This window comes from Gallinula chloropus (genome assembly GCF_964237585.1).
Source record: "Gallinula chloropus genome assembly, chromosome: 1".
In the NCBI taxonomy this organism is placed as follows: domain Eukaryota; kingdom Metazoa; phylum Chordata; class Aves; order Gruiformes; family Rallidae; genus Gallinula; species Gallinula chloropus.
Window position 1 is genome coordinate 32,272,145 of NC_140085.1, and position 144,179 is coordinate 32,416,323.

The 144,179-nt window shown below is 37.9% G+C and overlaps 1 protein-coding gene across 1 annotated transcript; it reads left to right on the forward strand.

Annotated features, from left to right (window-relative positions):
* Positions 1-18,411: 18,411 nt before the first annotated feature.
* On the forward strand, positions 18,412-112,486 carry TAFA2 (TAFA chemokine like family member 2; the record flags this gene model as incomplete). Its single annotated transcript, XM_084279467.1, has 5 exons — positions 18,412-18,475; positions 49,221-49,327; positions 79,372-79,524; positions 80,541-80,665; positions 112,298-112,486. The coding sequence occupies exons 2-5, from the start codon at positions 49,222-49,224 to the stop codon at positions 112,484-112,486; spliced, it is 573 nt and encodes a 190-aa protein (XP_084135593.1). The 5' UTR covers positions 18,412-18,475; position 49,221.
* Positions 112,487-144,179: the final 31,693 nt, after the last annotated feature.

A 144,179-nucleotide genomic window follows, 5' to 3' on the forward strand; every position in this document is an offset into this window, starting at 1 on the left:
CTCAGTTGTACCATCACATGTGCAAAACGCAACTGTGCTTGTTTGGGGGTCTTGCTGTGAGAGGGAGAAAGGTACCCTGCTGCAAGGCCATGCACGAGGTGCCTTGGCTGCGCTTTCCATGATCCTGCAGAGTGTTTTGATCTTGGTATGACCTGACAAACCAGAGAAGAACAAGCTGGAAGCTGGAAAGGCTGTTAGTTGACTCTGACTTCTTACATGACCACCCCTGCCATCAGCACATGTGACTGTTGCTACAACTGAGGTCTGAAAATGCAAATTATTTTAAAATGCAAACTAATAATTGATTGCATTGATAAATAAAAATGCCCTACAGTATACTAGAATAAGGGTAATTTCTGTCACAGTCAATGTGACATTTTAGATCAGGAATTATTTTGCAATATTTCAATTTTTCTGTCATTTTCTTCCTTTTTTATTAACTAGTAATAATATTTTAAATGTTATAGAAATAATATAAACAGTCTCTTTATTTATATTTTTACAAGGCACACAAATTAGTGGACATTCCCTACCTTTATTTTAGTTGATTGAGTGACTGCGGTTATTTGAGCCTATCAAAACAGAAAGTCTTTAACAAAGAAGAAAGGGGGTGGTGGATAATTTGAACTATGGAGAGAAATGAGGAATGCTTGGCAAGAGGTGTGTTCTTGGTTGCCCTGGGCTACTGAAAATATAAAATTATTAGAAGAATTAAAAAAAAAATACCATGATTTTGAGCAAAAACTAAAAATCACAACCTGTTGTGTTTGGAATTAAAAGAACATAATTTGATTTTTGAATATTTTAAATTTTTAAAAAATGGGTTTCGTAGATACATTTTGAAGTGAAATAGTCTCTAAAAAGTGACAAGTTGAAGCAGATGTTTGTTTAATACATTTTTATTGATTCAACATGAATTCATGAATTGGTTGGTTTTCTGCTTAGGGAATGCACTGCAAATAAAAGTTTTTCTGGAAAGTTTAATGGAGCTGTAGTTATGCTACAGCGCATTTTTCATCCTGTGTACAGCACATATAGCTGTCACATTCCAAAGCTCATGGTAAGAGTAGACTCAGCCTAAATAAAGTGATGAGATTTTTATAGCTGCCATTAATTTTTGTGAACTCTTTTTGCGGTTGGATGGCCAAATATTTCTTTCTGTATTGATACGTGCAGACAATCTTAATAAGCTGACCAGTACAGGGTATGAAAGGATGTGTGAAAATGTGTTCTTCAATCTAGGTTGTGTTATCACCTTGGTATTTACAACTCCCAAGGATCCTTAGGATGGGAGAATGGATTGTTAGTGAAACAGTAACAGGATTTGAAGACTTTAACCTCTAGGGCATTGATTTACGTCCCAAACTAGGTTGGCACTGTCTGAATGGAGTTATCACCTGAGAGCTTTTGTTTGGCCTATGTGAAATGAAAGTCTTAAATTTGTAGTGGACAGCTGTCTAAATCACAACAAGACCATCTTGTTTTGCACTAATTACCGTCTTTCAAGTTTCAATAAAGAGACAAGGATTAAGGAGACATTAAAGCTTCACTCATATCCCTGGTGAGTGATTTTCTTTGTTAAGGCCCTTTGTCAGGATATTCTTGACAGTTAGATGCTGCTGTCAGTGTGCCAAATACCTGTTTCATCAGTAAGGAAAAAATCCTTCAAGATTTGAACAACCACAACACTATTTTAAAAAAGCCATAGAAAAAGTTCAAGATGAGAATTTCTGCTCCATAGAAAACTGTTATTCCTCAAAGACTTGGTGGGGTAGCGCTCTCAAACTCACAGTCACCTCACATGGTTGATTATTCACATTTGATTTCAGTGAAGAAACAATAAAAAGTTGCATGTGTTAATCACATTTATATTTTTGTATCTTCTCCTCTACAGACTGATGAAAAATAGAAGGTTCACTGGATAGTGACTCATGCTGAAATACAGGGAAAATTCTACGCCAAATTGGCCAAGCAGAATTTAAATACAATGGTATATATAATGGTAACTGGCCCACTGAAGAAGGCTTTGCATCTTGTACCAGCTAGTTCATAACTCAGTGAGAGGAATATTAAAGCTTTGTTCTGGATTCACTAAAGATGAATCAGCTTGGGGAGAGAGAAGCAGTCTGATTTGAGCACTCTGTGAGAAGGGGCACTTACTCCAGAGCTATAGAAAAGACCAAGCCAGACTGTTCCTGGAGAAGAGCAGTGGTAGGATGAGAGGCAGTGGATGCAACTTACACCATGGGAAATTGAGCATAGGAAATAGGAATTTTATTTTCTTCCCCAGCACCACCCCCCGCCCAGAAGGATGGTCAAACAATGCAACAGTTACCTGAGCAGTGGGTGGTTTTAACTGTCAGGATGTTCCCAAAACAAAGGATGGTCATCCTAAAGCCAAGCTGCTGCAAGAGTAGGAAGCACCAAGATTCCCAGGATATGCAACTTGAGGAAATCCAAAAGGGAATGGGCTATATCTCTGTGGTAAATACATAGGTCAGGTCTTGTATCTGAGGTCTCAGGAGTGACACAAGCATCTTCCAGGGGCAAGCATTAATCAGGAAGATTCTTTGAAATAGATCAAGTAAGGGAGGATACTGCACAGTCCCCTTCACTGTCCATAGGAAACTAGTAGGAATCAATGTGAGATCTTGTGGAAGAGGGAGGTGGGTTTATTTTAAACAGCAGTTATTTAATTCATTCTTTCACAGATTTCACTCATTCCTACTCTCACCCTCACATACTCAACAGTACTGAGATAGGTATGTCAAAGTGGTTTGGCCAAGATGGCTTGATGTGACAAAAAGGACACAGGCTCCTCAATCCCATTTGAGTTTCTTGATTGGTGATGGTAAAAAAGGTTTTGAGCAGGCTTTTTATATCCTTCAAGTTTCAGTGTAAATATGGTATGATTCTTTTGCCTTGGAATTTTGCTTACTTCAGCTATCATAAATCTTAGGCAAGTTTGCTGGACATTGTTTGTTTCCTAATTTTGGGTATTTCAGAGTTGTAATGTATCTTCCTGTTGAGCTTGCAAGAAGAGGAACAGCTCTTCTGACATTGCTGTTCTTCTATCAAAAAGGGTCTTCCACACTTAAGTTATCTGTACTGGGGTTTTAACAGAGCACAGGCCCCAGTCTCAATGGAAACATTACCTTCCTGAGTGTTTTATTGTTGCTGTCGGTGTCCTTGGTTGTCTGTACAGGCCATTCTTCTTTTAATGCTATTCTGCTGTTTCCTCTGGGCTTTTTCAAGTGTATTTGCGTTCTGCTTTTATATTTGCATTCAATATAATTTTTCAGTTCAGGACACATCGGTTTTGTTAGGCAAGAAGGCAAAATAGAAGAAACAATAGGAAAATGCAGAGTTTTGAGAGGCCTAGATTTGATTTTTTCACTGTGAACAGGAATAGTGAGCATTTAACCGAATACAGGTCTGGGGCAAAAAACTCATTAGTGCTCTGGCAAGGTAAGTTGGTTACATAGTTGGGACTTGACAGACTTCCAGTGGACATCAGTGACATTTTTTTTTTTCAGTAGAATGGGAACAGAATAGCAATAATGTTTCACATTACAAACCAGGAGACCTTCTCCCTAAACTTGAAAAATGCTGGATTTTTTAGTTTCTCTAGTTGATTCATTTTACCAATTAAATCACATCTTGTAGATGCAGCTACACTAAGCTGCTGAATTGATGATTGGTTCTTTGGAAGTAATTGTTTATTACTGCATTTGGGTATTTTTTCTTCATCTTTCTTATTTGCCAAGTCAACAAATTGCCTCATTTTTATGAAAGCCAGCTTTTAACATAGGCTGGTTTGTTGCTATCATTAAATAAAAGACATTAAATGATTACTGCAGTTGTTAGGAGTTATACAGTGCAGTTTCAACCTTTAGTGAGTAAAACTTACTAAATTTGCAAAATTGCCATAGTGAAATCTGTTACTAGCTTCATCAGCTGGCACAGCAATATACTAGAAAAAAAAGAAATGAATTCTCTTGGAGTAGTCCAGTGATAAAGCATGTGGCATTGTTCTTTGGAGAAAACAGCTCAAAGGGAAATATGCTGTAGCTTGTGTTGCCCTTGGTTCTGTTTGTCTTTCTGGCTTCTTCAAGGTTCAGTGTTGAGTGTTCAGTTGGTTGTTTATTTAAAAATGCCTTAAGGATATTTTTGGTTGTATGGTTTGTATAGATAGATCTAAATGGATTTTCCCTCTCGGATTTCCTCTGCTGTAAGAGCTTTCCCCCTCACACCCACTCCACTGAGAAACCTCTTTTTAAAGGCAGTGCAGGATGCAGATGGGGCAAATTCACCTAGGGAAAATGATTGCTACAGCAAGAAAGTAAACTTGTCCAGGCAGCTGGGGCTCCTGTAGATTCTATTTATGAGGCAGGTGGATGGACTAAGTTCCCCAGGCCCCTGGTTTGCATGGGTGAGGGCAGCTCCTTGGGCTCCATGCTGCTGCTGCCACCCATGTGTAGTTGCCTCCTTATGGGGGTGTGTCCAGGCTGACACTGCTGGCCATGATCTGGGCTGCCCCAGCATGTGCTGGGAGGGGGCAGTCAAGTAAGGGAAAGGGCAGGGCTCTAGTTCTTCAGCCCAATCAAAGCAGGAGGGATCCACAACCTACTTGCTTCTTGCTGAGCAGAGACGAGCTGCTAGGTGTTAACTAGGGTGTAACTAGGTCTGAACCAATGTGTCTCATTTCTCCACAGGGCTGGTTAAGAAGGTTTGTCACTAGGAAGACTCCAACTGCAGCGTCTGGCTGGAAGTACTGCATAGAGCATGAGCAGGGCTAGCCTTTGCCTGCTTACAAAATAGGTGTTTCCTTTACTGAGCTTACTGAAGGAGGACTTACCTATTTTGCAGGCAGAGAAAAGACCTTAATCTCCTTCTGGACTTGTTGTCAGAGCATTTCCTGATTACACAGAGGTGCCTTAGAATAACTGTTAATCATGTTCAGCTCTCAGGATGGGCTCTGTGCTGCTCTTGTCAGATTAAGGGCTAACAAGATGATTGCTTTCTCCCTGAGCTACTCATTGGACTCTGCTTATTGAGACTTCCATTGCCACTTCATTTGATAGCCTTAAGCAAGCCCTTGAGTTGCTGTCTGTACGCATCTTTGATTTTCCTGGGCTGGGAGGCACAGGTAAGACAACTGGAGCTGGTGCAGTTGCTGCGGCTGCAGCAGGGCCAGTGCCTGTCTGACAGGCACTGTGGCTGCTCTTGCTGCTGTCACCCTGCTGGAAATGAGTGATTTTGTTGGACAGGCAGCTACTGCATGAGGTTGAGTTCCTCCTCTTCGTGGTGGTCTCTGTTCCTCATTTTAGATCCATACACATTCAATGAGAAGAAACGTCCAACCCTGTTCCTGGGAAGGAAGCACCCCTGGAGCAGCTCAGGCGGGGCTGGGGGGTAGGGGGCAGGGAGCTGGTTGGGGAGCAGCTTTTTCGGGCCTTGGTGGACAGCTGAGTGCCCTGGCAGCAAGCATGGCCAGCAACCTCCTGGACTGCACAAACAGGGTCACAAGCAGCAGATTTAGGGAAGAGGTCATCCTTCCTTATTCAGCATTCATTAGACCTTGTCTCACTGTGTCCAGTTTTAGGTCTCCCAGAGAAAGACACCTCCTGGTGAAAAGATGGCTTTGGGGGGACCTAAGCACAGCTTTCTGGTACCTACCTGGAGGTTAATGAAAAAATGGAGTTAGGCTCTTTGGAAGACTGAGAAATGATGGGCATGATCTAAAAGAGGACAGGTAAAGACTTGACATATTGAAAACCTTTTACATTTTTGCTCTGAGGGTGCCCAGGGTGGTGGTACTCTCTGTACGCAGGGTTTTCAAGTCCTTGTTGGACAAAGTCTTCAGCAACCTGGTCTGAGTTCAGAGGTGGCACTGCTTTGAGCAGGGGGCTGCACTAGAGACCTTCTCCATCCAGATATCCCTTCCAGCCTTGCCTAACTAAAATAACCTTGCCTTTGCTGGGAGTGGAATGGAGTGGATGAAGGAGGCCCCATCTGGATTACTGTGTCCAGATCTGGGGCCCCCAATACAAGAAGGATGTGGAACTGTTGGAGAGGGTTCAGAGGAGAGCCACAAGGATGATTAGAGGGCTGGAGCACCTGCCCTACAAAGAGAGGCTGAGGGAGCTGGGCTTGTTCAGCCTGGAGAAGAGAAGGCTGTGGGGGGACCTCATTGCAGCCTTCCAGTACCTGAAGGGAGCATACAAACAGGAGGGGAATCAACTTTTTAAAAGAGCAGATAATGGCAGGACAAGGGGGAATGGACTAAAGCTAAAGGAGGGAAGGTTTAGATTAGATATTAGGGGGAAGTTTTTTACAGAAAGAGTGTTGAGGTGCTGGAACAGGCTGCCCAGAGAAGTGGTGGATGCCCCGTCCCTGGAGATGTTCAAGGCCAGGTTGGATGGGGCCCTGGGCAGCCTTGTGTAGATCCAGACCTGGAGGTTGGAGCTCTATGATCCTTGGGGTCCCTTCCAACCCAGACCATTCTATGATTCTATGATTCTAAGGAGGATGAGGAGTGAAACTGTGCCTGTACATCCCATTTCTTTTTCTTAGGCTACCAGATACGGCTTTGACACTGTATTGCCATTGCCTATGGCTTGGACTGTTCTGATGGTCTGCCAGACTGATGCATTCACAAGAGATTAGCCTTGTGGTTGGTTCTGTGAAAGTCTATTTCTCAGAGGATTATTGACAATCCAGAGGAAACCAGACACTAATGGACTAATATAAAACATGACATGATTTTTTAACTTGTATCCTGCATCAGTGTTGCAACCCTCAGGTCAAGCAGTGTTTCCAGGAGAGGCTGGCTGTTCTCGCACCTGGGACTGACTGTGACTTTGCCAGAAAGAGGATGGTGGTTTTTCTGTGCAAGAATTTGCCTCTAAGTCAGGCTATGCTTTTTGTTCTGTGTTTTATTACCTGACTGTGCTGTATTCTAGTCATTATATGAAACATTTTTGTTCTCCAATATGTTCTTTTGCATGCCTGTGGCTCAAAAATATACCTTTTACCTGATCAAATACTTCTTAGCAGTTCCTTTAATGCTTATGGGTCATGGAACATTAGGCACCAAATAAGGGCTGTCTCTAATAGTGCAGAATGAATGGTCCTCCTGCTGCAAGGCCTCACTTATCACTGTCATAAAAGAAGCAAAACAATAGAGCACAGTGGGCAATGGTTTTTGCTGCTCAAAGAAATCAGCAAGGCACTTGGAGCAAGCGTTAGGGAGTGGGAGAGAGCCTTGCAGCTGTGTCACAGGTGTTATGGACTATGTGAAGAACTGCAGCTCTTTTTGCAGGAAAATGTGAGCAACAAATGTGAGGCTTTGGTACATGTATTGTCATGAAACCTCAGGTGCTACTGCTAAAGGCCAGGATGAAAAAATGAGGCTAGGAAAGGATGTGGCTTTATTTTTTATTACATAAAATCTCTCTGCTCAGAAGCCCTTTATTTTGGTACGAGCTCATCACTTGTAGACTGCTGTCCTGAAAATCAGAAAATGAAGTAATAGGTTAGATTTATTGTGGCGGCCTTTAATTTAGCAATGTTTTTCAACAATCCTAGGAAACAGGTTATGCTATCACATGGATTTGCAATAGAGGATATAGAGTTTATTTGTTCAAATTCCAAATGTCTAGCCTGTAGATAACTTTCTTTAGTTTTAACAATCTACATAGAAAGCAGAGAATAAAACCAAAGTGATTATCATAAGTTTTCATCTGAGCATTCACTGAACCCAGTGTAGACACTGATGCAAATAGTCGCTGATCAGATGAGCAATATCTAGCCATGAACTGTAGTACTGTTTCCTTCAGATTGCTTTCAGATTGTTTTTGAAAACTACTTAATTTGAAAAGGGGTTTGTCAGTACACATCATATTAAATGCAAGTGGCACTGCACACTTAGTATTTTTCTTTAAATTAATTTAATTTATATGAAAGGTTGCATAATTTTGTAGATACCTATGTAGGTGAATTTTTAATGTCCCCTATGAATTAAAGACAAAGTAGTCTGTTCCTTTATTTTGAAAAAAAGCCCCACCCCTATGATTCATTATCTAAACCAGCTATGAGATACCCTTATCTTAGCAAAAATTCTATCAAAATTAGATTTCAGCAATGAAAGGGTTTGTTGGAATTGCCACTTGCTTAGTCAGAAAGCTTTTTCTGCTCTTTTTTATTGTGCTTTCAAAGACACATGTGCGCGCACACACACACACACACACACACACACACACACACACACACACACACACACACACACACACACACTTACTTCATATGTTCTCTCCAGGCTTTACTAGTAGGAATTTGCAATGTAAAGAGCTGCTACTGGATGGTGCTAACTTCCTGAATTGTCTGTATTTAGAGCTGATCTCTCAGCAGAATCTGATTTTCAGGAGAACATATGTTATAGCTCTAATCTTTAATTCATCACTCAGTTCTTCGAAGCACTGGTGTTACATGTTAAGCTTTCGCCAAACATGGGATGTGAAGGGTAATAAAGAATGAATCTTTCACTGTTTCTCAGCATTTGCTAAGTACAGAGCTTACTGCCTTTAGTGTTAGAGGTAAAGTTTGATCTTTGAACATCACCTTATCCTGGATAAATTATGCACATTGTGTTCTAAAACATAGCAAGAAATACAAGGAGTGCTGTACACATCAAAATAAGAATTAATTATCTGAAAGACAATCATATTGCATATGAAGCTCAGTTATGACTGTGCTATGGCCTGGGGATTGTGCATGTGATGAAAAAAGATGTATTTATATTTTAACCAGAAAAACAAATACTTTACTTGAATAAAGTTTTTAGAACACGCAAACTGAAAAAAATAACATTAGACAAGTACCAAAATGCCATCAATAATATACAAGCTACAGTAGATTAGAGTAATTTTTGATGAAACCATTTTTAGTTGGAAAAACATTGATGGGACTGAACTTAAACTGTTTGTGTGAGATAGCTTTTTGATTAGTTTCCTGGTTTAATATTGTTTTAAAAGTTTCAAATTTGTGGAAACAACGCACTTTGCCTTTTTCAAAATGATGATTTTAGTCTTAATTGAAACAATTGTTTTGAAACCTGTATTTGTTTTATAGTAATATCAGCTATGAATGAGTTTTTTAAACATTAAGTATTTTTTACTTGCCAAATTGTGTCTTCTGTTGGCATTTTCAACTTGAAAAAGATTTGAGATTTTGGCCTTCATTTTCCTGGGAAAAGGAAAGCCATCATGAACATTTTTGTGTGGTGGGAAATTAGTTTCCCATGGAGATCTGTTACAGTACATGAAAAGAAATAGCATGCAGCTACTCAAAGGAATCCACAGAGTACCTTAAATATAAGTGGAGCTTGAGGCATATGTGGTCAAGAGAGGAGATGGCTTTCCCAAACTGCCTGACCTTTCTTGTTTTAAAGTGCTTAGATATCTCTTGAGCAAACATAAGGAGAATAGGCAACTAATGATTGAGAAAAAACAAGGGGAATAAAATGGTTTTGTGGGTCAAGGTCTCTAAAATTGATTGAGTGGGCTGAGGAAAAAGGCATGGAGCAGAACACGTCTGAGAGAGCCCATCGCTTGCAGAAGACACCGGGTGATAATTTTCTCAGAGGGGTGAGCTGATGAAGGATCCTTGCCATTGTTTTCATCCTCATGGTGATGTTGATGGCCAGCATGCCAGGAGGAGGATGAGGTGTTGCAATCAGCTTGTGAGGCCTCAGAGAGAACATAAGTGGAAGACCTGAGGAGAGCTCTGCATCCAGAGTATCAACAAGAGGTTCTGGAAGAGCTGGAAAGAGGACAGTGACCTGAAACTCTTGAGATATATCTGTGCTGGGGCTTCCATTCACGAGTGGAAGCACATGAATCAGGAATCTATGAACCTCTCTGCAAACAGCACATCTGTGCCCAGTCCCTTTGGAAGATTTGCCAAATGATGTCCTGGGATGCCATGGGAAGAGGTCTCAGCAGAGGCTGAACCTCCTAGGGAGGTAATACAAGTACTGGTTATATAAGTACTCGACCAGTAGAGGATCTTATGATAAATTGGTGTAGTTTGGGAGATCAGAAGGAACAACTAGAAATGTAGAAAGTTAGGAATCTCCCAGTGGAGTAAGCTAGAGGATACACTAGGTCACAAATGTCTTTCAATATAGAGAAAGTGAGGAATACAAAGAAGGTGGGGACACTGTAGGATGGAAGAGAAATGAGAAATGAGAATTACAGGTATTATAGCTAGGGCAGAACTCACTAGACCTACTCAGTTAAGTACAGAATGATAGAAAATAAGAACCAGAAGTCAACTAATCCAAACTCCTGCTTCAGTGCAAGGTTACTATCTGACCATGCATACTTAAGTAATTTACTGTATTTCTGGTGTGATTTCATAAGAAGCATTCAGCATCATTTTAACAAGTACTGTACCGCCTCAGGGGCCTTTCCCTTGGCACCTTCAGACATTGGGTTTCGCTTGTCTTGCAGCAGCCTCCAAATTTATCTCTCCAAGTGCAAATGAAATTAAAACAAACAGATATCAAATTCCTTCACTAGAAGTATTGAGAAAGAATACTTGTTCAATATAATTCCTAGAGAATTTAAGCTGTGTAAGTGATATGGATGAATAACTGAGAGAGCAAAGGGGATTATAATAGCACAACAAAAATGTAAGCTCATAAACTGTTTAGAATTAATTCTGCTTAGACAGAATATTACTGGGTTTTTCAAGAGAGGAACTTTTTTTTCTTTCTGCTTTTTATTTTGTTTGAATATTTTGGCTTTTTAGATTTGATCTTCATCAAATGAATTAATATAGCCTTTATAAAGAAATAGGAAACAGTATCAAGTTGCATTGTGATGTATGCCAGAAAGATGAATCAATGGTTATTACAATTTCCAGATTAATTTGCATCCTTCCACTGACTTGGTCTTTGGAGGAACAGCAGATTAGCCCTTGATTACTAGGAGGTGAACAATTCACAGTGAGTAATTTATTTGGCAAATAACTTATGACTCAGAATAATTTATTTCCCTAAACTAATTTATTGTATGTTGTACAGGGCTTTTAGGTGAAAATTTTTCCTTCTATAGATTATTCATAATTGGTTATACAATTTCCATAATTACATAAATTTGTATATTGAAAGCAAGATAACAGATCAAGTTATCTCTGTCTCTTTGCTCTGCTGCTGGATACCTGCTACAGTGGTTTTAGCAAAATCTTCATGAATCAATAGGGATTCTGCAATTTGGGGGTAAATGACAATTTCCATTGACTTTTTTTGCCATTCTAACTACATATTTTTGCTAGCAAACATGGCTTTCGACTTGTATCTGGTCAGCATAGATAAATGGTTATTGCAACTATGGAGCTATCTGTATGATATATTTGCTGTTTATCTTCACATGGCTTAAGTACAATGTTCGCTATCAGTATTGATAGCTTTTCTAGTAGTTTTGGCAGCTGCTTGTAGTGGCTGAAGCAGCAGTGGAATGATGGAAAGCAAGGACAGCACATGGAAGTGGGTGCACAGAACAACTCTATCTGAATGACTGTCTTAGATCAGTTGTATTCAAGACAAAATACATGTCTGGAGGCAACCATAGACTGGTAGGTGACAATAATGGTGTAGATCTGGAGTGATTAGCAGTAGCTTTCAACTTTAAGAGTAACAAAGATTACTTCTTTGAGATATATGGAGCTCAGCATTAAGCCATATACCAGTATGAGAGCTCTTAAACGATTTAGTAGTATGTGGTAAGACTATTTAGAATTGCTACCATACATGTTACTCTGTAGATAGCAGTTAAAATATAGGTAGATAGTCCATTTAAGCTTCTGGGATGGAGATATATATACTGATATAACTGATAAAAAACCCAGTACTCAGGCAGTGACCACTGACTTAGACATTTGTAGATTTGAGAATGTAGGATTGCAGTGTTTTGGTTTTTTTTTTTGCTTTTGCCCCAGACATTTGAGTGTGAAAACTGAAATAATTTTCCCTCAGCTGCAGGTTCCAGCTGATCACAGTAGAAGACTGAATGGTCTTTTTTTCTTTAACCATTCTTTTCTTTGCTTGGTGGACATTGAAGATCATTGCTGCTGTCCTGGGAGACTCAGTTAACCTTTCACTATCCTGAGAGGCTCCCTTGTTGCTCAGTTGGATTGACGAAAAGAGTTGTTTAACTCCTACCTACATCCTGAGCAACTGTGCATTTGGGAGGCTGCAAGGGAAATGGTGCTATCTCTTGACAAAGTTAAGGTTTGCTCAACAATAATTCTTGGAATTATGGCTGTATGATGTGTGCTGAAAAATAACTGACGGTGCAGAGAAAGCATTACTTCAATTTGAGAAATAATATTTGGAGACTTTCCAAGATTTATAAGTGGCCAGTAGAGATATAGATGCAAAACTGCAGTGTCTAGGGATAACTTATCAGAGATATTTTGAATTCCCATTTTGAGAAAATAAGACGATTAAAAAAATACGTAAAATTTCTTTCATTTATAACTCTGATTATTGAAAATCTCAGGGGTGAGTTGGAGTGCTTCATGGATGATACCGTAATTTTTTTAACACACATACATAGATGCAGTTGAATTACATAATCACTAGATATCATTCCTTGAAGACATCCATATATGATTGCACTGTGCTATAAAGCTGAACCTTGGTTCTAGCTCCTTTTATTAACTATTGCTTTTATTCCCAATATTAATGCAGTCAAGACTAGACCACAAATAAAAAGTACTCTGCGGACTTGCCACAAAACTAGCAGTGAAAATTGGTACTAGTTTTGAAATAACATATTGAAATAAACTGAAGAAAATATTTGGTGATTTGATAGTTATAAACCTGTGTCAAATATTTGTGTGTGTCTTTTGGTACAGAATTAACCCACTAAATCCTCAAGGATTCCTTTAAGTAAACTTTTTTTTCCATAAAGGGAAATAAAGTTACTTCCCCTACTGTTATAAAACAATGTAATGATTTAAAGCCTCAAGGCTTTTCTCCCCAAATCACCTATTCAAATCTGCATGATAGAAATATATTTAAATATAATATTTTAATCTTGCTTTGCATCTGAACTTTTAAACGCTTTTCCAGGAAAGCAAGTGTCTCATTAGTCTTTTTAGCCATTTGACCATACTGATCTGCAAGTAAACAAGAATCCCCACAGAACCTGTCTTATTTAAAAATATTAATTATATCTACAACATTTGAAAATCCAATATACATCTAATCTGATTGAGTCTTACCACTTTTTAAATGGTACACAATAATTCACTTACCATCAAGTACATTGGGATTTGTCAGTATCTGTTCTGTGATTGGGCTTGATGACCTTAAATGTTGTTTCCAACCTAAATGATTCTATGATCCCATTAAATTGTAGAGTTGCCACTAAAATACTTAAATAAGAGAACAATGATAGAATAGGAATTGGCATAGCTGACAGTATTCTTACTATTCTCTTTACCTTTTACAGGACTTGAAAGGTGGTTTGGACTTGGCTGGAGGCCAGACCCCCACCAATGTCTCTCTATCACTCCCCTTTTCAGATGAACAGGGGAGAAAATAGATTGAGATGCTTAGGAATTTAGATAAGGACAGGGAGAGATCATTCTGCAATTGCCGTCTTGGATAAAACGGACTCAACACAGAATAAAGGAAAGAAAACTGTCTAATTTATTACACTATGCTATACACCCAGTGAAACCTGAGTCAGATAATGAGAAGTGCGACCAGATCTTAAAACTGGACACCCCACCCCTCCCTTCTCAGCAGACTTAACTTTATTCATGATTTCGCCCCTTTCTTCCCCCTCATTGTGGCAGGGGGAAGGGCAGGGAATGGGGCCTCTCCATGGGCTGCAGGTGGACACCCTTTTTCATGGGCTGCAGGGGGACACCCACTCCACCATGGGTTTCTCCATGGGCTGCAGGGGCATCTTTCTGGCACCTGGGGTGCCTCCTCCCCCCCACCTTCACTGTCCTTGGTGTCTGCACAGTTTCTTACCTCTTCTCACTCCCTTCTCTGGTCACAAAAAGTGTCTGCTTGTGTTTTTTCTCTCCAAAATGTGATTCCCAGAGGCACTGTGACTGTCACTGACGGTCTCGGCCTTGGTCAGCAGCGACTCTGGCCTTGAGCCGGCTGGTGTGTGCTCTGTCGGGCCTGCAGAGAGCTTCTAGCTGCTTCTTGCAGAAGCCACCCCTGCAGCCCCTGTCCTCCACCAGAATCCAGCATGCAAAACTATAAGAACCAAAGATGATTATGATATGTTGCAGTTTGGAATAGGAGCTCATCTTTGCACTTAGGGTTTTTTTAGGATATTTTGTATAATTAATCTTACTTATAAATATTTCACTAAAATAGCAAGGGACATTTAATATAACTTTAAATTATTTTAAAAAGAAAAATCTTTTATATGGGTTTTTGTTTTACTTTTAGAGGATTCTTTATGGTGCTTTTTACAGATTTTATGAAAGTTCTATAAATTTTAAATAAAATTTAAACCAAAAGTAAAAATGAAAATGCTTCTATTGCCTTAGGAACCTATGTAAATGTATTGAATCAGAATAGGAAGAAAGAAAGGTTACAACAGAGGTACAACTTAAACAACAAATGTCTACTAAAAAAAATTGAAACTAGCAGTTAGTTGGTCAGAAACAGAATAAAACTTGCAGGGCTGAAGATACTCAGCTTACAGTAAGAAGCTGTCATATGCTCAATGCTTGTCCACTGCCGGAGAAACTGAAGGTCCAGAATGCATTTAGATTGGATGGGTGGCTGATGCTGTGAGAGTGCTGCTTGTAGAGGTCTGACCAGGTTACTGATTATATTTTGGAAAGTTCCCTTCATTCAGCAGTGCAAGACCTGAAAGCAGTGCTGGCACAAAGCAAAAGATTGAATTCTAGTCATACAGTTTCCTTTGACCACACTGTTTGAATTTTCATTGTTGCATTACCTCTTTAAACTTCCTCTTCCCTGTCCTCCCATCCTCATCTCTCCATGATTCACCACAGTCTAGCCTTGTTTCTTTGGTACTGTGAGTTCACCTCTTTTCATTCCTTTTCTCTTTTCCACTCCTAAAATTGACCAGATCCTGGGAGTTTAGGTGCCATATCTCTCAAGTTCTGCCTTACTTTGGTGCAGTTCCTCTGGAAAGCAGGAGAAAGAGAAAGGAAGCAGGTCTGCTCTCTGTTCTGTAACATGCCACTAAAAATGTTCCCCAACCTGTCCTTGGGTTTTTTGGTGTTTTTTTTTTTTTTTTTTTTTTTGAGTGTACACCCTCCATTTCCACTGTCTTTGCAGTTTTACATCTTGTTCATGTGAGTTACTGGGGGTTTTTTTGGCTGAACTAAAGTACCCTGAGGTGCACGATTAGTTTCTATATTGAGAAAACTGAGCACTTAAGGTCACTGGTGGTTTGAGGGGAACAGATGAATAATTGCACTTGAACCTCTTCTAGTGTTTTCTATTTTGGACAATGTGTAGCTAATCCCTGTGGCTGGAAAGCAAGAAGACACCTGTGTAGGAAAGCAGAGGGAAGCTCCGACACTGATGTTGTTAACCAGATCAGTTCTTCCAGTTTGCCTTTGTAATTGGAAAGACTCTGTTTTGGACTGAGTGACAAGGTTAGTTTGCACTGTAGTGATTCAAGCGCTGTAGAGTAATTTCTATTGCTAAAAGTCCTGAATTTACTGTGAAGGAGCTGTCTTGCAGCAATTGCTGAAGTTAGACATTTGCCTTCTTATGAAGAGCACAAGAGAGCAAGCTGACTGAGCTCAATTTGTTTATTGATTAGGACTATAAAGACTGTGACCAAGCAGAGACATAAAGTTGTATTACCAATTCATTTTTCCTCTATGATGCTTCGGTGACTGAAATAGAGAAATCTCTGCATCCATTTTTACCAATCGTATTTATATCTTGTTTATAAAATGTAGCACTACCATTTCCAGCCTTCTTCAGCTGCTTATCTGAAAAGCAAAAGCACAAAGAAGTATTACATTCACAGATCATCCATGTTTGGTATCTGTTTGGCAATCTTGAAAGGGTAAATAGGAAAGCACAAGATGTACAAATCATCTGGCTAGTACAGAATGGAAAAACTAAAGTTTTAAAAACTCTGAAAGAATAATAGAACTTTTATCTAAATCTCTTGATATAAATCCTTCAGTGTTATGGGGTTCATATTCATAATGTGCCAGCATAGTCTTATAAATATTTTAATTGTACTGAACTAAATAAGGTTAACTCAAAACAGCCTGAAGGTATAGGAGTAGCAAGCATTTAAGTCATAGGAGCTAAAGTTGACCCGTGTTTCTGTTCTTTTTACTAGGTTGCTAATGGTACTTTTTTCCGCATTTCTAAACCAATTTATTTCTTGCTAAGGTTAACTTCACCTCATTTCAAACAAGAAGAAAGAAAAAGTGTCTCACTGCTTTGAGAAACCAAAATGATAGGAAGTCATCCAGAGGACAAAAAGGGCTTGAGTACCTCTCCTATGAAAATGGGCTGAGTTGTGGCTATTCAGCTTGGAGAAGAGAAGGCTCTGGGGGGACCTTATAGTGGCTTTCCAATACCTGAAAGGTGCCTGTAAGAACGCTGGGGAAGAACTGTTCATGAAGGACGAGGGGTAACAGTTTTAAACTAGAAAAGGGGAGATTTAGGTTTTATATTAGGGTGGTGGATCACTGGAACAGGTTGCACAGAGAGGTAGTGGAGGCCCCATCCCTGGGCATATTCAAAGTCAGGCTTGAACCTGATCTAGTGAAGATTTCCATGCTTACTGCGGGGGTGTTGGACTAGATGACCTCTAAATGTCACTTCCAACCTAATGCATTAGATGATTCTATTCTTTATGATTCTCTGATTCTAACATGGTCTTTTGGATGGGTCTTAAAGAAGGAGTGATATTCTCCGTATGGAGAGTTAGTTTGGGAAATGACTGGTAGCACCCTGATAAGGCAAACATTATGAGTATGTAGCAGAAGATGTAGGTATGACATTGTGGGACCTGGAAGAGTGAGACCTATCAATCATATTTTTTCCAAGTTAAGCAAACACCTAAGTAACCAAAGAAACCTAAGAAAAAAAAAAAAAAAAAAAAAAAGAGGCGAGGGGTGTAATGTTATTGAAATGAATTGCTAGGGTACAAAAAGACCCATAAGTAATTTTTTGTCATATTTGGCCAGCTCAACTATTGGCCAGTGTGATTCATCCATTTACTTCCAAATAGTTCTATTATTTGGCCATCATAAGAAAGAAATGGAAAATGTATAAATGACATATGATTTATATCTAGGAATAGTAAAAGATTAACTGAAAATTATTCTTATTAGCACGTAATGAAAGCAGACAGGATTATTTGATCCTGTACTTCGATTTGTTTAAATGCCCTAATGCCACAATGCATAAAACTGTAGTGGAAGAGCATTCTGAGGCAGCAAAGTGAGCAAGAAGAAAACAAAAATGAAAACTATCATAAAATATAAACTGATATTTATGAAAAAATTAATTTGGTCAGAAAAATCAGAAAAATAAATTAGCATTCATAATAAATTTGATTTCATGAGAATCACGGAAAATATTTGAAAATTATTTCTCAGTTATCTTCTCAAGAGAGGTTTTTAAGAATATTGTTCATCAAAGCCAGTGACAACTTATTCTGCAATGAGGTAAGAGGGGAGGTCTTCTCTTAGACTAATAATCGGTTAACTGTTAGGGAAAAAAATATTATGGTTTCTTTTTAGCAGGGAAAGATCTTTGGTGGAGTCCAGAAGAATCTGTGCTAAGCCTGTCTGTTCAAGATGTTCATAAATGATCCGGAAAAAGAGGTGAATAGTGAGGTGACAAAGTAATACTAATGATTAGTGATACTAATCTATTCAGCGAAGTGAAAATGGAAATTAACTGAGGAGAGTTGCAAAAGATTTCACAATACAGAGGGACTGTGTGATGAAGTGCCAGATGAAATTCAGTGTTGATAGATGTATAGTGATGCACACTGGGGAGGAAAAGCTAACTTTACATACATAATGATGGGGTCTGAATGAGTTATTTCCACTCAGGGAAGAAATCTTGGAATTATAATAGATCGCTCTATGAAAAAGTCAGCTCAGTGCTTTAGAAATAGCCAATGATTCAACAGTGCACAATGGCAGCACATAAAAAGAAAAGAATTGCTAGGAAAGGAATAGAGAACAAAGCAGGCAACATTGTTATGGCATCATACAAATCTCTGGACTGTCTCCATCTTTAATAATTTGTACACTTCGAGGGTTCTAGTCCTGAAAACCATATAGAAAAATTAGAAAAGATAAAGAAGAGGTTTGTAATGACTTCTTTAAATACATGACGAGTGACTTTCTATGCCACTGCGCTTCAACCTGAATAAGAGCCATTTGACCAATTCTGTGCTGAAGATTTCTATAGGTAAGGAGAGTTTATCATGGAACTACCATTGTGTGCTTTATGATACTGTTCCTTAGGTATCATTATTCACCATCGCCACAGATGGGATACCGAGTTATATGAACATTTAATCTGACGTATATGCCTCTTCTCCTTTTGTTATGTCTTGTTACTATGAAGAGAAACAAGATGAAACATTTTCTTGTGATTCCATGTTCACTTGTCAACTAAAAGTGGACCAGAGTTTCCGGACTGGAAAAAAGTTATGTATGTCTTTCTGTCTGTCTCTCTGACCATACATCTGTGCAATTCTTATCTTGACGTTGGCACTATAACCCATATAATCAGTATAACCTATTGCATTATTTAAAGGGAGACTTTTGTCCTCCAAGTTTGATATGATGATAGCACATAGTAGGGACTAAAAAGCCACAAAGTGTATGTATATTTTTATATTTTACTCAATTTCAGGTTGAAATGTGGTGTTCGTAGTATAAACCTACACTTCCATCTTATTAGCCTACCACTTCACTGTTGTGTATGATTAGCTGCAGTTTGACCAGCTCACTGTTGCAATTGAGATTTGCATTTGAGATTTCCATCCAATTCAAAGATTCAAGGTAAATTAATGCTGCGCAACTTAAATTAGGAAGAAAACAAAGGAGATACTCACACAGCTTTATTTTTTGCAAGAACACAGCAGTCTATAAAAAGCCTATTGTAGCGTTTAGTTACATGAAATTAGTAACACTGTTTAATTTGTATAAATTCTTAGAGAAAAGTAAAAACAGCTGTCATTGAATATTTATGACCTAAGAAAATTAAGAATTTGGCTGATGAGAGGTATTTCTGAAAAGATGTTTGCGTTGCACTTTGTGATTAATGCCATAGATAGACACACACACATTCACATGCACTTTGAGAAAGAAACTATTCTATAGTAAGTTTTTCTTGATGGAGAGTGTGAATATCCACACAGGGACAGAGGGAATCAATATGATATAATAAACACCTGTAAATAAACACCTTTTCTCAGTTAGTGTTTGGTTCTAGTTTCTGGAATAACTGTTTAATAAGACACTTTCTTGAGTAATCCACAATACAGTGGTATCCCATATTCCCTGTGTATGTTTTCTAGGTTCAGTTCCATCTTTACATTTCAAGCCTGAACCCCAAATGGAGAAATGAAAATAAATAGTTTTAAATTGGCATATTGGCATCTCTGAAGTCAAGTGAAGAATATAATCAGAGATACGTGTATTGCTGGAGTAGAAAGTAAATAGAAGTGAAATGCTAAATCATGATGTGTGTGTGGGGGACCATGAAGGCATTCATATAAGGTATCTTTTTTAAATCATAGATTTGCTAGAGGCTTACATGGCATGCCTAAGTATGCAGAGGTTTGTTATACTGTGCTACTGAACACCTAGCCTAAATGCTGATGGTAAATTCCTTAGTCTGAAGAAACACTGGAGGAAAACTGTCCTCATTGCCTGCTCTCAAGGTTCTACTTGATAATTTCACATGGATGCCTGTAGTTCTTGTACTGAAAGAGACGGTAAATGAGCACTCCCTAGATGAATAATCAGGGACTAGAGAAAGCAGAAAACACAGTAATGTTTAGAGATTTCCGTTGTCTCCAACTACATTGTAAAATAAAATGTAAAATTTCTTTTAATATTAAAAAGATGGATTATGAGAAAGAAATACAAAGAAACTATTTGAAGAGAACAGCAACATAGACAAACAGGCTTGCAGGTAACCTTGATACATTTTAATAAACTATAAATTTAAATATGAGTTGTAGAATACCTTCAAAATACTGAAAACATGCTAAATAGCAAAGAGAGAGAGAGAAACTGTTAGAATTCATAGACATGCATGTCATCTCCAAATAAGGAAAGTGGAAATAAATGTAAAATTGGAATTAAAATAGCAGTGAAACAAGCCAAAAACATTTTGAGGGACAGCTAGCTAAAGGAAACCTACAAATAACATCACCCCCCCCCAATCCTCCCCATTTGAACTGGGAAGTCTGCCAGAGAATCACGGCAATTTCTAGACGGGTAGATAGTCAAAGTCACTGATGGCAATAAGGCCACTGTGCAGAAAATCTGAATTAATTGTACGCATTTATGTTCACTGCAGAAAAGGTCAGGAAAATACTTACTCCAGAGTCATTGTTTATGGATGATAAAGCTGAGGAACTGTCTGAAATTAAAGTGTCAATAAAAGACATTTTGGACCAAGTCAATAAAATGAATCATAACAAATCAACATGATCTAATGGCTTTCATACAAATGTTCTAAGGAACTTAAATATAAACTTTCTGACCTACTAATAGTAATATGAAATTTTAATGAGAAGAAGGTGGAAAATGTGATGCCAGTGTTGAAAATAGGGTCTCAGAATGATCCTGTGAATTACATGCCAAGAAATCTGACATTTACATTAAGCAATTTGATAGATGTTATTATGAAGAGTGGGATGAGAGGACACATAGAGAAATATATGCTATAAACACCAAAATGTCTTGAAAACTAGAGGGATGACATGAGTCAAAAATCAAGGGTTCTTAGTATGTGGCAGTAAGCATGAGATAAAGATGATCCAGATGATATAATATAGTTAGAACTACGAAGGAGATTATGACAAATTCCTTGAACAAATACTTGTGTTGCTATCTTATTCAAAGACTGCTAGTTAGAAATCAAGGCTTTGTTCTTATATTGGAATATAGTTACAGATAAAGTCCTGCAGAAGTCTGTCATGAGCCTGTGCTTTTCAGCATATTCATAAATTTGAATTTCACAAACTCATAAATTATTCAGAAAATGAGTTGAGTATTGTAGTGACAAAGTTTGCAGACAAAACAAAGTAATGCCTAGTATTTAAAACAGTCTGTGATGAGATTCTGATGGTACAATACTGAGTTACTGGGTAATAAAATGGCAAATGAAATTCAATGTCAATAAATACCAAGTGATGCATGCAGAGGGAATGGTCTTAACTACAAATAGAGAATAATAACTGCAAAATTACCATTACTATTATAATTTAGCAATATTAGAATCACAGCAGATATTTCATACAGAATGTCACCTCGGTGCTGAACACGGAGAAGGAGACGTTGATGTTGGAAAAGTAGAGGTAAGGTTTTGAGAACATACACTAGAACTTCATTCAATTACTGCAAGTACATGTTGCACAAGCTTATTTGAATACTACATGCAAGATTTATTCATAGAATCATAGAATGATCAGGGCTGGAAGGGGCCTTAAAGATCATTAAGTTCCAACCCCATGCCATGAGCAGGGACAGCTCTCACCAGACCAGGCTGCTCATGGTGCCATCCAACCTGTCCTTGAACACTTCCAGGGAGGGTGCAGCCACCACTTCCCTGGGCAACCTGTTCCAATGCCTCACCACCCTTGTAGAAAGAATTTCTTCCTAATATCCAATCTAAATCTACCCCCTTCCAATTTAAAACCATTCCCCTCATCCTATTACTACACATCCTTCTAAAAAGTCCATTCCCAGCTTCCTTGAAGGCCTCCTCCAGATAGTGAAAGGCCTCTATAATGTCTCACTGGAGCCTTCTTTTCTCCAGGCTGGACAACCCCAACTCTCTCAGCCTGTCTTCATAGGAGAGATGCTTGAACCCTCTAGGCATCTTCATGGCCCTCCTCTGGACCCGTTCCAACAGTTCCATGTCCTTCTTATGTTGGGGACATATTCATTTTATCACAGAAAAGTGTAGTAGAACTAGAATGGGTACGAGGAATTTAACCAAATATGAACCAGAGGCACAAAGCAGCTGCTCTGTTAGAAAAGACCATGTTTTCATTTTGAAAGCAGACAGCTGTGAAGAAATGTGAAAATATATACAAAATCATAAATGATCGCTCTTTCTTGTTGCACTAAAACTAAGGAGCACCAACTTAATTTGGCAGCTTAAGACAAAGAACTATAACCAGTAAGTAAATTCTTAACCTCACTGCTGTAGGGTGAAAGGCAGGCACAGAGGTGGTTCCTCAAAGTGATGAAACTAAATAATGGAAAACAGGGCACTTATAGTTACTAATTTTAGTGATCTTGGTACAACATCAGACAAAGTGAGTCCCTACACTGCTGGCTGCTGTATGAGGGAAACATTCTGTGTGAACTCCGTCCTCTGTTGGTGATTTTTCAAAATGGGGCAGTGGCCACTGAGCAATTCTCAAGTTGATGTCTCAGAGTTCACAAATGAATGTGGAGGACCTCATTCTCCACAGCTTTGTGCATCATTCCCCATTTACTTGCTGCTGAGCAGTGCTTACACTGAGTCAAAGCTTTTGGGCTCCTCATGCTGCCACACCATTGAGGAGGCTGGGGATGCACAAGGAGTTGGGAGGGGACACAGCCAGGATAGCTGACCCCAACTGACCAGAGGAGACCATACCATAGGGTGTCATGATCAGCATATACAGCTGGGTGAAGAAGGTGGAAAGGGAAACATTCCAAATTACAGCATTTGTCTTCCCAAGTCAACGCCCTGCTTTCCTGAAGATGGCTGAACACCTGCCCACCAATAGGAAGTGCTGAATGAAATCCTTATTTTGCTTTACTTATTGAACTGTCTTTATCTTAACCCACAAATTTTCTCACTTTTGCCCTTCTTATTCTCTCCCCATCCCACAGAAGGGGAGTGTGTTGGGCTGAGCTGCCAGCTGGGGTTAAACCACCAAGGCAATTTTACAGTACGAACACACGTCATGATATTTCCAAATTTCATGAGTCTTGAGTCTACTATCTTGTTTTCTGTGATGATTCAGGTTAGTAGATGCATTGCTCATTGCATGGGAATCCCTTCAATAATGAATCATTTTATCATTGTACAAATCATTTTTTAATGGTTCATTGTACTAAAGAGCAAACAAATTAATTTTAACCAAAAATATCTGACAGCATGGTATAGGTTCAGATTGCTACAGTTTTACTACAGCTAACAGACTGTATATAAGGCAATGCTTTATTGCGTATTGCAGAGATATTATGTGTTTATTGTTTACTTATAGGGTAATATTAGTACTTAATTATGTGTGAAGCAGTGACAAAGCTGGGTAATTATGCTGAAAGGACAATGTAATTATCTAGGCTCAGGGCTTTCCTCCCTTTGAGGAAAGGAAGAGAATAAAAAAAGTAGAAAGTTTACAGCTATATTTTATCTGCAAGGAATTTCCTCTGTGCTTGGACTCTCTTTAAAGTTACCAAGGGACTTGGCCTTCAGTCTCCTTTGTGCAATGTAGAGATACTTAATCTCCTGCTAAATGAACTAACTGGAGTAACAGAAGCAGTCCAGCCACAGTGGCATGGAACTATATTTAGGTTGGCTGCTCCATTACATGCAATGTACGGGTCTATCCCAAGCACTGGGATTGCTAGTTCCAGAGAGACAAGTGATGCTATAGGCAAGACAATTATCTTGTTGTGAGCACTCCTTCAGCACAGCAAAGATTTCACTGCTGCTTTTAAATTATAGGAACCATCACAGACAAAGATTTTTGGAAATGCTTGACAATTAATAGGGAAAAATATGTTTAGAATCCGCTGTATTTAAATAAATTAATTTCTTTATCCTTACATGTGCACAAAGCTTTGCATTCTGGACTTCTCTAAAGATATCTAAGTTACACATTCCAAATAAAGAAGGGGGAATAGGCTGGAAGGAGTGGAACATGCAGGGGGAATGCTTCATCTCTTTGGAACTAACAATCCCAGTCACCACCACTACGTGGCGTTTTGTCCACTAGAAGTCAGATACATCTGCTGTATCCAGGTGCAGGAAGCTAAATTAATGTGAATAGAGTAGATTGTGTGAAAGACATTTCCATGAATCTTATTTACAATTGGCTTTTCCCAAAAATAATTTCAGCATAAAAATTTCCAATTCATACACTCTGGTGAAAGAAGATGCTTACCTACACACCAAAATCCTAAGTGAAATAAATCTGCATCTGGATCTATCAGTGTTACAAATTGTGATAAAATATCCAGGATCTAGGACTGATTCCCATGTTGGTGCTGTTTTGTATTGCTTCTGTCTCCAAGAGAAGGTGAATTAATTGAACACTTTGCTTGAAAAAAACAAAATGGTTTACAGTAGCAAATTAACTCCTTCTAGATAACTAAACCTACTGCATTTTTAAATGATAATGTTATCCAGCCTAAAAACTTGGAAGAATATTGGAGTGCATTTTTCTTCTTGGATTAGGTTCAGGTCTGTATTCCTGGAAGGAATGTCTCAGTCTATAGAACTTTCCGGTGGTGGCAACTCACTCCTTGTGGATTTTGTCAAGGTAGAATCAGTGATGTTTACTAGTTCAGTGAATAAGATCAACCTTATGAATTAAAATACATCTTTCTTAGTATTTGTAATGACTTGCTGAATAGAATCATTCAAGGAAAGCAATATGTGACTGAGTCTTCTCTCTGCTTTGTGCCCTGAATGATATTTTCAGCTCTTGTAGACAGATCTCCTGAGCTGTTAGTGTTTGTATTGTGATCGTTATTGTGGGAAATAAAAAGAAAGTATTACCTACCAGACTGCCTCCATTGATAGCTCTTGGAAATGGAGAAGAATCTTGGCTGGTCTGTGTATCATCTGTGTGTCCTTCAGAGGGCAGGAGAGGATCCTGACTGGATCTAACTGTGTTTCTGGAGAGAATTAATTGTGTTCCCTAAGCTTTTTGGATGTAGTGGTTTTGGCCTTTCAGAAGAGAATGACCAAGACTAACTGTCTTATTGAGATTTATTGGCCAGACAGGACTGGCTGCATTTTTATAGCCCCAACACAGTGCTATGGTGGTACCGAAAGAACAGTATGGAAAATGAGAACACAATTTTCCCCAAGAGACCCAATTATTGACATATGAATTCTCAAAACTGTGAATTGAGATTTGAACTGAAGTCTGATAGACTAATTTTCATGTTGTGTCACTCCATGGGCAGTTTTAGTTTCTGAGGGGACCTCGGTCCAGCCAGAAGATAAGCTTTGTTTCCTGTTCTAGCTCAAGAGGCAAAGATTTCACATTTTGAACTGGAGGTGATGTATTCTGGCTCAGTATCAACCTGCATGTATTTCTTTGCACTTAATTATTTAGGTAGTGTCTTTGATTTATTATTTATCTTTGGAAGAACTGTTCATGAGGGCATGTAGCAGTAGGACAAGGGGTAATGGTTTTAAACTCGAAAAGGGGAGATTTGGGTTGGATATTAGGAAAAAGATCTTCAATATGAGTGTGGTAGATCACTGGAACAGGTTGCCCAGAGATGTAGCGGAGGCTCCATCCCTGGAGATGGGACTCTGAGCAACCTGATCTAGTGAAGATATCCCTGCTTACTGCAGAAGGGTTGGACCTTTGAAGGTCCCTTCCAACCTAATGCATTCTGTGATTCTGTGATTCTTTTTCCCTCTAATTTTAATGTTTGCATTTCTCCTAGGTTTTGCTGAGCTTGCTATTGGTTGCATTTCATATTGGTCGATATTGGTTCTTACTTTTGAATGTTTAATTCCTAAAGCAAGTCTAGTGAATTCATTTTTTGAGCTAGCCACAAGTCCCGAGAACCTTTCTAGGCACTTGGGACGGAACCAGTGCAGTCCTTTCACCTATTTGCCTTCACTGTTTTGTAATAATGGAAAAATTTTAGGCACCTGCTTAACTTAGTGCCCAATGAATACCTTCAGTATTTTTATATCTTATATTGTAATGACCAGTTCCTACTTACCGCAAGGAACTGGTCATTAAAATCCATCCCATAGGTTGGGAATTCTGTGGCAGTTCCCCCAAATATAGAAGAAACCAACCTCTGGCATTGCTGTGCTGAAAGGCTGATAGATCCAACACGTCACAATCTCTGCTGTCCTCTGCTGCCCAACTCGGGCAGGTACCACTTAGGCAAAAGTTTAATAATACCGTTTAGATGACAGTAGAGTTTGACTTCATAAATAATGGGCTTGTAGCAGATGAAAGCACATAGCACTTCGCTTGAAATCCATATGTGACAATTTTGAAGACCGCAAGTCTTTTTCAGCAAATTATTTTGCTATCCTGTTCCTTCTGGATGTTCACATGTAAAGACGTGCCATAGCTAGGATGACATTGTTCTCTGGACATACAGGCTGTGGCCATAATCTGGCATTCGTCAGATCTCCTGACAGGCGTATGCATGGCTGTTTGCATTTACAGGACCGAATGCATTCTGAACGTTTAATTGGCTGTGTGGATGTTCTTTCTTTAGCATTATTTTCCTATACAGCTTTCTGTTTGACAGAATATTGCTGTTGTAACTGCTAGAGAAACTAACTGGTAATAACTGATGCTATTACTGGGCAGTTAATTTGCAAAAGGCCAAGAATTAACAGTTTTGCTATTTATGTGGCACACTAATTTTTCTGCAAAAGGAAATCCGCATTGATGAATAATTTAAATCCCAGTCTCCCTGCAAGTCTATAATCACGTGCCCTACAGAGACTGGAGTACATTCTACTGTGAGCATTGTGCAAAAGATTAGTAGCTCCGTGGTGGCAATGCTGCTATAACAGTGTGAATTGCACTTTTAATTTGTCTTCCCATTTGACAGAGCATCTCATTATACTTTACAAAATCTATTTAAAATTATACTTTTTAAATTCTCAGTTGAAGGATATTTACATAAAAAAGGTGAAGATTAAATAAATTGTTTTAAGTCATATCAGCAAATCATTTTAATGAGAACGTCCTTTCTTCTTGCATTTGGAAAAGAATGTGCATTTTATTCCCACCATGTTTAGTTCCAGTCAGTCAAAACCAGCAATGACTGGATACAATTTTTTTTACAATATAGCCTAGATGTGAAATGTGTGATAAGCACTACTTTGTATCATAAAATTATGCAGGCTCTCTAATAACTAACCTGTTAGCTATCTTGAGGCTGAAAAGCATTTTATACAAAATCTTACATAAGACGTAAAGTTGGTGGGTTTTTTTTTCCACAAGTAGCACTGAGCTGAAAATTACTACGTTTTGTTAATCAGATTAAACTGTGAAGGAGTATACACACAAAGTCCTTAGGCACACATTTTAAATAACAATATTACATTTCTTTCACCACTCCTTTTTTGCCCTATTTGCTCTTTCTTAACTATGTTATTGAAATTTAGGAAGCATAATAGCCGATGTATTTAATGGCACATAATTATCTTCCCATAGCATAATGCATACTATTCATTCTCTCATATTATTCATTAATCCATTGTATTTATTCACTCCCAGTCTTTGTGTAACTATCTAAGGAATGAGACTTTCACTGTAGAAGCGAATAACATTTCGCAGTATTCAAAGATCCCAATTAATATCAGTGACCTGCTAATTTGATGGTGTAGTTGTCAGTAGGATTCCATGTTAGTAGGATGCTGTTTGTTATAGATCTTGTTTATTTCTCTGGGCATTAGCTGTTAGTCAGTGCTGTGCTAAGCACGGTGCAAAGGCCCTGGACTGACAGCCTCAAAACTATTGCAGACTCACTGGAAGTCAGAGTGATTTGTTAACAACAGTGGACCTTTATATAAGGCTTCTGTGTGACTGGGGTTGCATTTATGTGAAACAATTGTATTTAATACTTTCTCTTATAAAATGTATGGCCTTTGAGGTAAGGGGAGGTTCAGGCAGCTATTGCCTGTGCACTTTGTTTCTGGCAAGTCTTTTCCAGCAGAGCATGGTTCATAGGCTGTAGCTGCTGAGGTAGCCTTAGCTGAGGGCTGCCCATAAGCTCGCATTGCAGGGGGACAGAGACCGGAGATCAGGTCAGGGCAGACAGGCTTTCCCTAGCTGTACCCCTGTGCTGTAAGGAAGGAGGAGGTTGTTCTACCGCTTTTCATTATATTTTTTCCTTGCACACAAGTTATTCTTAAATATTGCTTTGCAGTTATTAATGATTGACAAGGCATGGCCTTCAGAGAGTGCTGAGAGATCCTTGGAGCTACATTTCTGATTTATGCCACTTAGTATGCTTTTTTATATTTCTTATTTGCCAAGCTGCAAAAAAAGAATTTATGTAAACTCTTTATTTTTTACACTGTTGCTTAGGTCACTTTTCATTTTACAGCACCTATAGAATTAGCTTGTCAGTTAAAGTACAGTTAATTTGAAAATCAGTTTTTATTGCACACCTTTCTGACTTGCATTGCTGGAAATTACCTGTATTTAAAGCTAATAGAAGCATATATATATGTATAATGAAAAGGTAAATAAGTCCAAACACCATTGTTTATTACAACCTCATGTCTTCCAGGAACCGAAGCTAGTTCCAATTCCATCGATACTGGAATATGAGCTGACTTTAAGATACAAAAAGTTGTGCAGAGTTCTAGGTTAGAGTGCTTATTTAGCCCCTATCTGCAGACATGTTCATGAGCTGATCTTCTGTGCATATACTGAAGAGCTATTAGACTTCATAAAGCTATGCAAGCATTTCGGAAAAGAAGTCTCACTACAGTATTAAAAACAACTTCCACCATCTGCTTGGGAAAAGCAGTGGGCTGGTTTCTTGCAAACTTGGCAATTAAATATGCTAAAATAAAGTAATAGCAGGATAAAATGTTTGCCATACCTATTAAGAACAAAAACGAAAATCCAGCTAAATAACACCAAAACCTCAGACAAAGAGCTGCCATCTGGTTACCAGGTAAAAACAAAACTCTTGATACTTGTAAAACACCCTCACTGAAATGGATTTTCAGTGAGGCATTTTAAAGCAACAGGAGTTAAGTTCTGATTAGAAAAGCAAATTTAATATTTGAAGTCTTTAAAAAGATATAAAATATGGAAGGCTGTATATTATGCACTCTTTCATTCAGACTGGTTTTCTGGCTCTACAGAAGACAGCCAAAGCTTACACTGATTGAGATCTGCACAGAGACACATTAGACAATGCTCCAGCTCTTGGAATAACAAAAACACAGCTTCCCCTATGTTAAATGTCCTTTCTGCTCCTTACAACAATAAAGGAAATCTAGCAAGCATAGTATATCTCTTAAGGAGATGTCAGGACTTGAGATGTTCTGGAAAATGGTGTTATGGAATACAGTCCCCTCTAAATCTCAGTGGGGTCTTCAATTTCCAGAGTCAATGCTTTGGGGTATTCTGTCAAGAATAATTTCAGTGAAGAACTGAACTGGCCAAGGAAGAAAGAATACAGTGAACATAATGGTCTCAAAGAAGTACATCTCAGTAGCTGGCACAGGTGTGCAGTTTGCTGCTGCTCCTACTAGGAGGATGTCATTGTTATAATGGTGTGAAAGGAGGACATTGCAGCTTTTTTATATGTTCTTGTTGGGTAAACAAAGAACTCCATGAGTGGGCTTCATCTCATCCAGCCTTTGGCCTATAAAAGGCAGTCACGTCTTTCTACAGTAGTTTCTTTAACATTCTTGGAGAATAGAGAGAAGCTTCCAATCACAGGGATGATTCAGCAGCCGTTAGATACCTGTGTTAAGCTGCTGGGAACCAGATCCTGAATCTTTCTTTTCCCCTCCATCAACTGTAAGGGAAATGTAGACATTTAGAAAACTAATCTTTGACATGTTTTTATCTAGAACAGGTGAATCCCAGATTTTGTGGCTAGAATTATGTTGGCTTTCTTCTTAGAGAAGACTATGGAGTGGCCAAGACTGCTGCAAACTTTGTGGCTGTGTGTTTGCAGACTGTTTCCAAATACCCTTTCCAAACTTTTCTGTATGTTTAATAGCTGTGATTAATAGGACAAAGGTTATTTTGTGTGTAGGTCAACTTGGTGTCATGTGTTCTAAACCAGTTTCCCCAAAGGTGTTCTTGCCAGTTCTGAACTACTGATCTTTCTGGTGGTGTGACAACTCATAGTCATGTTCCTCAAGGAAGGAGATGGATGCATCTCAAAAACTCATCTTTTCTTCTGGATTTTCAGCCCTTGAAATATGCTTCTACAGTTTCTAGAGTACCAGATGTGTTCTCAGTCGTAAGCCTGCTTTCCCTTGGACTTAACAAATTGTGATGTGACACTGAGATCAAATCCCTGACCTTGACTTGACTGAGAGGGAGTGGCAGTCTTTGCAGTCAAAAGGTTGTTGCACATCATACTCAAATGTCTCAACTACTACTGCACTGAAAAGTGGTTTAGAGTTATTTCTGCATTTTCTCATTGGATTCAGAAATTATTTTGTTGCTTATTCATTGTTTTGGGGATTTCTCTGTGGTTAGTGCTTTGGCTTAGGTGAGCCAAATGTATTCAAATATATCTATTTGAATATGATTCTATGATTCTATGATTTAGACACATTGCATGAGTCTGCTTTAGTAGACACTGAAAATTTAGATATTTTAAAAGTGACTTTTTCCATCTTGTTTGACATACTATGCATAGCAGGTCACAGCCATGAAGCTCAACTAGATCTTTAATAATTAATAAAAGAGCGGCTTTCAGGGGAATAAATTTGCAAGTAATGTCTGGGTGCTAATTTTGAACCTTCAGTGTGCACCTGCCATGTAGGTTCGATGCAGCCTTGTGGACAGTCATTTTTCTCTCTCAGGAAGTGCTGAAAATTTCTGCAATTTTCATAAAAATTGAACAGGCTTGTAGTCACTGGGCATGTTTTCAATTTATGTTAATATTACTCTGACTCTCAATAGCACAATTAAAAGCAGTGATTCCATTACCAAACCCTTTAACTACTTTCCTCCAAACTACTATCTACAAAATATCTAGAAAGACTTTCAGAGAAATGATAAGCATATGCATCAACCTTGGCACATTCAGATTTGTTGTAAATACCCTGTCCTTGATGAATGGATATATGGAACAAAATTTAAGAGCAAAGTCAAGTCAAGGCATTTGCAGAAAAGTTGAAAAATTTGGATTTTTTTAAAGAATATTGACAGTCCTTATTTATTAATCTGGAGAAATTAAAGGATCATGTTCTCTTCTTCACATTGTGAAAATCCAGTATTTTGTCTCAAAATGAAATTTTTCCTGCCAGAAAAAGACTATGTGTGAAGTTAAAACTTTAACATGAGACATACCAGAATTCTGCATGGCATGGTCATCACAGATTTACATTACAAGATTTCAACTAATATGAACAGAATATCTGGTTAACGAGAACACTTTTAAGTCCATGAAGAAATGTCTCAATTTCTCCATGCCCACTACACCCTCGTAATTACTGCAGTGAAAGCAGGATCAATGTTCTACTACTTTCTGGTTATGATGTTCATAAATTCTGAGACAGTTCTCATTGTATTGAAGTAGTGGGTACATTTAAAATGTCAGGGAGGTATGCATGTCTTAGTTTCTTTTTAGTAAGTATAAACACTTGGCTCACCTTACTTGTCTCATTTCTGGAAAGCCATTATTTAAAAAAACCCCAAAAAACAACCCATACATCCTTCCCTTCATGGTACTGAAAAATTGCTAGAGGGATAAGGAATATTGTGAGTTTCGAAGTTTTCTCTCACATTTTTAATATAATGGTTGTTATAAACTTAAATACCTTTTGCAATCACACTGAATATTTTTCAAGAATCAGAGTTTGAAGAGACATTGAGTAGATTTTAAATCAGCATTGCCCTGTGTATCAGCTACAGCACAGGCTCGTAAATAGATGAATTATTTCCTTGATTCTTAGATTATAATGGCATTTTGGTGTGGTGTCTATTGAGTAGATTTTAAATCAGCATTGCCCAGCATATCAGCTACATCACAGGCTCATAAATAGAAGAATTATCTTCTTGATTCTTGGATTATAATGACATTTTGGTGTGGTGTCTTTTTTGATGAAATATAGCTAGATGATTCTTTTTCTGATGAACTGTGAGGTAGGCAGTTGCTTTCTACTGATTCTTCTATTGATAGAAAAATAGTACTTCTGGGAATGTAAATTTGAATAATTTCTAATAATTCTGATACTTTGATTTCTTGGCATGCATTATTGAACATGTAGTTAAAGGGACATTTTTCACACTTTTTAAAAAAAATTTTTTAACTGTGTAGCTGTTGCACCTTTTCTTGGTACTTGAAGTATGCTGTGAACTGACTTTTAAATTGTATCTCCCAAATTTACTTTATATGAACTTGACTAATTCATAACTCTACAGGTATTCTACAATTCTGCAAAAATAGAGGAAACTGTCTATGGGATTTTACAGGAACTAGATTCACATGTATGGTTTGGGGTAGATTGATCAAAAGTTACTAGCCAGATCCTGGACTTTGGGTCTCCTTCCAAGAGACTGCATTCATGCAGTAGCTTCTTTCAGCCAATCTAGTTTTTACTTGGCATAGGTATGTCCCCCTTTCTTCCTTCACATGAACTTGGATACAATAGCCATAGCAATGGTTATCTGTAGACAGTCCCCAGAAGTTCTGAGAAAAGGAAGTAGGAGGGATAAAAGTAGGACAGAGAAAGATTCCTACAAAAGAGATTCATCACAAAGCTCCTTGACTTGATCATGCAGATTAGGGTATTTCTCCAATTATGCAGGACCACTCTCCTCTTCTACTTGAAGGGGGTTGAGTAGACTTTTGCATGATTACATCATTATCCTAATACTGCAGCATATAGTTTGCTTCTATCTTTCACAAGGCAGATTTGAGCTGAGTCTTTTGCTGGAGGTTAGTGTCGTAACCACTGGAACAGAATGTCTACTCAGGTAAGTCTCCCACAGTATATTCTCATTGAGCTAGTACACCATGTATATATTAAATAGACTTTGAAACAAGAAATAACTTCAGTGCAATGGCTACCTCACTCAAATCATTCTGCTTTCAATGGAAAGTCTGCTTTCTGGCTGTTTGGGTATTTAATCGTCTTCTCGAGTTGGAACACCTTCAACCAGAGAATTTACAAGACTGTTATAATTCAAGGATGGCCTATGACCAAAAGCTGAACATGATGTTAAACCATGTTTTATTTCTAAAACTCACCGATATGTAGAAACCATATTCTGCAGTATGTGAGGAAATTCTGTCATATGATTCCCAAGATAACTGAAACTAAGGCAATGCTCCTGAGACAATATTTTATAATCACTTTGTCTGTGTAGATGTCAAATTACATGGTTTTCATAAATAGCTTTAAAGATTCATTTCACTTCCATTGGAAAATACTACTTTTGGGGTTATAAGAAGTTAATGTTATGTATTTAGATTATTTTCGGAATCAAGGATTTAGATGCAACGGGATGAAAATAAAATGGAAATAGTGAAATAATTTCAGGTTGTTGGCAGTCTGCCTACTTGCCTCACTGGTTGTATTGCTCCAGTGAGACTGTTCCCTGTGCTTCCATTCTATTTGCACTTTTCCTCGTTCTCCACATTACAGAGTTTCCATGGGACTGAGCAATCATTATGGTTTGTGGGAATATTCAATCCCTAATTGCTAGTCTAAAGGACTGGCTGTTGGAAGCAGTAACCACTACACACCCAGGATCATGTAGATGTAGATATATGCAGGGGGAAAGGGTGGAAAGATGAGGTTTTGTGGAAATTCAAGATTTCAAGATATCAGTAGATTTTCATCAAATTTTTTTTTTGATAAAACCTAAACAAAGTTGGTTTTGTTTTTCTGTTTCTGAAATATTTTACTGGGTTTTGATGCATTTTGTGTTTGCATTGAAGAAAATATTTCACCAAAAGAAAATGTCTTAGTTCTTTTACAGGCAGTATAAAATAGCAAAACAAAGGCCTAGACTCAGTCTTCAAAAAATTGAGAAGAAACAGCTGCTTCTGTACCAAATTCCTTTAAGACATAGGTCAACTGTGTTTAGATCTCCCTTTTTACCTTGGGAAATTTGATTGTGCAATTAATGTGTGAATGGCTTACTCTAAAGATTATCCCTTGATGTTTTCTCTGTTTTGTATCAAACATAACTATACAGAGAGGGAGTGACTGCAATTTGGTGGGTGGGATATTCAACTAGGAGGTAAAATATGTGTTTCATTCATGTTGCAGTGAATAGTGAAGGTTTCTGTGGGCAGCATTAGCTAAAGAATCCGAGAGTGCCATACATTACTGCATATTCATTGTGGTATTTTTCTGGAAGGTGAAGGTTTATATTCTTCCAGCTGCCTTTAAGGACCTGTCTCTGGATTTTCCATATTCTGAATGAATGAATTATGCACTATCATTAAATTAGAAGTTCTGTTTTTCTGGCCTTCACTTTGTGTATTTAGTTTGATGCATTTTTTTCCTCCTAACAGCTGTAAAGGTGGTGACCTCAGTGCAAATTTGTGCGTAATTTTTAATCAATGAAACTATTTTCTCAGCAAGTAAGCTATAGAACTTTCTTCCTGCTATAAAGAAATTACATTCCTCTTTTAATGAATTTCCCAAGCTGAAAATAAAAGTTAGGATATTTTTTGAGTTAATTTGGACTATAATTATCTTCTGGATTTGAACTTTGATAAAACACTATGCTTTTCTAATCACAAATCTTAATTTGGACTCATTTTTATTTTTATCCCGTACTTTGCAAATCATTAGTGCATATCTACCTCTTGGCATCACACAAACTAGATGATAGCAATAATAAAACAAAATTTACATAGCATTTACATTTTTAAATAGTATGTGGCTATCCTCATATTTAGAGGAACAGGCCAAAATAGAAAAAAAAAATACTGATACTCAGAGAAGAACTATTTTTGGTGTGGAGGTTCCTTTCCATACTGCCTGCAGATGACTATTTCTGAATTCCAGGAGTTCTGACAAATGTCCCATTTATCTTTTGCCTCACTTAAAAGGTTTTCATTATAACTGAACAAAGAATTGATATTTGATGAGCTTAATCTGGCTGACAGTACACTGCAAATATATAGAGACTTATGTTTATTGGAGCAATACAATTTGGGTGAATTACTTTCCCACTGCATTCCAATGTTTGTTCATGTATATGCTTTGCACATCTTGCAGTCAATGAGATGATGAATAGTTTGAGATGACTGGTAAACTTTCAGGTCATGGCTTACAACTTAGGATCTATTTTATCTTTCATGAAGCACAATGAGAACACAGAATTGGAAAATTACATTTTTCTCAGTGTAAAAAGAAGTGTTCTTTAGACACAATCTTTCAACTAGATTTTGGTCATTCTTAATCTGCTGAATCTTGAATTGCCACCATCAAATACCACATATTAGACTGTATTTACAAGAGCAAGCCAGCTGCCACTGGAAGTATCTAAAGACAGTAATTTTACAAAACCTTCTTTTTTTTCCAGAAATATGTCAATCAAAAGTCATTCTCATTCCTGCCATTCATAAGAGACTTAGTCTTAGCAGCATTTGAGTTTGACAGTGAAAACAAAATATGAATTGCTGTGATACCAGCAAAGAAGGAAGGGATACTTACTGCCATCTATTAAAAAAGGACAAAACAAAAGAAATAGTCTCAGTTAATACACTTATGTTTTATTTATCTTGATTATTCCATTTATCTTAATGTCTTTTTGTTAAAGATACATATTCTTCTGTTAAGTAATTTACATAGTTTAGGCAGATTTTTAAATTCACTTGTGGCCTAATCCATCTTGACCTTAAAATGTCAATTTCATTTTTCTCTGTGAAATTTCAAGACTTACATAGGGAAATGAGGAGAAGATTCCCCTTTTCAGAATTTGTGACTTGTTTTATGCAAATTCTTTATATTCCCAATTGGGCATTTATATTAATTAGACACGAATGGCAATGATGTAAATGTAAATTTTTCGAAGTTAATGTAGCTATTCAGAATAAATTTTCATACAGCATCTATAGATAATTTAAATAAGCAGCATAAAATAAATACATAACCTGCACTGGCTATTTCCAAACAAAAAAATTGGCAATACTTGACAAATCTGGTTGTCCAGAAATGTATGTTCATATTTTTCAAGTTCTCAAGACTTTAATACATGAGAATGGATCCTTTTTTTTTACTGACTTTAGAAACCACCTTTTCTCTGCAACTACAAAAGATAATTAAAATTGCACTTCTTACCTAATTATTGGACTCAGGGAGCTTTCAGAGAAGCACAAGATATCAAAGTACTCAAGAATACTGGGGGAGTAGTTCTTGCTTCACTGTGCTGCTTCAGTGTACTGAAATGGAGGCACATCGTTAGCAATCACAACTGTAAATTATTCAAGGAAAAATATAAAACCAGAAAACACCCTTTACTGCATCAGTGTTGTAAGAATTGTTTTCACCTTTTACTGGCAAAGACTGTAGAAAATGCAAGGCAGACAGCTGTTAAAATAGAATTAACTGATGCAGAAGGAAATACACATCTTAGCTTAGACTGTGTTTTATTTCTTTTCAAGTTAGAAAATCTGGGGTGATTTTCCAATATTCTAAGAACATATAATAAACTGCTGATGTCAGTATCATACACACAGTTTCCCGCAAGTCTTGCAAACACATAATCATTTCCTTTGGTGATGGTGATGGCAGTGCAGTATCTATGATTGTGTCCGAAATGGTATGGAAAGATTATTATATCAGTTTTTTCTTAGTAAGTAGTGTATGTGCAGCATTATACCCGTGCTCTAACAAATGATAATGCTCCCCTATTAAAATTAAATCATGATTTCACAGAAACAGCATTCTAAACCTTTCTCTCTCACCATTTATCTTCAGAAGTTTAGGTAATTTTCTGCTCTCTTTCATTTATGGCTTTTCCTATGTTGTACTAGCTAATTCCCATTCTTATCTAAAGAGTTTTTTCAAGTCTTGCACATTTAGAGAATAATGGGCTCTTAGTATAGTAGACATATGGAAAGTTTTTATAGGGCAGCAGTGAAAGAATTGTAGCGGACTGTAGGGCTTTTGTATGTTACTAAATTTAGATTGTTGCTGACAGCAAAATAGGCATTACTTGGCTTAGTTCCTAGACAGTTCCAGTTAATTATTATAAAATGAAGAATGGGGGAAAAAATAGAAAGCTTGCTTTATCATAAATACTACAAGCACAAACACTGGCTGTAACTACTTCTTTTGAAACAGAATGCATGGAATCCTGAAACATCCACGTGTCTAATATTGATGCTGTTAATACCATTGTTCTGAAAGTATAATGACATATCCATCTTTAATAAATTGAAAGTAAATAATTTTTTTCTTCCACTGAGCATGCATAACAATGTAATACAGAGTTTGTTAGAAACAGTTAATCCTGCTTTAAATATGGCAACATCTGAGGATTTTCTCGGCCAAATCTGTATTAGGGAACAAAACCACTCTTGATTCAAATTTAATTTACTCTAACAAACTTTTAATTTAAGGACGTTTTACATGCTTAGGCTGGAACAAAATGTTTTTAATCTAATTATGGATATGACCTTTAGATTTTCAGATAAAGTCAACCAAAAAATGTATGTGGGCTTGGTCCTTAACTCAAGGGCTGCCTGCTGGTGTAATGCATAGCTAGTGCCTTCCCTCTGGGCCAGGGGATGTAGTGGGTCCCATGGGGTGTGCAGGGCAGGTCCTTACTGGTCAGGACCTGTCTCACCTCCAATCAGTAATTTCTTAGGTTTTCCTTTTTGGTCTGTTTTCTTTTCCTCAGATAAAAAGCGTCAACCTTTGTATCTTAAAAATGTGGTTATTGGTAGATTGGCTACCAGACTCAAGGAAAACCTGTCAATAATACAGTGCTTAAGAATGGTAGGTATGGAGACAGGAAAGTATCCGGTTTGACAGTTTTACAATGAGTTGTACTTTACTTTGACAGTGGAGCTGCTTGTAGATTAGGTAGCACTCAGAGCAAAAAAAAGACAGCAAAGCTTGTCTTTAATTTTCTGCATTGAAAGACAAGGGATTTGCTGTTGCACAAGAAGGAACAATTCACTGAGTAATTTGAAGTAATTTATTCTACGGTGAAAATTAGGGGGCTGTACTGCAGGTATCTTTTCCCTGATTTTGGAACACAAGCTGTCCTTCTCTTTGCAGAGGTGTCATGGTAGGAATAATGGCCCTAAGGTGCAGATCGGAACGTGTTTGATGGCCTCCCGAGTGACAGATCCCTTTCAATGTAGCATTGCGGTTTGATGAGGATCTGAAAATGATTTTCAGATTAATCACCACAAAAAGGGCATCTTATCCAAGTGTAAAATAATGATGTTAATTATGTCCTTCCTCATGAGATTATAGGGCTGTGTCTACATTTGCAAATAGTTTATCCCTACAGAAGTGATTTTGTACACCCAGACTGTTGCTGAGGGCATGATGTCCACATATTAATTTAGTGCAGTAGGAGGTTGTTTTCAACTAGCTCTTTTCCCTTGAACTGAAGACCCCTAAACTCTTGGAGTGCATTAAATGTCCTCTCTGGCTCACCTTCAGCTTTGTTTTCATCTAAAAGGGATTAAGTTCATGTTCTCCAGAATCATTCCATGATATGATCCAAATCATAGTAGTTGGAAAATACTCAAAAATTTGAAAAGTGAAGTTCAGCTCCAAACTGAAATGCTAACATAAATGTGCCTCATAAGAATCTCTGATCCAGGGCACTAGAGAAACAGAACACTTTTATTGATTTGTTGTGTCATTCATCCTCCTGTTGTGCTCTACCTGCAAATCCCAAGCTATATATCATGCAGCAGGAAGCTGGGTATAGAATTGTAGGAAATGCAGGTTATAAATGGCTATTTAGCAAGCTCTTGGCTGTATTAAAATGCCATTGTAGAGCTGGCATAGTACATGCCAAAGTGAGTGCATTGTTTCCAGAGGTACATTCGCTTGGATGAAACTCAGGATTGCATGGTCAGTATGGCTCTTACATAGCTTCTGGTAAGCTTCAAAAGGGTGTTTGAAAAGAGGCTGGGAAATTGATTTGATTTTTCAAGGAAGACTGGGTGCCATTTAGATACTTTAGTCATCATTAAGCAAATCCTGACCTGACTTGAATCCATTCCTAGGAAGCTATCACAGGAACACTCTGATTTTTTTTTTTTTTCAGTATGAGCTGTGTGTTAATGATTTCTTACTGTTTCAGAACACTAATGAGGAAATAGAGACTTAAAGAAGACTTCAAAATTGTGTAGCATATGGCATGATTCTTAAGACAGCATTAGTTATTATAGTCTATGTGACAGATAGTGTGCTAGGGCCCCAAAGTCACAAATATTTTATAAAATCCTGTGCAGAGACAGAAAAGCCACTGTATTTTCTATGAGTGAGTTAAAAATTCAGATTTTCCTTGTATGTCTAAGTGGGCATACCTCAGCCAAGTACGAGGCTCTATATGTGGATTACCTGCTGGACTTCGTGTTCTACTTCTGAGCTGGTAGCTGAAGGTTGTTGGTGCAGCCTGACTTCTTTCCTTTAGCATGTCTCAGAGGGAAGGAAGTCTCCTATACACTGCCTCAGGAACAGAGATTCGCATTACATACCAGATCCAGGAAAAGCTTGGTCTGACACTGGTCTCACTCTTATTTTCCCTGGAAGTGGTGCTTATGGTGGCTGTGATGTATGAGCAGGTGCTAGGACTTGACATTAAAAGAATGGAGGAATGTGTTTCAACTGTGTTTCAACTACATTTACTCCCAGTCAACAACTATCCCATCTTCCTAGCATGTTATGTCAGCTCTTAGGGATATTTTTGTCATTGCACAAGGAAGCTTCATGTTTTTCTGTGATTGGAGAAACCTGTCTTTTTTTATTTGCACTTGAACCCTTGCCTTCAAGTGTGCCCAAAATGTGCAGGAGACAGGTATAAAACATAGACTGGGCTCAGACCACCCTATTGTCAGAAGTGCTACTATGCCTATTGATGAATATAATTGTCATGAAAATAGCGGGGGGGGGACAAAGTCTGAGTCTTCCTTCCCTTTTTGTCTGCAGAGGTATGTCACAGTGTTATGTGTCAGAAGAAGTATTTGGAAAAACAAATTTAACCTTCAGTAGGGAAGTCATGCAGTAGAATCTGAATGTTCGTATGAACATACTGTATTTCAGGTCTGGCAAGGTGTGTAATGTAACTGTGGCACTTAATCCATATTCTTACATTCTTATAAGTAGCTCAGAATTATTCCTCCAGTATTTTTTGAAAGATGTTGTGTTTAAGTAGGTAGACCCTTTAAATGGATTTAATAGTAACAGGAATTTTTAAATTCATGTATTCAAACTCCTAAAACATTTCTAATGTTATTGTTTCTTCTGGTTTTATCTTAAAATGCTTAATTAATTTTTGAAAGTACATGGTCTTTGTTTTCTATGTTTGGACTCCTGTGGAAAACAAGACTCCTTCATATCTTGACAAGTGTGATGCTTACGAGCTTTATGTTAAAACTAGGGTGGCCATAGGAATATGTACCCTTTAAAGCAAGTGACAGAAAAGTGAGTTCTAAAAAGAAATGAGAGTCTTAATCATGGAATAGTCAAACATGTTCAACAGTATGACCTTAATTCACTGAAGTTTGTGAAAAAGCAATTTTAGTACTGAATAGTCCACCAATACAGTACTGTGACTGGGTCATCTTAAATTTTATGACACAGAGATGGCAATTATGTATTGAAGATGTTGAAAAATAAGGAGCAATAATCTTAATGAGATGTTCATCAGCATGGCCAGTTTTGGGATGGAACCTAGCGTAAGTTCAGGTCATTAGTGAAGGGCCTTTTTCAGAGAGAATATCACAGAAAGAAATGCTGTGACTTTTGGGGTTTTTTGAGGAGAGTGAAATGACTTGGAAAAAGCCTCTACACTAATGCACTGGAAATGACTTGCTTACAGTTTTCTTAGTGAAAAAAATAGCACTTGACTTCCTCTACTAATGTACAAAAAAGGAATCATGATATTGATGTAGAGACAAGACTGGAAGAGACTTCCTGAATCACTGAGCTGAGGGTCTTGATCCTGCCTGCTGGCAAGATATAATCGAATCCTTTTCTTATGGATGTTTCTTGCCCTCATTGTGTTTATTTCCTTTCCTTGATTTCTCTGTTTTCCTTCAGCCTTTGCTTTGCTCCACAAACAAAGCTCTTTCAAACTCCCCCTGTGGTAGTCTTTATTCCTGTGGCCATCATAGAAGACTGTCCTCATATATTTTGTGGGTTCAGTTTTTCTTTCATCAAAATGGTTGGCTAGAATTGTAAAGATTTTTCTGAGTGATGGTTTATGAAAATTCATACTTGTCCTTCTGTGCCTTTATTAGAAATATGTCATTTAGTAGTTTATAGGATGTGCCTTTTTCACAGCTATCTCAGGTCATATTGATACTGATGCGCTCTTCATCACCAATTAAAACTCATTGGTTTTTTACATGTGCTGTTTCAAATGCTGAGTTCCCAACCTGTAGCAGAAATGCTATTAATCCCTGATACTCCCTTTCAGTACAACTTGCTGTTATCGCACCTGGATCTACCTTTCAATTCTTGTAGTAATCCACAGAATCTTCGGCTTAATGTGTAAATTCCGGAGTGACACTGTAGAAAATGCTTTATCTAAATCCAGACATATTATATCTACTTCATTTCTTTGTCTGGAAAATCAGTTATCTTATCAAAAAAGCTGTCAAGTTAGTCTGGCACAATCTACCCTTGGTAACACCGCTGTATTTTATCCTATGTTCTATTTACTTCTCTGTCTTTAATTTATCTTTTTCTTCAAAGCCTGTTCTAAGCTCTTGCGAACTGAAGAGGTCAGGCTAATAGGCTTATGCTTGCCCAGATCATTTTCGTCTCCGCTTTTAAATACGGACACTTCACTTGCCATTCTCCACTAATATTTGATGCTTTTTCTCCCTTGATAGATTTGGAGGCTTATCTCTGGCACTGCAATGGCCTTTGTGAAATCACAGTACACCTAGCGATTCAGGTCTCAGTGAGACATTTTGTTCAAAGCCCATTGAACTGTTATCCTTTTTTTTTTCTTTTTTTCAGATGAACTTTTGATTGGTTAGGGAGATATGAATAAAGAAAATTTAAATAACCATCTGCAAGAGAATCACATGTAAGATTTAAGCAAATACTACTGCCGTGATGATTAAGTGAATAGATAGTACCCCCTACAACTTAAAGCTCCCTTAAGCACAGAAACTGGTAAAGAAAGAGTTTAAAGTGCCATAATAATATCAGAGAAAATGATGTGAATTGGAGCCTAAGTACCTTCTAATACTGCACACTTAACTGTGAGAGCTTATTTCACAATGGTGTAGGACATCATTGGGCAGATTAAAGATATTAGAGTAACTTGGATGTTTAAATATTCTCTAATGTTTTATGTTGGTACTTAAAATGAACAGGATGTGCAGGTCTAATGCTAGATTATTACTATTAGTTTTATATACATAAATACATAGAAGCAGAGTATCTAACCCCACAAAAATCCATTACATTTTCTTCTAGTGTACTTAGTAATTTGTCAACATCCGTGTTCATCAGGTCAAAGCTCTTTTGCTGGTCCTGATGAGATGACCAAGAAAGAAATTTAGTATTTGTGCAGTTAATTGCATCTGTATCATTGGAGTTGATGCTGCCTGGGAGGACCGTGCATTCCTTGTTTACTCTCTCTTTGCTTTCATTATTGCTTTCAGTTAGTTAGGTGTTGCATCTGAAAATTAATGAAGGTGAAAATTACAATCAATTGTGTCTATAAAAAAACCTGGCATTAATCTGGAAGCAGGGGAGATTAACACTGATAGCACTTTAGAGGGGAGGCCACTCAGCGGTATCATCAAAGTTTTCAAGGCAATATCATCACAAATGTACATACCCTTTCAGAAGAAAAAAATTCTCCATAATCTCTCAGGGTTTCTAGCTGCGAGGTGGCATGCAGCTATGTGGCTAAAGCATTTTATACCTCTGGCAATGTAAGCATCCATGCTTATCAGATTTTGGAAACAATAATATATATGTAAATTTCACACCCAAGTGCTAGAGGTACTGTTGGCAAATGTAATTACCTGTATGTGCATCTGTCTCCAGTTTCCTGCTACTGGGAAACTAATTGCAGAACGTTAAGAAAAATGGGTTTTGGTTTATTGCATGTTTTCCTATATTCCATAACTTTTTATTTTTCATGTATTCTAGTTATTGTATTTTCTTTAATCTGTCCCTTATAAAAGCTCACTTGCTAATTATTTTCCAAGAACTCAAGTTGTGTACATCCATCTCTGGGAAAGTATGTGCTTTTATTTAAATATGTGCTTATGTCACACTGATTTAAATAAAAAACAAGCATGGGAATGCATGTCAGTTGTATGCATGTACTTTTGTGGAGAAGAATTAATTTGCCTCAGTGTCTTAAGTCTTTGCACAGTGGCCTTTCTAAAGCCCTCCTTATGGCATTAAGCCTCAGATTCTTCAATCTGCTTCCACTGGTCCACTCTGGGTGACAGCAACAACCTTACTGTATTGATTTGCCAGCAACGCTGTAACTATTTCCGAGTATTTCTCAATAGTGGGACTAAGCTCTCTCAGACTACTTCCTCTGCTATTAAAAGATCCACATGGGTAAACTTGAAGAAAACCCCACTCCTTTTGCTTTGCATGCAGAGATGTCCTGTGCGACTCCCATGTGAGACCTGCGTGCTGTGCCAGGCTAAATGCCTATTCTCTTCCCTTCCTTACCCACCTAGACCAAAGCAAGTAGCTTATGAGAACAGGTCTGTGTTTCTCCCCCAGCTTTGTTTCAGCATCAGAATGCACTTTGTGTCTGTTACAGGCTGTGATGTATGAAGCAGAAAGAAGATTGATTTTCACAAGCTACCTTGTACCTGAAATAATGAGAGTGGCAAATTACTTGTTCACTGAGCAAACATGACAGGAATGTCATAGAGGGAATTTATATATATGCAAACACACGAGGGTCACATCGGCGTTACTTTTACAAAGTGACCTTATCCACCAGAGGGGCACTTTAAAATCTGCATTAGTGTGCACAGAAAAGGTGAAATAAAGCTGTGAATACCTGCATTGAGTGGGATGTAGGAACCAACACAACTAATAAATAATGTAAGATTCAACACAGCACGGAACATAATTTAAATGGCTGCATTATTTCTGTACAGGAGACTTGGGGTCAGAAGTGATTTCTACTGCTCATTTAGGGTTTCTCTGAAGTAGCAAATAAAATATTTGTTGTAAAAAGAAAAGTAAGAGCATGCAAGACTAATTTTCTATCAGGTTTTTGCTTCTTAAACACTTGGTCAGGATGCAGTAGAGAAATGGGTATAAACTCCTCTTTATGAACAGTTGCATTCACGTGGTGTGTGTGTTTGTAGAAGACAAATGGATCTTACTGACACTCAAAGTTTCTACATATGTAAAGCAGGAACTGATGAATTTTGAACAGCTTAACAGAAGCTGCTGTTTGGAAAGAAAAGAAAGAAAAAGAGTAAAAGAGAAAAATGCTGTTACTCCTAGGAACCAGATGAGAATTTTATTTGTGTATAAGCTCTTAAGGGAAGAATGGAAGCTATTATTTCTTTTTTTTTTCCTCCTCAGCAATAAAGATTACATGAGGTTACACTTCATTTGCAAAAGGAAAGCGAGGCAATTTAGCACTGGCTGTAAAATGTAAGGTAATTCCCATGTGATTCCCCTCTACTTCTGCACTGTTGGAAAGGTGGCTGATCTCAAGCCTATCAGAGAGTAGAAACTCGAAAACGTATGGATGCTACACTGCTGCAGTGAAAGCAAAAATACACACCTGTGCATAGCCATGCAGCCAAATAGTTGGGCCACATCTTCTGTTGTGAGCGGGCTGACAGTGAAGTGTAGCAGCAATGAGGTGAGCCCCGTGCAACCTATTAGTGCATTCACAGTTTGCTTCTGATGATCCACAGTGGCCAGGGAGAAGGATTTGTACTGACACAGCAGTTCATGGAGCTTCTCTGCAGCATCACATGTGGTTTCATCGTGAGAAAAAAATCCAGCAATTTTTAACCTGTTTTTGTTACTAATTACTAAAACAGTCCATCCTTGAGACCATCATACCAGACTGGTGATGGTCTCATGGAGTGTGGGTTCAGGTAAAAAGGAATCTTACAGAGCAAAAGTAACAAATCCTATGAATTCATTCCTTCTGTTATGGTGTTAATAAAGAACTGGTCACGGCAGAGTCATCTCACACTCAACCATTGCCTATTTGAATTATGTAGGTGACATCTTTTTGTTTTCTTTTGAATGTGTCCCTGGAACCACAAAAAGAGCTATCTTTCTTCCTCCTTTCCACTAAACACATTGAAAAATGAACTCGAAAGTGGCAGCATTGAATTTTCTCTTTTGTGTGAAAGTGCTGAGAATTTCTTGGCTTTATTTCCAACATGTTGGGTATAGAAATGGAAGGAAGTTTTTGTTACACATAATGTTTGTATTTTTGTGTTAAATTGATTTTCAAATGTAGGCATCTCCTCAAGCACACCTATTCTCAGTTTTGATCACCTCTGACTTACGTAACGTTATTAAAGGCTGTAAGGATCACAGCGAGGGAGAGGTTCTGTAGAAAGGAAGGTGAATAAAGGAGGAAAATGTCTCACAGAGAAAACCATTCAGGTTAATAGCTATAGCTTGTCTGCAAAGCTCTGCATCACCTCTAGTAAAAGTAGACCTCATTTCAGAGCTCATTTGTTCTATTTAACATGGCCTGTTATGTTAGTGTAATAACAGTACGGTAATGGACTGATTTTTATTTTCTGGATGCACTTACTTGACATAGATCAGGGTTGCAAGAGGGTAATAGTTATATTTCAGAGCTGAGGTCAAATGCTATCTAGTTCCAGTGTCTTGTCAGTACTATATCATGGCTGTTTTGCAAATGCACAAAAAAATAACCAGGATCACAATTTCTGAGCCTGGGTGATAATGCATACTGAGCATATCTCATGGCCTCTCTTTGTTAGCTAGTTGTTTGCCAGCTTTGCTGATGAGATATATCCATCCCAACCCCCTGAGTTTCTTGGACTACAAACCCTTCATTTTTTATTTCTAGGGCTGTTATGCTGCAGTGTAGCACTATATACCTCTATGTATGTACCAGCACTGCTGGGAACAGAGTGCTTCATACCTTGTTTGTGCTTATGCAGCCACTCGCTTGTCCTTGGACTGACCATTATGAGTGGTCAACACATGCAGCCACACATCCAATGTTATACTGCAGAATTAGTTTGAAACTTATCATCATCTTCCAACTGTTGTGTGCTATGAATGCTTTAACTGTTGGCTTTTTTTTTTTTTTTTCCACTTTTGATGATGGCCTCTGAACTATCAGTCCCAAGCTAGAACTTCTGCTTACCCTGACTTTTCTGCTAATTGTGACTCTTCTGGGACTGCTAAAAGACAAAGTTACGAATTTTCTTCTTTTAAAGGTGAATACCACAAATAAGTAGCACAGAATAGCGTAATAAGCTTGTGGTACTGAAATCTTGTATTGTTTTTCTCATGATGGAAAAACCTGGAAGTGTCATTGAGCCCAGATTTTCTGCGTCAGAGCTGAAACCTCTCCTTTACTTTACAGAATAGTCTCTTCTATATTCAGTTCTGGCTTGCTCCTCTTTGGTGTGCTGGGCTGTGTCAGAGGTTTGTATCTTCACTCTGCCACCTACCCTGAGGGGCTGCTGTTCACAGGCAGATAGCTCAGTTCTCTCTCTTTCCCCCTGCCGCTACTGTTTTTCCTTACGTATTTGCATTTTCTGCTGTGTGTTTGCTGCCAGCCTCGCAGCGCAGCGAGTGAATCTGGCATCAGCAGAGTAGAGGAATGAGCTGTATTAGATTCAACTTTGCTTAATGGTGCAAGTCCCACTGGGTTTTGAGCGGTGTTCGGTAGGTGAGGAAGAAAGATTTGATTTTAATGAGATATGACTTGGCACCAGCATCATAACAGATGCAGTAAGAGAATCCAGGAGCGAAAGGGTTAATTTGTATTCTGTTCACAGAGATAGCTGTGAAAGAGCATGTGCTGAATGTGCATTCTGGTTTCATATTTTTCTTCTTATTTACAGTGACAAATACTATATTTCCCTTTAGTTTTGAGTGCTTCATAAACCCAGAGCTGATGATGAATATGCAGTTTACACTCCAAAGGCAGTGGAATCAGTGCAAGAAGGCACAGCTTGGTGTGGTTCACAGCACACTATGACCTCCACTGTGATTATTAATTAGTCAGGCTTTCAAGGGCACATCCACCATCCTAGATGGTGGATTCTTGCCTTTTCCCTGATAAATGTGATATCTGAACCTCTAGAAAACACTGTAGATGTGTGAGTTCTGTCAAAGAATGCTGTTTGGTCTGAGTTCAGGTTTAAAAGGGTTTGATACACACCTCATCGAGTTAATTTGAGTTGTGGTGTTTTGTTGCACATAGCCTGCTGTAGGATCTCATCAATCTCCTGAAGAGCAAAGCTGGCAGTTTTGGGGGAAGTAGTCTGGTTACAAGTCTGGAAATCATGAGTGGGATTGTGGGGTGTCTGTGGGGTTGCCTTAGCAGCATGTGTTGTTCTGTTAGAAAAAAATCTGCTCAGAGCAAAGGAATTGCTTTGAAGGAATGGTAACAGATTTGGGACTTTGAACAGACTACTGGTTAATTCCATATTAGAGCTGCCTTTCACAGAGTTGTGGTTGTCCAAGATAGTGTTCTACAGGAACAGAGCAAAAGAGATGCTGTTAAATTCCTTTGGGCTTCTTATGAACAAAATAGGACACAAATGTGCAACCAAACCAAAGCAATGCAGTGTTTTTTTTGTTCAGAAAAGCACCCTAGTTCCAGGCATTACAAACCAGCAATAGTTCTGTTCAAACGATCAAATTTGCAGCTTTTCTAGTATAAGTGATATGAAAGAGGCATCATCGTCCTATTGACCTATCAGCAGAAATGTGACCATCGTGCAGAGCTGTTTCTTAGCCAGCTCCCCAGGGCTCTTCTATAGAGAATGAAAAGTGAGAGAAGGTTTCATTATTATATCTCTTGCCACTCTCTACAGTGCTGTAATCCTTAAGCACTGGAACCTACATTACTGAACTTGCCTTTTTGGCAGGTGGAAGGGTATTCTGTCTTTGGAGGAGGTTACTGAGTAGCAAGTTATGTGTTACCTTGTGCTCGAGCCACCACAGTGGCTTGCTGTGACAGGGAAGAAAATCACTGAGCAGTATGAGTGTAGCTGTGTGCAATTTCTTTGCTACCATAAATCAAACCTTTTCATTAACCAAAGATAGATAGGAGAGAGTCTAGTCAATCTGCCCTGCTCGAGCCCATGTTTCCATACCAGTCATGTCTTTCTAAGAGGATATCTCTGTGGGAAGGTTGATATGTGTGCTGGATGTCTATTCAGATCTTTCACATCCTTATGACTTGTGTGCAGAATCTGAAAAAAAGTAGCAATCCCAAGAGCTAAAAGCTCCACCACACAGTCAGAGAGGGTAACACGGACCATGACTGGCCCTAAGCCCAAACACACTAGTGGAGCTGCTCTGTTCATCAAAACCTGCAGCATAGGTTGCTGCGTGGATTCAGCCTTCTTGCCAGCTTTGGAGTCTGCTGTGGTTATGGACACTGCCTCTGCCTTGAGAGAAACATGAGTAGAGCTGTTGAATTCTCCTGGTACTGACCAGGGTGGAGCAATTCTTGCAGACCAGAGAGGGAGATTATACTGATGCTCTAAATGATTTATTTAGACTTAATCAGAGTTTAACATTAAAGGACTGTCAGCCAGACACCTATGAAAACTTCTTGAATTTTCCTGAAATGCTTTCCAAAGAAGTCTTAACATAAATACTTATTTTTGTGTGTTTTTGTTTTCAGGATGAATAAGAGATACTTGCAGAAAGCAACAAAAGGAAAACTGCTAATAATAATATTTGTTGTAACACTGTGGGGGAAATTGGCATCGGGGGCAAATCACCATAAAGGTAAGAAATTAGCTTCTGTTCTGTGGCTTCTATCAGCAAATTCATAAGTGTCTGGTCAATGTGACCTTTTTTCCTTATGTGTACTTGTGTCTTGTTGTATTGCTTTAATAATTAGTAGTGAAGGAGGAGAGTTTTCAATTGATAGATTTTATTAATTAATACTTTAAGTATTTCAGTCCCATTTTCAACAGTCTCTAATTTTAGCATCTCAGTTCATTTGTAATGATGGTACAGTTGAAAAGATGGTAAAAGAAGATGGTAAAGTTAAAAAAAAATCAAAGAATAAACCCTGCTTGTCTCATAAAAATAGATTTATCAGGTAGCACATATGTGTGCCCCAAATAAATTCCTGGAAAAAACGTTAGGAAGAAACAATTTTTACTAAGATATATGCTGCTGTTGTGCAGTTATCTGTCAAGGCTAACTTCATGGCTAATGAGTGCTTTGCACTGTTGTCTGTTTTCTATGCTTCATTCCTAGCACAGGAACTTCAGGAACTTGTGACAATGTGAGATTTGTTTCCTGTTGGTCATTCCAGCCCTTAAAATGTATACACACAAGTAGAAGGTGTGATAGTTTATTGAAGCTTTGTCCTGGTTTTGGTCAGGATGGAGTTAACTTCTTTTGTAGCAGCGGATGGAATGCTGTGTTTGAGAGTTAAAATGGGAGTAGTGCTGATAACACCCTGATGGTTTTAGTTGCTGTCAGACAGTCAAGGACTTTCTCAGCTCTTCATATTTCTCTGTTCATGAGAAAGGAGGGGATGAAGCCAGGACAGGTGACCCAAACTGGCCAAAGAGAGTATTCCATGCCAATTACGTCCTGCTCAGTATTAAGGGAGGCTGATGGGAGGAGGAGCGGGCGGCTTCGGGACGCGTGTTTTTTGGGGGGACAGTCGGGTTCCGGGACGGCTCTGGGTGGCACGGCCTGAGTTGTGGGTTCGGTGAGGAACTGCATTGTGTATCAACCATTTCATAGTTTTTTTGCTCTAAAGTCCTGTTAGCATTGTTATATTGTATCTTTCTGCTATTTTAGTAAACTATCCTTATCCCAACCCATGGGGCTTTTGGTTTCTTGGTTTTGTGGTTGTTATTTGCCCCTTCCTTTTCCCTTCCCATGCCTCACCTCCGTCCCGCTCCCCCCACCTTCCCCTGCTCTTTTCCTTTAAAGAGCAGGCAGCTGTGTGGATCTCGGCTCAGCCGGGGTAAAACCACGACAAGCTTGTAAAAAGCTTTCTCCTCTTTGTGTGTGAAAACCCCTAATGCAAGGATCAACCTGTCTGGATTCATGTACTAATGCTTTCTTATAAGTAAATATAAGCTGATATAATTTTGAACTCGACTTCTCATCTTCATATAGTGTTGGCTGTTTATCTACTTACTCAAAATCAGAATAAACTCTTACACCTTGAGTAAAGTAGGGATGGGACATGAATATTACCAAGAGCTAAGGAGTTAAGTACTAGGAAAGGATTCCATTAACACCAGTCTGTTCATCTCTATGTTCGTGTACATTTTGTTATGTTCCCTCTGATGCCAGGATTTTATATATCCAGCTACTAGATATTTTTCTGCTGTGTGAAGATATATTTTTCAAAATTCCTCACAGATTAAGGACTTCAAGATGCAGAGGCACTTTCTGCAAAGTCTTTTGCAAGTTGCAATTTGGCTGCAGATAAAATAGGTTCTGATGTGTTCCTGCAGGCCACCAAAGATGGGCATCATGCCAGACAGGAATCATGCTGACACCCTTTGCTCAGCCTTTGTTCCCCTGAAACAGAATATGGATTTGTGCTGTGGCTTGCCATATCAGATACATGTTGAAAAAGAGCCAAGGTATCCTAGCCCAGATTCAGAGTATTTTGTCTTTTATTATCTTTCTTTAAAAATAAAAAATTCAATTTCTGGATCATTTTGTTTCCATCCACAAAGGTTGGTCAAGCTATGTTTGCCTCAATGCAGTTCAAACTTTGATAAATTATGCTTGCTACTCTTTGTGAAAAACTGATGATTAAAACTTGTCACTAAATATTTAATGGGAAAAAACCCATTAAAATTGTGAAGACTATTTGAGAAATTAGTGCTTCATAACTGAAAATAAAATGACACCCACTACCCCATCTATTTTAGCTTTCCAGATATATTCATGCAAGGGAAACCCCAGCAGAGCTATGCCATTAATTATCTGGACAGTACGTGGTGTTTGAGCAGAAATAACTTGAGAAATATTTAGTCTGATATTTTTAGATTAAAAACAATATGCACATGAGCATCCATGCAAAATCAGGTTACTAGCTTTAGGGACTTTACATTCTTGCAAGTTAACAAGAAGCTCTGGTTCTTTAAGTTGTACCTTTTCATGCCTTTAGCAAAACACATGAAGAGTCTTGCAGGGAACAATAAAAATAATAAGCATGACTTGAGTGTTTGATTTGGAAAAGTAACTATTGTATATGCTCAGATTCTTTTAGAAAGAAAAATGTTCAGAAGGATTTTGGTTTGTGGATTTAATAGATCTGCAAGTCAGCTGCACTGGCTGCATATGGAGGATTATTTAAAAAAAAAAATCAGACTTACATAGCTCAACCACCATTGATTTCCAAAGAATCTGGGAGTTTAACTTCCCATGTGTCAAATAAAATCTTCCCCTTAGTCTAATAGCAGAAATGGAGCTAAGGTACATTCAAGGAGAACTTCACACTGTTCACCTTTGCATGGAGTTTCCAAATACTGAGAAATACGTGATATAAGCAATAATTATACCTAGCATCATTAGTCTTCATTTATGAAAGTCCTTACTAATATATTGACATGACAAACCCTAATGACTTTGAAGGAGCCCTTCCAGTTTCAAAGATCGATAACCTACATTTAAAAAAATCTTTACTTTCTTTTTACTTAGTCGTATTATGCATCAGTTGCACCACCTCCTAAACCCATCTTGCCTTTTCCTGAGAGCTGTTGTAAAAGAAAAAAAAGGAAATACCACCAATATGTGAAAAATTGTTTAATGAGCATCCTGATCTAAAGACAGACTTCAGCAGGGATATAGACATCTGAAGCTGACAGGCCATCTCTAGGCTTTTTGCATTTGTTTCAGGGATACAGCACAAATAATGAAATCCAAGTCAGCAGCAAGAAAAAAAGAGGCCAAGGCTGGTCGTGGGGAATCAGGCTCTGAGGTCCAGTTAAGCAACCACCACAGTTACGAACTGGGATTTCAGATTACGGTTCTTCAGTGCCAGGTTTGTGGGGGCCAAGTCCATGCTCCTTTTTCTTGAGAAAACTGGTTTGAAGACAAGCCTGCTCCCTTTATCTTAGCTGATAGTTAAAAGTTTTGTCAGTCTGCACAGAAAGTCCAGGAGCTAAAATAGATAAGCATTCACAGTGTTCAAAACAAACCACAAATCTGACTGTTTTGCTGTACACAGGATCATGAGTTCTCCTGTATGGTTCCTGGAGCGCTCATATTTATATTGCATTTACTCTGCCTTCTGAAAAGAAACAGGACATCTGCTTTTTTCTTTATCCTTTTGCTGGGGACCCTGATACTATAGTGATGTGTGCCTTACCTGAGCACGTGCACTCACGAAACAACCTAGATCCATTTGTGCTGCAGTAGCTCTGTGTGAGAAGACGAGTGGCATATCAATCTCTGAAAGGATGCTGTCAAGGTTATGAGTCTAAAAACTGATATACCTTGAGGGTGGCTGAAAGAAATCCATAAGGTTATTTTATTATAAGACTGATCCTGATCCTCCTACTCATTGCTAGCCCTTGGAAAACAAATAAACCTGTGCAAACATATAGTGTTCACTGACAGATATGGCAGGCAGGCATCAGTTCAGCATCACTGACTGACTGCTATTTCTGTCATAGAGAACAGGAACTGATATGGTGACCATTGTATCACAGTCAGAGTTTAACGTTTCAAGCATTGGACTGGTCCTTTTGAGAAAGAAATATACTGATAGTCCCTTACAAGTGTTTCTTTGTAGGGAAGAGGCTACTGTGAGGCACAGTTTCTACTCTAAAAACACCTTCAAAATTCATATTTCTTTGAGTTTTTTGTGATTACTAATATTACTAATATTTTTATTGATAACCCAATAATCTAAATAAATTAAGGGTTCTTTTGAATCTGAATATAATTTAATATTGCTCAAAATAAAAACCAGTAAACTTGATATTAATTTAAATCCCAGGATTTAAATTAGTAACAAAATAATAGAAATCATTTAAAAATAGCAAAATATATTTAAAAATATAGCTAATCTTGAAAATTTTCTTGTCGGATGGGATTTTTTATGGAACCAGAAAACACTCCAGGTAGATAAATATGGTTAATGAGTATTTTTGGAGTTACTAGATGAAAAGACCTGATAATTTATTTTAATAAAAAAAAATCACTCAGAAGCTGAATTTACTTAACTGATGCCTCTCATATCATTAAACCAAACTAAACTTTGAATCATTTGTGAGGCAGAACTGCTGCTCCCACGTGTCTGTGAATTTGCACTAAACTACAAGTCTGAGGAAAAGTCTTGCTATTTACAAGGAGAAAATCAGTCTTGGTTTATCCTTGCAGAGGAGCAGCCATTCTGAAACCCAGCTGAATGAACGAGCTACCGAGCCTTGAAAGCTGCTAGTTAGATCACTCTTCCTGGATGACTCTGCCTTTCTCAGACGCCCTGCCAGGGCAGAAGCAGTGCTGGCACCCATGTTGTCATGTAGGATGTAGGCTGTGCCACATGTGTGTCTGGAGTTTGGGGATGGGAATGATGATGATAAGCAAGAAACCCAGGGGTAGCAGCGGCACGTTTTCAGGCAGTACTAATATGCTTATGCACATGGCTGGATATTTATTAGTGGTCACCCTCTTCCCTCTTCACCAGGTCTTTTTCCTTTTGTTTCATGAAAAGAGTACAAATAAAATGTGCAAGACAGCTTGGAAAGCCTAAGGAATTGTCTGAAAATTTTAAGTCTTTGTGAAACTGAGTCAGAAAGGTAGCTTGATTGTAATCATTCCCCCAGGTATCCGATTTTCTTTGGATAACTCATCACTTATCAGGAAAATGAACCAAAAGGTGACAAACCCCATATAGTCTAACACTCATCCCACATGTCCCTGAGAATGTAAACTTTTTATAGACAGATGAAATCTCATTGTAACAAGAAAGAAAATAATCAAATGTGACACCGTTGTCCAGTCTGGACAGTAGTATGCATGGTTCTGAGAGTGGGCGGGAGGACCCGCAGTCCTTGCAGACCAGCACGAGTTCGTTCTTTGCCTTCTAGCATTCAGCGGGGCTCTCTTAGCAAGTGCAGTAATGCTAACGTTGCACTGAATCAGCATGTGACAAGCTCCTGGCTCTGCCTGACCCCTGGGCTGTGGAATTGATTTGTTCTGAGGAGAGATAATGTAGCACTTTGTTAAAAGCTATGGTAATAGCCCATGTGCGTTGTCTCAGTGCCCTCATGCCTGTGTCATGTGCAAGGGATGAAATTGATTGGTGGGTAAGGACAGCTGTTTAGATGGCTTCACAGGTGATTTATGTTGTCGTTACGATTCTTTCACTGTCACTAGGGCAGGGTAAGCAACTTGAGGCACACTGGTGAATCTTGTGCAATGCTGTCCAAACTTAGTGCTGCAATTGGTGCGTTAAGGATACTGTTGATCCTCTGATCCTTGCAATAGTTTTCTCCTAGGTGAACTTCTCTTCAAAGACTCCATTTCCAGATGTTGTTATGTACTAGCTTGGACTTCTATTGTAGTTTTGCATGGCTGGATTCTGGTGGAGGAGGGGGGCTGCAGGGGTTCAAGAAGCAGCCAGAAGCTCTTTGCAGACCCCACAGAGCAAAAACCAGCTGACTCACAGCCAGAGTCATGGCTGTCAAAGGTCAAGCCCATCAGCAATGGTCACAGCGGCATCATATTTAAGAGGAAAAAAACGTAAGCAGCTGCTTTTTGTGACCAGAGAAGGAAGTGAGAAGAGGTAAGAAACTGTGCAGACACCAAGGCCAGTGAAGGGGGTGGGAGGAGATGCCCCAAGTGCTGGAGAGAAAGATGCCCCTGCAGCCCATGGAAAAAGGTGAGACCCCACCTGCAGCATGTGGAGAGGCCCCACACAGGTGGAGACATACAGAAGATGGTGTGACCTGCATTGGAGCAATCCTCTGCTGGCATTTTCAGCCTGGAGAGAGAAAAAGAGAGATATCCACACTAGAGCAGGTTTGTTGGGGGAGATGACAGGGTTTGTGACTCTGGGGGGACCAGGCTGGAGCAGCCTGGGCCTGAGAGACTGAGAGACATTCTATGGTTTATGACTGCACCCCATGAAAGGGAGCGATGCTGGGGCAGCTGGTGAAGAGCTGAAGCCCTGTGGGAAAGGACTCGTGTTGGAGAAGTTCATGAATGTATGTAACTGGTTCTACTGCTGGGAATCAGGCTGGAGGCTGCAACTCTTCAGAAGTGTTGGTGAAGGACTGTATCTGCCCTTTACTCTGGTGTCCTGGAATTTCATTAAGACTCTGTGAGTTGCAATTAGCAACAATATTCAAAAGCCTGCAACACACTGAAGCTAAATAATGCTTTCTAGTTTACTTAGGAAAATCAGGGCTTGTCTATAATTTTGCTGCTTAAGATTGACATTCGTAGTGCTTAGAGTGTAGAGTGACTAGATAAGAATAGCCATAACCCATACATGTGAGACCTCTAAAGTACTCCAACCTTTGTCTTTCTGCAAAGTGCCTTCATCATGAAGTTACAGTGTTTTAGTATGAATGTGCATTTGTCCTTTCTGTTGAGGATTTTACACTGTGTAGAAGACAGCATTCATAATGGAGAGTAAAAGGGTGTTTGTACTCAGTTTTAAAAGCAGTGAGTTCCCTTAGTGCCAAGGACTGAAACCAGATGGTTTCAGCTATCCCTCCTTCCAACTAAGTAACTACTAGATAGCCACGTACTCCCTCATGTTATCCTTCCTTCCTGAAGGAGTCCTGTTGGTGGTAATTGCATTCTTTGGCGACTTGAGATAGGGGGTTTGAACCTCTTTGAGGTGAAGAGGGCACTGAACACAGATCTCCCAGTTCCATCATATGGGCTCTAATTTAGAGGGTAAGCAGGAGCCATATAATTTTTTCATCAGTTTGCACTTTTTTGAGGTGCTGGTACCATAACATTTGACAAGAGATCTGACCTTGTGGGTAATTTGTATGTGTTCAACATACACCTCCTGGTTGTGTGGGCCTGTCAAAGGATATAAGAGTTCTTCTACCAATTCTATTGGAATTACATAGTAGAAAACAGCTTAATATTTAGCTGAGGAAACTTGCAAGCACATAGAGGGATGTGTGGATGCCTTAGGAGCTACCAGGTGAGGCTGGAATATGTCAGTGGAGTATATCAAAATATTAGATGGAAGCATCCACTCTATTGTTGGTCTGTCAGTCCTGCTTCAAATTCTTTTGTTATATTTGCTAAATGTCTCAAACATGGATAATCTTATCTCTCATGGAAGTTTATCCCAGAGATAGATTCTCTTAAATGAGAATGCTTTGTGTGCAGCTTTCACTAACTTAATTCTGACTGTAATTAATGTTTAAATATAGAAACAAAGGAAGATGATAGTTATTTTAGCAGGGGAAGAAAGATATTAGCAGTTCTTATCTAGCTCGGGCATTAATTGAAATTTTTAGTTATATCAGGATCAGAACCTGATCCTGAAATTGCCGTTTGCTTGAAGATAAAATAGAACAGTCAGTCAAACTCTTTCATATCGGTATCTGTCACTCCAATCTAAAATGTTAATACAGTATCTGTTGGAAGTCAGTAGATAACAATCCTTGGCCTTCTGCCAGGGTATAAAGGAAAATAATTTTCTCTGATTGCCAAGATGCCAGTAGTTCTGATGGCTGACTGGGACATGGGTGTAGAAATCATGGCAACAGCAGAGTTATACCTATTTCTTTGTGCTGCCAGCTCCATCACAGCAAATGGCTCTTTTCATTTCCCACCCCATTCCCACCACCACCTTGGCAATGACACTTGGCTGTTCTTGAGTCAGTCATGGAGAGAGAAATTGTAGAGCTGCAATGAGATATCTTGTATGTTCCTTTATACTGATCACTTAAAAATACTTCTGTTCCACAATTGGCAAATATTGCAATTTCTTGATGTTTTTCTAAGACAAATAAAAAGGAAGTGCTTAGCAGTTCTTTATTTTGGGCCTGATCTTGTAATCCCAATGTCAAACTTTATTAATTTTCCATGAATGAATGCCCAGAATCTTTTCCTTGAATACATTTTGTGTTGTGGTGGGAAGGAGGCGATTGCACAAAAGACTTTACTGTTGTAGAAGTTACATAGTTGATTTTACTGTTAGAAATGCCAAATATTTTAACTTTTTTCTGCCCTTTCATTTCTTAGTAATGTTAGCTTCCCTTGGATAGCTGGCCCACAAATCAGCTGGCTATTTTTTTTTTTTTAGCTGATTTCTGTTTTGGAAGACTAAGCTTTGCTTTTTTGTTAGGAAAGTATTGTAAGATGTTAGGACTGAAAAAACACTGATAGTATGCTTACCCTGCTGTGACTTTTTCCTGTCATGAGTAAATGTTGATAATTTTCTAATACTGAAATCCAGTTTTATATCCTCAGTTTCAAATTAGCCATGTCGATTTATTATGTATAATAAGTAGTGCATTCTGCTAGATTCCTTTAGTCTTATACCTAGGAGAACAAAGTACTTACATTTGCACACAACACTTTTGACTAAACCAATACCTAGAGTATGAAAGTAATTTTTGACTCCCCTAGATAGTCAGCTTTATTCAGCTAGTCTTGGTTTAATGGTACCACTCTCTTGGATCTGTTGATCAGGATTTTCCTTTTTTTTCATTGACTCATTAAGTATATCATATAGTAGCATATTTTTATTATAATTTGTTAGCATTTCCAGATTTAAAATATTAATTTCTGGGCTTAAAATTGTATGCTGAATTTTTATTTGCGTAAATGTAGATCATGTCTTAGATAATGTCTTAAATAAACTTTTCCTTAGAGTAGAAAAGGTTAGCAGTGAATGTTAGATGCAGCTGTGATCTGGAAGGAGGAGAAGGACTGGAGGATCCTATCATACAGCATGAAGCAGTATGTGATGACATGGTGAGACGATGGGTTTGCTGCAGCTGCCTTGTGCCCACTCTCCAGACTCTTCTCACTTTCTGGAAACATTTTTTCTCATTGACTGTATTTGCTACACTGTCTTTAAAGAGGATCCTTCCAGTACACATAAGTAGTATAGGAGTCATAAATCAGAAAATTATTACATAATTTTAATGGTAAATATCAGAATGAGCTTACACAAATAAAACCTTTGGAGGAAGTGTCATTATCTATTTCTATAAATAAATAAATAATGCTGATAGCAAGAACCTACTAAGTTCCTCTGAAAGTCTCAATCCTTATGTGCAGAAAAGCTCTGAATATGACTTCTGGTTGAAGTTTCCAGCCTTGGAATTTGACATGCATTGTAAAAGAGCTGTGTCTGGATCTTCTGATGACTTTGGAATTCAGAATAGTTATATTGGAAGGTCATGAATAGTTTATGTCCAAGACCCTGAAACCAGCTTTCTTTAGTGGAGAAACCAAGGAGATTTTTCTCTAGTAGTGTGACAACTTTGGTTTTTTCCTGTCTTTTTCCTCAGAGAAACACTAATAAAGTTTTATTAATGTGTGAGACAAGAATATAATTGAAATGAAGATTCACATAGTTTACAGTTTCCCTTACATTATATTTTTCCAAATTCAACATGTTAAGATCATGTCATTTTTATAGATCAAATATGATGGCTCAATATCACATTATAATTAAAGTCTGATCCTTAACAGTATCCAGATACGTGAAATTACTGTAGTTGCAGCATTAGGGCCAATTCTGTCATCAAAATACAGATCTGGTTTCAGGTATGGAGACCACATATTTTAGTCCTGGTCTTAGGGTTTTCTGCACTGCCCCTCAGGCTTCCCTATAAACGTCCCATACATCCAACAAACATTCCATACATACAGTGATGACTGCCCTGTATCTATGCTGATATCTACTACACACCCGTTATCCAACTCAGGGGGTTTCGCGTATGCAGGTTGGGAGGTTTGTGCTGGGAAATCACATCCCATGTGGAGATTATTTCTATAGCATTCAGGGGATATGTTAATCTAACTTTCATCTGCATTAATTTTCTGCTGATGTCTAAAGACTATGCCCTTCTCTCTCGACACTCTTCACTGAATATACTCTATAGCAGTGTTCAGTGATTGCTTGTACAATGTCGTATCTTGGAACAGCTGTTCTTTAGTCATATAAGCGCCAAGGAAATGTTCAGAAACAGTCAGCTATTCTGGGGAATAGCAGGAGAAAAATCCTTTATGTGTTTTGCGTTACAATTTATGAAGTTTTTTTATGAACAAAATTTTTTAGATCTGTTCTTTTGGGCCGGGGGATGGGGAAGGCTGAGGGGGATTTACCATGCTAAGGCTCAATGGGGCAGTCTTCTTCTGTAGTAGAGACTTAGAAACATAGAATCATTTAGGTTGGAAAAGACTTTTAAAATCATAGGATCCAACTGTAAAGGACTGAATGTAAGTTTGTAAAAGGGTCTCATCTTTCCAGGAGATAAGAGAATTGTTCTGAGCCTAAGCTGCACAAACCAACAGCTCTGAAGCAAAAAAGCCTCTGTCTGTATGCCTGAATACGTGCATGCATATGCAGGCGAAGATATGAGAGACTTGAATGCAAGAGAAAAACGCAAGGTCATCACTGGTGAAATAGCTTATGTGAACCATTTTAGTGTTTTTAAAATGCTTATCATTTATTTATGGGAGCTTCACAAAATATTAGGTGCTTTTCAAACCTAACTGAAAACTGGGGGAATTTTCCATAACATCCAGTTTTAGGCATCTCTTGTATGTGCTCTGAAACACCCCTTTGGAACTCACTCCTTTTGCAAAGTAGAACTTCAAGCTTTGTACAGGTGTGGATACTTCCTTGAATTCATGTACCAAAGAGTTTGCAACCTATTGGAAACCTTCCAGAACTTTTCAAAAGTCTCTTAGCAGGAGAAATCAGTTTGGATATTGCCTTTTATCTGCCTAATAATTCTTCTCCTGTTTCAAGGTCATAGTGTCTGAACAAAATTGTAAAGGTCTTATTTTATTTCTACTGTTCAAGTGGAGTCTCATGTTCCAGTTTAGAAGCCAGAGAAATTTGGTCTGTGACAGATTCATTTATATCTGCATATCATTCTGCAAATGTCATTCTGTTGTGTTAAAAAAGGTTTGGTTGTAAAACCTGGATTTCGCCATTGCACTGTTTCTCCTTGTTGAGATAAAATACACAGAAAGTTGGGAGGAATTATTGAAATTTGTAGAGGGATACTACTGAAATGTTGCCCTTCTCATTAAAGTCCTGTTTAACTGTGGCCAAGAAGATCCCACTTCTCTACAGAGATGGGAGCAAAGCCATTGCATACTTGCTGGAGAATGCAGGCTGGCTAGGGGGTTTAGATGACAGAAAGCAGGAAGATCATAAAAGAGCAGTCTGCTTTGTGCAGCTCTCTTTTACCAGGCTGAGCAAGAATTCTGTCTGTAGTGATGAGGAGGCTGAAGCAGGAGCTGCCAAGTCTGTCTTGTTCTCTTTTTCCCCATAGATTTGTATAACTCTTGTACTCAAATTGTTCTCAAGTAAATGCTGTAGACTTGGAATTCTTTTTGCAAAATACTTCTGGCTTCAATATCAAGTGTCCTTGAATGACTGAAGTATAAAGCTGAATGTGTGGGTTATTCTGGGTGAATGCAGAAAGGATATGCCTGAGAAAAGAGTTCTGTGAAGACCAACACAAATCTTGGGTGCATTGTGGGATTGTATTTTTAGCAGCAAGTTATTAGAATTGCTTCAGCTGAGTCTGTGCCCCAGAACTGTATGTGAAGGGAGAGCTAGGGCTTGTAGGAGACTGGGTGAGTTTCTGGGAAGGTTGGAATTGTTCTGGATCCAGAATTTGAACCCAAGACTGTATGTCTGATGAGAGAGGAGCAAGGATGAAGCAGTTAAGCCTGTAATTCAATCTCAGGGAAAAGAGTGATTTGTAGAAATGACTGAAACCATTCTTTCAGTAAGCTGGGAGACTAAGGAAAACCAAAGGTAAAGTTTAGAATGATGGTGGGAGAAAGCATTGTACTTATGAACAACAAAATGAAAGGATTTTAAAAGTAAAGTACTTCTATAAAACTTTGCTCAGTTTTGTTATTTTATGTAAATTTACTACTGATAGAAAAAAAAAAAGAGATTACTGGTGCTAAACTTTCATCTAAGATGCATTGGCATGTGTCAGATTAACTGTGGAAATTTTGTGAAATGGAACCCAGAAGGTGTGCTAACTGCTAGACACCGCAGAGTGGAAAGTAAATATATTTCCAGTGAGTGAATATTGAGAAAATAAGCATCTGGAAGAAATGGGAATTTTGGATTCTTAATTGCATCATTCACCCCAGAACATCTGCCAGAGATATTAAGAGCAAATATAACTGTGTCTGAGAGAAGATGTAAGTTTAAATAAGGAAGGAGGAAGAGTAATATTGTGCCATCTTGTTACTCTGCTGCACGCTGTGCATATGAAGGCTGTGTAAATCTCTCCTCTCCTAGTTTTGGTTCAAAAACAACTTGGGAGAATATAAATACAGTTTCAATGATTATATTTACCTTTTCAGAACATGGGAAAATCCAGAAACATCTCATTTATAATAAGTAAATCCACGTTTTTGCATAACATCTTGTCCCTCACCATAAAAATACATAATATATTGGGTTGCAAAGTAAATCTGGGGTTACAGAAGATAAAGGGCATCCTGCAGAGGTTATTTCCTGGAAAAATATGAGAAAAAAAATAATGTTTCATCCTACTTATGCCACTCCATAGCATATTTTATATGAGTGCAAAAGCTTCTTTATGCTATGCTGTCACAACAGCCGTGGAAACTGCTCTATGGATACTGCAGTGAAGTGCAGCCAGGCCACCTGCCTAATCTTAGAGAATAAAATGGGATGGGTTGTAAACAGCTAAAAAGTGGGGAGGTGATCAGGCCTCAACTGCAGTACTGTATCCAGTTCTGGGCTCCCCGGTATGAAAAACACAGGGATCTCCTGGAAAGGGTCCAGTGGAGGACTACAAAAATGATTAAGGGCCTGGAGCATCTCCCCTGCAAGGGTAGGCTGAATGAACTGGGGCTGTTCAGCCTTGGGAAAGGAAGACTAAGAGGGTATCTGATTAGTGTTTATAAATATCTGAAGTGTGGGAGACAGGGGAGAATGACCAGCCCCTTTTCAGTTGTCTATGGGCACAGAACAAGGGGCAATGGCTGCAATTTGGGGCACAGGAAGTTCCGCAGCAATGTGCGGAAGAACTTTTTCACAGTGAGGGTGACAGAGCCCTGGGACAGGCTGCCCAGGGAGGTGGTGGAGTCTCCATCTCTGGAGATATTCAAGACCCGCCTGGACGCCTATCTGTGCAATATGAGCTGGGGAGCTGCTTTGGCAGGGGGGTTGGACCTGATGATCTCTCGAGGTCCCTTCCAACCCCTACAACTCTGTGATTCTGTAATTAGGAGGATCCCCTAACTCAGTGTTAAGGGCACCACTCCCCAGTCTCATCTCACGCATTTCTTGACTTTTCAGTTTTTGCCTTGCATAATTCGATGCATTTTCTGCTAAGTGAGTTAAGGATACAGCATATTTCCCATCCTCCTTCTGTCACCCATTTTTCTGGGTTTACTCTGAAAAATAGTACAGGATAGTGACTGAAGAAAAGAGCCTAGCTACCAGAGTGGGGTGAGGTATATTGTACTTCACATATCTAAGGTAAAACCTCCATGTTAGAGAAAGAGACATACTCTTAAAACTGGTGTAATTTTAAATTGTCTTTTAAAAAATAAATACCAGAAATAAATACCAGAAGGACCGTTGCACATTTTTGCCTGCAAAAATGCCATATTCAAGAACAGCTGTTCTTTAGTTATAGAAGTACCCAAAAACTGTTCAGAATCCATCAGCTATTTTTGGAAATAACAAACCACAAAAATAACTTCATTATTTTGGACTAGAGCCTCCATTAATAGATTATCAACATTTGATATTCTTGCTGTAGGTATTTAATACTTGGGTAGATTTGCTGTAAGAGCAAAACTAAATTAGAGTATTCTTAAAGGCATATAGAAATCATACTCTTATTTTTTTGCAGTTGATGGGCTTTATTTTATCATGGGTAACATTTTACCTTCATTATTTTTTCATCTTTCTGAAATAAACGATGTTAGTCTGTTGGGTACTATTGTCAGCAAGTACTGAAATTACTTTGAAAAATAATGAATTTCCTGAAGCCAATACCTTTCTTAAGTCTAGTTTTTGCTTCTAGTTTCAAGTATGATTTAGTTAATGATCATTTTTGTAACTTGGATATACAGTAAATCCTGTGAAGAACTCACATTTAAAACTATAACACTAAACAATGGTGTAACAACAACAACAACAAAACCCCAAGTCCCACTTACCAGAGTCATCTTGGCTGCCAGAAAAGCTCTCCTAAAAATATGTACTATTGTCTGAACAGATCTGTAGGAGTGATTATACACTAATGTGCTCTTCTGCTTGTGCTAGGAATACAACAGTCTAAACTTAAGCAGCATTATGACCCATACTAAAAGTATGAGAAACTGCCAAATTATGGCTTATACTAATAGAATCATTGTAGGAGACGAGTGTTAAACTATAAAACATCATTCAATTTTTCATAACAGTGATCAATGGGGGGGAGGAGGTAACAATTTCAATAGTTTTTAATGAAGTTTTTATGTTTGGAATTTATTTTGTACTTTTTTTAATGGAAAAATCTCCTAGGTTTGTGCATAGCAAAATGAATAATTAAGGAGATAGATGAGACACCTGAGATCTCTTTCTTACAGATAACCTGTAGAAAAATGTGAAAATGTTACTGCTATCATATGGGATTTATAAGCTTCAGAATATTTCTGTCCCTTTAATAAAAGTGAATTATCTGTGATGGTTTTTAAATCCAGAAAGTGTCCGAGTCCTCTAAGTTTCAATCTTTTTTGTTTGTTTGAAGGACAAAGTTCACTGTTTCAAGAGCTTTGAAAATCAGTCCAGATTTGCTGCTAACATAACTAGTAACATTTTAAAAGCTTCTGAAATAACAGCTAGGGGAGTGTGTTTCTCAAATGTCCTTTTGCTTCTTCCTCTGACATTAGTGTTATATTTGGACCTGAAAGTCGCTCTACTGAGTCCTGGCAAATGTCTGAGATCTTAGAGGTCATCTTTATAGTGGAGGATATATTTTAGCTTGCTTTAGTTATACACATATATTATCAGTCCTAGGGCAGACATGGTCAAAGAGCACTGACCTTCTGCTAGGCCTATTTCAGTATTGTGTTAATGTCAGATTCTCGTGAGGGCAATCTCCCAAAAGAGATGACTAGCTAGGGACCAAGTCATGTCACTGCTGATGTAGCTTTTTCCCTTAGAGGGGATCTAAACCCACACACTTAAAATTCAGGTATTACCTTCTGGGGGTGCTTCTTTCTCTAGCTCTGCACTGATTATTTAGCAATGTCCATATTAGGTTAGATACCAAAGCGATACACACCCAATGTATGGTGACATGTCTTTTCTTTTGTGGAGAATAATGGAAAGCACACTTCATTGTTAGAATAATATGAGAAATGAAGGTATAAAGATTCAGAAAGTGAAGAAAAATATCAAGACACGTTGCAGTGTTAAAGTTTTGGATCTTCCACTTAGAGATACTTTATTATATGTCTTTGGCATATATGTATGTTGTATTATATGTTTTTGATCCTTGAAAAAATAAGCAGGGAGAAAATTCCAGCAAGTCTCACCAGTTTACATGTTCAGACACTAATGTACATTACTTTTGGGCTCTGAACGTTGCATGAACTGCTGAAACTTGGTTTCTGTTCAATCAGCTGACAATATATTTGTGTAATATGTATGTTGTTAGACTCTAGAAATGACTGTAGGGGAAAGGAAATGTGGAAGCACATTCCACTCCCTTGAAGAGGTGAGACAGAGGATGAGAAATAATCAGATAGCATTCATGTTATGCAGTGAATTTGCTTAAGTAAAAATCCAAGTGAAGAGCAGACAAACTACAAATATCAGGGTCTCTGGGTGTGAAATAAAAGGAAATTCACAGCGTCTGTGTTTGGTTTTTATTGTGGATCTTGTTTCTTAGAAATTATAGGTGCCCAGTTGTAGTATAAGTCCTAGGCAATGCAGTACTTTCACTTTATGAATTGGGTGTTAAAGCAAGGTTGTACCACTGAAGTCAGGAAAGGCTGGCTCGCTCTGCCACATCTTCTGTTTCTGATTTCCCCATCTTTACTTTGTTTTACAATGCTCTGCTAACTACAGCTGAACCTGGAGACTATGCACTAGGATTAGTCTCAAGATTTCCTGGACTTGTGAGCCCTGTGAAGATAAAACTCCCGCTAGATTTGTGTATGCGATCAGACAAGGTATCTCATGAATGGCTTTTTGTCAAATCCTACAGTGTATCCCCTTGCTGTTCAGCTTTTGAGGTGGTGAATCGAATGGGAAGGCAATTCTTGTTTTGTGACAGTATCCCACACGCTAAAGAAGATTACGCTTGGCTCCTTTCACAACATATCAGTGCCACTGACCCGGACAGTTATTTAATGCTCATCTATTTTTTCTGGTATACATTTTAGAACTAAAGCAGTAAAAACCTTGGTTGAGAGTCGGTGTGGATACTCCTAAAGAACTGTGGGTAGTTGGTTGTTTCCCCGTAATAATTTCATCTAACCTTGAAAAGAGGCATGGCCCTACAGAGTTTTATAAATGGCCACTGGTCTGTTGTCATTTTTGACACGTTGTTAGGCACTGGAAGACAAATACACCACACTGCTCTGTGTTGTACAGGGCATTCAGCTCCACACTTGGGACTTTTGAAAGAATGTATGCGAGCTAGTCCACTGATAACGAGCGCTTCACAATCTACTGAGCTTTCAGTTATCTAACTAAAATTCAATTTTCAAAGTGATCTGAGGGTTGAAGTTTTGAGGTTCTAATGTGACCTCTGTGAGGAAAATCCTACATTAAAGTAGCAAAAAGATAAAAAGATCTAAAAAGATCAAAGAATGCGCAGCCAAAAAAATGTATACAGCCAGTATACAGATGCTGTCATTTTATGTGCTGATGGGCACTATACATTAAGTGCTTCTTTGCAAGTTCTGACTAGCAACATTTGAATATAATTTTGGCCATTGGACTTTTTTTTTTTTTTAAATTTAATTTTTAAAACTTCATTGCTTCCTGAGGGCCCACCCCTTTCCTTTTTTCCCCTCACCCTTTCATGATGATGAGAAAGGTGTGAGAACTGTGGATGCCTCTTCAGCCTCTCCCTTTAGCAGGAGCAGTTTCTGGCATTGACACCTTGAAAGGTACCTCTTTCCTGGCAGCTGAAGGAGCATTGCTCCCGCTCTTGTGAGCAAAGGTTGTGTTTGGGTGTAGAGTGACACAGCAGAGAGGGGCTATGGGAGCTGGACCTGGTGAGAGGTGGGAAGCTTGACTTGAATGGCAGACACTTCACCACCTCTTTAAGCAGCAGCACAGCACTGGAGCATTCCTTCTTCTCCATTATAGGAGGCGTGGTTGCTTGACTGGTCTGTGAGTCTTATGTTCAGTACAGGAGCCTTGACCAGTCTGTAGTAATGTAAAATTAGTTTACTAATAGTTTACCTATATCCTGCTCCAGGTGTGTGTGTTTTATGGTCCTAGAAAGCTCATGCCCAAGAGCTACCCAGTACGCCCTGCTGCACCCTTCACTTGCATCTCAGCAGTGGTCTTAGATATTCAAGGTGCCTGGCTTATTTCATGGATGGACAGTAACAAAAAGGGATGATGAGCTGGGCTGGCATGGCCTCCTGTATCTCTGGATACACTGTAAGAGCTTCCATAGCTCTGTCTTCCACATACAGGGTAATATGCCAAGCATGAAGCCATGACCGCATTCTATGAAAAAGTCCCTGAATAATTATGATTATTTCCCCAATAGTTTGTTCTTTTAATAAGTTTCTCTTGAAGGTGTGAATTACTTCAGATGCTTTCGTTACCTGAGAGTTTTTACAAAACAGGCTTCTGGCATTCTAGGAACTGGGATATTTTTGCAGCTTCTCACTTTGGATAGCAGTAAGAGTGGTATATATGTTTCCTATCAACAGCTTCTATTAACCGGAGCTCCTTCTGAACCAAGTGCTAAGGAGTCTGCTAGGGGCATCTTAAAAGATAGCTTTTCAGCAAGAAAAATATCTGAAAGTATTATCTTCTGGGAATCCTTGAGCAAAAATATTCTTGATTGCACAGCTCTGGATGGTTCTCCTGGCAGTTTCTCCTCTTATTTTGCTTGTTGAAAAGTGCTTTCTTTTCCCCTCTCTTGAAGAATATCCAGCCTCTTCCCAGACCATCCGGTTTCAATTCATAGACTCTGTCTAGAAACTTATTGATTCATCATGCCTATGGCTTAGAGACTTTCTATTTATATGGAATTAATAATGTAGTGCGAAGGTTGTAACAGGGGAGATCACTCTAAAGGAGGGGTTTTCACAGGACTAGACATGTGCCTTGTTAGCAGTTTTTTTTCTAAAGGCCTGAGTTAAGTTCCTCCCCTGACTCTGCACTTCAAAGAGCTTGCCCGGGGCTCTACAGAAGCAGGCTGAAACTTAAAATTGAAATCTTTCTTTTAGATGGTGAACTGTGTGCTGGGACATGCTATGGAGTCTCTATTAACACATGTGGGAGAGGCTGAAGTACTCTGGGGAAGTCCTAGAAGGCAGGAGTGGAAAAGGAAAAACATGAAAGTTATGTAGCTTTCAGAAAGGCATGTATTGTCTATATGTGCTTGCAATTTGCGTGAGGAATATTTTAAGATATATTCTATAATTTGATTTTATTGACAAGTTAACTAAAAATGCATTACAGAGCTTCAAGGTCGAATGTGATGTATTCAAAAAAACATTGCAGAATTAAAGAAACTTTAAATTCGTACACAGATACCATTCTAAGCAGTCATGAAAATAGATAAAGAAAAGCAAATCAAAGGAAAAAAACCATGAGAAGAAAAAAACCTGTCACACCAACTAAAACTCTGTTAAAAAACAACTAGCCAACCAACCAGCTAATCAACCAAGTGAGCAAGCGTGTAAGAATCTTTCACAGCTTTAAAATGTGAAATACTTTAATTTAAATATTCATTATAGATATTAGGGATAGAATGGGTACACAGGTGAACATACCTGCCAGTCTGTAAAGAACAGGGATATAGAGTGACTCAGGAAAATTATTCACAATGGGAATCTTGAAATTGGCAGAATTTTCGAACAATAACCTTGACGTCACTGAGTTGTTTCTATCAGGTCATCACTGACAGCCCCAGAGTGCTTCTGTCGTAATGTGTATTGCAGGTTTGATAAGCTTAATAATTATACAGTACAGATATTAAACAAGTGATGTTCATATTCATACTTAGAAAAAAAAGTTTTGTCTTGCTTACTTTGAAAGCCATTGATTGCTTTCTCTTTACTCTTCTGTTTTGGTAGAACTTATTAAAGACTTTCCAAACAGATTTGGGGGACTGTTGCTTTTCTAACCTTGAAGAATCTCACCTTTTTGTTACCAAGATCTATTACCTAAATGAGTCTCTGCACCTTAATAAATAGATAAATACCTTCATTGTAAAAGCAAGATCACACATAAGCAACTAGATATGTGCTGAGATGGAAATCTGCTTCCTTCTTTGATGAAACCTGTTTGTCCTTCTCTGAGCTTCAAGGTGCTGTCTCCACAGAGGCACCTGAAGTCCAACTCATAGCTTGAGCTACTTTCTAACAAGCATGAGAAGCCTCTTAAAAAGCTGTTAAAAAAGAACTATTGAATTTATCTCTCTACCTTGTTACCCTAATCCTATTTCATAGAGACTCCCATACACAGCACTTTTCTTAAGATGTTACTTCAGGTGAGGGTTGTGTGCCAGAGGGTCATTCAAATACATGGGGGTAGTTAAAAAACCTTTTTTTTTTTTTCCTGAGGCATCCCTGAGAACATGTTAATTTGTCACCTCATACAACGTGCCCTGAGACCATCTGGGTCAGCTGGAAAGAAAAGAAAATTAATAATGAGAGTCATCTAAGGAAACAGGGGAAGCATATTCCCCATAAACTGTGTAAACTACAGGCTTCTGAAGCCTTGAGACTAAGGAAAAAACGTGGGGTTTTTTGTATTCTGTCAGATGCTGAAGGCTGCTCTGAGACATGTGCTACTGCTTCTTGCTGAGTCGAGATATTTGGCAGGAGGCCCACAGAGAGAGTAGGAGAGAATAAAAAGTCTTTGTGCCAAATGTTCTTTTGAGTGCCTGAGAGCTGGATTGGGTTTTTTGGGTTTTTTTTTCTTCTCTGTGAAATCATATAATTAGTAATCTCAAACCTCAGCCTGTTAATTTACAAAATATCTGCACACTTTAATATAATCGTTTGCTTAACATGTTTGATAACAACCTCAGAGATACTGGGGCTTCTGACTTCTTGTAGTATTTATAAACTGCGCCTCGCCCTGGGTGTTTCTCTGCCAGCTCTGCACAGGCTCGTCTTGTGGATGGTGTCAGCTGCTAGAGAAGAAACGCCGGAAAGCGTCTTGCCTGCAGAAAGCAAAGCGGCTCCGTTTCTAGCCCGTAGGGAAACAGGCAGCCTTCGCTGCTGTCAGCCTCCTCCTCTGTCTGCTCCGCCGAGCAGTGAACAGGGTGGCTGTGGTACAGCGGTTCCAGCCCGGCAGCTCCAGTGGTTGGTAGGCGGTGAAAGACCTGGCGGGCTGGCTGCAGCTGGGGAGCTGAGGTTGTCGTGATGTCTGGGCGAATGTGCGGAAGCGTCTTCTTCTGCTCCTTCCAGCAGGTGAACGTACAACGAGCTGCAAGATCCCAAATGATCGCTGCTTGTGATCTTGTCTCCGAACCCTCTGTGGTTTCGTGAGCCAAGTGATTATCTGATTTCAAAATTGAAAGCAGGACCCAGGGAGGGCGACACTCTACGTTGAGAGAGGGTCATATGAAGAAGAGGACATTATTCTGCAGGCTACCTGAAAATTAGCTGTGGTTTGGGTCATTGGCTGAAAGTTTGGTGTGAAGGCATCATTTGTAGCCATTGCCATAAAAAGGCTCTGACTTTTGTGAGAGACGAGATAAGCTTGTTTGAGTAAGACTGGCTTACTCCTGCCAAAGGACTGATTGAATAAAATTAGCCTCAGTAAGGCCAGGAGGATAAAGTCAGATGGCTGCAAGCTCTCCAGGTCCAATAGATCCTACATGAAATACTCCATCTGTGGTTTTATGTTTGTAAAGATTGTGTGACCAGCTGGGACCATGCCAGCTTGCTGTGATATTCCACTAAGTTGTTTTCTCTCTTAGTGGAGATAACTCAATGCTTCGATCCACTTCAGTGTAAAGGTTTTGCTATGGAATATCTGAGGCTTGATCTCACAGGGTCATTAGTGGGCTCTTCCCAGGGGATGTGCTTACATCGTAGTTTTCCTTAATTTTTTTCCAAAAGGGAAAAAGTCTTTCCACACAGATGGCTATAACTGGTGACTGGCAGACAAGCTGATGGATGAGATTTTTCTTTGGCACTGTGCAGAAAAGTCTGCTTGGCAATGTGACTGTGGCAAACCATTCATTAGCTCGGTTTTTAAGACTACCAGAGATGCTGTCTGCATGGTGTTGTCATACCATCCTTCACCCAAGTGGACTAACCAGGTTAATTGCACAGTAGAGGCAGCCCAATGAGAGGAGCTGGACTAACATCTGCACAATAAACTCTTATCGAGAATTACTCTTGTTGCTTTAAAATGATTCTCTCAGGAGAGAAAAACACCACATTGGATCCAAGAAGCCTGGGAGGGGCTGCAGTTAGCAGCATCTTTTGTGTATGTATTGCCTACAAGTGACCTTGCAAAAATAATCAATCCAAGCAATCAGCGCTGGTTTTTAACAATTCACCTGAGATCTTGTCCCAGGTTGCAAGACACATCAGAGCAAAAGAGAAATTAAAAGCCATGCTGGGCTTTTAAGCTAAACTGATTCTCCACTGGTGTTAAATAGAACAGTGCGTGCTCTATCTGGGACCTTTAAGTGCCCAAGGTGACCAAGTGACTTTTAATAGCTATTGCTGAGGTGCAAGGCATGGAAATGTGAATGCAGTAAACAAGACCTCAAAGCCCTGTCAATAAGGGTGTTTGTAGGGGTTTAAGCAATATTTACATGGGAAGGAATTGTCCACATTATAGCACTACCTAAATCAAGCAAAGAAGAGGTCTGCATGGCCTCTGGCATGGAATGGACTGCTCTCATCAAACAGGGAACTCTCCTGCTTGACTCACTGTGGTTTTTTGGCATGTGCCTCCCTACAGCTATTGATCTGCTGATTTCGCAGCTAACCTGCCTAATATGAGAGAATTATCTCGACTGTGTACAGTTCTCAGAAGCAAAGGTTGAGGGTTAAATGTGATTTTGCCAAATGCTGTCCCTGTCCATCATGCTTAATTTTCTTTCCAGAATGTTTCTGATGCTCACATCTGTCAGAGGTTGGTGAATACAGTACTTAGTGAACACTTAAGCACATAAACTCACGTGTACACAGTACACACACAGCCAGCCACACTAATCAATGCAAAGAAACCAAGATACTTTTCCTGGCACACACAGTAATGCACACAGCAGTCATACAATGGACAGCTCCATCCTCTTCCCTGGCTGATCAGGATTCAAGTCTGCTATTGGAGGGGTTTAATTTATATACAAAAGTACAAAATGGATCACTCCAGTAGCTAGTCTTAGGCACTCAGCCTGACTGGTAGGTGGTGCAAGGTGCCCTCATATTGCTTCCACTTGGATTCACAAGACCACGAGGTTTGTGATCCCATGCTAGCTGCAGTAATCAGATATCTTAATCTATCACCACTAGTGTGGTTTAAATTTCTCTAGCATTCACATATATCCATTAAGTTAAGATACCCACAAAAAAGATAGAAATGGGATATAATGAGGATATAGGTTAGCTTGCAGTGTTTAAGCAGAAGGCTTAGCCAGGCAAGTGTAGTGATCAATTGCTGTTTATATTTCACTGGTCCCTCTTCTCCTGTCCTCTTTATTCACTCAAGCTTGCTCCTCCACAGTCCACCTTGACCCTCTCCCATTCCCTGCTCCTGGTCCTTCCACTAAACATCCCATGATAAGTCGCATGCATTTCCACAAAATGTCTAATGGCAAATTCTACACAGTCCTAAAATTCTCTTCCCTCTTCATCTCCTATCAGGTCCTATACCTCTGTAGGCAGTAACCCCCTTTAGCCTGCAAGGCCTTTTGTGGAGGTGGTTTCTGTTGACTCATCTTGGTGGGTTTCCTACAAGATGCAAGGACTGGATGTTGCAGCAGGTCAGGGTGCTGCATTGGTGCTCACTACTACCCTGGGGCTCCTTTGATGTCCCAAGGACTTTGTGTGACTGTGACAAGGTGAGGGCTATTTGGCACATCCTCAATTCTAGGTATTTGGAAAAGGGACTTAGACAGTAGATTCTCCCACAGAAATGAATGTAAAATTTGGTATTTGTTTTTAGTTCTATGGTGCTTTTGAATTACATGAATGTTTTTAATGTGTGTGCCATCAGTGGAATAGAGAGCTAAATAAGTTTTTAAGTAGCCATGTGAAATGTAATGATAGTATCAAATAAGACTGCACAAAATTACCATTTTTTCCTGCTGATTCTATAGTGCAACCCTATGTGTCATCTGGAAAATAAAGCAGCATGCGTGCCTTACCTGAGAGTTACCACAACTGTACCAGGACTTATTGTCACCACTGAGGACACAGGAATTACTGCTGTGTCTGTAATTTATTCTTCAGTTCACAGGCCAAACAGGAAAAAAAAAAGAAAAAAAGGAAATAAAAGGGGGTTTTCCACTGAAATATTTTATTTTGGTTAAGAATTTTTAGAATTCCAAAAATCCCTTAAGTTTGCATTATCACTAAAAAAACTACTTTAAAAATAAAATTCAAATAAATGTGGAAACAATTTCTTTTGCTCCCTTCTGAGGGTGCTTACCTTTAGGTTTAATGTGTAACCAAATCTGACTACATTTCAAAAATAGCTACACTGCTTGGATACTGTATTTTTAGTAAATGAACTCATGTGTGTGAAAAACACATGAGAACTCTAATGATGGTTCAAAATATGATTTAATATCTTAGTCATCATATTTTTCAGTCACCTATCTGAAAAATAGACATTGTTTTATCAGCTACTGCATAGGTGCTACATAGGCAATCACCAGAATAAATACCTCTGTTGCAAATCCAGATGTCACCTTTATTGACAATACAAAATTTTATCTCTGTCATTGAAATTCTGATCCAAACCCACTGATCAAACCAAACCCATTAATTTCAAAGGATTTTGAATCTGATCTTTAAAGGTCATGTTCAGTAAGGTCAACGTATATCTACCAGTGCTTCTTTGGGAGTCAGTGGTTTGCTGTGCGTCAGAGGCAATGAGATTATGACTGGAATGGGAGATGCCTCTGCTTTTTCTGATGTCTGTGCTGCCACTTCTCCCACTGGCCTTAGCTGAAATGAAGGTGCACTTTATTTCATGTTCACACAAGCAAATTGAAGCTTGTGTTCCCAAAAGCTTGTCTGTTTTGTGTTGGTTTTTTTTCCTAATTTCAACTGATGACTGGTAAAAGAAGATTTCACCTCTAACAAAGCTTCACATTGCATTTTTTTAGATGACACAACAGTAGCAATAGAGTATGAATAAAACAAATTCAGATTTTTCCCTATCAGCTGTTAGGTGGACATAACAGGAAATATGCTTAGATGTGGTAGCTACTAACAGTTACTAAACTCTTGAAAACAAGCAACAATGCTGTGTATGTGTGTGTTTTTGTGTGTGAGAGATTTTGCAAGTTTATTTGTATCCTTCTGATCTACAGTGACACACTGAGACTGATATGACATATTGAAATTGCTGAAGTGTAGCAGAAAGATAACCTACATTTGTTTTCCATGTCAATCCGTATGAACAAAGCAAATAGACTATGTGAACAAGAAAACCCACTTTTTTCTTGGTCAGTTAAGAGTAGGACAGTGATTTAGAGTCTAATCTGAAAAATGGTACATTATAACCAGTAATTTTATGATTTATTTTTCTGATATCAGTACCACCCTCACACCCTCTCCATCCATGTTTGAATAGTGTGGTATAGAATCACTCAGAGAAACAGATTAAGTGGTTTGATAATCTGCTTAAATATTGTTTGTTTTTCCTTGAAGATGATTATTAAAAAAAGTAGTTCCATTATAGTCCTTAATGCAGTTACTCAAGTGGATATGGGTTACATGAATAAAGACCATTTATGTGCCTACTTTGAAAGACTAGGCCCCTATAGTGTTTCATATGGGATATCTTCCTGATTATAGACAAGATGACAAAAGCTGTATGTACAATATTAGATGTAATATGGGTTGAAACTCATGGCTAAGAGTAATTTCCAGTTTTCCTTATGGCTGATCTGTTGCTTCTTGTTTCAACTAGAGCTTTGTTTTTGTGAAGAGCTTTACAAACCTCACAGGCACAAGCAAACAGAGCTTTGCACGCTTTACGTAGTCTCTCTGACCTCGGAGGAATTACCTGGAATGGAATAAAATAAGACACATTTATTCCATGTAAGAGTGCAGAGCTGCAGTGTTTGTAAGCTGATATAGGAACTGGTTTCTGCAGGAGGAGGTAATCACATATCCATGGATATCCTGCTTCCCTGTGGCTGAAACTACTTCTCTCTAGTGTCTGCACCCAGGTGTAGGAACTAAACTAGTAGACAACTAACCCTCCAAAAAAAAGGGAATATTTTTCTGCCAGTCTAAATCCTTGGCTTACTGTTGTCACCATCAAATGACAGCATTCATGAGAGCAAGGGAAGAAAAAGTGTGGGAAAGGGGACAAGAGACCTTCTTTTTCTTCCAGTAGCTGTTAGTTGTTAGATGGCTTTAGCCATATCACCCAGTTGTGCCAGTGCCCTTACAGAGACCATATAATAGAGCCTTTTTGCTGTTTTTTTCCACTGTTAGTACTGTGGCTACTGGAAGGATGCGGAACCAGAGGACAGAAACTGCCTGTGACTTTATTGCATGTAGTCCATGGCAACATGATTTTTTCCTCTTTTTTAATGGTCAGTGGATGTGCTAATGCATGACCTGTGCATCTTCTGGGAAAGAAAAGATTCAAATGGCCAAGCAGATGGGTGTCAGAATTGAACATGTGTGTTTAAGTGGTGAGGTTAGGAAACAGTGATCATAGGGAATAGTGGAATTCAGAAGGCTTTCCTGGATTTAATGTGAGCTTTGTGTATGACACTGTATCTATACTAAATACTTTACATTTATATTTGTGAGTTGCAAAATAATAGCTTGAACAGCAACTTGCCTTCTTACCTGGAACAAACTTCCCACAGAAATAACAGAGTAAGGGATGTAACTCAGTGCCAGATGCACTGTGCAAGTATGACTGAAATGTCATTCACCTGAAGGAAAGAAATTTAAAGTTGCCATGAAGGAACAAGAATGAGTAGAAGTTTTATATATACATATATATAAATTTTTTTGCTGCACATGGCTAAATGTACTTTTAAAGCGCATTTGATCTTATGTAAAATGAGGACAGTCAGCTTTATTTTTTGAGGACCAGGATTTGGAACACTTAAATTTATGTTTTACCAATATCATACTGTTTTATGAGATAGATATTGATGATTTCACTACCTGAAAAACGATGTAAAAGTGGCAGGTTAATTACAGGATATACTGTTAATGGGTGAGATATGGTTTTGTCTGTTTTCCAAGTAATACTTTCATAATACAGTGCTGCATCTTCTAGAGCATAATATATACATACGCTATGTTATGCATAATTATCAGGAAAACTTCACAGTCTGTACACATAGAAATTTTGGAGTCTCTTTCTTCAGTCCTTCTTCACGCTGATTTCAGGAAGGATTACTTGCATTACTAGGGAACACAGGGCTAGGTGTTTGCAGTGGTTTTTGAATAATGAATTTCTGTAGGATTCCAGAAATGGCATTCAGTTCCTCAAACATTTTCTGCAAAGCTAGCAGCATACTTTGAAGCCTGTACTAGGAGAAAAAGAAACAAAACCAAATGTGAAGTGAATCTCCTAAAGTGCTATCCTCCTTTTGTGGAATGGTTCAGTGGCTTAATGAGGTTAATTTGTATTAGGTGGTATTAGGAAATCCTTTATCTAGTGTACAGAGGCTTTCATTTCACATGAATGTGACAGATACTGTACTTACTGCATTGGAACTTAATTATTTGATAGCATAAGGAGCTGAAATCCCTACATTTCCTCTCAAGGAATATTTGTTGCATACTCTATATCGTAAATAGAAACTAGAGGATGGTTGGCCTAGATTTTCAATGTTTGAAATATCACCGTATATTTTTCTAGGCAGTTTTGTTTTTATACCTCAAAAATTTCAAGGCAGCTTTACTAAAGAGTCCCAAACTGCTATGAATAGTATGTGATATTTTTTGTTCTCTCCCATTTTTCACATTTCTATTCACCCGATAAAAATACTTTTCTGTATTGTACATGAATTTAAGTGACCATTTAATTTAATTGCACTCTTTTCCCATAAAAGTCTTAAAATGCCTGATTCTCTCCCCCTAATTACTATAAATCCAAATTTTCAAAAGTTTTTCTTCAGTATGAACATTTCCCTTGCAGAATTTCACAACAGCTCTTTGAACTGCCTTCCATTCCAGATGGCTATTGGTGCCCATAGTACTTTATTTTCTCTTAGCAGGTATGTTGTAGCATTTCTGTAGTCCTGGTAGAGCTGTATCAGTCTATTTAGTAAGAGAGCAAGGAGATGAAATTTTAGGATCAGAGATACAGTCAGAATACAAATAAGGACTGAAAACTAATATAGTGAAAAATTAAGTGGGGTGAAGTTCACATCCTAAACCTAAACTTTCTTTCTTTTGTAGATTCTATTTTTTGTGTACCTTTCATAAAATACAACTTAGTGAATTTGTGTTAGTATCTGTGGCTGTCAGATGTATAATTAATATGAACTTCAAAAGCAACATGTGTTTGTTCTACTGTATGATGTTATACATTTTAAATATATCCTAGAATATTTTTTTTTACCATATGGACAAATAAACCCTCCTTATATCAGTTTTATTGAGAAAAATGAATGTATTCATTGAAATTGTTTTATTGGCATATATACAGGTGAAATTGTTTGGAAAGTAATTAAAAGTAATTTTTACAGCAGGCTGTGCTAGGAGCTGTAAAAATATTTGCTCATCAACAATGTATCTGCAGAGTTCAGGCAGATAGCATGAATTGCTTTCCTTATCCTCTATTGAATGAAAAATGACAAATAGGAAACAAAGAAAAGCATTTTTATGCAGAAAAATAGTGGGTGTTTTTTCCTCCTAGTTTTCTGGTTTATATGTAACATTTCAGAATATCACAAATATGATGGATCACAGGTTAATCGCTCACTTTGTGTTACATCATTTCAACTGTAGCACAGCAGGATGTGATAAGAGTATGATCTAACGTGACATAGTATGATGCAGTGAGTGATGATGAAGATCACAGACTGTCCATTGGACTTTGTTCTACTCAAAAAATACATAATTGCCTGAAAGAACTGTTTATTTTTGTTGATGCCTGATTCCTGCTGTTGACTTTTGCCTCTAGGCACATTCTTGGGATCTAAAGCCTGTATCAAGTTTGTTTTCCTTCCTCATCCCTTTTGGGAACTAGTAGTGTACAATAACTACTGCGTGGATCCAGGGATCAATGTTGGGCTGCTGAAAGCCTGTTAGTGGGGACGACTTCTTGCAGAAGCTCTTATTTATTGTTTGCCACCGGGGATAAAAAAGGTAGCTGAAGCATTTCATATATAGGCTTTGCATAGAGCATACAAAAATTTAAACAGCAGAAGATACAGTGGGCCTTAGAGGTATATCATTAAAAGACATACTGCTTTGTGTAATTCATATTCCCCCCTGTAAATGGTTGTAGTTTGATAGGCACTAAAAATTCAGATTACTTTCTCTCTTCCATCTGATTGAAATGAACTATCCTCAGAAATGGTTCCTCTCATAGGAATCCAGCAGCATAATTCTGGTGATCTGTTGGAACAGCATGGGTGGGGGTGATATGTACTGGAAAAGGGATAATGAAAATTGTCCTTGTCCCCTGCTTTTGAAAAGTTTTGATTCCCTATAGTACCAGATTTTATTTGCAGTGCCACGCAGAAAACTTTTGAACGTGATTCCTCAGTAGATTTTATTTCTGGTTTTTGCTCGAGCAATGTCCATCTGTAGGAAGGTTTTAGGATATTAAAAAACCCTGTGTCTGCCCTGGGTATAAAGTCTGGAGACATAGATTCTGGAAACATGCAAGTATGGGTATTCTAGCATTGATACACTTCCATTTCAAGTTTTCTTCCTTGGGAGGGAAAAAAAAAATTGGTAGAGATTCACAGCACTTTTTGAGAGTCCAGAAATTAATTTAGTTTCTAGGTTGGTTTTATAACATTTCTGCTTCCTGCTTCACTGGAACAGTCCCATATGCAGCCTTCTCCAATTGTTCTTTAGCCAGCGTTTTCTGTCTAAGAAAGTTAAACTACGTTTGAAAAAAGAAATCAACTTTGCATTCTAATGTCAGTACCACCATAATTATAGTTTCATGCATGGCAGGTTGCCATACAAAGCCAAGTTTAGTGCATTTCTAATTTAAAAAACCCCCAACAAATAGTATGATGCTACATCACAATGCTATCAAATTGCTCATCTTATTTTCACAGCTCACCATGTTAAAACTGGGACCTGTGAAGTGGTGGCACTCCACAGATGTTGCAATAAGAACAAGATAGAAGAAAGATCACAGACAGTGAAGTGCTCCTGCTTCCCTGGGCAGGTAGCAGGTACCACCCGGGCAGCTCCTTCTTGTGTTGATGGTGCGACTACTCTACTTCCTTCCTTTCATTGCATGTTCCTAGGGAGTTTTGCTGGCGCAATATTGTCAATGAGAGCTACTCCATTACAGTTATCTATTTAAAATAAGAGTAGGAAGATTTCTGTGTTTTGAAGGGCATGTCTAAGGTGAATAGAGGAAAATTGGAAAGTGAATTATTTACTATTACTCTGTGGAACTGCTAAACAAAATTATTAGATGACAGTGAAAGAGACCTCTTGAGAAGCTAAATCTGATCTAACTAACAGAATGTCCTCTGAGTAGTACAAAATTCACTTAATTAAAAGTGTTTATGCAAAATCTGTGTGAGTATATAATTTTCATGTGTTGCAGTCTTACATTGTATTTATATATTTATTTTTATCATACAAACAAGCAAATTAACAGAACACAGTTCTGGTTGCTTTTTATCTTTCCAGAACAATGCTATTTGTTCTATTCACAGCACAGTATTAATGTTTTACTTAACAAATTGGACATAGGAAAATGCTAGCTGATTTTTCACATCTTTCTCTGAAAGAGGAGCAGGATGGATTCACCCTTCACATGATCTCTTTACTGATACGTTGTTGGCTGTCAGATAAGCTGTAAATATGTCATCATTAGGGAATAAATTTAATCAGGCTATGCTAGACTATATAGTAGATCTGGCAAAATATACTAACTCAAAAGAAGATATTCTACTTAAAGCTTTGAAATCTGGTAGAGCAAGAAAAAGTGAGGGTTGAAAAGAAATGCTGTGAAATTAATTCCTGTACTGCAGTAAATTAGGAAAAAAACACCAACACGGTAAAGAGATTGACTTTGAAACACAGCACCTTGTACAAATTGAGACCTAGATTTTACAAAGATTCTGAGCTGGCTGAATATCACAGACTAGCTGTCAGTCATTAGAGTTCTAACATTTTCCTGGAAAATAAAATAAATGTCACAATGTAATGACATATCAAAGTGTCCATTTCAACAGCATGCAAATGTGTTTGTGTTCCTCTCTTGTAGCTTCAATAGTCGAGCAGAAATGGTGGTGCCACATGCAACCATGTCTTGAAGGGGAAGAATGTAAAGTTCTTCCAGATCGTAAGGGATGGAGCTGTTCTTCTGGGAATAAAGTGAAAACAACTAGGGTAGGTATGATACCAGCATTACATGTTACCAACAGGTAAAAATAAAAAAAGTGCACAAGAAATTGTGTAAACGAAGAAGACATCCACTGAAAAGATGAAAGAAGTGTGGGAAGAGACTCATACTAGCATTGGTATTCCTGGTCCTGCACACTTTTCTCAGCACACTTTGCTCGAACATGGTAAGCAGTGTGTCAGTACTTCACAGGTAAGCAGTGGTAACAGTAGCATTGACCCTCTTTTCAGCTACCAGTAATGATCAAATATATTATAATCTGGTGTGTATTTGTCTCTCAAACCAACTACACAACCTACTAACCTCTTCATTCACAGGATAGCAAAGAAATGCCTTTTTATCAATAACATGGAATTACCATGTTTCTACAGAGAAACTGGTGAGTATGGTGAGCATTTGCTGTGTCATGGCAGCATCATCTTCTGGTTCTTTCTGTCTTTTATGACCGGGATTTAACTCAAAACTTTGATAGAGTTTCAATGCATTCCTTTTATCCATTTGACACTTTTTATAGTATCACTTCAGATAAACAGAAATACACCTAAGATCCATCATATACAATACCTGAAAACAAAGCAAACCAGCTTTTCAGTGGCTAACAGAAGAATAACAATTTATTCAGATAAGCATTAAGCACTCAAACTTCCTGAAACTACAGCGGTGTATCACTGTAGGATCAACACCAGTTCTTCATCAAAGTAAAATAGATTAAATTGCACTATGAACACACACATGTAAGTGCAAACAGTCACCTTTACATTGCACCACACATACTGATGGCTGGTTTTGCTTGTAAGTATTTAGTAATTGTTTGCAGTGACAGGCCATAATTTGCTAGTGTGGTGTTTACTCTATGCAGGTGTCTCAGTGTCTATGTCATTTGATTGAAATCTTCCTTGTAGAGCACTAAATTTCTGGTACACCTTGGTTGTAGTGAGCTGTTGTGTGCACAGAGTGAATATTGTACATGCCATTGCAAATCTGATGATCTGCATGTGAAGTTTGTGTGTGCAAATTGTAATCAAAAGGCACTTGATAGAATTTCATAACAGTAATAGAAATAGAAAGACGTGTGTGTGTGTGTGTGTGTGTGAGTGTGTGTGTGTTGTGAAATTTGTCCTGGCTACAAGTACAGTGCACTATTAGTGTTAGAGAACACATGCCATTAAATATTTCATGTGAGAATTTAACAAGCAATAAGTAAAAATGTGGGTCTCTATTATATTTGTGTAGGAAAACAGAGGTCACGAAAGGGTGATTTATCAATTAGAGTTGGATTGAGGAGATTTGTTCTTAACATTTTGTCAAAAGATAGGTTTTTCTATGTTGGTCAAGGTTATGAACGTCTGTCCATTGTTAGGAGTCTACAAAAGCCTAAGGCTTTTGTCCTCAAGGGCTTCTGCCTGTTGAAGACTCATAAGTCTGGTTCTTTGTGGGAGTTGGACTTTTCTTGTCCTCTATGGATTATCGCAATCCTTGGGACTCATTTCATACCTCTTCAGAAGTGAAACTGAAAAAGCCAGTCCTTATCTATATTTGCCATCTCACACACACTAGTTCAATACAATAGCTATCATAACCTGCTCGCAGACCTACTACCACTAAAAGGAAAATACTAATCTCCTTAAATTCTGCAGTATTTTTTCTGTGTTCTAGTTTGTCCAGATACTCTATGATTTCCACCTTCTTCCCTCGTTTCCCACATGGCTACAAAGCTATTTTGAAACAATAGCAAACTTGAATTCAAATTTCTGACAGAGACTTGATCTCAGTTGTCATAACCAGATGTCAGGTGGCCTTCCTGACACAGAAGGCTGAGATTTTAACAGACGTCATTCAGATGCTGAGAAAAATATATGCTGCTATTGTAAATATGATTCTTTGTTTTAAAAGAGTAGCTCATTATCAAATAGCAAGTTCTTTTCCCTAGTATGTAATGACTACAATATTTTTGCAGCTCCTCTTTCTACTCCCTAAAGTATATATAAATAAAAAAACAACAACTCTGAAGTGCTCTGTGTTTTCAAATTCCCCCTTTTTTTTGTTGAGAAAAATGAAAAGAACCTTACAGAGTAAGTAATAACAGTATTAAGAAGTCATGAATAGTAAGTTTCTGATTGTCAAATGAAATAACATGTGTGCGATTATCATGTATAATGTAAAAACATAAAGACACAAAGGGAACTGAACAGCTTGGGTGATTAAAGTGTATAGCAGAAAATCCTTGTGAAGGCTTTGATGCAATGCCTAAGACAGTCTGTATCCACCTCCAAACTTTTTCTGTAAGTTTGCCTCCTTCAGGTGCAGAAGAAGTAACCCAATCAACTGCTGGAGTACTATCTTCTCTTTTACAGGATACCAAGTTCAAAAGCAGCACCTGAGTTTCCACAGCTCGAGCTGTTAATAGCTAAGCATTATATTAGAGATAAAACCAGTGGAGGGAGGAGGTGTTTTACTTGTCTGCCTCTGTTAGCATATTTAATTACACTACGGTAAAAAATGATGATACCAACTTCTTAATGCTTATGGTATCAGTTGCTAAGCAAAAAGGCCAAGTGAATAATGGGAGAAAATGAATTGATTTTTAGAAATGTGGTCTGCTTGAGGTTTTCATTTTCTTCAGATATGGGGATCTAATAAGGTAATACATGAATAATGAATTAGAAATATCATGAGTGATATGGTGCTCAGAATTCAAATGCTAAGAAAAGTCAGTTGGAAATTATTTACTTTCAGAATGCAAAACACAGGTATTGTGGAAAAATTAATCTGTTTTTCCTAATTTGTCTGTATATTAGTGGAAGAGGGCTGACACTAGGAGTTAACTATGGAAAAGGAATGAATACTGTGGGAAAAGTGTGTATGAATATGCTAAGTACTGAGTTAATTTGTGCTGGTTGAGAATTGACTATTTTGGGTGTATGTAGCCTGTAGGGGGGGAATGGGAGAAAAGGCAAAGACAATTTAGCTAAAAGAGCAATTTTTTTTTTTATTTCATATAATGAAATGTGTGTTTATGTTCCTGAGCATAATATTGCAACAAAGGAGGATGTTCAGGAACACGTTAGGAGAATTATGAAATGATTATGTGCATAGCTGAGATTTAACAGATACATTGTGGCATTCTCCTCCTGACTGAGAAACACTTGTGAGAGGAAGCAATTGAATTTATTCATATATGGTTAGACTCAATGTTTTGATAAATAAATTGTCACATTACTCTCTTTAAATGATGACAAAAGTGTTAAAATAAGGGGAAAATACAAATAATTTTTTTTTACCTTTGAAATAATTTTCTTCTCACAGCCTTTTCCTATAATTGTTTTCATTCATAAAGCTGACTTGATTGTTTCTTTTCCTTTTTGCAAAATAAGGAAAATGTCTGTTTAAAACAGGAATTTTCACATCACTTGAAAACCACAAAATATAGCAGTATTATGTATAAAATTGACAAGGACATTAAAAAATGCTATGAGTTTGTATTAAACAAAAGAACTGGAAAACATCAAAAGACTGGAAAACATTTTTCAGTCAGATTTCATATTTCTCTCAGTTATGGAGTGTATTTCACACCAGAGGTTCTGGATAGGGGTTTTTCAAGGGCAGATCCAGATGCCAGGCTTTACTTGCATTTTTAAGAACAGTACCTTGCCAGTTGTGTTTAAAATAGGGGCTGACTTTAAATAAAAGCAGCAAAGCTTCCTGTAGCCTCTATGAAAGTGCATGCTGCAATGCTTCCTGGGATCCTGGTTCCCCAGTCATCAACCCTGGGACTAGCTTGGATTATTTTGTAGCTCCTGGGCATCCCATAAACCCGCATGTCTTTCCTGGAGAAACTAGAACAAAGGAGAACAGATAAAGTGGTGCATCTTGGGTCTCATCTTGTGGCCCTGGAGCTGTGACATGAGAGGAGTAGTGTGTGCTTGCACCTGGGGTTGGGGAAGTGTCCCTGGGCTAAATTTTACTAAGATGTAGAGAAATTAGCATTGATGTTTTTAATGTGCAATTACAATGGAGTGAAACAGAGTAGAATAGAATAGGATAGAATAGAATAGAATAGAATAGAATAGAATAGAATAGAATAGAATAGAATTAGAATAAATTTCAGTTGGAAAGGACCTATAATGATAATCTAGTCCAACTGCCTGACCAATTCATGGCTGACCAAGTTAAAGCACATTTTTAAGGGCATTGTCCAAATGTCTTTTAAATGCTGACAGCCCTGGGGCATTTACCACCGATGGTAAAGATTACCACCCTCTGGTAAAGTATCGCTTCCTAATGTTCACTCTAAACCTCCCATGGTGCAGCTTTAAACCATTGCACAGTGAGGAAATACTACCTTGTCCATAAGCTTTTAATTTGATTTGGTAGAACTGCTTGTGGGATGAGGCACAGTTCAACATTAAGTAGTAAGTTCTGCTTAAAATATGTGGACTGGAATTTGCTTGATTTTGCTTGGGTTAGGACTCTCTAGAGTGAGATGATGAGCCTAAGCTCTAGGGTGTCTTTTTAGTATTGGGGAGAATTGTTCAATTCCAGATGACAATTCATTTTGTCCTAAGGTAAGTCAGATGAATTATCTTCTGGAGGTGTTTATGACTCTCTAATAACTCTGAAGGAAAGCTATGATGACTAGCTTAGTGCTTAACATTTAGATACTTAATGTTAAATAGAAGGATGGTGGATGGAGAATTTATTCTCCTTTATGTGGTCTTCAGTAGGAAGATGATCAAAAAAGCCCCTTCATTTTTTGTCAGTTTGGAAAGCTTTAGGCTTTGACCACGCTTAAATACAATGTAATATAAGAAATTTCAAACATGTTCGTGTTCTGAAAACACACAGCTATGAGCTAAATCAGTGAATCATATTATGATGAGCAACATGTCCAGTCATCTATTATTCAGCAAAAATCGACAACCAGTGCACGTCCTTTTAGAACTGACTTGGTATACCACTACTACTAATAATATAAATTAACCAAAAAGATCAGATGTAATGAGTAGCAGGTATTGATTATTAACCTCTGAAAATCTCTAGAAGGTGAAAGTGAACAATGTTTTCCTATAAACAAGTGAAAGTAGCATTTTCAGACAGGTCATAAAGGGTCATCTTTTCAAAATCAGCATCCATCTTCAGGAATGCCTGAGTACCCACAGTTTTATGAGGGGCAGAAAGAACTGCAGTTGTCACTCTGAAAACTGGCTATTAGTTTTAATATGTGGGAAAAGCACACTGCAGAACAGAGAGAAATCGATATCTAATATATTACTATGTAACTATATGCCAAACCAATATTAGAAATAGAGTACTGTAAAAAATAAAATAAATATTACAAGGACAGAGAGAAATAAGAGAGAAATAAAAGAGAAATATTACAGGGCCAAAAATAAATCCATATTGAGTATATTTATCTACATTCCAAATCCAAATCTGCTTTCCAAATCAATACCAGAGATAGACGGCTAGAGTGAAGAGAACAGAAATATTGCCAGGATGGAGAGAAATCCATATTGAGAGTGTTTATCTATATTCCAAAACAATATTGGAGAGAGCCTGAAGTCAGATATTTGTAATATTCCATTTAATCTAATTTTACATTATGGCATCCAGAGCTTAAAAGAAACAAAAAAATTGAATAACATTCTTGGAAGAGGAGAAAGTGTACCATTCAAACACACCAACTGGCTGCACATGAAACCAAATGGTGTTCAGTATGTGCATTCCACTACTCTGAATCAATACAGTTCTGTTGCTATCTATAAATACTGCTCACATTTTTACCGTGTCTCCTCTTTCTCACTTACAGATTGTTGGATTGTTTCTAAATTAATTACAGCTGTGGAAAGGAGAGGCAGTAATTTTATTTATATTTCAATTTATAAAATATGCTGTTCATAACCTTTTCAGCACAAGGAATGAAAGGACCTCTGTTAGGTACCTTTACATAGTAATGCTTTGCAGTCGGCTGCTGAGATTCCCAGTATCAGAAGGCAGCATTAGTGGTGACTCAACTATTACCAGTGCTGTCATAACTACTGCTTGAGTAAGACAGCATAATACAAGAGAGCTAAAGTGTGTTCCCTGGATATGAGAAGAAAATGGCATTTTTCTTGTAACTGAGCCTGACATCAGTGTTAGCAATGCATTACACTACATTAGTTGTTGATATGCACTTCTATGCAACAGATGCATAAGCTCTCTAAGCATCAGCAGAGGAGGAAAAAATGTAACAAGTACTTCTGTTCTCTGCCATAGTTGAAATACTGGCATTGTGGTAGCCTCTTCCCTCATGTCTTTGTTCCTCTTCCTCCTCCAGGCTTTTCAAAAGCAGCCGTAGTAGTGACATGTAATTTGAAAAAGCAGAAATTCATCATATGAATTTTGTGTATAGGTTATTTTGGGATGTTTCCCATATGCCACATGTATAGTAGTTGTGGTCAGTCAGTGTTAATAAGGTAATATTTTTCTCATATGACATTTTTTCACTGTAAAACAGCTACTAACTTCCATCACATGAAACAATTTGCCTCATACTTTGACCACTGTGAAATGTGAAATACTTAGAGGATAAATCAATAATCTGTCACATATCAGTAGTAAATAATGACAGGAAGTTCTTTTCTTATTATTTAAGGATCTGTATGAATAAATTAAGAAACAACCTAATTTCAAAACTGCCCTCTTTAAGAGCCTCTGTCTATAGGTTCCTCACCTCCTACCTTAACTTCAGATGATTTGTAGGAATAAAAAACATGTACAATGACGAGCAATACCTTGTGGTTCATAAAAAGGATGAGATTACAATATAAGTAACTGCACAGACTGGAGCAAAATATTACCCATGGAAAGGAGTGATTGCACTTCTGACAGCCTCTTTGTTGCTATGGTATCTCTTTCCATGCCTTTGGCTAATCTGTCACTAGATGAAATTTGCAGCTGTCTCAGCATGTTTCTCATTGCTAACTCAGAGACCCACTGTATGTAATCTGTCATTAAAATAGCAATAAATGGTATGTACACATTTTCCTAAAAATACATACAAGTTTCAGGGGGCAAATAAGCTGGTAGTGGAAATGGGATGACATTTTCTGGGATCAAACTACCTTTTCATATTAGTCAGTAATTATTGTTTTGATCTAGCATCACAGTTCTTTCATATTGCAGCTCTGTATTTTTTGTAGGGCACCTAAACACTAATCTTTTGGGAAGCTTGGACATTTTAATGAAAATAGTTAGCATTTCCAGCCAACACACGTTACAAGGAATCATCAGCATTCAGGGCTATGCATTTCACTGAGTTTCTTAAAAATAGCTGCTCTGTGCCAAATCTACTTCTTTAATGTGGTCAGTGTGCCTACCTCTACCCTGTGAAAAGAACCCTGTTGCAAGTCTACATTTGACATCAGTTTAAGCCTAAAGTTGGATGTTATCTGTAGGTCACAGAAATCTAGACATTTCAGAGTCCTTTTCCTAAATGCAAATGTTTTTTTACAATATCTACAAAACACAAGTTATGGTGAAAAGGATTAAAGGAAGAAATGTTGTGGTGTGAAATGCTATAAGCAAAGTTATGGGCTGGAAAGTTGGTAAAACTTCTTGGGCAGATGAAGATAATCCAAACATTCAATTCCCAAGATATTTTATGTCTCAAATTTTGTTTAATTCTGTTCTGAGTCCTATGGGTACTGATACTAAGAACTGAAAGTGAGGATCATCAAAAGAGGGAGTGGCTTAAAGGCACTATTCATTGATACAGCTCTTTTGAAAAGATGGAGCCTGTTACTGCATTACTTGAAAGAAAATAATTTCTAAAAACAGAATAGCATTTTTATGTTTTTATTAGCAGCATTATTCTAGAAGTTTTGCAACTTTTCCTTTTTTTTTTTACAGTCCCTTGCAGCATATGTGGATAGACCAAGTCTTGTCTCTAGCTATTCAAGGGGGTTACTCTTAATTTTTTGTGCGTAGACACACTGTACAACTCATGAGAAATGAAATCTTTTGCAGTCCCTTCATCACACTCCCAGAATGTTAGCAATATATGCGGTGGTTTATACATTTTTATGAGGGAATAGTTTTTCCTAAGGTAAGACTGCAGCAAGCATCCATTGTAAAACATCATTTTAGTATCTGCAGAACCGAAAATTGACAGAATTACTCTGCAATCAAAGGAAAATATTTCTGCAATATTTAAAGAAAAGTGCAAATGAATTTCAATTGCATGTCATTAATTAACTAATCAGTGATTTTTGCAAGCATTACTTTCTTCCACATGGGAATGCTCCACTCCATCAGTCCAACTAAGAGGTTTTCTGCCTTTGTCCCAAAAGATTCGACATGTGCTTTCTTTTTCTTTCTTTTCTTTTTTCCCCCAATTTGTCCTTTGCTGGCATGTTTGAGATTTTGACCTCATGTATGAAGAGTAATTTTCTGCCTCTGTGATGGAAAATAAGATTGAGTTCTAAAAGCTGTATGTAAATTACTGGTTTTCTCTACTTCTCCATAAAGTGGAGAAGCCCTGAAACTGAAATCAAAGATGTTTCCAGTCTCAATTTTCTGCCAATCTCTTTATCCTTTCACAGCTGTGCAAGAAGGACTCTTAGAATATCGAGCAGTCATTTTAGTTTTCCTGGTAAATCTTTGTCAACTTTTACTAACTCACAAGTTACCATATAGGAAGATGATATTCAAACGCCGATATTGTGTGAGTCATGCTGGAGTTCTCTAAAAGTAGTGCCTCTTTCTTGTCTCACCCTCCTTTGCAGTCTGTAAGGACTTCTTTGGATCATTTCTGCAAGTCAGAAATGATACATTTCAGCTCAGAGGTACTGGAGTGTTCTGGTTCCTAACATTACCTACTACCTGAATAGCTACAGATGGAACTCTTGCCTCTTTCCATGGGTATTTGGTACAGGCTTCACAAGATGTGCATCACTGCTTAGTTGCATAACTAATACCAGGGTGTCAAAAAGTGGACCACAACTGTCCAAAAGATATTACTTCCTGTTCTTCAGAGTTGGGTAGTTTTCTTGAAGGTATTTCTTTGCTCATTAGGGCAGTTCAAAGAAAGCCTCACAAGTTCTGCTCTGCTTTAGCTCAGCTTTTCTGCCTTTTTTTCTTTCCTTCTGAAAGGAAGGAAATGGATAATAATCAATATCAATCAGAGAAAGTCAGTCATACAGAGCATTATGCACTGTCACTGTTGGAAGAGTGAACAACTCTGGAACAGGTTGAAATGAAATTATTGAGAAATTATCCCCTTGCAGAAAAAAAAGTGAGTGTGGTTGTAAATCTTCTTCATAAGAGTAATGGAGACTGTCCTCTGCTGTCTGAGAACTGTTCAAAATGAAGAAAAAAATGTATTTTATGCAAGATTGATTGGAAGATTGCTCTCTAGTACTAAATTAAAAAAGAGGACCAACATAAAATTAATTTCCATTAGAAATTAAAAATTGTTAATTTTTTTATAGCTTGTAGTTTTCTCTTTCTTCCATAATGGTGGACATCAGGTTCATCCTAGGACACTATTGCTGTATATGGAGAAATGACTCCAGAGGACTTTCTATGTTCTAGAAAATGGACTTTAAGCTTTCTTCCACTGCATTATAAGCTTATACACATGATTTCTTCTCAGCTCTTACAATCCTGACTATCATTCAACCCCTTCCACATCTGCAGTGAGGAATGTCATAAAGCTATAGAGGAAGCTACAAAATATCCAGTTCACCATGACTTCCTTGTATGATGTGACCTGTAGAATTATATTGGCCTTTTAAACCAGAAGTGAACACAAATGTGTCTCCAGTTTGTGAAGATGGATATGATCTCAAGGAAACAATGGATTGTGTCTAACCAACTTGAATCTACAAACTCAGCAGTAATAGCAGATTTGAGAATTTAAATCATACTGCATATTTTAAGATGCCCTGAACAGCTTTGCCTCTTCAGGTTCAAGAATACCAGAAAATATCTTACTGATGCCAACCAGAAGAACATAACTTGTTCCTGCATCTTGAATTCAAACTTTGTGGCTCAAAGGCATGTCCCTCCCTGCAGAAGAACAAAGGACTTTACCTCTGTGCTGTTAACAGTTTAGGCAAATGCACTGAAAAATCAGGGTAGTTCTATAATTTTGAGATTCCACTGTCCTGGTTCCTTATCATCTTTTCAGAGTGACCTTGCAAAATGAGAGCGTACCAAATTTATGATCGCTCTAATTCCTGTTGTTAATAACAGTTGTTCAACATTTTCAAAGTACAAAGAAGAAAGAGAAGATTTGCTCCTAGAATGCAACTCATCGAAGAAGCAGATTACTTGCAAAGGCAATTTATTTTAGGAGGGTCATGCAAGAAATTGCAAGCATCTTTTTTCTCTCTCTTGACCTTAAAGCACATCATTGGTACTTACATTCCTATAATTTAAAGGCAACAACCTCTGATCTTTCCTACATTACTTGCGATTTTAGAATATCAGTGTTTAATTGTGATTAGCTACTCTGATTTATTCATACTTACCTTGTTGTTGTCACATACTAGTCAGAAGATAATGGGAAGATGCAGGTATGAAGGGAACTGATCAGGTTCTTTAAGAATGGCAAATTAAATTGAATGCCAAAGTATGTTCTTAGTTACATTTCTGGATTTTATTTTTTCCTTACATGTAATTTTCACCTGGAAATCTCCATAATACTCAAGCAGGAAGACATTTCTAATCATTTCAGGAATGATCCTAGTAACTTGCATCAGTTTATCATTGGTTTGGGGCAAATGTCAAGGAAAAGCATCAATGCCATCATTTTCTGGAGTTAATATCAAGGTATCATCCTGTCTGCTTTCAAGAATGCCACAGGAACTTGTGACATAAAAACTGCAAGAGATTGACAGTGAAATTTTGTCATCTATATGCAACTTCAAGCATGGATGGTGGATATACTCTCTGTTATATTTATGTCTTCATTAGTTTGGCAGTACTATTTATCTTATCCTTCTTCTTCTCTGATGACCAAGACGACAACTATTAGTTGGGAATCGGCAGCCATAGTCTCAACTTCATCTTACTGAACCAGACCTTACGTATCTTTCCTTGGGCAATGAAAAATCTTTCTAATTATTCATCTGTGATGACTTTTAGGTGAAAGGCCCTAGAATTTTCCTTTTCTCAATGACTTGAGACAGGGTGGCAGGGATTTTTCTGAAATCCTCCCGATCTGCCACCTTTCTTTTTCTTACCTGTTTTAGAGTGATGGGTGCTCATACTGGAGAAAGTTAAAATTAGATTCCCTTAAAATAATTTTATATTCTCTGAATGGGTACCCATTACTCTGTCAATCTCTCTACTTAGGCTAAAATTCCTCCAAGCACAGGAAAGGCTTTTCTTCATTTGTAGATTCTAAATGGATAGAAAGAGAGAGGAAAATGATCAGTGTTTCCAGTTGATGACTGATTCGTTGTCTTTTTTTTTTTTTTTTTCCCCTGCCTGGATATTGCTCTGCTGTTTTCTAACTTGTTTTCCAGTTGTCTTATATTCCCTCAGCTGTGGCAGTATTCCTGGAGCCAAATGTGAGTGCACTACCTCAAAATGCCAGCAGTGGAAGCTGGTAAGCAAGTGGGGAAAAATCACCAGAGGAATCTCTGAAGCTTGGGACAAAGGCAGAAAACACATCAGTACTGCACTAACAGAACAGCAGGTACCCTCATAGAGAAGATAAAATTACAGGTAAGGAATTAATTTATGTTTCTATTTTGATCACATCCAAACAGCTTGATACTCTCCATTCAAATTCCCAGAAAAAAATAACACACCACAAACATCTGAAGAAGATATCAGATGCGATGAATTCAGGCTACCTGTGTTTTAGTGGGGAATAATTTGAAGTTCAATCTTACCAAATTTCTGGAAAACATATTAAAAGATAAAAGTCTGTTACACCTAATAGGCAATTTAAAACCTCAAGCTAGGCGTGAACCAAGGCTGTTTTGTTTTGTTTTTCCATTTTTAGAAGATAAAACACAGGAAAGTAGGCTTTTCTTTAGGTAAGTGAGGTCAGATAAAGCCAAAGACACGACTCTTCTTCCCATCCCTCCTTCTCCATTTACCTTCTCACAGTTGAAAGGGTAGCACAACCTTGTTATGTTTCAGTTTTCTCATCTGTAAAAAGGAAGAAGGTTGTTTTTTTCTTCCATTTGAGATGACTAGATAGAATAAGTGGTGTAAAATAGAAGAGAATTACATGTATTTAATTAATTGTCTTGCAGTCTGTTATGCCGCCATGCTGCAGTCCCACTATGGAGTTGTGATCACTACAAAAACCTCAAGAGGATATATCCTTGTCTGAATTGCTACAGTTATTATCTATTACAGAAAGTAAAATAAGGTTTATGTTTAAGTCTACTTTTAATATAAAACTGTTGTTGGCAAATGAAATATTTTGTGAAGTTAACACAGTTCTACAATTTGGTCACTTTCACTGCTGAATTACAGAAACACTGAGAAAGTTTAAGTATGTGCACTGTAATGGCATTACCTTTAAGAAGAGAATAATAATGAAGTACATTAGAAAGAGTAATAAATTAGATTTAGCCTTGACATAACTCACAAAGTCTTTTTCAGATATATCCTATAATAATTATTCCAGTGAATTGTATCAATTAAGTTTATTTTGTAAAGTATCAGGTACAAAAAAGTATGAATACAGAGCCATATTAATTTGTATTATTTAAACACGTAGAGATTTTATTAAAGCAACATGTTATCAAAGTTATAATTTAATCTGGTAATGTATGTTTCTAACAATCCACAGCATGACATTTAAGTTGAAAAGCCTAAGGGGAAAAAAAGAAAATAATAATGTTTTTGTAAGCATTATTTATAGAAATTTAGGTTAGCTTTTGATAGTGTTGTGAAAGTCTTTTTTGGAAGCAATCATTATCAGCAGTTCCAAAAACTACCTCAAATATCTAGCTCTCTGAATTGAATATTGTTTTTGAAATGTGTCATTTATTATTTTATGTTGCTCCCCGTAACTTTATGATCATAGAAATGACTGTAAGTAGAGTTCTCCTCAGAATGCTCACATTTTTCAAACTTTAAAATTTTTGTTTTGTGGTGTTTTGTTGTTGGGTTTTCTTTTTTGGTGGGGGGAGGGGACAGGGATGGGTTGGGGTTTTTTTTCCTCTCCCCATTATAAAAATATATGGGAAGAACAGAGTCAAATCATTAATTTAGTAGGAGTTTTATTCTGAGTTCATGGACCTTTTGTGTACCACAATTCTATCCACGGACTTATTTTCAAAGGACTTTTCAATTACTCTTTTACCATAGCTAAAAATTGCTGATATACTTGCAAAAATGAATTATCTATCAATCTCTACTGTTTCTTGGTGACAAAAAAATGAGTTTGAATTTAAGTATGTTTAAACATTGCCTTTGGAGTTCCTGTTACTGCTTGGGGGTGTTTTTAAGACCATGCTCTTTTTTAAAAAGAAGTTGCTTTGATTCTGCAATCTGTTTTTTCCTGTCATTTTGTACTTTTCCTTGTAAGTTAAAAAAATTTCCATCTATCCCAGTTTTGTTTTCTGTAACAAATTCCATAACAGTGTAGTACTTGACATGTGTTTGTTTCTTAGGCAAACGTGTAAAACTCCTCAAGTCCGAATGGAGAAGTAGAGAAAGGAGGTTTCTGCTGTGCCTGATGACAATTTTTGATTTTTCCACACACACAAAATATTCTGGCTCCACGTTGGAGCACTAGTTGTGATGAATCCTAGTCTTGGTCGGATTCTAAGGAAGGGCCAGAACGTTCGTTGAGGAATAAAGAGTCAAACCACTCCAGAAAATGTGTTCCAGCCCTGGTTTATTACTCACAGAGCAGCAGGTGTGTACAAATACAGGTTTACACAGTATTAACAGGAATTGTTGTGCCTTACTCCTCATTGTAGTTGCTTAGTTTGCTGCAGATGCCCAGGAATCGTGGCTTATTTGGGTAGAGCTTCAGGAGGGTGGTTGGAGAGACTACACTGTGCTCCTAAGCAGCCTCAGTGTGTCAGTCAGATGCTTCTGGGAACTTTCTTTACTCACTTCCTTTTAAACATAGATCCAGTTGAAGAACCTATTTCTCAGTGTCATGGGAAAGCAACAGGTGCTCTGGGGAAGAGAACAGCACTTAAAAAGGAAATAGCTATTGCTATGGTCAGTTAGGTATTGATTTATAGTTGAGAACTAACGGGTTACTTAACATTAAGTAACATTAAGTAACCCATAGTGGGTTACTTAACATTCGGAAATAGTTGGGGAAGGGGTATTTCCACTATATTCCTATGATATGGTAGATGTTGTCTGTTTAATCTTAAAACCATGTTTAAGATTAAGAACTCCTCCATTTTCAAAAATGTATGCCATGCTCTTAAATATTTTTCCTTTACCTATTTTTCTATCACTATCTTTAAGGTTATTTAGAGCACGTGGAAAGCTCAATTTACATGTGAAAGATTCCAAACTCTTAGTTTTAACTACAGCTTTTAACACTGATTGTCTAGGTCTTCATTTTAGCACCAAAAATCTTCTGCTGAATCCATTCAGAGCAGTGGAAAAAAGTGAAATACAGAATTATACTTAAAATGGCATTGTTTGAAATTAATTTTCAATGTGTTTTTTTCTAATGGAAGGTCCTAAGTACAAGAATTATCACAAATGCAATTCTGATTAGTCACATAAAAGTATGAAAGAATGAAAAGCTTTAGAGTCTGGTAGTTATCAAAGACATTGGAAACTTTTAAGCCATGGAAGTGTACTGGGAAATGTTCTGTTTAATTAATAAAATGAACTAGAGGTGTTTGCAGAACGACAGACCTGAGGATCTAGAATTCTAAATTCCTCCATTACAGGCTTGGGAACATGTTTAGACTAACACCTTTTATACTACAGTGCCTAGAATAAATTTAATGGAAAAATTTAATGCTCTTGAGTCTTGATATCAAAAGTTAGAAGTTTTATGGGAGGAAATGAAATATGAAGACTTGGAAAAAAAGTGTATCAATATGTAACCCTCACTGAAGGCAAATGAATCTATAGACCTATCATTAAATATCTGTTTTCCAAAATGCTGACAAGTCACTCAAATTTTACTTTTTGTCATTAACCCAAATTAAATAGCAATCTGTGATATTGAAATGAGCCTGTTTCCTAACTCACAGTTCTCTGATACAGATACTTTATCAAGCATACCCTTGAAATACAGTTGAATCACTTTAACATTTCTCAGACTTTTGAAATAGCTCCTTGTGCCCCAGAAACATAGTTATCTAGCATAAGCACTCAAATCCACAGCTATCTACTGTTAAGTGCATGTGCGAATAGGTGCTCTATTGCTAAAAAATGCCCTTAGCAGCACTTTTTTGTCCAGCTTCTCAAATTCTTTACAAAATAAATTGCAAGATTCTCAAGCAGTGAGGAAATTGGGAGTTTGTTAATGTTTGAAAAATACTTTTGAGTATTACTAGCATAAGGTAGTAGTATTAGATCAGAAGCAGTGAATACATATGTACAAGTGCTTTCATGATAGTGCATGACAAAGGCATTGTATGGATTTTGAATTTCCAGAAAACAGGGTGCTTCCGTCTGTCCATTCACAGAGGGCATAAGTGGAAAAAAGGCATTTGCTGTTGTCTGTTTCTGGTTGTATGGGCCTTTCTGTTTCTGCATTGTAATATTAGTATTAGGCTTTCACTACCAAAACAAAGTTATTTAAATTATGCAAAAATGTACTGATAAAGCCTTCTTCAAGTCTATATCTTATTAGGAAATATATGCTAAAGTATCAGTTTCTTGACCCTCATTAATTTTTATTGTAGTCTGTTTATGTGTGCTATAAGAAAATATGGAAATAAGGACATGGATGGAAATGTACTGAAAAATCTTAATGGCTATTTTGGTACAATGTATCTGTCTTATCTCCATGTCTTTGAGAACAGTTCATAGCTAGGCATTTTTTCAAGCCATTTCTTAGACCCCTTTCTTTAAGCATTTCTTTATTTAAGGTATTCTTGTGGCATTCCCTGTAGTTAGCTTATCTCACACTGTTCATTAAATACATTTGGGAGACCCTTTTATTTTTTAATGAAATCCCCACACCATTTTTGTTTCCCATAGGCCTTTACTATTTTACAGAAGAATGCTTTGGGTACCAAGATGGCTTTTCTTTGTGTCATGAAATTCCACTTAGCTCAGGGTGAGCTATTAATTGCTTTTAAACTCCCCACAATTTCCTTTCTCTGTCTTAGGTATCTCATGAAAAAGAAAAATATCTTGATGATTCTTGAGTACATTCAGATGACATTCAGTCTATGAGCACACACAGAGTCCTATACAGTTATGGAACAGTCGTATGAAAAAGAAAATGCTCTGTATTTAGTTCTTTTTGTTTCTTGTTTTTAATTTTTATTATTTGGTGAAAATGAACATGGTCTGTCATATTGCTGAATCATCTTTAGAGAGAATAAATACTGGCTTAAAAATTTTCCCTTTCTGCCTTTGCACTGATACGTAGTCCTTATAATAGCTTTCCCTCCAACACTCCTCCCCCACTGAATTCTGTTGTTTACTGTGCAAGATGAAAAAGAGATAGAACTGGAGTGGTAAGGGCATCCATAGAATGACAAGATGCTAGCTTTCAACTGCTTGACTTTGTAAACTCAAGAGTCTGCTTGCAATATGGATTTTGAACATGGTTTGCCATGAACATAGAAAAAACTTGAAAGAGCTGCTAGTGAAAGAATTAGCAATATACAAATTGTTTTATGAAATGTTCCAGCACACACTGATTTCAATGTATGGTATATTGTCATATATTTTTTTCTTAACATCATATAATAATTATTATTTATGTGCCTCATTTACATGTATAAACTATTCTGTAGTTAGAAAATAATTAGTGATACACTCGTTTCTCTGAAGAAAGAGAAGATTTGTACTATACTGAATTGTGATTCTGCAACTTAGGTACATGAAAATAAGGAAAAGTGATTTCCTATTTGGAGAATCCTCACACAGCCATTCTTGCCGTCCTATAATCTTGATTTGCCTCCCTTCCTCTTCTAAGGCAGAAGGCAGTCTTGAGTAAAAGTATCAGTCTGAATTCTTATTTGGCATCTATTCTTACGGAATAGGCATATTATCTGCTGTATTCATCAGCTGTGGGGAGCACCAGTCAGGACATTTGTCACCCATTGTCAGCAGCACTGGAATATGGGCTGTCCAGAAAATCTCTTGAGCTTGTAGCTTTTCTAATGCACTGCCTTTGAGGTCTTTCCATTCCTGGTCCACTCTGGCTTACCCTGGCAAAAATGTTCTACCTAAAGACTGAGTCTGTTTTGAACATTTAGTGAGCAGAAGAAATGTGGAAAACTTCAGTTGCATTTAATTATATATTGTTGTTTTAAAATAAAACAAGTGAGTTCACATACAATTACAGCCAGTTTACAGCAGCCACTCACTAATTTAAATTAAAAAGTCTGCGACTGCAGAGTAATTATGCTGTAATTGCACATTTAGTACAAGAAAGTGAAGAGAGTCTAATGCATTGTATTTATGATATAACAGCCATGTGAAAAAATATATTAGCATAAAGGGAGTAATTATGTTTCAAGAATGAACAATTTAATTCAAATCAACACCTAGGATGCTAAGGGTTTTATGTCCTTTTTTTCATTTGTATTGTTAAACAGCAGCAAAGTTAATTTTCCATGCATATTAATTATTAATTGAAAAATTGATTAGACTTTATTTGCACCCATTCACTGTGTTACAGTTCTCCTAGGATTCGAAACATCAGACACATACTGCTATCAGTCCCCCTTTTCCTATAAAGACCTTTGGCACGATACCTTGCTTCCCAGGCACTCAAACCAAATAGCTTTTACTGTACACAAAATTAAGCATTTCTGGAATACCATCACTAGGTATTAGCTAAAATTTCAATGCTTCTTTATGAAATTGCCTTTAGCACCCGAGAGGTCTATTGTCTCCCTGATGTGTATGAATATATAACGCCCGTTAATGTGGATGGCTAATGTGTGCTTGCACATAACAAGTATTACCTTCTTACATAGGGGCAAATACGGACCACTGTGCATGGTACTCAGAGTAGCAGTGCGTGACGTGAACGTTAAGACAAAACAGAAAAGAAAATACATGATTAGAGGATGGGCGCAATAATAATAACAATTCTGGCAAGGGGAAGCAGTTAAAAACTCCACTCATGTAATCATAAAAACTAGGAATATGCAGCTTGACTTCCTGTGCAGTCTGTATAAACAAAATGGCCTTTTGTATGTGGTTAGCCACCTGTTACAGAGAAGAGATCCGAATGGCTGATGTGATTTTTTTTTCTTTATATCACCTACTTACTCTATGTAACAGTGTAGTTGCTTTTGTAGGGATATTTACACCACACAGTTGTAGAGCTAGGTGGGAGGGAGCAAATAGGCTTGCAGGCTATGATTTTACTGGGTTTCATTGTGGCTGAAGAGAACACGGCAAATAACAGAGCAGTCATGTGTGTGTGGAAATATTCCTTTTGCTAGCTGCAGTTTGTTACCTTAGCCATGCATTGGCAAAGCCAGACCTAATGGAAAGAATAAATCACAGAATAGTTGAGGTTGGAAGGGACTTTTGGAGGTCATCTTGTCTGCTGTCCCTGCTCAAGCAGAGCCACCTAGAGCAGCTTGCCCAGGATCAAAGAGCTTTTGAATGCCTTCAACGATAGAGACTCCACAACCTCCCTGGGCAATCTGTGCCAGTGCTCAGTCATCCTGACTCGGGGGGGAACCTCCTGTGTTTTGGTTTGTGGCCATTACCTCTTGTCCTATTGTGGGACTCCACTTGAAAAGAGCCTGGCTACATCTTCTTTGTACCCTCCCTTCAGGTGTTTGTACACACTGGTGACACCTCCCATAAGCCGCCTTTTTTTCAGGCTGAACCACCCCAGCTCTCTCAGCCTTTCTTCATATGAAGATGCTTCAGTCCCACATTTGCCTTTGTGGTCCTTTACTGGACTCTCTCTATGTCTGCTTTTGGGAGCCCAAAACTGAAGACACTGCTGCAGGTGTGGCCTCATTAGTGGTGAGCAGAGCTGAAGGATCACCTCCCTCAACCTGCTGGCACTATTTAGGCTAATGCAACCCATGATACCATTAGCCTTCTATGTGGCAAGGACACCCCTTACTGGATCATGGTCAACTTCATCTTTCAAAAGTCAGTTGGCACCCTCTCCTTTTAATAGCAAAAATCTGCTCTGTGGGTATGTAGACAGAATAGAGAGGTCAGCTGAGCTCCAGTGATTGTCTGTCCAGCTGTGCCTCTGAGGAAACTCTTATCTGGTTCTGGTTTGGTTTTGGTATATTCTATTGCTTGAAAAAGTAAGAAGCTTTGAACCTGCATCTACATAACCTCTCTGGGAGTCTCACATCCTTTGATCTGTCTTCAGTGTGCTTCGCATTAGTTCATTTACAGAAGTTTATATAAATATATATATAAAGTGAAACTAATAAAAATATACCTGTGGATACGATCAGAAGGTGTGTATTTTACATTATGTAGCTCACTGGCACCTGGGTCCATGAGTAGAATTGCAGCTTGTTACAATAAAACAAAAAATAAATAACACTAAGATGCTGTGTCAGCCTTTTGAGCTTTGGTGCAGGGCATAGAAATATGTTGCCTGACTTTTAAATTAATTCTTCATTATTTTTTTAGGCAATCTTCCACTGTAGAAGGGGCCACATGAGGCTGTTACCAACAGCAAAAACAAAACAAAATAAGAGCAGTGTAATAAATAAACCCATGTATCATAAAAATCACAAAGCACAATTTTGTTATTGCCTTCTTAAGCGCGGTTCCTAGAAAGAACTTGGTGGAGAAGGCAAACTGAAGTAATGAGCTCCTTGAACAGTCCTTTTAATATTCTGCTCAACATTTATGCTCTGCAGAACCGATGAGAGCTGTATGCAAACAGTTTTGCTGAGGGCAAAAGAATGTTTCATCATTAAGGAGCATGACCCTTCTTTCTGTGATCAAAATGAAAAGCATATGTCCCTTGATGTCATCAAGTGTTATTGTGACTGTTCCAATAGGTCATTCCTCAAGAGCTGGGATGTTGTCCCCTGACACAATTTGATATTAAAATGCTACATGATCATTAATTGTATCCACTGACACAGCAGAAATATTCCTTAAAGTTTTGTTTCTTTGATATGATGGGCTTTTTTTTTCCTCTTAATGTTTAAAATCCAAATCAGACATAGGGAAAGTCCAATTACTGTGAAGTGCTTTGTCTCCCACTCTCTCTGTGGTCCTTCTGTTCCACTCCTGTTTCATGTTAGGCTGGGTGAAACCACTCTAAATGAACTCCTTGGTAGTTATTTTATACCTGTGAATAACAGGATATATCTATCTCCTGTTTATGTATGCATGATTTTTTTCCTGTTTCTCCGTGAAGTGGTTATTGCTTGCTAAGATGCATTTAGCCCTTAACAGGACATTGTGTTTTAAAGTAGCATGCAAAGAACGGAAGAATACATCTCCAGTATCAGTCACTGTTATACTCAATGGCTTACATTTTAAAAGTATAGTTGTTACCATGTAGAAGTTCTAACATTGAAAAGGATGGAAAAAATACAGAATTTTTCCTTAAGCCCAATGCTTTTGACATTCGTGGATTGGTATTTTGTGACCTTCAATTTTTTTAATTATGTTTTTAAACAGAGTCACATTTCAATTTCTCTTTGTCAGGTCCAATTCCAACGAAACACACAATTTAGGTTGGGGAGCAATCCCATTAATACCATTGGGAGTTATTCACTTATTTGAAAACAATTGAAAGAGCTTTTCTGGACAGAAATCTTACACTTCAGTCTCAGTTTCCACTACTTCGGAAGTAGATTCTGTATGTACAGGTTTGATTTTCTGATTTTCTTTTTCTTTACAGGTAACCCGATAGCTAAAGACAAATCAAGTCAGTCTCAAGGCTGATAACATTAAATACAACACATAGGAATTTCATTCCTCCAGGCAATCCTTGAAGTGAAATTTTATACTGCTGGGGTGTATCCTTCAGAATCAATTGTTTCAATGTGAACCTGGCTTGTAATCAGCAACAGCCTTGAGATCAAAACTCCCGGAAAGTTATTTTGAACTTCTGTGTCACAAAGATTTCAACTGATTGAACTGTGTACACTTGTAAAATTGCACTTGCTGAGGAATTTGCAGCTGTAATCACAAGAGCTGATATTCAAAAAGTGCAGAAAAGCAGCAATCTTTCGAATGCTCCATTCCAGACTGGTGGCTATTCGTCTTGATGAAGTCAACCTCCAAAATGTATTGGTTCCTTCTCTCTAAAATGATCCCTGGTCTACCATTCAGATTGCTGGTGGGACTGCACACTGCTTTAATTAAATTTCTGTTGCAGAAATTGTCCTCTGGCATGGCGCAGTTTTAGACATTTTTATTTGTATTCTAATCTTGGAGCTCTCAAAGGTACATATTTCAACATCTTGAAGTTGCTTTTGTTATAGGAATGGAAATATATATCCATTGTTAATAATTATTGTTGACAAGTAATAGTTATCTGAATACATCAGTCATATTAGAATGTATAGTCAGGTTGACATGTTTCCCTAAGGCTAACCAACTTCTGCAGCACTTTGGCAGTTAAAAAAATAGTGGTCAAAACTCAATTACCACTTCCATTATAAGGCATTTTATACCTTTAAGATATACATTTCCATTTACTTGGAAGGAGATGTGTGTTCCTGATACATCCTTTACTTTCCCAACCTTTAATTCATTGAAATTCATGGTAAGAAGTCAATGACAGTATTTCATCCCTTTTTATAATGGTAGGCAGGGATGTAAATGAGTTTTGCAATTATGAAATTGGATGGTAATCATTCAGAATTTTTGTCTTTTTATTAAAAATAAAATCTCTTGCTTGAACCTAATACTGTTGGATGCTTACGTAGATGTCTGCTCAGTCTGTTTGCTATAAAGGAAAAAAGTCCCAGTGCCCTCCCAGATTTTCAGTCCGTGGGTATTTTGCTTGTTTACAGTCATCCAGTTCAGATCTGATCCTTGCCAAAATCATATTTACTTTTTATTTTCTGTTTCAGTAGCAATTTTTGAACTTTGTGATGTGCTGTTACATGAAAAAACATCCTCAATATTTAAAGGCCTTAAGCATCTATGAGCTTTTTTTCTAAGTTATTACGGAATGTATAATTTTATACTCCATTTAATGTATATTGTACCATCTGTAGAATTGATACAACAGAAATTTGACAATTCCTTTTAGTGACATTGCATAAGCATGCTGACTGGAGAGGGTGAGGGAGTTCTGATGGTATGCTTTGGCGCACTGAAATGAAAGCCACACACACTCTTGACGGGAGTAAAAAAATATATAGGGGCAAGGTTATTTAAAAGTCCTGTGTGGCTACCAGACTCCCAGAAAAAGAGGGAAATGATTTTATCATTACAAACCATTGACATGGCTAGGTAGTTATACATTAAGTTCCATGATGGATGAACACCCTGGAGTGCTCTGCCTGTCACAGTAGCCCCTGCTGTTCCAAAACCATTTCATTACCTCTGCTGTATTATTGCACAGGAGAGCTTAAATAAAATAAATGACTGTTGGGAATAAAATTGAGAAGTATATTCTATCATTCTGCTGAGAAATAATAAAAAATGTTGGCAGGGAAAGATATTCTTTTCTGATTAAAATTTAATTAGGATAAACTGTAGCAGCAACTAGGTATCTCAGTATTTTAGGATGGATTAATACTGTATGGATTTGTTCTAACAGGTACAGGATAGAAGGTAGCATCTTAAAGAGATTGTCTGGGACAGTGCAAAGTGTATATGTGCTATTTTGTAAAATTGGAATATGGCACCTCTTTGGTCAAAAGTCTCCATCATGCTTCTCAATATCTGTTTTCTTTGTTCTTAAACCAACACTGAAAATACTGTATTATATACAAGTGTAACACATGCATATCAATAAGTTAAAATAAATGGATTTTCAAATATACTGAATAGATTATCTGCAGTAGATTAATGTTGTCAATATTCATAGCAAATGAATAAAATTGTAATATAAAATAGAGTTCTCTGTATGGATGTGCACTTTGGAGATCTATCGTGTTTACCCATGGAAGAAAATAATTTTTTTTCAGTGAAAAGAATCTCAAGGGTTATATTAATAAGAATATCTCCTACCACCTTTAAAAGTCCTTTCCGAAGGAAATGGAAATCTAGCACAACAGTTCTAGCACTGTCATGTGTGATTCTGATGGGTGTACTGTTGTTTTCAGCCCAGAATGAATAAAAATGGGGCTTTTTTTTTCACTGAATGGGAATCCTGAAAAAGTCATATTTAGAACATAGGCATTCCTGAAAGGTAATATTTCAGGTTCATTTGCTAAACTCTTTAAATGAAAAAAATCAAAAACCGAAAAAAGCCAAACAACCCAATAGCAAACAAACCAAATTCAACAGTGAACTCTGCTTTTGCATCTCAAAGCAAGCTGGGAACTGTGGTTCACCTGTAGGTAGAGCCTTTTTAAATGCTGCCTTTGAAATTAGAGTACAGGTGACTAGATCAGCTATGGGCGTTCATGTGGTAGGCATGTGAAGATGAATCCTACTTAAATTACTCCTTTATTCCTTATATATTACTTCTCAGATTATTTGATATACATAGCTTCATCTGATTACAAAGATGATCAGGTGTTATGATCAGAGGGAAATCTATGTTATCCTTTCAATTCAGTAATCATCAGCAACTTTGAAATGTAGGAGAATAGGGGCTCGTATTCTGCACTTCCAACCATGTGGCAGTGCATCAGCAGGCAAAGAAAACTCACTGCTTTGTTCAGACCTTTCAAAATGAAATGTATTGAATTAGTTCAATAAAATATAAAGGAAATCCTCATATGATTCTTAATGAAAAAAGTTTCCAAATCAGATCTAATAAATCTAAAACAGAGCTTAAAAAGCATTCAAGATTGTAACTTGGTTGTATCTGGCTTATTGGACATAAGTGCATGCTAAGCTTTGAAACGGCACTGCTGCAGATACCACTGTTACTCTATTATCCTATATCCTTTAAATCTTCCTGTTTATCCTATATCTTTTAAACCTTTGCTCCTCCAGGTCTGCTCAAGAATGGTACTGGTGAGCGTTTCAGTATTTCACCAAGCCAGTGCAGCTCTGTTTCTTACAGAGCCTATACGCTTTAAAATTGAAGACGGAGTGCAACAGATGATAGATTTGTTTTGAAACTAAAAATCTACTATAAAGTATGTGATTTTGTTAGGTTTCATAAAATATATGCAGGGGTTTTTTTTTGCTAATTATAATTGTACAGCTGGCTTTTATAGTTTCCAGGTAATGTATGGATGTCTGTAACAATGAAACAGAATGATGTGATTGGCATCTTTTTTATGTTGATTTACTGCCTCCTCCTTCATGCCTTGCATTTTACACATCTATTGTTAACCAAGATACTGGCAAGAACTACAGTTTTGGTTTGTAAGAGAAGTGCTGCCTTAATCTCTAGTTTCTTTTTGCCAATAGTTAGATAGTTCTGTATCAAACATGTCACACCCGAACAATATGATGGTGTTAAATGACTTCTCATGGTTTGAGAGGTATTGAATTGAATAATAATAATTACCTAATCCCTCAGTCTTTGTAATGCAGTTTGCACCTTGAGAAACACTTCTGTTTATTTTTTTAGAGATGAGGGAAGATTTCAAATTTCTGTAAGAGGTTATGTAACTTTCTGATATCACTTTAGAGTCAATCATTGCAAATATTTCGGCACAAATGTCTTCCATGGCTGTTGGTTTGCATCTTCTGTATTCATCTGCAGTGCTTATGTGGTGATTACAAGAGGTAGTGTATAAAAAGGCTGAATTTCCCACAGCTTTGTTTTGACAGGTGATAACAAGTGTTCACAACATCTCTTAATCCAAAACTAACCTATGACCATCTGGCAGGAAGACCGCTAAAGGTGACAGCTGGAAACCACTGTATAAGGGAATGACTGTTCTTTCTCAGAGTGCAGTTAGTGGGATGACAGACTAGGCAAAACCATTTTAGTATTCATCATCAGAAATGCAGGCTCTGGGGATGTGGATCCTGCGTGGAAGCACTGGGGTGCAGACTGCTTCCCAAAGCTTGGCGCTTTGGTGGTGACAGCAGGTCCTCAGCCCTGTTCTCTAGAGTAGTGGAAACGGCTGACACACGTCTCTGGGATTTTCTCAATAGCCAGAACGGAGAAAAGGCAAGGTGTCTTGGTGATTTCAGTGGGATCTGGATAAAGCCTTCAGCTCCAGTTGGGAGTGCTCAGAAAATTCTGAATGAGCAAATTCATTAAAGTTCATATGCCTGGCCTTATTCAGGTTAATGGTTAAAGAACCTTGCCTTTAATTTAAATCCCTCCTTGCTACTACTTAGGCAATTCTGTGTGGTGAGGGGAAGTGAAATACAGTTATTCTTTGGTAATAGATTTTCTTGATTAAATGCCACTAATCACATCAATATTAGCCATGACTGAAAGACTTGAAATATATCTGGTTTCAGTTTTTTGCCCAATTGAATTCAAGAAATAGTTTATGTAATATAAATATTATTCCCCATATGTAACCCTAACTGTAAAAATCCTATATTAGCTCTTTAAATTATGTATATATTCATAACTGTAAAATTATGTTTAGATTTTCTGTAACAGCAGGGCCATTTTCTTTTTCCCTATAACATTGAGGCAACCTAAAGACCCTGTAGTTTGGGATTTATGGCTTTGCTTTCACTGCTTCAACTGCACAGCTGGGAAAACAACATGTAAAAATACTCATGTTACTTGCATTGCTGAGATGTTTTTCTTTAATGCGGTGGAGTTGCAAGTTTCCTCCATATCAGCATATTGGTTGAATCTCTTGATCTCTTTTAGCCTTACTATCAGAACAAACATGACAAAAAATGAGCTTGAATTCTTCAGCCTTATGTCTTAGTATTTAGCTCTGATATCCAGAACTCACAAAATGTACACTAGTTGTTGTTATGTGTCCATACAAAGGACTTTCTTAGTCTCTTTCTGTCTTTATGCTTAATTCTGGATGCCTAGCCAATATTAGATTTAGAGTTTGCGTACATTTGTTGTTGGCATTTTAACTTTTCTTTGGTTATTTTCTCATTATTTGGGATCCAGACAGTTGTTAAGAAACTACAGCAGTGATGAGAAGTTTGGGTTTTTTTTAATAAATAGTAGTGGCCTGAAACTGAATACAGGCTCTTTGTAGTTCTTCTTGGAGAGAAAAGAAAGAGAGAGATGATGTGTCTCTATCATTTTCTCTTAAAATGTTTTCCAGATTAAATTATTCTGTCTGTATAGAAGCATTTTTCCCTAACTATAAATGGTCTGTGTTTCAATATGCTGATCATAAAGCTGATGAAATGGTCTTCTCTGTATGGCAGATTACCTCAGCAGAATTTACAAATGGAAGATGATGATTTTGCTAATGTCCATGGGCAGGTAGACAGAATTTGGTCCCAGATGCTCTGCCTAATGTTCATGGCAAAAGCGACTAAAAAACAATGCCTCCATATGCCGTAATTGCTGGAATTATTTCTCAGGCATATTCCCTTGTCATCCCTCATATGTAGAACTCATTAGATTCCTAGTGGGAGAACATATGGAGAGGAGAGATGATGGAAAACATTGTAAAACAGATTGTGTATTTAAATTTATATTATAAAAGACCTCTGTGCACCGGCAAACTTAGTGGAGAAAGTTCAAGGTTTTTTTTCCCACTTCATAAGGAAATCGACATTTATGGAGCTATTATTTCAGTGCATTCAAACACACAGATGATGGTTTAAAGCCTAGCTTTAGGGATACTAGAGGGAATTGTGCTGCTAATTTGAGGTCAACTATGTATTTCCTACTTTATTTTTCCAAATATTTAGTTAAACTGTAGCTGCATAAGGGTTTGGGGTTTTTTTGCTAATAGGAATGACCAGAAGGCAAAGTTTCACCCATACAAATCTGTTGGCAGGATCAGGCCTTTGGCTGTGAGTTTGAGATTTCAGTATCAACACAGTGACTTTTAGAAATACCTTGTTTGTGGTTCAACATAAAAAAAACCCCTAACCAACCCCCCCCCCCCCCGAAAACCCAAAAGCAACCAAAAAACAACAGTTTCTTTAATCCAGCTCAGCTGAGTAATAGATGGGGATAATATCCAGTGCAAAACTCTCTAAATGACTAATGAATATTAATTTTTTTAATTCTTTCTTATAGTTAAATAAGCAAAAATAAGCTAAAGTTGCATGAAATAAAAATATTATATGCTGATGTTTGTGATGCTTTTTAATTACACTTCTGACTCCTATTTTGTGGTAATTTTTTCTCTTCTTGTTTTTTACTCAATACTGAACTTGAAGTTGGTTTCAACAGGGAGCATTTGAGGCACTACGAAAAGTCCCAGCAGCAGAGGTGGACACTAGCAGAAGTTACCCACTGGACAGGTGGCGGGTGGATAGACTGATGTCCAGGAACACCATGGCTTTACTGCAGTGGTTGGTGAAATATGGCCTATTGCCAAGAGAAACACTTCTACAGACAGCATTGTTGCCCAGTCCCTAAAAAAACAATTCTGACAGATTATCTTGTATTGCATGGAGCTGAATGAAATATCAGACCTAAAAAGGTATTGGAAGGACACAGAGAAATAGTGTGGACTCTCTTACAGTGTGGCTCTACAGGCCTTAAAAATGTCAGATATGTCCACAGGATGTTTCCATCTCGGTCACTGCATTTCTAAAAAGAGACATAAAATGGCTGTTTAGGTAGCATTTGAGTTAGAGCTGTGTGTATTTGCTAGGAAATATTCCTGTCTAAAACCAAGATTTGGTGTCATGCCTTGAAAGAGGGACTCCAGAAATTCAGATCTGACCCTCCTCCATTACTGCTGAAATGGGACTGTGTTACTATACTGCTCCTCTAAGTCAGAGTTGCACAATACATGCTGGCAAGGTGCACCACTTGCCCTGCACCTTTCAGAGCAGAATAGTTGCTCTGATGAGCCTCAGCAGGAAGCAAAACATGCATTACCATACATGCCTTTGTTTTATATTCCCAGCCTTGATTGGTCTGTATGTTTTCTTCCTACAGCTACAGGATAAATGTTTGTTATTACATGAAGGTTTAAAACTTACTATTTTGTACCACTCTGAATAATGCACTTAAAAGATATATTTTGCAGTTTCTTATTTGTATATTTAATTACAATATATCCATGTGTGTTATATTTGTATTACTCTCTCTGTCAGCTACTTCAGGCAACCAAGCTGGGGAAAGGTCTACAACATGAGTCTTTTGAGAAACAGCTGAGGGAACTGGGGTTGTTTGGCCTGGAGAAAAGGCAGCTGAGGGGGACCTTACCGTTCTCTGCAGCTACCTCAAAGGAGGTTGTAGACAGGTGGGTTACAAGGAACAACCTCGAGTTGCATCAAGGGAGGTTTAGATTAGACAGTAAGAAAAATTCCTTCACTGAAAGAGTTGTCAAGCATTAAAACAGCCTGCTGACCAGAGAAGTGGTTGAGTCACCATCCCTGAAGGTATTTTAAAACGGTGTAGAGACATGATTTAGTGGTGGTCTTGGCAGTGCTAGGCTAACAGTAGGACTTCATGATCTCAAATGTCTTTTCTAACCTAAATTATTCTATTTTAGTCTTTTCTACTGGTGGCACCTTTTAAAATGGTGTCATCAATTAGTAACTTTTTAGTCACTGCAGGGAAGTGCTCTTCGGGTTGTCTTCCATTACCATGTTGCAGTTTTTCCATTCTGTCAGAATCAGCATTAGAAACCAGATGACAAAGTAGTAAAAGAGCCTTAAAGATGTACTGATTTAAATACTCCTGGGCAAGCAGCTAGACCTTGCTCAGTGAAGGATGTTATAGCTCCCATGTATAAGATTGTGTTCTGTCATTCAGAGTATCCAGCCTTCTGCTTGGATTCAAATTTGATTATTCAGAAATTTGTGCAGTAGTAACATAAATATGGAAGATTAATAGCCACTTGAAAGAAGGATTCTTTAGTATTGATGCATGCAGCGAGGATTGGACTTGATGATCTCTTCAGGTCCCTTCCAACGCCTACGATTCTGTGATTCTGTGATCTGTGACATCTCGAATTCAGGGCTTTACCTAGTGTTCCTAATTGACAGGAAAGTAGCAAGCATTTCCCCCATTTTTGTAACTTTGGAAGGAAATACCAGAAGACTAGAAGCTAAAGCATTGCCTGGACTTCAGCTAATGATGTGTTTATTGCCCAAGTCCATATAGCTTGGATCTTACCACACATTTTGTTAAAGCGTGTAACATAAGGACCTTAAACTAATCAATTTCCACAATTAGCAGTTCTGAAAGGAAACATAAAAGGAAGTACATGGCAGTTTGTGCCATGGTTAGCTCCACTGTCTTTAATGAAATTATTCTCTGTGTAAATCTGGTCTTAAGCATTCTAGCTAAATAATTTAGAAAATTAAGCTGCAGTTAATTTGAACACCTAGATGAAAGGGCATATGTAACATCAAGGGCTTCAGTAAGAACAAATGGAGGTGAAAAAAAAATGTGGGTCTCCTTTAGTTTCACCAGATATATTGCAGTATAACTGTGGGAATTAGATGGTCCCGGTCCCACCTCCAACAGAGAAATATATGAAATTCAGTCCTGTTCTTAGTTGTGCTATAAAACCCGTACCAAAGGCAATTTATGAAAGGCATTTGGCATAAAACATTTACTCTCAAAGCCTCTGTTCAAGTGTTCTTTTCCATGCCTGTACTCCTTAAATCCTTAAAATTCAGCTTTCTAAGAACCTTGCTGGTGACTCAAGCTTCTTACGGGCTTCTGCTCAGGTTTATGCTCCTACCTCTTCCCACTTTGTTGTTGGTCAATACAGTAAAAAACATGCTTTGTAAATGCTGTCTTTGCATTTGAAATATTTGATCATCTGCAGCAGTTCCAAAATGTCATTTTTTACTTTGTGTCAAACTTGGAAATTATTAAAATAGCCTGAATAGTCATAAACTCATTCGACTCATTCACAATAAAGAACTGTGATGCCTTAAGCTACTTTTTACCAGTCAGAGTGTTGTCAAGGTGACCTTTCATGCTGTTTCAATTGCATAGCCTTGCCATTATTTAACTATTAGAATGATGGAAAGCTTGCACTTTGCTGTTTGAGTGGCAACATTTCTAGACACAGGGACCTGAAATAATGGAATGTATGAAGGGCTATAATTAATGTGCCACATTAAGGAGTTAAGGATAAGCAGCCAAAAAAAGACTAAACCTGGTGGAGCAAAGCAGCTACAGTCTAGTCTTGAAAACTAAAATCCATTTGCAGTGCTTTCTAGAATCCTAATATCTCCTGCTGGTGACAAGTCATTAATGGTAGTTCATTTTTCCTGCACTGTGTCTTGACCATCCATCATTATTGAAATGAACAGGGAAATGCAGCTTTTGGAATGCTATCAAAATTCCTCTCAAATGTAAATATTAGTGAGGTTAATGCAATATTATATTTTTAACTTCTAGTTAAAGGAAAGAAAATTAATTTCTATTTTAATTTTTTTACATATGTATTTATACAAATGGAAAGAGTTAGAAAATGTCAAACATCTGAAAGCTCTTTATTTTGTCTAGAAATAATGGTAAAAGATTTTCAAACTATAAAAGCCTACTAGGGACTAGTATGTCAGGCCAAAATTAGTGGTACATCACATGGTTTAATATTATCTTGCCTACCCAGGACACACCCACTGTGTAAAAAGGAAAGGTAAGCTAAAGCAAATAGGACCTGTTGTACACCCCTCTAAATTCTGCATATGTACGTCTGTGTATACATTCGTTGCAGGGCAAGGGATGTAAAGACAACATGATACATTGAAGGAAGTAAAAAAACCCCATTTTTGATGGGTAAAGGGATAATAAAGGGGAAATAGTAATCTTTGCTACTTGAGATGCAAGTTTAGGAAAATAATGTTTTGTTTTTTAAAGTGATTTTAAAAGAAAAACAAGAGTTGGTACCATATTTTCTCCCCAATAACAGAAATAATAATAATTTGCCTTCTAGGAAATGATCTTGCTGTAATTTTATGTCTGTTCATCACCATGTTAAAAGGTAATTGTTTCATGATTGTGTGATTAATGTATTCTGTCTACATGAAGCTTGGCTCGTCTTCACAGAAAGCAAAATCATTACAAAGATGTGACTGTTGAAAAACCTTTTGTCTTCACAATGCTATTGGAGAAGGACGAACACCGCAGACTGTGGAAGCTGTGTAAAAAGCAGAACAGAGAAAGGTTTCTTTTTCCATCAGCGGTTATGTGATTTATATACATGACTCTCATTAACATTAATGGGAGTTATCTGCCTCATTTTTTATGAGCCTGATGTGAAGTTAATGGCAGTCTTCCCATTGTCTCTGGTGGGCTGTGGATCAACCACTAAGTGCACAAATGAGTTTGGTTGAAATATCGGTGCTTGTCGGCTTAGAATTTCAACGTGCTTCATTCACAGTTACAACAAAAAATGCTGTGTGAATGTCTAAGAATGCGAGCTGAGGCATTTAATATTGCAGAGTCTGCCGATCTGCGTGCACTTCGGGGCATCCGCACGCCGCAGACTGCAGAGGTGCCTGAGCCAGCTCACGATGCAATGAGCTGGTGTGAGCAGGAGCAGTGATCTGCCCAGCAGCCTGAGCTGATTTACTTTTCAGAGATCTGAGTGGAGATAGGTGTACTGGCATCTGCGGTCCTGACTACCTGATGGGGGAATCGCAGCGCCATGTGCTGCTGTAGGCTCTTGAATAATGTGCAACTCTACTTTTTTTATTATTTTTTAAAATCTGCCCTGGGATCTGCCTCTGTGCTCTGCTCTCCTGTGGTTTTGTTTGGGTTTATTTTGTTTCAGTTTTTAATAGAGGATTCACATTTTCTTAGCAATAAACCTTTCATTGGTTGCATATGCTTGGCAGTTGTAACAAAACTGGACTGTGCTGCATTTTGTTCTGCAAGGAAGGGAAAGAGTCCTCGTAACCAGCAGAACTGGAAGGTCTTCTAGTTACATCCATGTTCCTTACTGTCAGCCAACCATTCAAGGACCAGCCTTGCCATCAGTGAAGAATATTTTTGGCCACACAAAGACTAGCTGGTACAAGATAGCTTGCCTGTGGATTAGGAACTCCTCTTACAGTGACTCATGTTCATGCCTATAATATTCCCAGAAGTGCCACGTTTCTCCTTATCACAATGTCCCATTGTTGTATGCATGAATAAAAAGGTCTCAGAACTTCTATTTTGAAGCTATGCTTCTAGTAATACTAGGGGTAATTAGATCCTGAGGACTTTAAAGACACAGAAGGCTTGTCTGGTCTGCCAGACATGGCCACTACTGGTTCACATTCCAGGTCCAGCCTATTGCAGACCTGGGCATGTACTTAAGAGATACAGATACACAGTGTCACACAGATCAGCACAGGCAAGAGACCGGTGCCTTTGTTAGCACCTACTGAAACAAACACAGACCATGCACATAGCCACGTGCAACACCGACCATCCAATCCCTTCCTCCTCTATGTCTAATCAGGATTTAAACTTGACAGTGGGGCCCGTGCAAACCCTCAGTCTCCCAGTTCTCTGACACTTCACATCTGCAGGTCCACTGGGTCTTCACAAACTACCAAACAGGTCTGGGACTGTCCCATCTGACTTTGAGGTAGAGTGGCAGTCCTTCGTCATGACAATGCAAAATCAGGCCTCTCAGCTTAATCCATCTGTCACCCCAAAATTGCCCAATCCAAATGGCCCAAACACACCTATATAGCTTCATGCGGCTGAAAGGTGTAACAAAATGCATTTTCCACCTCAGGCCAAGATTTTGCTTATGTCTTTCAATCGGTGCAACATCATGAAATGTCAGCTATGGCACAAGGATTGAGTTTTCACTGGCTCTGGATTCCTCACAAAGTATCAAAATAAAAGCAGAGAGAATCAGGGAAGGTGCTATACAGTACTGCTACTCCATCAGGTAGGGAACAAGCAACTACCCAAACATGGGATTTACTAGCTACATTCACATATTTTAGGCCATGAACAGCTCAAGTAGCTGTAGGAGGAACAGGAAAAATACTCCCCACTTGTTCAGCTCTGGTATGGCTCTACACTGTGCATAAGAGAAAAGGTAGGTATAGGAAAGAAAACAGACCACTGCTGTTCTGTTTGCCTGTAGGAAATTTTAAAATGTTATTTAAAATCTGTGCTTTAGTTTTAATTAACTCCTCCCCCCCCCCTTTTTTTTTAGATTAAGCATTGTTTGATAATTTTAAAGAAGCACTTTTATACCTTGTTAGCAATAAACTGGTTGGACTGCACGGCTCGGGATTTTTTTTATTGCACATATTTGTAAGTTTAATAAAGTTCTGCATTTGTATTAAGGACTTGTTTTCTGCTTAATTGTAAGGAAATGGAAAACCGCAGCAATGCCAAAGGGTTTTATTAAAGTATCAAAAATCAGCAAGCAATCTACACAAGCCAATTAAATAGCACTCCGTGTCCCTGAAGTAGAAAGCATAGTGGCTTGCACTTAAATGGATACTTTCTTTGACAAAGAAATCAACCCTTATACATTCAAACCCATAAAGTTTATCAGATGCAGTATACTACGTGCAGATTAGCAGTCTTCTGACCATAGACATGAAAATAAATTAAATACACAGGCCTTTAAAAAAATAATGTATCAATACAGCAGGTTTTAAGATTTCCATTAAAATATAAGTATTTGCAATCAATAACATCTAAACCACCATGTGCACCATAGATGTAAGCCTTCATACCAGTGCCAGAGTTTCCTTGCCTGCATTCCACCCCAGGGACTATACCGCTTCTGGGGCACTTTCTAGGTGCTGTAATGGTGCTGTAGAGGACATTGCAGGATGTGGAGCCCACTCCACAAGAAAAATTTCTACCCTTGGTCATGCAGATGCCTCTTTGGTGCCTGAATGCTGGTGCAGCCCATCTGTAAGGCGGTTCTATGTGGTTGACATTGGAGTGTACTTATAGATGGCTCTTCCAATGGATCCCGCATTTGACTTCACAGCAGAGACACAGAACAAATGAGCATGCTTAGCCAATAAAAAGCTGTTTCACACTGAGACAAGTCCTTCCCCACTGTGCAGCGTGTAGCTATTCCTTGTACAGGTCCACACATTACTAGTAAATCTAGGATGGCCCTCAAAGCATTCTTGTGCTAGAGATGAGAATAACCAAGGACATTTGAATGCAGGTACTCAGCGCTACATGCTTTTTAGACATATTTAGGAGCATGGGGCAGAAGTATATTGCTCACTGTGTGCTGGATGCAGTTCCAGTAAGCCTTTCCTAGGCCAGAAAAAAACCTACTGTAGAGCTAATAACCATTACAAATTAGACTAATGCCTTACAGTCTGGCTCTGAACCAGAAAGTGGCTTCCATTTCATGGGGATTTTTTCCCCCCAGTGGATCTTCAAATCTGTTCACTCTTTCACTCATTTCTATTGGATGACTCTTTGCATTTCAAAGTCATCATCATTAACCTCTTTTGCTGGCAGCTTTATCACAAAGGGTAAGGGTAGAATGAGCAGGAAGTTTTCAGTCTTCACTTTCAAGATGACCCTTTGTTGTGAGGTAGAAATACAAAGTGTGATCTGTGGATGCTGTTCTAGCACTAGATGTCACTTAGCTCTTTGGTGGATTGGCAGAACTTTTTAGATTCCGGGACTGTTAATAATCAACTGTACAACCAAAAGCATTAAGGCAGATTTAGCTTAAAAAGCTCAGTAAACAAAGGGGGATTTTTTTATGGTTACATCACCACTACAATTTACCATTCATGAAAGCATAAGAAATGAGGCTCAAAGAGGGTTCATTTGCCTCTGCAATGTTTAATCTCCTCAGTCCACACGATGAAGTGAACTGATGTAATCTAATACATTTTAATGGAAAATACTAGCTAAACTTAGTAACCATTAGGTCATGAGTAAAAAACAAAATATGCACCATTGTTTGATTCACTTGTATTAAATATAAATTCTAGATTAGCTAAAGAGTAGCCTCCAGAAAGGTGTAAAATTGTTTAATTTGACACAATTTGAAATGCATGTATCAGATTCTGATTGGAAGCTGTTATACAAAATCCATAAACCAGTGCAGAAAATATACTCATGATCAACATCCATCTATACTTACTGTTTGTGGGTGCATATTCTAATATTTTTAACTCCCTATTCTATGTTTGTCTTTGCAAAACAAATTGTAGTAATATATAATATAAATAGTAATATACGTAGTTATACACTTTCTTGGAAAAAGGGAAATAAGAATCAAGCATTGACAGACAAAGAAAGACATTCCATACCATGGCGAGTAAGACAAGAAGGAGTCTATACACACCTTTTACATGACTTTCCAATTAAGGTGCTGTGTATATCCTTTCTTGGTTCATGTATGCCCACCAGTAATTAATGCTTTGTTAACCACTTCAAAGCTCTTAATTTTCATGGGCATAATTTAAAAGTAAACAACCTTGTTCTCAGGACAACTTTAGGAAGAATAAACCTTCCATGCCTCAAAACCCTCCTACTCTATTTTACTTTTAACTTCTTTACTCTTCAACAGTTTCATGTCCTCACAGAGAAGCATGACATTTGAGCATCCCACCAGCTGCTGCATGTTCAGCATAGTGAAAATTTTCCCTGGTGTTATAAATGACTGCTTTTTAAGGGCATCAATTTCTCGCCTGAATAGAAATCAGGATCTTGTACACAGTGAGTTTTCTTGTTGTTCTTGTCAATAAACATAATGCTATATTTATGGAAGGACATTGTTTTGTTAGTAATTGTTCTGATTGCTCCAAATTCTTGCATTATTGTGTATCTTTTACATTCTCTTCCATGGAAAATTTTAAGGAAGGGGTGAAGAAACTCAGAATAAAAATATGAACTATTCATAAGCAGTATGATAGGAGCTAACCAAATTTAACAGGGATGGCAGGAGCAGAGCTTTAGCTACATCTGGGCTTTGCTCAGGTGCAGTGAGATGTTTACAGCTTCTCATTTTCACTTCTTATTGCTGGTTAAACAGTTCCCAAACAGCATCTCCAGTTATATTTATCAGCTGACTTTATGTACTGTTTCAGCACTGTGAACTTTTCCTTCTTACTCATTACACTAAAAAAGACACCATGAGTGGTATCAATTCTGCCTTCACTATCTTTCTGCCAATGGAAAGCTCCTTGGCACAGGCATAATTCTTGCTAGTTATCAGTGGTATCCTTCCTACTGCTTGAACAATGGAAAGTAGGTTTAATTGACAAAAAATTCCATCCCAGAAGGCCATAATGAATTGAAAAAAATAATGCAGAAATGAACTTTGCAGCAACACTGTTATGGCAACCTAGAAAAGCAAGTACTTCAGGAGTCTGCTCACAGAATATTGTCAAGAGAGGAGCTGTTGGTACAGGTCCAAGATCTGTTGTCTCATCCCTGCAGGCTAAAGAGGCTGACAGCTCCTCTGAGTTGATGGCTCCTCCCTGAAACTCACCCTCTTCTTGTGTCATATTTTGATGATATTTATACTGACAGATATCACAGAAATGACATTCTAAGATAATTTGGGTTCAGGCTCAATGGATTCTTTGGTTAAAATGCAAAATGTTCTTGAGGTAAAAACACCTCAAACTTCTGTGCCATGCATCTATCCACAGTCATAACTTACAGCCTGCAGAGATGTCCGTGGATATGACATGTTTACAAACTCCTCAGAACCTGACTGCTGCCTTGGCTGCTTTCAGATATGCAGATGAACTGTCTGATATACACAGTTTTTTCAGGATCACAGAATCACAGGACAGTTCAGGCTAGAAGAAACCTCATGAGGCCTCTAAATGTAACCTCAAACATAAAGTAGGGTTGTCTCTGAGATCAGACCAAGGTACTCTGGGCTTCATTCAGATGAGTATTAAAAATCTGCAAGGATGGAGAGTGGAAAACTTTTAAAACAAACCTTACATTGATATTTTCATAAGAAGTCTAATTAAAAAAATAGGGTTGTTATTGTATTTTTATGCAGGGAAGATTAGTATAGAGAAAGTTTCTGACAAAATGAACTTGACATCTTTTCCCTATTCTATTGCTCAGAATGTCCATTTCTATTACTCTTTCCTTTTGTTTGCCTTCCTCTTGTGCAGGCTTCTCTTCCATTACATACAAAATGCTGCAGAGGGCCATGGCATGAGGCATGCATAAATTGGCAAACATCTGGCAGGCTTTCTTTGTTCTGAACCGTAGGGCACCTCCATGTTGTATAAATATCACAGTCCCGCAGTTTCCTTTTCAAGTCATGGTTGAGAATTTTATTTTTCTTTATGTTGCTTTGACAATCCCAATCAAATCTTTGTGCAAGTAGCTGGGATGAGAAAGCAGCATTCCCAAACACTAGTTTAAGCATCTGCTTACTGTGTGTTTTGGCAACCTTGTATTAAAAATAATGTGCCCATTGTATTGCACATTGTTGCCTTTGCAGTTCTGACAGCTTTCTGATACAGCAGCAGTGAACAAGCATGTACTCAATCCATAACTGCTCTCAGTGGGATAACTGTTTTCCCTTTTCTCAAAACCAAACCAGGTCCATAAATCATCATCTGTTTTCTTCTGCCTTTATTGAAGAATCCTCACACATCAGTTCAGATTTTGCCTCAATTTTCTGCAGTGTTACTTTCCTTCTTTTATAATCTTGAACAAGCTTCTCACCTGCCTTTTAAACTACTTTCTCCAATCTCTGAACATGCTTCCTGGTCACTGACTGCCTTCTCCGCACACCCATGAAGGTGCACACAGGGTGAGACCACAGCAGGTTTGGCTGTTGCGGTCCGTGGGAGCCCTGGTGAGATTGTGTGTGATTCCAGCGGACAGAGTGGGACTGCAGCATCAGGAAGTCATCTGTGCCCAGGTGCCACTAGCTGGGGAGACTGGGGAAATCCACAGGCCAGTTATTGGTCAGACTGGGTGTCTGAGCCTACATGTTGGAGTGGTCCATGTTGCTCTCAGGTGGGGGAGCTGGGGGGGAGCGGGGAGACAGACAAAGATTATAGAGAGATTTATACATTCTCACTAGTGGTCTTCCATTTTATTCAGCGACACAGGGGAACACTGGTGCTGTCTCTGTGTGTGTGAGTACTCTGTGTATTACCCATGTGGCCAGCTGCATTTATTTATATATATGATGTAGCGCATACGTCCACTCTGGGTGTGCCTACTGGGAATCCATGTTCAGCCTTGATACTGGCTGGGCCAGGCTGCGGAGCTGTGGCAGCCTCACCTGCCTCAGGCTGCTGGGTCCAGACTAACTTCTCCTAACAGTCTCCCTTTTACTCTGGCTTTTAAGTGTGGGAGCTGATAACACTACGTTGTTTCAAGAGCTTTCTCATTCTGTCATTGTCTCAATTTTAGTTTCTACTAAAACATGGAGCTCGCTGCATTGGTAATGATGAATAGGAGAATCTCTGATGTAAGAAAAGAAACAGTCTCATTTAGAAGCATTCATAATCTCTACCTTCTTTACCACCTCTTCCCCTCCACCCCATTAGAATCAATTCCTGCTTTCTTGTTTTATTTATCTATCCATCTATCTGTGATTCCATCACAAAAAATTAAGACTTGGACCATCATTTCAGAATATAACCCAAAGAGGAAACAAAAAATACTAGAAAAATTCACTGCTAAAACTCCTAAGTAACTTTCTGGTTATTATTCACGTATTTCAGTGGGTCACCACTCTGTCCTTATCAGGAAGGTAGAAAGAAGACTTGTCTGCAAGGGAAATATGCTGTGAAACCTGGAGGGGCTTTCTCCAGCAATGGCAAACTAAAACTGGAGACGAAATCCAAGCTTACCCTACAGTCTCTGAAGAGAAACACCACTATCTGACTTAACAGTCAGTTTTGAAGGCTGTCCTTGCCTAGTGGGGTTTGGCCTGTACATTATCTATTATTTATTTGATTCTTACTGGAATGAGAAAGTGAAGGTTCCTTTTGACATTACCCCTACTGAAATAAGTGTTCAATGTTACATCCAGGTCACGGCATATGGTACCATAATGTGGTACCATTCCTCCAGTTTCATCTTCCAATGTGAACAAGGGAGTGTGAGCTTCTGGCTGAAAATCTTTACTTACTGGGACAGTTGATAAGAAATAAGGGTTATTACAATGTATCTCAAGTCTTGTAAGGAACTTAACTGTGCTCAAGTGCCACAAATGAGCAAAGTTTCTTCTGTGAAAATGCATAATTTGTTTATGATACTATAGGAGCAAGGAATAAGCTGAGAAGTGTCTTTTAAATTTATATGATTTTGAAGGCAGATTTAGTACAGCTTTCTGATAACAGGCTGTATTTTTATCTTTATCTTGCATATTTTAAGGATTATGCATATTATCAAGTAACTGGTCCTAAAAGTGACAGATCAATTTATGCTCATAAACGTTCCAATTAATAAATCATGCACTGAACTAAATCTAGTCAGTAGTGTCTAGTTGCACTTTTTCAAAAGCAGATTAATTTACATACTACAGGCATGGGATTATTAAGAAAAGCTGAACGAAATCAGGATTTAGGTGGGGGAATATAAAGATGGGACAATTGGCTTGTCAAAGTAAATAGGCTGTTTCGGTTTTAATTCAAACAGCTATTGGTTTGCTGATAATATGGAAGAAGTTATTCTAGATTCTTTTCTTTTTTCCTTTTTTTTTTGTTTTTTCCCAACTGACGAGGAAGAGAGATATAGTCAGGAGAAGCCAGCTGAGCCATGAAGATTGTGACAGACAATGGAGGGGCAATGACTGATTTGATCTTGCCTTCTCTTTTTACTTTTTTACTCTGTTCTTTCAATCTTTTTTTTTTTAATTTTTACAGTTTGTGTTTCCTAAACCATTTAATTCTTATTGCTGTCTTTTGCATTTGCTTTGTCTTATTTGCATCTTTCCTGAAGTGTGCTGCTGAAAACTGGACTCCAGTGGATGCCACTTTAGTTCTTTGTGCAGCAAGATGACTGCCTTCCATTTCTCTTATGCCATACTTCTACTAAAATATCCCAAAATATTTGCCTTCCTTGGAACAGCAGGAGACTACTGACATATCTAGTTTTAGTCTCCAGGTCCTTTTTTTTTTGCAGCGTAGCCACCTATTCATGCTTTTCCCACGCTATATGTGTGCACTCAAGTTTCCTGTAGTACTCCACAGGTGGTTTTATTTAATTTTACCATGTTGATCTCAGCCCATTTTTCAAGATTCTTTTGAATTCTAAACCTGCTCTCCAAAATGCTTTCAGGCCCTCCCAGCTCAATTATCCACAAGTGTTATAAGGAGCTTTTCCACTATTCATATTGTCCCTGAAAACGCTGACTAGAATTACATGCAGCACAGCCTTAAATTGCCCCCACCTAACCTGATCTTCCTGTATGGTACAACCTAGTGATTGCCTCTAAAATTGCTCTTTTACCTGCTAAGCATCTGTGTTTAGGCAGAAGCAAAATGCTCATTCTCCTTAACTTTTCCAGTGGCTGGGGTCATGTCATGGCAGACCATTTCCTCTTGTTTTTTTACTTAAGAATGCCTAAAACATTCTCCAGCTCCATACACAGTTCAGCTTGTACTTCTCTGTTTACCAAGAGACAGACAGAAAAGGGAAACAGGTTAGTCATTGAAAAAAGTTTTGTCTCAAGGAATGGATAGTGGATGCTTAATGTTACTTCATTGTTTTTAGGAGCTTATAAATTGATTACTTAATCATTTCCTTCAGCATTATTCTGCATAACAAAGTTATGTTTACTGATCTTTAATTCACCAGCTGTTTATTTTTCTTTTTCTTAAAGGTGAGATCAATATTTATCCTTTCCCATCCCTTTCAGATTTCATCCATTCTCTCCATGAAGTCTAGAAGATAATCACTAACAATTCAAAGATTGCTTTGCTCTAAGATAAATTTTCTCAAGCCTTGTGACTTGAATATATATAACTTTCCTGAATACCTAAATATTCTCTGATGTATTCATATTCTAGTCTGGTCTATGCTTCACATCCCTTTGTTGTTAATAGCAATCTGGTGAAGCATCTGATTACTATTAACCGTTTTTCTGAAAAAGGATGTGAAAAACCCTGGGATGCTTCTGCCATTACTATGTTGTCTATTAATAGATCACCTTTTCAATAAAGTTAAAGATATTTTACTTTGCTTTGCTGTGCCATCAAATGTTTTATATATATCTTAAAAAAAAAAAACAAACCACAAAAAAACACCACAAAAAACCAGCTCTCCTTTGCTAGCTTATTAGCCATTGCTGTAATTTTAACATTTGCATTTTTCCACTCCTAGTTTTGTGTATTTGTTCTTCTGTACTGCTTTCTTAAATATCCTAAGCACTTTTTCCCTGATTATGCTTTTTGGACAATTCTTTTTTGATTCCAAAATACTCAGAGAGCTCTCTATGGGCCCAAATTATTCTTAGCACTTTTCTTTTTTGGAATTAACTTCAGTGTTGTTTGGTTTTGTACTCGTTGCAGTCCCAAAAGTAGTCTTTCCCATTATTTCCTTTTCCAGGACTTTATGATATATTGAGTTTATTTATGTCTGCTTTTGTTTTAGGCTCACTGTCAAAAATTTCCTATTCTGTCTTACTGAGAAATCATGAATTCCAAAGAAATGAAAACTATGGTTGCAGGAACTGTGGCTTTAAAAAAGCTGGGGTGTTTTCTTTTTTTCTTCTTTTTCTTTTCTTTTTTTTTTTTTTTCCCACTGTTCCTGCTGGGGTATCATGCTACTGAGCAGGATTAATCTGCCATGGTATTTGTGATACCAAACATAAGAGAGAAAGAGGATATTCTACAATGTTATAGTCAGCTGAAAAGTTCAAACTCTGCATTATGAAGAAAGGTCTGGAAAGGGAATAATAATAAAAATGACATTCTATTTACATGGTGGTTTTTGGGCATATGTATTAGAAGAATGCTATTTCACCTCTTATTGAAATGCAACGGTCGCAGAGTGGGCAGAATGTAACAATACCATATATTTTAAGACTGAAAGCAGTAGAGCCATTATCAGGAAGGATGAAATTCCTTTTTGGAAAAGTGTTATTTGCAATTCTGAGATTATTATCTTTGAAACTGACCAGGAGTTCAGCTCCTCCTTCTGAAAATGGATATTATTTGTTGGTAATTCATATTAGAAAATGAGTTTTGCATTCAAACGTACCATAATTGTTACATGTTGAAAGCAGTGTAATTTCCTCTAAATGTAGAGTAGGAATTCCTAACTGAGCCTGTAAATAGGGGTGTTATTGTATGAGCTCCTGGAGAACTTACGGTGCTTCATTCTGGGAATGGAATTGAAGGATTAAGAGAGGTCTGTGTAGCTTGTGGCAGTCCACTTGCCTTAGGATCTGGCCAGGCTCTCTGTCTCTTTATGCTAAAAACTCAGTTATGAGCAAAAGGCTTTAACATCAAATATATGGAGCTAAGAATTTAGTGCTAGCCCAGATAACGTTTTAGCAGTCCAATAGTCCAAACTGACAAAGAGAATCTTTAACATGTATTCTTAACACTTTCATATGAAGCTTTTCTAGTATCACCCCCTTGCTCATTGCTGGTATGCTCACCCTTTCAATGTCCCTCTGGGTCCAAGGTTGACCATTGAGTATTTCTGAAGAAGAATGAAGAAGGAAGGTCTATCACAAGTCATCAGTCTCCTGAAGACTTCTTAAGATGGAGTGTGGTGTTCACGATGTGTATTTCTTCCTCAGCCTTGCATCTGTTTGGATTTATTTTTAGATGTTTTCTTTGTACAGACTTCTTATATGTTGCTTATTTGAATCATTTCCAGATTATTCCATATATTTGTTTGCTTTTTTCTTTACAGCTGGTGTTACATTACACATGAGGCTTTTGTTATTGGTATTTACAGTCTGGGGCCTTAGATCATCGTTCCACTCTAGAGTCCTGGATTGTTCCATCCACATAGATTAACTACTTGCTATTATGAACTAAAGCTAAGCTAAAGCAAATTTTGAGGTAGTTACCTCACTCCTAGGCAGTTGGTAGCATGGTTAAGCCATGTCAAGGCAAACCTTGGCAAGTCCTCAGACCCAGTACTGTAAGGGCAATAACAAGCTACTCTATCTGAATGAAGGGAATGTAGTGTGACTACACTCCTAGCTTGATCCGGTTAAGTGCTCTTAAATTAATCTGCATCACCATTTCTTTTCTTCTATGCCATACACATAACTCACCATTTATGACTGGTCTAATAGCATTTCTCTTCCCCAGTGTCCTCAGTTTAAAATACAAATAATGCTATTTCCTGGACTGTCACTTTTACAGTAATTTAATAGCTCCTGAGGATATGTGTCTTATTAACTACTAATGTTACCAAATTGTTAGCATAAGGATAGTCCTAAAATAAGTTTTTTACCTCTGTTTTAGACAATTACTTACGATGATATTTAGAGACATTAATATAACCTTTCCCTTTTCACCATTTATTCGTGTTTAAGGTACCAAGAGAACTAATGGAGCTCTGGGAGACACAGTGTACATTGCAGCTGACTGATTTTATTTGGGAGTTCTGAAACAGGTAATAATAACAGAGCAAGACTGTTGAATCACTTTGTCATACTGTATTAATTTATCTTGGGTAATGGAACTGCAAATTGTGGTATGTGCTGTAATTTTTTTTTGGCGGCTATAAAATGTGTTTTATCTAAATATTCAGCAATGAAAAGATGAGAAACCTTAAATTCTCATCTACTGTAGAATTAGTTATTACTTCTCATCTTGCCTTTGACCATGAAAATCAGCCAAGAGTCAGATGGGCACTATTGTATTGCTACAGTATATATTCCTGCTGAAAGGCTTCTTCTTTCTTTCAATGGTGTCATGTGAAGAGTTACTCAGAGATGCTACTGCTAAACATAGGGTTAATTGGCTGTGGTGAGATCAATTGGTTCTGCCACAACTTAACAATGAGAGAATCAGAATTAAGGGAAGGAAAAGGAGAACAGAAGCCATGAGAAAGTGGAAGAGGAAAGGGCACAGGCTCATGGAGAGTCCTCTGTGCATAGTGATGCTTGTATAAAACAACTGTCTCTACAGTCACTAGCTTTTTGTGTGCTTTTGCAGAAGGAGGAGGTTCTCTGTGGCGTGATCCATGTTTTGGGTGAAGAGTTCCACTAGAGAATAACTAAGGGACCAGTGTTTTATTCAGTGTTTAGTTCCACAACTGTTTTTCCTTCTGATAGACTCAGAAAGGAAGGATTTCAATGTCAGTAGCTGGAAGGCTAAATTTCCTACAGTAAATATAGAAGACCTTCCACATCATGCAGCCTCAATTCTGGGTGAAGTTAAAGCCTTTTTATCCTTTTAAAGCTTCAGGAGAGGAAACCCATTAGAGCTGTGAAACAATTTACAGTTAGTATACAATTGGACTGGGAGCAAAAAATGACTGATTTTATTCATTAAGGCAACCACAAGAAATGCTGTCATATTCTCTGTAGAAACAAATGTCTCCCTGACCTCTAATGGTTCCAAATTAGAGTCTGACTTGTAAGATATATAGTTGTACATATATGTTATATTATTTAGTATACGCATGTTTACTGGTTACACTTGTTTGCTGTTGTATCTGTAGGACTATACAGATGCTAAATGATTGCATGGAGTAATTATATTCAATTTGGCACATGTACAAGTACAGCAACCTTTCTGATAACAAACGTCAACATTTTAAATAAAAGAAGCAACCAGAAAAGGGCACAAGAGGACATTTTAAAAAAATGCTTGAAATCAGGCATGAAAGAACACCACCTCTCTAGCTAAATGCTGGTCGAATCGCTGTGTGCTCCCCTTCCATCTCTTCCCAGCCTCCCCCGATTATGAAGGAAGTACTACTGAATCATTAAAAGAGAAGGGCTTAGCCTCTGGTTTCACACTGGAAGTTTGTTAAAAGGAAGGACTCAGACAGTGTTCTTACACTAGTGTTTAATGATCTGATATGTCTATAACCAGAGGAAAGGCACCAAATGTACCTGTAACATTACACGAGTGAGTTATTAGCCATTTTTAACCACTGTGTTAGGTACATTGGAGTAGAATCGATGACATGACATACACTTAGTGATAAGGCATCTATATGAAAAGCAATCATAAAATATAATTGGTGATAAAAGATCTATTAATGTCTTATAATATGTTAACAGGGTGTTAACACTGAATTGGTGAATGATGTAAGTAGAAGGTAATAATTAAGAAGTCAGAGGTTAGAACGTTATTTGCAACCACATGCATGGATAAAATTCTACTGCTTGCAGCAGTCCTACATGTGATGACTCAGGGTGAGATGGAAATACCGTATCATATCATGGGCAATTTTTAAGGATATTTTCTATTTTATTCTCTACTTTCTGCAGCAATAGAGCTGGAAATTGTAGTGCATGCTGCAGTGTTTGGCAGCAGCAGAATGCATTTCTAAAATATTCACTAAAGTGAGGATGAGAAACCCTGAATCCTCATTTACTGAGGAGTTTGTTAGCACAACTCATCTTGCCTTTGGCCATGAAAATCATCCAAAAATAAGATGGCTGCTCTTCTGTTTACTACTTCTTGTATTTGTTCCATAATTCTTATAGAAATAAAGTGTATGCTGTGATGGGTTATGCAAAGCTCATATCAGTCAACACAGAGTTAATAAAAAGCACTAACTCACTGTAACAGGGAGTGGCATCAAACTGAGGAAGACATTACACATCTAGAGACTAGATTACTATCCCTAAATCTTGGGAAGTGTGTCTGGCTAACAGAAGACTCTCTTGGAATGTGGTTTCTGATGTTTCTTCCTTGTCTGGATAATGGCTTAATTCTTCGGGGCAATTAGCACAACTGGAGACTGTGCCAGTTTTGCTTTCAGTGATATTGTGTGATTTCAAAATTTCTGCTACCAGCTTTCCAAGGAACTTGAGAGAATCAGAGAAGTTGTTATGGGAGAAGGTAAACTGATGTAATTCTTGTAGGTTAAACTGCACATGGAGCTGTGATATCTTAACAAGCTCTATAGTATCTGTATGCGCAATGGTGATTAAAAAGCATCTGGCAAACCTCAGTGTTAGAGCTGTCTTCAACCATAATGCCCTGAAGCCTAGACCTGAGGTTCACAGGTGGTACTTTCAATCCTCAAAAGCAGTCAGTTACACCCCAGACTACTTCTGAAACTTGATCACTAACAAACCTTTATTAAAATCAGAGCACAGAGGAAGGTTTACTGCAGCCTGTTGAACTCACCATGCAGATTTTAACAAATACACTTCTCTGCTTTCTGAATTACTCTTGACCTTCTGAACTTCTGTCTGGACAACATCTAGGGAAGAACTAAATGAAACTTTATAGATGTCAGGCTGAATTTCTCCTTTTATTCACCAGGGGAATTCTTCTGGTTTAATAGGTCAAAAATTAATGCTCTAGATTGGGAACACTTATCACAGAATTTCAGCCAAGAACAAAAACCAAGTTCCTTGCCAACGTTGTTAGCTACTGAAGATGGCTAATAAAAGCAAGCACACTAGCATTAGTGGCTTCCCCAAACTACTGTTTAGAGTACACTCTTCTGGGACATTCTTGGATCTTGTCAGGCTGGGACAGAAGGCTTAATAAGAGGGAACATATTGCAAAAAATAATCCACTTGACTTTCACTAAGCCACTAAAGCAGTCAGCCATAAATGAATGTTTTTTGAAATGCTGTCATATTTATAGTAACATGCCATATATTTAAGTAGCAGAGGAGTCACAAAGCAAGCTCAGACATAAGAGTTTTGAAGCAGAAACTAAATTAGGCTTAACTAAATCGTTTCCTCGTATTATTTTTACATGACTCCCCATGACTGCTTCTTTTGTCCAAGGAATCTGTCTCAATCTCAAGGTTATATGAACTCATCTACCTAAACAAAACCTTTCAAAATCAATTCAGGAATGATACAACTTCACCTCACAAACAATTATTTTGAATGTATTGCTTAGTCCTTAGAACACAGAAAAATTCTGAATATGTAAGACCTAAAAGTTCTTCACCACCATAATCCAGGTGGTAAAGATTTCCAGGTCTAGGAGTTTCTTTTGAGTGCCAGGTGAATATCAACTTTAGGAAAAATAAGAAGAATTGTCTCTGGATGCAGGCAAATTAATTCAAAAGTTCCTGCTATTGCAGTCTACCATACGATTGATTTAATTAACTCTACAGTTTTCTGCCATGGCACTAGCACCCCACCTGTGATAGACTTTTTTTTTTTTTCCACCCTAAATTTAGTCACTGTCACATTATACTCATTTGTTATTTCCCTGTTCAGCTAATGCATATCATTATAGCCTCTGTTAGGCTAGGCTAAACAAATCTCCTTTTCCCTTGTCATCCTAGTGACCATGCAGTGATTCTAGTTTGAATGTATCTTTCTTAAGCACGGCTGATTACAATTACACTGAGTATCCAGATTTCTCATTTTAATTTAGTTTCTCTAATTAAAATTTAACTGGCTCAATAGATCTAATCTTCTACAGGGTAATAATTTGGAGCCCTCCAAAATTTGGATAACCCACTCTGAGAAATGGATCTTAATGATCATGTCTTCGGAAAGCTCCAGGAATTTCCTCTCTGATCTCCCTAAATAGTGTCAGTTTGGGTACTCAAAGGCCCTCAAGTGGTCTAAGGTGCTGTATCTATTAAAATATTTATATTATTGATACATTCCTACTTCACTAATGAAGTGTTTATTTTATATATTGTCTTCTGGATAAATAATGTGAATCTTGTTGCTAATAACACCATATACTACATCTTGGAAACAGAAAGATTAAAAAAATAAACAAAACCCATGTTAACACGTTGATAGCTTGCAATCAGAATGCTGCATTCCAGAACAACACACCGACACTGCAGAATCAAGACTTTTTCTGACCTGAAACAGGATGGTTTCTTTTGGTCAATTTTGCTTTAATTTGATTGTACTATATGTAGATAGTTGTGTGGTAAGCTGAAGATTTAACTCCTTCTGTACTATAGAGATTGATATATTTAAAACCTTGTCTGGGATTGACAAGGACTGTGTGGGAATGAGGAAAAGATGAGATGGACCACTCTGTTATAGAGGAGAGCTTTGACCATTGATCCAGTACTTGGGACCAGCATGTGCAGATATTGCTGTGTGTCATTCCTGCTCACTTAGTGTTGCTCCTTTGAATGTTTGTGTGCAGTATCTCTTTTCTGAGTGTCCATATGTCCCAGGTGGGGACTGCTTCTTTGTATCCAATTAGTTTAATGCTGCCTCCCTTTTGACCAGAAGAAACCCCAGAACATACAATTTTGATGATGATGACCACTCTGAGCCATCCAAACCAAGTGAATCATTTGTTTTCATCCATTCCTTCATATCAAATATTGCTGGAGAAGGCGCTTTTGATAAGTGTGTGAAAAAAAATAATTGACAAGTTTTTGAAAGAGAGTATCATTATATGATCATTATATGGTCTCCAGAAACAAGGAAACCATCCCAGGAAATATTTTTATTTGTAATGAAATGTAAAGATGCTGGATTTAGAGATTTTTTTTATGCAACAGTTTTATTTAACTTTTAAAAAGATCTTTTTTTCCTGAAAATTGCCTATGGAGCACCATATGTTCTTTGCAGAGTTGTCAAGCCAATAATAATAATAAAAAAGAAAAGTAGGTACCTTTGCTGCATGATTTCAAAATAATAAAAATTAATATTATAGAAAAGAATGAGACACAGCAGTAGGATGTGTTTTGAAATAGCAAGAAGCTCCCTACTGAAAGGCGATTAGCAAAAGAGATGAGGTAAGAAAGAGTAATCGTCATTGTTTTGTCAAATTGACTGGATTAAATATAGTTGAGGAAGGCATGTTGCTTCTCTGAACTCTCCTGTTCTATTTAATACCTATGGAGGCATATTTTACAATAAAGGAAAAAGAGAGAAAAAAGTCCTTTCTTTCCCTTCTTTTATGTGGCCTCAGAATTTTCAGACTGGGAGCAAGTGATGTTCCCTGAACCCTTGTGCTCAGTTTGAGTTTTGCTTCAACATCGTTAATTCATAGAACTGAAATTCATTGGGTATTTTCCACTGAGATGTGTCTGTTGCAGTCTGTGTTGAATTAAGTTGTGTGCTTAGTAAATGCCTGATGGTGAGCAAAGCTGGTGGGGGATGATAAACGCATCATTTGAGCTGATATTGACAAAGTCAATCTGAGTCAGCAACTGTCAGTGTCTTTCCTGATAAATACACCTCCACTGGCCTCGGCACAGAAATGTGTGCCAGTGCCTTTGGAGGAGAACATGAACCAATCTGTTGTCTTCCTCCCTGTGCGACACGACTGAGTATTTCGTGTTTCATCACTCAGCAACATTCATGTCTTATTACTTCCCAGTGCACAGGCTAGGCAGAGTAGGAAGGAAGCTTTCTTCCTAACTCAGAGCTCTGAGAAAGAGCAGAATTGCAGAATTGCAGAGTTGACACTCATGCCTCTGAAAACTCATCACTGGATAACAGCTAGGGAAGGAAGCCACCTTATTATGGTGCTTGATATAATATGCATGTATTAACTGCTTGCTTTCATGTTTCATTAATATCAACAGCTTTTGTACACAAATGGAGAAGTATTTTTCATCACTATTCAGGTAAAATAATTTCTTCTGGTTTCTTCTCTGGGATTCATTTTTCAGAAATAGTCCTTTTTACTAGGGAGCTTTTCTTTCTTTTTTTTCCTGCTTTTAGAAGACTACATTTTAGGAGGAGCCTTCCTCTTTGGCTCCTCAGATTGTAGGGACAACTGTGTAAATCTGCCCAAACGGACTGGATGGACTCTCTTTTGAATTTGAAATAAATTCTGTTTCACTCCCCTTTCCCCCTCAAAACTGTAAAACTGAAGAAGAAAAAAGGAGAAGGGAAATTTAGATTACACTGGTGTCAGTTAAAACTCACATGCTGCTGCTTCCTACATGAGGATGGTGTAACAGCTTCCTTCTGTGGTTATGGGGGCTTAGGAAACCCTGAACTCTTCTGAAATGGTGGAGGAATTATGCCTATAACTTGCTCTGCCTGTTTCTTTCACTGAAGGTGTAACAATGGTTATCTAGAGATAAGGACCAGCTTAGCTTCAGACAAACTTAGATGGCCTATTTGACTTGGAGTGTGACTTGAAGTTCCTGCCTTGAGCTGTCAAAAGCGAAAGTGGACTTACCCAAAGGAATAAGCAATGGGATGACGTGGAACTGAAAAGAACTTTTCTGTCCTCTGTTGGAAATAAAGACACACAGCTACTCAAAAAGCTAAAATGGTGGTGTATCAGCAGAGGGCTTTGCAAGTGGCCACACAACAGTCTTACCAGAAAATTAATCAAACTCAAAACAGATAGGGGAAAGCTGTTGTATTCAACAGATCCACCTTTGTTGAAGAAAGGTATATTTATCATGGTGGAGGCTAACTACTCTGACCTTACTATTTGTACTGTGTTGTTTAATGTTACTAAACGTGTTTTGTAGTGAGCCAGGATCAAAGACAGAAACAGGAACCTCTTTTTCCAAAGTGGTACTGTAAAGGATGTGACCATTTAATAAGTGTTGGTGTCCACCCTTCATCTGGGAGAGTGGAACAGTCACTGCCATGTGAAGGCTCACCTAGGTAAGGAGGAGTGGGCAAAGAGAGGAGGACTTCTATGGCAACTTCTTAGCCACATGACTACCACATGCTTCCTGGAAGAAGTAGCATACGTGGCATTATAGCTTCAGCATGACAGCCATGTAGATTTTAGTGAGTTGGGATTAAGATTCTGCAAGCTTCCATAGCCTTAAAGTCTGTCTGCTAGAACACTTCTGAAAAATGGAACTGGTTTAAAAACTGCCTTTTCATGTTCCCCTTCCCTCCTGAATCTCCAAATACTGCATCCTGTATCAAGAAGTAGCAGTAAACCTAACTCCCTCTGCTGCATCTCTGTAGCAGTCTGATGGTCTCCGATGACTCACATATTAATAAACTATGAAAGCAGTTTGTTAAAGGACAGGAGTGGGATACTAGTTTGGTATATGCCTATCATTTGAGTTCTCTCTTTGTGCATGTCAACATTTCATTTTATGACAATTAACAAGTAGAAGATTTTTGCTACTTGAATCCACATCAGACCCTTTCCTTGTTTGCTGCATTTACACACAAAAGAAAATTCTTGTTTGAATGAAGATTAAGCTTTGTCAGCCTGTGTAAGTGAAGAGTCCGTATTACACATTGATATTCTCAAAAATGTAATGGAAAGATATCTTGCTGTCACTCTTCTCTGCTCTTCCAGTAGTACAATGAGAGTAACTTAACTAAATTACAGTAACAAAATTCTTTAACTATTAATGCTAACATAATAGAGGTAGAGTTCTATTTGAAATGGAAAACACTATTAATGGCAAGCAATTTTCTGTTATGATACATTACTAGACAGTCTTTTCATTCTTGCTCTTTTCTTTGAATTTACTAAAAAAGTAAACAAATATTACAACTTCATAGGTGTGCATCTGTGTAAGTATTGATATCAGGGAAGTGGACTACAAATAAGACACTCTTCTAGAAGGAACCAAAACTTAATGTTTAAAGACAGTCTTAATACCATTTTTTCCAGATTGCTGATTTTTTCAGTTACAATTATAATGGCCTAGTAATTATATGTTGCCTAACACTGAATTATAATCTTCACACCAAGTTTAATGAAAATATGATAAGTTTAATTAGAAAGTACTTTGTTACTATGCATGTAAGTTTGCTATGCCTTCTAGTCACTTTGCCTATAGAATAATTTCCCATTTTTACTGCTTTTTATGGTAAAGCAGCACTGTAAAAAATATTCTGTACAAACGGGTCAAATAATTTTGTTTGCAAATCCTGCTTTTTAATAATAGATAGTATTTTATACTGCTTCCAAATAAAAGTCCCTATAGTTATACTAATAGCAGCTGATGAGAGAGATGAAGTGCTGTCCCTTGCTTTGCAGATTGCTTTAAGCTAGAATTACCTCGAACAGCCTTCTTGCTGGTCTATGTTTTCTCCTGCTTCTGCTTAACAAAGAGCAGGGATGTTACCCCCATACCTCCAAGGTGTTTCCCTCTCTCTTTCCCTGGCTTTTTTTTTTTTTTTTTCTGGTCATCTGGATCTTTGAACTCCATTGTGGGAAATCCTACTTTCAGACTGCGCAGGCACCAGCCTATGCTGGTCAATTCTCATGAAAAAAAAAAAGCTGCTGATCTAAGACTGGTAATGTGTCTTTTAGTAGGGCTTTTCTTGGATTTGTAGCCTTGCTATGAAAGGTTACTGAAATGCAGCAGAGCACCACAGCTTCTCTATCTTCTCTACAAGATACAGATGCTGAGTAAAAGGTTGTCATGCCTTGCTATCAAATGTGGAATATCAGTGTGTGGTAGGGGAATACAAGTGGGAACAACTGCATTCATCACAGAAAGCGTGAGACTTGATATGCCCCTAACACAGTCAAGAAACCAATGGAGAAAACATGTGTGATGTTTGCAAGTCAACACATTGGTTCCCCTGCTTATACTCTTTCCCGTGCTTTCCGCTTTCTGAACCCGTATGTTTCGCATGAACTAGATCTTTTAAGGACGACCTCTCTTGATCTTTGTTCAAAAAAGACTTAACCTAATATGAATGCAAGGTTCTGACTGCCCTGAATTTGATTCATAATTCTTTTGTTTCCTAATTTTCTCATGTCTGAGCATAACCACAATTAGTTATTGATCTTTTACTTAGTCTTGTTGTTTGTCATCATGCTATTTAAATAGTTACCTTGGTATTGTATCATTGAAAAAGTGGAAAAGTAACTAAACATTAATACTGCAGCAATCGCTTCTCTTCCAGTCTCCCACAATTTTACATATGTTAAAAGTCCATGTGACTGAAATTTCTTAATACCTCATTCATAAATAACAGATGGCTGCTCTGAAGTCACACAAAGGTTAGCCACGACCTCCACCCACAAGTAGTCAAATTAGAACACAAAGTGATAGAAATAATATCATTAGAAATGTAATTATGTTACTCAATTTAGGCAGCAAGATATGGACTCCCAAAACAAGGCAATTTGAAATACAAAAAATAATATCTAATTGCTTTCATTTGCCTTTTTTTAATGACCTGGGTAACATAAAAAGCAGTTTCTGTGAAAATGTTATCCAATTTAATTTTTAAAAGAAAACTAATTTGAAATTATTATTTGGACCCAGTTTTTAGGAATCATATATATATATATAAAAATACCTATTATTTCTATATTTTGCAGTTATGATTGAAAAAAGCAAACCATTATATAATACATAAAATATTTTATGCAATAATGCTTCAACATCATGGTATGTAGCCATGTAAAATGTAAATATCTGAGAGTTGAGGCCTAGAGTTCTTCAAAACATAAGGAATTAGCTTCATGAGAATGAAAAATCAAATGGAATTTCAGGCATTATAGAGTAAGGATCAAGTAGAAAATGTTTCTGTGCCAGTGTTTTATAACAGTTTATGAGGAACTCAAACTTGGCATACTACTACTAGAAGAAATGTGAATTCAGGGAAGAAGAGAATAAGAAATGTAAGAGTATGTGGAAGGAGAGTGGAAGGAAAGAGGATCTATTCCCTTGTGAGTATCTGGTCAAGAACCTTTTCAATACAAAAGGGGATAACAAAGAAAATGATTAATCCATAAAAAGAATATATAGAGACACAAACCTGACAGATGGAAATAAGGAGGCAAAGAGATGAGCAAAGCTCCCCAGATATACTAATTGATGGGATGTACAAAACCTACAGACAAAGTGGAACTGAGTGTTCTAAGCACCTTGTTGGACTTGGTGTCCAAAGGAACTCCTGTCAGAGTCACCACGAGCAGCTGGTGGCTCCAGCCCAATCTGACACCCCTCCTGGCCAGCTCTGTCTGGGCTGTGAGCACTCAGGTCACAGGTTCACAGGAGGCAAGAAGTTCTTCACTCTGAGGGTTGTGAGAAACTGGCGCAGGTTCTCCAGAGAGGTGGTGAATTGGTGGAGGCCCCATCCATGGAGACATTCAAGGTCAGCTCTGAGCAATCTGATCTAGTTCAAGCTGTCCCTGCTTACTGCAGGTGGTTTGGATTAGATGACCTTTAAAGGTCCCTTTCAACCTAATGCATTCTATGATTGTATGAGTCAGGATGTTGAGGTGTCAGTGGGACTGTACAAGCTAATGGGGGAACAAGCAGGGGAAAGGCATTGGTGATTAACAAAGGAGGAAGGAGGAAGAGATAAAAAAGTATGTGAAAGGGCCAGTCTCCTGTGAAATGGGGTTAGTCAGTATGTAGTCTGTCCTGTCTTCTTAGTAAATCCTTTAACTCCTTCTGTGTGTAATCTCACTCACTATCTCACGTGTCTTACAAGGACTAGGTACCACTTACTGGGGGTATTGGTGTGAGCAGATTTGGTGCCAGAAGCTGGCATAGAGGTGTGGATGCCCTGCAGTCTGTGATTTCACTGGAGTGAGTGCAGTGTCAGCATCAGCTGGGGTTCTCTGCCACCTCTTGCCACCCGGGGTGGGAAAGGTATGTGTTCCAAAAAAACAGCTGCTGGGGGTACCAGTGTAAGTGAGGCAAGTGAGGAGCTCAATGCCAACGGCTGGAGAGGGACCCCATTAACATCCCATGGTGCTAGCTGCGGGGAAACTAGTGTCTGCATCTTCTCTAAACTTGGTATGTATGGTTTGTGTGCGTGCCATTTGCTAGCAAACCTCAGGCTGGAGCAGCTGGGGAACATGGGGCTGGGTCCAGGCAAGGGGGGATTAGGCAGGTGGAGGGTTCATGATGGTATTCAGGGGATCTACAAACTTATGTGTATGTGTGTGTCTCCAGGGAGTGACATATGTGTGCCTTCACTAATTTGCTGGAGGGCTCTGTGTGTGTGTGTGTCTGGGGTATATTCTCACCCTCACTGCTGGTTTAACCTGAAAACCTGAGTAGAATCTCTGGGTCTCTGGTTGTGCTAGACTCGAATCCAGCACCCAGGGTGGGATTCTGGGACCAGAGATATTGGAGAGTGTCTGCTCCCAACATCCTTTAAAAGGAACTACCAAAAGCTTCTAAATAAGGAGAAAATATAAGAAAACCCCAGCTTGAACAGGGATACTGTGGAAGATTATAAAACCATTAATGGTTTGGGAAAGGTTACTTCATCATAGAAGAAACAAGGACCAAACAGTAGGGCCTGGTGTAGATAGACTCTTCTTTCACATAATTCATAATAAAATTATTGCATTTGTTATCACAAGAAGCTGTGGAGGCCAGGAGTATAAATGGATTCAAAGGCAAATTAGAGAAGCTCATGGAAGGCAGCTCTCTCCGTAGCTATTAAATGTGATGTCCAGATGCAAGGTCCAGCTTATGAAATCTCTAAGCGCTCATTGCTGGAAGCTGTGAGGCTATGCTTGGATCACACTATTCCTACTCTTCCTATTACATTCTTTCCCAAAGCGTCTATTACCAGACTACTATTGGAAGCAGGGCTGACCTAGTTTGGAAATTTTTATGCCCTTATATTACTGAGGCTTGAGCAAGTTGGCAGTTCTGACTTAATCTTGACTCGCCCTGACTATTGCTATAAAAGCTTCAAATATAATCCTCCACTACTGAGAACAGATGTGTCATTCAGGTCTTTTGCCAGGGGATAATGTTTACCTGGTTTGCGACAGCCTGTGTTTAAACTTGTTCATTTAGCATGTGCTGTATCTAATTGTTGAATATATTCCTTTAAAAGGCTATGATTTAGGAGAAAACAGGATGGCTGCCTTTTTCCTTTGTCAGGTGGAGTCTTTTCAGAGTAGAACATGAGGGACCTTTTCTGAACAGCTGACGGAGAGAAAGACACACTCTGCAGGATGCTCTGCTGGGAGCCAGACTGCGAGGTAACTGAGCAGTGAGACAGACCGAAACACATCCAAAGCTGTGATGAAGAGTAGGGCTTTTTCCCTGTGGACGAGGGGAGAAGGTATTGTAGAAAGCCACTGCAAGTTGCTGGGCTGAGAACAAAACTGATCTATGAAGTACCCAGGACTAAGGGGATTCAGCAGGTCAGAGATTTTCTATTTAAAATGTTATATCCTTTGATTTCAAATAAACTGCATCTTTTCAAATTCAGATTTGGTGGGGGACCTAGTTGTGCTTACTTTAGGAATAACATGAAGGAAACTCTTCGCAAAGCTTTGGCTCTGTTGAAGTCCTGTCACATGGTCTAGTGTAATTTGTACAATATAGAAAAAGATTTGCAGAAAGAAGCGAGCCTAGACCATAGTGAATATGGCATTTCTTAAATTTGCTGTTGTCTGAAGTAATTTTCTTTTCAGTTGGCTTAAGCTTCATTTACAGCACTATCCATTTATGGTAACTGACCATTCAAACTGCATTATTGTTAAACTATGAATGACAGGCTTTTGGTGTTGGTGTAATATCATTTAGTTAAGCTTTGTAGGTAAATTCCAACATAACACGGCTGTTTAGAATCAAACTGTTTTCCTCTTTGTAGTCCAGGATGGGACTAGAAGATGGAAATATATCTCTCTTGTAATTAGCAATTTAAAGTAGGAAAAATATATCTAGAAGGATGATGGAAAAGGAAGATAATGTATTTGTGCATGATTTGCCTGCAATTAGGGCGAATCATTCTCATACTAGGAAGTCAGTTTAGTTTAGGAGAACTTTTCTTTGGTTAGTCTGCATGTATATGAAATGTAGTGACAGTCAGTCAAGTGAGACATATTAGGGATTAGGGAAGTGTGAGAGAGAACAGCAAACAGAACAAGCCAGCATCACTGGAGGAATGATCCTTAAGAAAAGACAGATTTCTGGACAGAAAGTGCCACATAAGATTTTAAAATGGTGGAAGTAAGAACTGCATGAGTTTGCAGAACTGACCATTGATAGTATAGAGGAAAAGAAATTTTTTTTTAAAAAAAGACAAATTATTGTTGCCAGGGACAATGCTGCTGTTGTGTGAAAGGTTGATGACTGTATATCTGAATTGGAATGAGACTGTAGAAAGAAAGGTTGGTCTAATTTTAATTTATTTTAATCTGAAACTAGGAAGTAGAATAATGAACTAATGCATTAGAGGACTAAGCATTCTGGCATATCTAACTGCTGCTCTGAAACCTCCTACTCGGTAATTCTCTAACTATAAATAGGTTCGATTGTAGAAAACTTGAGTCCACAGTATACAGGAAACTATTCAGAAGAAGAGAGCTAAACTTGGGAAACTGACCCCATATTGCAAGGTTTATGGAAAGGATTAGGACAACAAGAGGCAGGAGTAGAGATCCCTGGGTCTGTTGAAAGAAACCTTGGATTTGGAGCAGGGACAGACTGTGATGATGTTCTTACTGCAGCTTTTCATGAAAGGGACAAAGAGGAATGCTGAGATTACAATAGTATTGCCAGGATTTGGGGATACAAGTCCTCTATTTTTAATCTCCCAGTATGGCAGCAGTAGAGCGAATTGTTGCAGTAGCAGAGCAATGCCTTTCTTCACTGGAAGTCTGTAGCTGCAGGGTGACTGACAGATCCAAAGCCTCTTGAAATACATGTAAGGCAGGAGAATGCTTCTGGTATTTATGCTGTGTTCACATGGCTCTAGATCTGAATTTTATAAGCCTGACTGAGAAGTTGAACTATGCAGGTTTGCTGAGTGTCCTTTAACTTGGGAATATTTGCACTGAGCTCTGCTGCATGACACAAATGCATCCAATATTTTTCTCAGTGAAGAAGTCTTTATGTAAGAAGTGACTTAAGCCTTGCAGAAAACAAGCTACTAATCAGAATGTAAAGGCAGGTAAATTAATGGAAACACAAGTGGACTTATTTTTAATTAATGGCAAGTATATCTTATTCTGGAATATAATGTATCGTTCATCATGTAGAATTCTCAGGTCAAGACTCAACATCTTTCTGAAGGTACAGGCACTAGCTTGCCTGGGGTTATTGATTTGATGCAGGAAAGGGTGGGTGGAATTCAGTGACATATATTATGCAGGTCAGATTACATTAGCTCGTTAATGCCTGTTGGCTTTAATATCCTTGAATCTATAGAACTTTGTGCAGTGGAGTAGCTAACAATGCTGACATTTTAAATTGTCATCTTCAGATTTCAGAACTGGAAAAAATGGGGCAGTTCATCCATGTGTTTGCTGTTTTCTTAGCAAGCATGAAGGTCAGAAATTTTTCTTTTCAAATATAAAATCTTTGATTATATAGAAAGAGATCCTTGTTCCAGAGAGGAGGAATTTTTACCCAGGTATTGTTAAGTCTGGTGTTGTGTAAAAACCAATCCCATTTTTTGGGGGAAGACTTTTTGTAAGCATATAATTGTGTGTCAGTTGTATGAAAATCATTAAGTCAAGAAACTTTGCTGACCCTCTCATCTATTAGGACTTTTTAGTGGGCTAACTGCATCTTGGAATCGTATACGCAGCTGAATGAAGCCCTGAATAGGTAGAAAGTCTGTGTAAATATGGGGGTCCACCCAAAATGCATGTGGCCCTGGGTAGTGGTAACTCTCTGATTGTTGATGAATCATGGGAAGGACATGGAAACGTAAAGTGGAGATAAAATCATTCCAGTCAACCTAGTTGTGAATATATGTTGCAAAGGTTTGGTAGTGAAAAACAGACAGGAGCAGTCTGACATGTCCCTCCATAGTGTATCGTATTTTATTGTATTGTGTTGTATTGATGGCAACAGATGCCAGTGTGCCTTAGTCAGGCTAGCAGGGTGGGCTGTGCTTCTCAAATATGGCAATTAAGCAATATAAAGCATTACAGGCTTATGCTGGTATTTGGCATAGCTATAGTGTGGCATACCATTATCCCTCAATGAGCAAATGAGGAGCCAAATAGTTCTCATGGGTCCTCCAACTCTATGTGCTCTTGAATGAAGGGAATCTTTCAATCATATTTTGGCAAGAAAAAAAGTCTGTCCTCCCTGTTTCTTCATCATATTAAAAATTATTACATTAATTCAAGTGTAATTTAATCCCTTACGCAATGTTGTAAATTGTTAGCATCAGAAATAGTCACACTTACGTCATTGGCTTTTCAGCACAGTTATCTCAGCTGTAAAGCTATTTTGATAACATACTAATATTGTTATAACTATATATGGGTGGTAGGTGGGTACCAGAACATTGTGTCTGTGTGTATCTGTGGGTTTATACATTCAATGGATCATTATTTTTGTAGAGGCAAAGTGTTCAACACCCCTAGGACATAGATGACTAAGTTATGCTAATAAAACTTTAAGGTGTGTTATCAGGAAGCCACAGCCTGAAGGCCACTGAAGAGAAATAGGATTGTAACATAGGCCTAAAGAAGTACAAGAGCAGGATGATAACTAGAGCTTTAGAAGTGCTACCATAGACTGATAACAGTGGTCCCCGGGCTATAAACACAAATCACAGTCAATTACAGGTCAGTAAAGGAATGTAACCTTGGGAGCCAGGTAAAACTGGTTTTAAGGATAAAAAAGAAGTCTCTACAGACCATGCAAAATGAAACTCAGATATAACATGGAATTAAAGCAAATGTTCCATGCTAGCAAACATAAAAATAACACCAGTAATCCCAAGGGTGACAAAGAACAAGCCTCTCCCCCTGCCCCACTCTCAAATCTCTCATCAGTTTTGTACTCCTGGTGAAGAACTTGGGGTGTTGACTGCTGACTGGAAACCCTTTTACCTTCTTAAGACAGACTAATACTGTCAACCATGACATCACGAGGAACTTAGGTAAAGTTGAACATAATACTGGAAGAAGGGAGATATCAGAAATTTTGCTTACATAATTTCAACTGTGTCATTACCGAGAATGAGCTGTAAAAGTTTGATCTGCATTAGTATTTCTGTAAGTTGACATGGTTTTAATTAGATTGCCAGTACTTTAATGAGACCAACTAACAATAAAATCTTGGTTCTGCATATAAGGTATGTTTCTTTAGTTTACTGAATTACATGGGGTATTTAGTTCTGTACTCACCCGTGATTGTAATTTTTATGCAATAAGCATCATAGAGTGTTAAAGTCTGACAGTAACATTTTCAAGTTTTCATTCTGAATGAGAAAACCAATTCTAAATACGGTGAAGAAAGAGATAAAATATAGAAAAAGTGTAGAAGGAGGAAAAAAAAAAAAAGAAACACAAACTTCAATCGATTCTCCACTGGAACCCCCCTCCCCAAACTTTGGTTTAAATCAGGGAACTAAAAGCATTTTCAAATTTACGGAGTGTTTACATTACCAAACAAGTACTATACAATACTTCCTTAATGTTCAGTCATCTGTACCTTACACCTTCTCAAAGTGTGGTCTTTTATGTCTCTAGGTACAGATACTAAAAACATTATGCCTGCTTCAGAGACCTTGTCTACATTTGAATGGAGTCAACCATGATTGAAAGTGATTGAATTAGCATGGCTTAATGAGTCAGCTGAGGCTCTGCAGCTGATGGTGAGCCTGTTGTTACACACACCTGCTGCACCTATAAAGTAGAACCTGCTAAGTTAGCCATCTTTCTGATAGACATGATTAGGAGCAGATGAGAAATGTGTTTAACTTTTTGAAAAATAATTTCACTTTGGCATTTCCATGCATGTATTTTCTTTGAACATTTCCTTATTTTGCGTAAAGTATAAATGTTTAATAGTTATAGCGGTGTAATGAACTCATGATAACTCTGCATCTTAAACTGTAATAAAAAGTCTAAGGGGCTGAACCATGAAATGTGTTTGGTATAAAGGTCTCAGCTTTATCTTGAAGTTTTTCAGCAGAATTTGAATTGGCTAGTGTCTAAAGAGAAAGCATTTTAATTTACCTTGAAATATCTATGCAATGACTGTACAATACTAGTAAATCTCTTGGAACTCATAATAAAAGGCATATTTTATAGTTTTAGTGTACCTAAGGCAGTATCTTTTTACCAGAAATTCTTGCTTATTACAATAAACATACAATAGTTTTATTATTACTGAGACCATTACTGAGATGTCATGAGAAGTGGAAATGATGTAACAAGCCCATGATTCATAATTTTTAAACTTGTAAGACTTTATGAAAAATGGAAAGAAAAGGAAATATCTAGAATTGTGTCCTTATTCTAATTCATGGATAATCTCTTTAAAAAAAATTAATAAATTCTTCTGACAGACCAGTCTTGGATCAGCATGCTTAGTAACATAATGAGCCTGTTACCTTTTTTGCAAAGTAGGTTGTAGCATGGATCTCTGCACTTAGACTTGAAGTAGTGGTGAGAAAAAGTGATGAAGGAGGTGAAGTTTTGCGTTTAGGGAAGATCAATGCAACTTTTTAGGATAATATCTATCTTGGAAATTATAAGGGATTAAAGAGGCATATAGGTAACTTACATGATTTTCGGCACAGTTTTGAGCAGAGTACACAAAATCAAAGTCACTGAGCTGAATGGGTGTTGCTACACATTTGCAAACCAAGTGACTTTCTTAGATATTCAGTTTTTTCCACTTCTTTCCCAGAGGGTTTTCTGCATGGCTGTCTTTTCTTGCTTTGTCATTGAGGGATATGTGGACATTGTTCAGTGTGAATAAATTTAGATATGAGGTAACAAGCAATCAGCATATTTTTCTTGACAAAAGTAAGATGGTCTCCAACAAATTGTTTTCTAAACCTCAAAAAGGGTTTCCAACAAAACACAACCTGAAAGATCTATATTTTTTTAAACCCAACCTACTATTCTGCCTAATTTGATCTTAATATCATTTCTCTATCCATTTAACTTACTTCAGGCATTTCCTCTTAATCAGTCTATGGATATTTCAGGCTCTGAGTCTTTACTGTTAAATTATTCTCTCCACACTTTCACATTGTTTTTGTGCTTTTGGTCCTCTCAGTTTTCCAATGTCTATCAGGCTATGCTTCTTAGAATTGAATACATTAGTCTTAATTCCACTAGCTTTGCAGAAACAAATTATTTTTTCTTTTCTGTACATCAAGATGCTTCTGTATGTGCTGCTTAAATTCATATTGTCCTTTCTGTGTGATATGCTACTGTATAATTCAGTTTACTCTCCTGAAATAATATTGTTGATTTAGTTTCTTTTCTCATGTTTTGAAAAGCAACTTCAGCTTGTTTCTTCATCTTCTACCTATTCAGCTGAACCTACAGAAATTCTATACTGTATTTCTTCACCTTTGTTATGGAAAGGTCATTTACTACACTTACCAATTTATTATCATCTGCTAATTTAATTATTGTGCTGTTTAACCTCTTTGTGATTGTTAATGAAGATGAATCTCTTTCTTACAACTTTTTCATCTTTAGAGCTGATGATCAATTGTATGTTAAAAGAGTACAAATCCAACACTTACAGATGTTGCAATATGCCCCAAGCTTATTCCATAGATATTTGTTATTATATTATTATTATTATGCTTATATTTTCTTCATCTGGTTTTCCTATAATGACCTGTTTATTTCTAGGCCAGTCTGATCGCACATCAACAGATAGCCTAAAAATACTAGCAAAATTTTTGTTAAATTCAGAATTGTCCCACATGCTTCTATCCTATAACGTATCTATCATCCAGCATATTAGCTTTTAATAAAGCCAGGATATTTCTTATTCTTCAGTTAACCTAAAGAATGTTTGTATTCTATACATTATCTACTTCATTTTCTAGACCTGAAATGAAGCTTGCTAGGCAATTACTGTTAGGTTCACTTATTTATTTTTGAGCACAGATTCTGTATTAGTTGTGTCTCGTTACTCAGCACCTGCACGTTTCTGCATGTGTCCTTTAACACCTGCTGGTAAAACAGGGAATACATTTACTAACTGCATGTCTTGTGGATTTGCTAATTTGACTGCCTCCCCATTTTCTCATATTCCTGTTACTGAGCTTTATTTGTGGATATGCTTATTTCACAGTTGTCAGTTTTCTCTTACTAAGTAAATCAAGGATACTTGGAGGGTAGTTCAGCCTTTCTACTATGAAGTGTATTGTTTGATTCCTTCACCTTGACAGTGCTGTCTAGAGTCTTTTGGTGATGTCAGTTCATGGAACTGTGATTTCTCTTGTAGTCATAAACCACTGCTCTGGGATGTTTCATTCACAGGTTTATCCTCTCCCTTGTGAAGCTTTCCCCTTGCAGACCTTTTTCTCAAGGAAATTATAATGGACTAATTACATGTTCCAGGTAAGTTGAAAACAAGCTAGCCTAGA